Genomic DNA, 144179 nt, shown 5'->3' on the forward strand with positions numbered 1-144179 from the left:
GCCAAATTTTCTGCCAAGAAACTTGAGGGTAGAGAAGAGGTTTTTTTAATGTCATCCTTAATTCTCCTAACAAGGTGTCTCCTAAACAGAGGTTACTGGAGAAATACTGTGTCAGCTGGCCTCCTGCCTCTCCAGAGCACAAAGATACAACCACAGAGCCCATGTGTGCCAGACTTGGGGCTCATCTGTTGTCTATACTGTCTATACCTGCAGATAACAGCTCTGGTAAACTCTGGATGACTTCAGGATCCCATCACAGGTTAAACTTTAGCCAGTTAGTGAGGTGGAAAGCAGATGCACATTGCATTCAAAGGACCCTAACACCAGGTTCTGTGCACACAGTGATAAGAGGGCTTTGTAGGTGTGAAAGGCAATTTGCAGAGATGGCCTCCAGTCGAAAACAGGAGGGTTATGAGCAGGAGGAGGGAGTCAGGGTGGACAGCATATGGAAATCCCCAAGGGTGGGACCGAAGAACCTAGAGCACTCAGGAGCTTACACTAACTTGCTGTGGCCTGGGCTATAGGACTCATATTGTCTGGCTCTCAGGATCTCCATGGATAGAACTTTGATTTTATATAGTTGAATCTATCATTATTTCTTTTATTTCCTAAAGATTTGAATCAGACTCAAAAATGTCATCCCACTCTCAGGAAATCCACCCACAGTTTTGTATTAGTTCCCTCTAGTTACATTTGTTTTATTTTTACATTGAGATATCTAAAGTTAAAAGATGTGGAAGTTTGGGTGCTTTTTATTTTTTCTTTGCAAGTGCCTATCCAGGTGTCTCAACACCATGTATTAAAAATTCCACTCCTGTGAAGTACAGCTTTAATCATAGGATAAATATACTCTGCATGTGTTTATTTCTAGACTTTCTATTCTAATGTCTGTTCTTGTACTGGCATTAACTGTGTTCATCATAAAGCCTCCTTAGACATAGCTATCCATCTCCTATTTTTTTCTTCTTGTTTTTAGAGCTTTCATGGTGTTTTAGTTGTTTGGGCTGCTTTAAGAAAAATGCCATAGACTGGGTGACTTATAAACAACAGAAGTTTGTTTTTCACAGTTCTGTAGGCTGGAAAGTCTAAGGCATCAGCAGATTCTATGTCTGGTGAGAGCCCACTACCTGGTTCATAGGTGGGTGTCTTTTCTCTGTGTCCTCACAGACGGAGGGAGGGAACTCGCTGAATATCCTTTTACAAGGGCACTAATATCACTCATGAGGGTTCCACCCTTATGACCTTATCACCTCCCAAATGCCCTGCTTCTTAGTACCCTCACACTAGGGGTTAGGTTTTAACATGAATTTAGGGGTGGGACATAAACATTCAATCTATAGCACATGGCTATTGTTACCTGTCTCTAAGGACTTTAGAATAAATTTATCTAGCTCTAGTAAATAAGTGGGCTTACCTGGTGGCTCAGATGGTAAAGAATTTGCATGCAGTGTGGGAAGACCTGACTTTGATCCTTGGGTTGGGAAGATCCCTTGGAGAAGGAAATGGCTACCCACTCCAGGATTCTTGGGGCAACCTTGGTGGCTCAGATGGTAAAGAATCTGCTTGCAATACAGAAGACCTGGGTTTGATCCCTGGCTCAGGAAGATCCCTTGGAGAAGGGAATGGCAACCCACTCCAGTATTCTTGCCTGGAGAATTCCATGGACAGAGGAGCCTGGTGGGCTACAGTCTGTGGGGTCACAAAGAGTTGGACATGAACAAATGAAGGGTGCAGATGATGTACTGAAGTGAGTTAAAATTCCTGCTCTGGTACTAAATGTGGAAACTTGGCGAATTATTCCAGCTCTCTGGTCTGTTTTCCCTTTGTAAAACAAACAAATAGGAAGGTGTACTGCAGAGCACTATAAATTGTTGTGAGGACAACTGTTGCTCTTAGCCAGTGGGGGTGGGGGGGAGCGGGTGGAAAGGTAGTTGTGTGCTTGGGGATTATTTAGTCATCTCTTCCTGTCTGCAGGTTCTAACCAGTGGAGAAAAGAAATAAGCAGCCAGAAGGCAATAATTTGTTAGCTATATGGTATCAAGTATGCAGTAATCCTGAATTTCAGGGTTTCTTGGTGAAGTTGTCCTTGGGATTTCCCAGGGAAGAATACAGAAGTGGGTTGTCATTTATATATGAATGTATAATATATTCTTTTTCATATTCTTTTCCATTATGGTTTGCCATAGAATATTGAATATAGTTCCCTACACTATACAGTAGGACCTTATTATTTATACACCCTATATATCTGGTTTGCAACTGCTAATCCCAGGCTCCCAGTCCTTCCCTCCCCTACCAACCCTCCTCTTTGGCAACCTCAAATCTGTTCTCTATATTTGTGGGTCTGTTTTTATTTCATAGATGTGTTGATTTGTATGGTATTTTAGATTTCATATACAAGTGATGGCATATGGTATTTGTCTCTCTGATTTGCTTTGCTTAGTATGATAATCTCTAGTTGCATCCATGTTGCTGCAAATGACATTATTTCATTCTTTATTATGGCTGAGTAATATTCCATTATATATGTATAATGGGATTTTGCACCAACATATGTAATGGAACATGTCACACTTTCTTTATCTGTTCACCTATTGACAGACATCTAGGTGGTTTCCATGTCTTGGCTGTTGTGAATAGTGCTGCTATGAACACAGGGGTACAAGTATCTTTTTAAATTATAGTTTTGTCTGAATACATGCCCAAGAGTGGGATTACTGAATCATATGGCAACTCTATTTTGGGGAAGGTAACCATCTGAATGACCAAAAGCTTGGGTGAGGAAAGTGGAATTCTTGTGGGTTATGTGAATGTGAGTTAAGTAGGAAGTTCAGAGAATGATCCAGACAGTGGTTTTTCAAGCAAAAGAAGATGTGAAATCATAAAGCAAGCAGTGGCAGAGCTTTTCTTCCATGCTCTTAGCCCTGACTCTACCCGAGGTTGTCCTTTTCTCCCTCTGGATATACAGTATCCGTCGTGTCTCTCCATCACCATTTTCTCTCTCCTCCAATCAAAAGCCAGCTCTGGAAAACCAATGAACTCTAAGCTATCATAGTAGAAGACAGAACAGTACTTCACATTCCTCATGTTCTTCTTGCAAGTTTCCTTGACACTTCTCCCATTGAGTGGTAACATCTGTGTCCTCTCCTCTTGAGCTTGCATGGATATTTTTGGCTGCCTCAAACAATAGAGTATAGTAGAAGTGATACCATGTGAGTCCTGACATGTAGGGGGATAAAAATACCATGTAGGGGAACTTCCCTGGTGGTCCAATGGTTAAGATTCCCAGTATAAGGGATGTGGGTTCCATCCCTGGTAAGAGAACTAAACCCGGCATGCCATGAGAAATGGACAAAAAATAAGAAAAAATGAAACAAAAAGCAAAAAACCTAGATATATGTATACCATGTCCTTCTTCTTTTTTCTTTGGGGACACTCAGTCTTAGAATCCAGCTGCTATTCTATAAGAAAGCTTAAATAGGTCTGTGAAGAGAGCCCAGATGGAGAGACCCTATAGAGGTGCAGTCAACAGCTGGCTGAGGTCTCCTCCAAGAACCAGGGTTAACCACCAAATACGTGAGAGTAGAAACTTTTAGGTGATTTCAACCTCAAGCCATATCAATAACCTCAGATATGCAGATGACACCACCCTTATGGCAAAAAGTGAAGAGGAACTAAAAAGCCTCCTGATGAAAGTGAGAGAGGAGAGTGAAAAAGTTGGCTTCAAACTCAACATTCAAAAAACTAAGATCATGGCATCTGGTCCCATCACCTCAGGGGAAATAGATGGGGAGACAGTGGAAACAGTGTCAGACTTTATTTTGGGGGGCTCCAAAATCACCGCAGATGGTGATTGCAGCCATGAAATTAAAAGACGCTTACTCCTTGGAAGGAAAGTTATCACCAACCTAGAGAGCATATTAAAAAGCAGAGACATTACTTTGCCAACAAAGGTCCGCCTGGGCAAGGCTATGGTTTTTCCAGTGGTCATGTATGGATGTGAGTTGGACTATGAAGAAAGCTGAGCACCGAAAAATTGATGCTTTTGAACTGTGGTGTTGGAGAAGACTCTTGAGAGTCCCTTGGACTGCAAGGAGATCCAACCAGTCCATCCTAAAGGAGATCAGTCCTGGGTGTTCATTGGAAGGACTGATGCTGAAGCTGAAACTCCAGTACTTTGGCCACCTGATGCGAAGAGCTGACTCATTTGAAAAGACCCTGATGCTGGGAGGGATTGGAGGCAGGAGGAGAAGGGGACAACAGAGGATGAGATGGCTGGATGGCATCACCGACTCGATGGGCATGAGTTTGAATAAACTCCGGGAGTTGGTGATGGACAGGGAGGCCTGGCATGCTGCGATTCATGGGGTCACAAAGAGTCGGACACGACTGAGCGACTGAACTGAACTGAACTGAACCTCCAATTCTTGGTTACAGCCCAAGCATTGGGAAATAGAGATAAGCTTGCTCTGTGATAGCCTCTTTGAATTTCTGATTCATTTAATTTGGCTCTCTACTCCAATAATACCTCCTTGGAGAGGACTTCCCTCACTACCTTTGTTTGAAATGGTATTTTATTTTTATTATTTTCTATCCTCTTTCTTTTTCCTTCATAGCAATTATCTGATAAAAATATATATGGTTGATTTTCTATGCGTCTCATATTGGAATGTAAACTCCATAATGATAGAGACATTGGTTCTTGGAAAAGAGAGTTGGTTCTTTTTTCCATTGGTTCTTGGAAAAATCCACATATTGGATATCTGTGCAATAATTATTTGTGAAATGAATAAAATTTGACAATTATACCACCAGTTCATTCTTCCAGAATCATGTGAGACATGATATGTTAAGCTATCCCAGCACTCTTTGCACTAGAGTCTAGATTATGCTGTGGAGTAACTCACAACATAATCATGCCTTACTAAGTAAAATTTTGGCATGTTTATTCTGCCATAATAACAGTAATGTTGTTATTATTTGGGTGTGTCCAACCAGATACTAGGTGCTCCCTTGGGTCGTAGATTAATAGTTTCATACTCTTTTTGGTACATAGTAGAAATACAAAAAGTCCTTGATTTGTGATAAGCTTTAGATCAATGCTTTGGCAAGGTAGCTGTTGTTCACTCAGTCATGTCCAACTCTTTGTGATACCATGGACTGCAGCACGCCGGGTATCCCTGTCTTTCACCATCTCCTGGAGCTTGCTCAAACCCATGTCCTTTGAGTCAGTCATGCCATCCAACCATCATATGCTCTGTTATCCCCTTCTTCTCCTGTCTTCAATCTTTCCCAACATCAGGGTCTTTTCCAGTGAGTCAACTCTTCGCATCAGGTAGCCAAAGTATTGGAGATTCAGCTTCAGTATCTGTCCTTCCAATGAATATTCAGGACTGATTTCCTTTAGGATGGACTGATTTGATCTCCCTTCAGGCCCAGGGACTCTCAAGAGTCTTCTCCAGCACCACAGTTCAAAAGCATCAATTCTTCAGTGCTCAGCCTTCTTTATGGTCCAACTCTCACATCCATACACGACTGCTGGAAAAAGCATATTTTTGACTATATGGATTTTTGTTGGCAAAGTAATGCCTCTGGTTTTTAATATGCTGTCTATGTTGGTCATAGCTTTTCTTCCAAGGAGCAAGTGTCTTTTAATTTCATGGCTGTAGTCACCATCTTCAATGATTTTGGAGCCCAAGAACATAAAGTTTCTCACCCTCTCCATTGTTTCCCCATCTATTTGCCATGAAGTGATGAGACTGGATGCCATGATCTTAGTTTTCTGAACTTAGTTTTTTGAGTTTGAAGCCAACTTTTTCACTTTCGTCTTTCACTTTCATCAAGAGGCTCTTTAGTTCTTCACTTTCTGCCATAACGGTGATATCATCTGCATATCTGAGGTTATTGATATTTCTCCTGGCAATCTTAATTCCAGCTTGTGCTTCATCCAGCCCAGCATTTCTCATGATGGACCCTGGCAGGCTGCAGTCCATAGGGTTGCAAAGAGTCAGACACAACTGAGTGACTAAGCACAGCACAGCACTCTGTGTATAAGTTAAATAAGCAGGGTGACAATATACAGCTTTGAGGTACTCCTATCCCAGTTTTGACCTAGTCTGTTGTTCGATGTCCAAGTCTAACTGTTGCTTCTTGACCTGCATACAGTTTTTTCAGGAGGCAGCTAAGGTGGTCTGGTATTCCCATCTCTTTAAGAATTTTCCACAGTTTTTTGTGATCCACACTGTCAAAGGCTTTAGCATAGTCAATGAAGAAGAAGTGGATGTTTTTCTGGAATTCTCTTGCTTTTTCTATGATCCAATGATGTTGGAAATTTGATCTCTGGTTCCTCTGCATTTTCTAAATCCAGCTTGTACATATGGAAGTTCTTTGCATATGTACTGTTGAAGTTTAACTTGGAGAATTTTGAGCATGATCTTGCTAGCATGTAAAATGAGTGTAATTGTGTGGTAGTTTGAACATTCTTTGGCATCTTCCTTCTTTGGGATTGTAATGAAAACTGACCTTTTCCAGTCCTGTGGCCACTGCTGAGTTTTACAAATTTGCTGGCATATTGAATGCAGCACTTTCACAGCGTCATCTTTTAGGATTTGAAACAGCTCAGCTGGAATTCTGTCACTTCCACTAGCTTTGTTCATAGTGATGCTTCCTTAGGCCCACTTGACTTCACACTCTAGGATGTCTGTCTCTAAGTAAGTGATCACACTATCATGTTTATCTGGGTCATTGAAATCATTTTTGAATAGTTCTGCATATTCTTGTCACCTCTTCTTAATATCTTCTGCTTCTGTTAGGTCCATACCATTTCTGTCCTTTATCGTGCTCATCTTTGCATTAAATGTTCCCTTGGTATCTCTAATTTTCTTGAAGAGATCTTTAGTCTTTCCCATTCTATTGTTTCTCTCAGTTTCTTTGCATTCTTCACTTAGGAATGTTTTATTATCTCTCCTTGCTATTCTTTGGAACTCCGCATTCAGATGAGCATGTCTTTCCTTCTCTCCTTTGCCTTTGAGTTCTCTTCTTTTCTCAGCTATTTGTAAGTCCTCCTCAGACAATCATTTTGCCTTTTTGCATTTCTTTTCCTTGGGGATGGTCTTGATTACCACCTCCTGTACAATGTTACTAACCTCCATCCATAGTTCTTCAGGCACTCTCTCTATCAGATATAATCCTTTGAATCTATTTGTCACTTCTACTGTATAACCATAAGGGATTTGATTTAGGTCATAGTGGTTTTGGTCTAGTGGTTTTCCCTACTTTCTTCAATTTAAGTCTGAATTTGGCAATAAGGAGTTCATGATCTGAGCCACAGTCTGCTCCCGGTCTTGTTTTCACTGACTATAGAGCTTCTCCATCTTTGGCTGAGAAGAATATAATCAATCTCATTTAGGTATTGACAATCTGGTCATATCATGTGCAGAATCATCTCTTGTGTTGTTGGAAGAGGGTGTTTGCTATGACCAGTGTGTTCTCTTGGCAAAACACTGTTAGTCTTTGCCCTGCTTCATTTTGTACTCCAAGGCCAAACTTACCTGTTACTCCAGGGATCTCTTGACTTCCTACTTTTGCATTCCAGTTCCCTATGAGGAAAAGGACGTCTTTTGGGGGTGTTAGTTCCAGAAGTTTTTGTAGGTCTTCATAAAACTGTTCAACTTCAGCTTCTTTGGCATTAGTGGCTGGGGCATAGATTTTGATTACTGTGATATTGAATGGTTTGCCTTGGAAGCAAACTGAGATCATTCTGTTATTTTTGAGATTACACTCAAGTACTGAATTCTGTATTCCTTTGTTGTACAAAAGAGTCAACTCTTTTGTTGACTATGAGGGCTACTCCATTTCTTCTAAGGGATTCTTGCTCATAGTAGTAGGTATAATGGTCATCTGAATTAAATTGACCCATTCCCATCCATTTTAGCTCACTGATTCCTAAAATATCAGTGTTCACTTTTGCTATCTCCTGTTCAACCACTTCCAATTTACCTTTACTCATGGACCTTGCATTCCAGGTTCCTGTGTGATATTGTTCTTTACAGCATCGGTCTTTACTTTCACCACCAGACACATCCATAACTGGCTGTTGCTTCTGCTTTGGTTCTGCCATTTCATTCCATCTGGAGCTATGTCTCTGTTCTTCTCCAGTAGCATATTGGGCACCTACTCACCTAAGAGTTCATCTTTCATTGTCCTATCTTTTTGCCTTTTCATACTGTTCATGGGGTTCTCAAGGCAAGAATGCTGAAGTGCTTTGCCATTCCCATCTCCAGTGGTTCACGTTTTGTCAGAACTCTCCACCATGACCAGTCCATCTTGGGTGGCCCTACACAGCATGGCTCATAATTTCATTGAGTCAGACAAGGCTGTCAAGATGGTGGAGTAGAAGGACGTGTGCTCATTTTCTCCTGCCAGTGTCTGGGAGTCTCCGGTGGAGGTGTGTGTTGACAGTGGACTTCCGCAGGATCAGTGACACTGACTGCAACAGTCCTAGGAGGCGTGGTATGCTGGCAAGGTAGAAGGAGGACTAAATCAACATATAATCACAAGGCTTTCCAAGATATGGTGTGGATGATTGCACCATATCAGTTGAAGATATTAAGGACAGAAATGGTATGGACCTAACAGAAGCACAAGATATTAAGAAGAGGTGGCAAGAATTCACAGAACTATACAAAAAAGATCTCAGTGACCCAGATAACCACGATGGTGTGATCACTGACCTAGAGCCAGACATCCTGGAATGCAAAGTCAAGTGGGCCTTAGGAAGCATCATTACAAACAAAGCTAGTGGAGGTGATGAAACACCAGTTGAGCTATTTCAAATGCTAAAAGATGATGCTGTGAACGTGCTGCACTCAATATGCCAGCAAATTTGGAAAACTCAGTAGTGGCCACAGGACTGGAAAAGTTCAGTTTTCATTCCAATCCCAAAGAAAGGCAATGCAAGGAATGTTCAAACTACTGCACAATTGCACTCATCTCACATGCTAGTAAAGTAATGCTCAAAATTCTCCAAGCCAGGTTTCAACAGTATGTGAACCATGAACATCCAGATGTTCAAGCTGGATTTAGAAAAGGCAGAGGAACCAGAGATGAAATTGCCAACATCCACTGGATCATCGAAAAAGCACTGTTGTTCCAGAAAAACATCTACTTCTGTTTTATTGACTATGCCAAAGGCTTTGACTGTGTGGATCACAAAAAACTATGGAAAATTCTTCGGGACATGGGAATACCAGACCACCATTTCTCTAACTGCTCTTGAGAAATCTATATGCAGGTCAAGAAGCAACAGTTAGAACTGGACATGGAACAACAGACTGTTTCCAAATTGGGAAAGGAGTACGTCAAGGCTGTATATTGTCACCCTACTTATTTAACTTATATACAGAGTACATCATGTGGAATGCCAGGCTGGATGAAGTACAAGCTAAAATCAAGATTGTTGGGAGAAATATTGATAACCTCAGATATGCAGATGACGCCACCTTTATGGCAGAAAGCAAAGAAGAACTAAAGAGCTTCTTGATGAAAGTGAAAGAGGAGAGTGAAAAAGTTGGCTTAAAACTCAACATTCAGACCACCAGCCCAGGTTGGATGCATGAGACAAGTGCTCGGGCCTGGTGCACTGGGAAGACCCAGAGGGATCAGGTAGAGAGGGAGGTGGGAGGGGGGATCGGGATGGGGAATACATGTAAATCCATGGCTGATTCATGCCAGTGTATGACAAAAACCACTACAATATTGTAAAGTAATTAGCCTCCAACTAATAAAAATAGATCGGGGAAAAAAATTCAACATTCAGACTGATGGCATTCGGTCCCATCACTTCATGGCAAATAGATGGAGAAATAATGGAAACAGTGAGAGACTTTATTTTGGGGGGCTCCAAAATCACTGCAGATGGTGACTGCAGCCATGAAATTAAAAGACACTTGCTCTTGGAAGAAAAGCTATGACCATCCTAGACAGCATATTAAAAAGCAGAGACATTACTTTGCTAACAAAGGTCTGTCTAGTCAAGGCTATGGTTTTTCCAGTGGTCATGTATGGATGTGAGAGTTGAACTATAAAAAAAGCTGAGCGCCAAAGAATTGATGCTTTTGAACTGTGATGTTGGAGAAGACTGTTGAGAGTCCCTTGGACTGCAAGGAGATCCAACCAGTCCATCCTAAAGGAGATCAGTCCTGGGTGTTCATTGAAAGGACTTATGTTGAAGCTGAAACTCCAGTACTTTGGCCACCTGATGTGAAGAGCTGACTCATTTGAAAAGACCCTGATGCTGGGAAAGACTGAGGGCAGGAGGAGAAGGGGATGACAGAGGATGAGATGGTTGGATGGTATCACCGACTCAGTGCAAATGAGTTTGAGTAAACTCTGGGAGCTGGTGATGGTCAGGAAGGCCTGGCGTGCTGCAGTCCATGGGGTGCAAAGAGTCGGACATGACTGAGTGACTGAACTGAACTGAGTTGATCTGTGCAGGAATAGGAAAGCCAACTCTGAGGTGTTTTTTGTACTGTAGGGTGTACCAGGCTGAGAGTGGGATGTCTGAATCCAGGCCTCTGCTTGACATCTTAGATTCCTGCTTCCTACTCTCTCCAGTGTTGGTCTAACCTAAGGGCACTTCCTAAATAAATCACTCACCTGTAAATCTCCATCTCAGTGTCAGCCTCTGGGGAAACCATTACTTTGCCCATAAGAGAATGTTGTGAGAATTGAATGAGGCAAATGCATGTAAAACTCTTATTGTTTGGCCACAATATATACTAAAAAATGTTAAATAGTATTATTATGGTTCTCACATTAGTGTTTTGGACTCTGATAGATTGGTGCTGAGCTTAGGACTTCAATTCATTGGTCTGAGCACAGTGAGGAAACACTGGAATAAGACTGCAAGTGTATGTGAAAGTGTATCTTAGCATCCCAAGGCCTCACCACCCTTGCTGCCAGTGCAAATGTAGGCTAAATGGGAGCAAGGGTAATCAGCAGTACAGAATTGCTGAGGAGAGAGTCCACCTTATTATTATTTTGTAAAAGATTAGTAAGACTAAGAGCTGGAAATTTCAAATGCTTGACCATTTACTATGACTATCTACTTTAAAAGAATTCTTTCCAATATATAAATTGAATGACACCTTAGTAGTGGTGGTCATGAGGTCCCAGCGTCCCAATGAGGGTGAGACTGGTGGAGAAATCATAGTGGTCTGAACACTCTTCAACTTATGAATTAGGCAGTGTTGCTTAGTGCTTTACCACCCAGACTGAAAAACTAAGTTTTATATTCATGTTCATATGATTCTATAGTATTCAAGAGTCACAAAGAATCTGAAAGTCTCAGAGACTCTTTGAACAATCTGTAGAATTTGTGCTGGTAAGTTACTTTTTCTTTAGACTCCATATGTGAAATAAAATTAGACAGCAACCATCTATGCAAATCCACAAGCTCTCTAGGAATTTATTTACTTACTTACTTATTTTTTTCTTTTTGGAGCAGAGAAAAGTTTATTGCAGGGCCAAGCAAGGAGAATGGGTGGCTTGTGCTCAAAACCCCCAAACTCTCCAGACATACAGAGGTTTTGGAGGAAAGCCTTTTTTAATCCCTAGGGACATTTTTTTAAAGGCAGAAAATCAGAAATATTAGCATTCCAGGGGCTTTTGAGAAGTTATCTTGTCTTTTTGCCTTTCAAGAGGGTCAGATGATACAAAATGCCAAGGCCAGATGGGATTGACTCATTCTGACATCTGACAACTTTCACCATCAGGAAAACTTCAGGTGGCTTCTCAGTTGGTTGGGGAGGCAAGCTCAGTTTTTCTTTCAAAAGACAGCCAGTCTCTTGGCTGCAACAGAGCCTTTCAGATTCTTTATGATTCTTGAATTCTGCAGAATCATATCAACTTAGTGCTGGAGCAGGGAAGGACTTTTATCTTTGACTTCAGTGTTCCTACACATGTCCCTCACCTTAGAAGACCTTGATTCTGTATGTCTGGAGCCAAACTGGGAATCTGGTTTTGTATATTGACCTCAGGGCACATGCAAAGAAGTCCACTGTAGTGCCTGGGAATGGGGTTTGTTGTGGACCTGTTGCCAGTGGAATGGGAGAGTGAAACGTGAGGGATGCTCTAGAGCACTGAGTAGCCACGGGAAGCAGAGGGCTGATGCACACATTACAACACGTCGAGGTCTCCAAAGCAGTGTGGAGTCTGAGAAGCAGAAAGAAAGGAGTTTATTAGGTAACACCATTTGTGTAAGTCACACTCATGAAGCAGCACTCTGTACAGGGATATCTGCACTTTTAAAGACATATATCAAACATATTATGGGAGTGGATATTATGGAAGAAATGAAAGAAATTATGGAAAATAAAGGAGACTGCTGAAGATGATAATGCCAAGCACTGAAGAACACTGAGGAGTCTGGTTAAGTAGACTCCTTCTTAACCTTTCCAAGCTTCAGGAAAAGTTTAAAAAATGATTGAAGAGCAATAAATAGGAAAAAGCTTGATGTGAATCAGAGGCTCAGTCAAGTTTCACTTTAGGGTGAAAAGTGAAAGTTAGTTGCACAGTTGTGTCCAGTTCTTTTCCATCCCATGGACTGTAGCCTGCCTGGCTCCTCTGTCCGTGGAATTCTCCAGGCAAGAGTACTGGAGTGGGTTGCTATTTCCTTCTCCAGGGGATCTTCCTGACCTAGGAATTGAACCCAGGTCTCTTGTATTGCAGGCAGATTCTTTACCAACTGAGCCATGAGGGAAGCCACCTTAGGGTGGTCTAGCCTTTATTCCATGGAGAGAAGTGTAGAATGGTGGGGATAATGTCTTCTTGGAAAGAGCTATACTCTTCCCTATCCTCCCACCATCTGCTTTTTCTCTTGCCATGACTCTTAATTTTCTAATTCTTTCATCACTGTCATGCAGCACTAAGAAGCCAAGTTGGCATATGATTTAAGAGAAATGCAGGAAAAGACATCTTTGTTCCCTTTTGTAACTTGCAGAGTTGTCTTTTCTCTTGGATTTCTCACCTGGGTATTTGATGTGCTGAGTACTAAGTGATAACTACATGCCAGGCACTTTGCCAAATCATCTCATTTAATCTGCACCAAAAACTCAATGAAATCCATTTCCACTTTTTTTAGACAACTACAGCTTAGAAAGGTTGTGTGTCTCTTCACACAACAGTTGATCTTAACATTCCATAGGTATTATCCCTCCAACTGGGTCTATTATAAATCTTTGAATCAAAAGGATGTTTATTTTTATCAGATTGGGAGGGAACAAAAAAATGCCCAAATTTTGGTTGGCATCCATGCAGAGGAATATGAATCAAGTTCTTTCTCATTGATTGCCTGTAAGCAACATCTAAGCGTTCTTGTCTTTGGGTCTGAGAATGTATTCAGACTCAAAGAATTTACCTCCTCTTTCCATAGGGCCACATTTGGGAATCACCCATTTCATCTACATTCTACTGGAAATACATGTCACGAAGATGTTCTGTTCCTGAAGCAACAGGAGAGAGTTGCTGGCAAGTCACTTCTTGTCTCCTAATGTTGTTTCTAACACGTTCATGTCTGTGCATGTGCAACTTATGATTGATTTGTTTCTACCCAAGAGTTATCTGCTCCCAAAGTATTTCCATATTTTGTAGACTGTAGTCTGTAGAAGTCTAACTGATGAGGCACCTGCACATGAACCCAGTGAAAAATCTTGCATCTAAATGGCTTAAGTAAAAATATCCAACTTAAAGACACTAGCAGCACAGGGTGAGATTTACAAACAGCTGAAAGGAGAAACATGGCTTCTCCTTTGACAGGTCAGCAGGGTTGACACACCAATGCATTTCCATGGTGCATACATCATCTGCCTCCTAACTGGAAATTCAGTAGTGCAAAGTATGTATCTTAAAATAAATTAAATCATGAGATATTGAATAATTTCATAAATTAGCACTTTGGAAGAAAGAGGTACATTCAAAGCTCATAATGCTTAATTCAACTTCCATGGATCTGATCAGTTCCTTCCTCCTTCTCTCTTTATTTTTTAAAATTGTCTTTAGCCATTTTCCCCTTTATGTTGCTTCTTGATTACTTATACACAAACATACACACACAACACAGATACATTCTCCCTGGCTAACTTTTAACTGTACATCTTTTATGCAATAGTTACATTCCTCTAGAAAAGAGGAATTATTGCTACTTGCCCCCTAGCATCCAATTAAAGACATACCATATGTATTTCTCTAAGAAAAAGCCTGATAAATCAGCTTGCGGAAAAGGGTTCATTTCAGAAATACTGCACTTGTACATTTCCAAATTCAGAATTCACTTTGTTCTTTTCCCTCTGACTAGTAGAATTTATTCTGCTTAGCCAGTGTCACAGTGATGAAAAACTGAACTTTGACAACTGATATATCATACAATGGAAGCAAGTGGGAAAAAAATCTTAGGAGCATAGAATTCTTGCTTATGAATGTCTACAATGAAAATACTTGAGTTACTGCTAAACCAGTAAAATTTGTGGTTCCTAGAATGCTGATACAGGGTTGCTGAAATCCTTAATGGTTTGCCAGAAACTTAGACCAAGACTTTCTAGAGGGAAGACCTCACTGGCATGTATTAGATAAAAGGTGTCTGGTCTGGACCACCCACCTTTAAAAGGGTGTGCAAATGTATTGGAAACTGTCTTCTTCATGCAGTTATATTTTATAGTTGTTAACTCCTTTCATGGGGCATTTGCTACTCAGAAAATCCCCCTTGAGACCTCATTGGAGACCCTTCTTCCTTCTGAGATTGGGCAAATATACTACCTAGAAGTTCAGAGATTAATTTTAAATTTTTCCAAAGGCTTTCTCAGATCTGCTTCCAAAGAAGACTCTTCTCCATGAGTCCACCAATGAAAAGTTTGACTTAATTGCTGGTAGAATCGCCCCAAATCAGATTAAAACAAGTCTATTAGGGTAGAGATATTATTTTTGTTTTTTTCCAAAACTGTACCATGTCTAATGACATAACAATATTAGCCCAAATCAAAGAGCCAGACCCCTCATTTACATCATGGTATTACAATCTGCTGGCAGTACTAAAGACAAAGATGACAGTCATTCAAGTTGCTTTGCTCTTCAAGCACACATACCCCATGACCCAGCACCCTTAAAGCTTTGATAGTTCTTTTAAAAAGCAATGAAGATTATACACACAATAATGATAGTAGTCCTTAGAGAAGAAAAAAAAAAAAAAACAACTGGAGGCATTTTATAGCTAAACAATTTTATTGGCTTTTTGTGAAATAAAAAACAAAACAAAACAAACCACCATGGGTAAAGGCCATAATCAGCATCAACCAAATGAACCAGCCACTTGGTTACAGTAGCTGATAACACTAGTGGATATTATTGCTTATACCCCAGGTTCATTTACATGTCCATTACATTTTGGCAAGAATACAATCACATTGGAGCTTTGGTTGTATAAATTCAACTCTGACTATTCATTGAAAACTCGACTTCTATCATTCTATGATGGGATATATGCTGATTCTTCCTCTCATTCTGTCTCCTTTCTCCTTCCATTCATGACTTACAACCTATTGACCCAAAATTAAGGTAGATGCATTTACAATCATCCCATCCTTCCCTACTCTAATGCCCAGTCCTTTGTCATGAGAGAGTGATAACATTTCTGGGCCTCTCCCAATTTTGCTAACTGGTATGTATCCACTGCCAGCAATAAGTGCTTATCTGTAATCTGGATAGATTTTCAAATATATTTGGTTGTTAACATTGGAGTTTGGGCTCAACTGTCTCTTTTCCAACTTCTGAAAGCTAGGGAAAAAAAAAATCAACAGCTTTTAGTATCAGTAAATTGACCTCTGAGCAGAATAAGCCCAAGCCTCCACCACACAACATCCCAAAACAGGTATGGAACTGTGGCCTTAAAATGCTCTGTGTGAGCGCTGTAACATTTTAATTTACAGAGAAGCAGTGATTGATGGCCTCTCAAAAGCCCCCCTGCTCAATACTTTCTATTTTAACACTGAAAACTCAGAATGACAAAGGGTCAGAACTCACAATAGCACCATTTCCTAGACTCTTGGAGTAAAATTCCCGTCTGCGTTGGAGAATGCAGTGACCTTAGATGACCCAGCCTCCAGCTCTGTGCCTTCACAGGCCCTCCCGCTGAATTTCAGCAGGGGTGGGTGGTCTGCCTTGGTCTAGTTCTGCAGCAACGTGAATTTTCCCTGGGAAGAGTTAAAAACATGGGTCTTACAAAGTGAAGTTGGCCGCAAGTGAGGGACCTGAGGAAGCCTGTTTCTGGTGGGGAGACGGGACAAGTCTGCAGATGGGACAGAGTCCGGGGACCCTCGCCCTTGCCCACCTCGATTCAAGTCAGTAGCAAAACTGCATGCAGAAACATGGCAAGATCAAGGAACACCGAGAGACGGACATCTTCATATAGCAATCCAAACACCAGCGCTCTGTGGCATCTTTTGTATTCAGGTCCACCAGAGAGTTTGCCCTGGATAATGCTGGGATTTAATAAGCCCTTCTAATGATTATAAAGATTATCCTCTTAAATCTAGACATTTGAAACAACAGAAGATTTGATATCACTATATTTTACATGGCACATATAACCATATAATTACTAGCACTTACACAGTAAATATTGTAAATACAGATTCTTGGAGTTGACTTGGTAATTATACCGATGTTATTCGGCAGAACAAAGATGAAACACTCCCTAAATTGTACTTTGGGGAATTTCATTCCAACCCTTCACTTCATGACAAAAGGATATCCCTCTAATTAAGTAATAATGCTCGGTGGTTACGTGGGCAAAGAGAATCGCAGGGCGACTTCATGGTTAATGTGTGGCCTGTAAAATAAAGTAATACACAGTATTTTCATTTACAAGAGACCATATAAAAATATTTTCCAATTTGGAATTCGAAACATGAAAGCTGGATTTTTTTTCCTTTGTATAAAAAGAAATGAGATAACAGACTAAAGTTTATTAAGCCTTCTAACAAAAAATATACATATAAGTTTAAGGAATGCAGTGAGCGTCAACTTCCCTTTTTGTCCAGGCTCATGGATGGTGAGCTTGTGCTTTGATCCCAACAAAGATAAATGCACAAAAGTGGAGGAAGATCAGTGCCTGAAACCTGAACTACATGTTATCTCTAAAAATAAGACTAATTTTACAGTAGTGCTTTTAAGAGTGGTGTGTCAGATTTCTGATTTTTTTTCCTCTTCCGCCTCAGGCGACCGCTGGAGATGAATTCCAGAAGCACCACTTTCTTCTCGAGTGATGTTTATTTAGTGCAATGTCTTCCTTCTCTCTTTCCCTTTTCACGCGCTGGTAGTGGTCTTCTTCCTTCAGGTACCACACGGGAGGCCAGCGGTGCCTCTCAAAGTATTCCTGGTTGTCTGCGGAAGAAAAGATGCAGATGACGATACCTGCTAGGTTCTGTGCTTAGGCTTCTCTGAGACGATCATCATGTGCATCCTCTCAATTAACCAGTGGGCAGGGATGCTGAGTAGGGCCAGTGGCAGATTATGACACTAAAGTTTCATAAGAGGTGGAATCACTTGCCTAACATTACACAGCTGGACACAGAGAGCCTGAACCCAGGTCCTTTTGCCTTCCCAGACAAGGGTGAACCAACAATCTCTGCTTGCTCTGCAGCAGGGCACCCTGAACAACCCCTCTCCCACCCGTCTCCACACAAATCCCCCTAGCCATGAAGTTCTCCAGAGAGGATTTCCAACATACAGTTCCTTGGGTCATGCACGTCACATGAATCTGTGACTGCCATATGGCCACAAGGAATTCTCCATGAGCTGGGGGCTGTCCGTGTTCCTTCTCAAGGGCAGTGAAGGGAAACCCTTCAGTCACAGGTGATGAGAACTGGACAGATGGGGACCACACAGCCTTACCTGCAGATTTTGATTTGATTTCCTTGCGGAACTTCGAACACACACTGTTGTAGTTGGTGCAGATGTGGTGCAAACACCAGGCGGCCAACTGGTGGGCATTGTGAAACTGCAGGGAAGTGACCAAAAGGGAGTCAGACCTCTATTTTCTCAAGTGGGACTACAAAGAGATAAAGTCATGGTAGGGGTCAAAGAAATAAAAGGCCCAGATGACTAATTCAGAAACCTGTTGTTTTGACTAGTGTTTTGACTTTGGCCACGGTTTCCACACCAGCCACAAGTGTTTGGCATCCTCCTCTCACCTCTGGGATATGTGCACTAAAAATAATCACTGTATCAGGAGTTTAAAGTCTGCCTTGCCTCTCTCCCCCTACCCTCACACCTGCCCTCTAATGATAAGTGGTCATGGCCTCTGGAAGGCACCAGCCTGTAGCAGATAGCAGCGATGTCATCTCTGTTTAAGGAAGCCTCGGCAACAGAATCCTCCGTGTCACATGTCAGAGCTCAGCTGGCTGGGGCCAGTGATCTGAAAGAGGAGACTGTGGCATGTGTGACTGTCCTATACCTGTCCTTTTGGTTACATAAGAAGAGCAGGCGATGTGGGCAGGGAGGGAGGGAGCCAGACACTCCATGCACTCTCTCCTTTCTGAGAAGATGCACAGGACAGGACCATGGCAGCTGAGGTAGCTGTGTCTGCAAAAGACCTGATACACAAAAATCCATAGTTAACTCCCCATCTTGTCCCCAAATTTGGAAGGTCTCTCACGTCCCTCACTCTTTCTGTCTAGGCCTCTTTCGGACATCCGTTCTATTGTCTCTTACTCTTGATGCTTCTTTGAGAAGCTGAACCCCTGAAACCCACAGCATGCTTCCTCTGAGGCCCCTGTCAACGCCCTGAACAGAGGCCAAAAGAAAAGCCAACGTCCCCAGAAACTAATTCAAGAAACTCTCTGCAGATCACAAGCCCAGCAGGACAGACAATTTTAGCCAGTGCGTCCAACTTCTCTTGATAGTAGATTTCTCCCTGAAAGTCACATTAGAGCAGCGCTGTGTTGGAGTTGGCTTGTACCTGCTCAAGAGCGTCACTGGGTGCAGCTCTTTGCTACTCTGAGCTCAGTGACTTTGAGTTGTTAAAAGTTGGGCAGGTGGGGTGTTTACACCATGGAGACTGGAAAATGCAACAGATCAGGGTCTCTGCTATCCCCACGCTGATAGTTAAATACTTACCAGTGCATCCCTGGGTTAGAGTCTAACGAATGAGCTAAGATACTGGAGGCTCCATCCTAAATGCCTCCCCCAAGGCTTTTCAGAGCTTAGCAGGAATGATTCTATTTCCTTCCTGGATTATGTGTTGGTCAGGGGAGGGGACAGGGTGAGAACAGAAAGTAAAAAGATAGACACAACTGCTATATTACCTCCATCGGGCTGGCCTATATGAGATTCTGGGTCATTTGATGGTTCTCCAGGAGGAATACTTATGGAGGGGCACAAGTCTTAATTTCTCCCCTAGTCCTGTGTCAAAACACCCCCAAGTTCCAAACGTGGACAAGTCAGCGCTGGTTTCACTGCAGTTGATGTCTGCTCTGTTTTAACTTGTAACCTCTCTGAGGTTGTTTTTCACACTGGATTTTAGTCATTTGTGCTTGGGTCTGTTTCTCTCAGTGGCCTATGATGGCCCCAAGGGCAGAGAATCTACATGTCCTTTTATCTAAGGTGGTGCCTGGTAGAAGGGGAGGAAATAACAAATCCTTGTTGCATGTTGAGTCAGGAAGAGCAGGTTGCTGTGAAGTCCTGATCCACATTTTCCCCTCTTAAACATCTCTCAGGGCTACAGTCAGAGTGGCCTGAGGAACATGTGATATAGGCCTGCCTCCTTCTCTTCCTCGGTTGACAAATTCCGATTTGAAGTGCCTGATGTAAGATTTAATAAACCACTGCCCTAACCAAGACCGGGAACAAAGAAAACCAAATCCAATAGGTCACAGAAAAGTCTGAAGAATTTATTCTTAGTTCCTTCAGAGTGTAAACTCATGGCCTGTAAGTCTAGGTCAGGGATTAGATAACTCCGCCTATGTGCCTCGTATTATGAGAGGATTTCCCCTCTTTGATGCTCTGAAACATTCTCTCCTAGTTGTTTCTCAAAATAACCAGTAAGGTTGACAGAGGGTGAATTACCATCCCCATTTCCAAAAGATGAGGAAATGGAGGCAGCATTTAGCTTTGTGTCTTAAATAAATTACATAGAGATAAAGCCAAGACTGATCTCTGACCCTCTCTAGAGGGAGAGAGCAGTGTGTGTTGGGATATGGAATCACAACAGTAACAAGTGCTGATGTTAAAAAAAAAGAAAACCGGGAGAGCTGCAGTGAGATGGGAGGCAACCCTGTACTTCACGGACTTCTAGAAACTGTCTGATCTCAGCCAATGCATGTCTGAGAATTCAAGAGACAAGAGCCTTCCCCTCCCATGCCCTGAGCTGTTCTCCCACGTGTGAAGCTGCTGCCTCTGGGGGGGCGGGCTGGTGTGGGGGCAGGGCCCTTGTTGTTTTTTCAAGTGAAGCCCAGCAGGGTGAACAGTGCATGAAACTTAAAACTCTCAGATCTTTTCTGTTGCACACAGCAGGGGGCTCCTGTGACTCAGTGGTGACATCTTTATTTGTTCAGATGCAACAGTGGAATGTTTTATCAGTGTTAAATGAACTGGTTGAATACACTGAAAAGGTGAAAGGCAAATTGCTACAAACCTGGGCCAATTCCAAGTAAGAGAGAACTTCCCCATCAATGCCCACACCACTCATGGCGGCTTTGGTCAGCTCCTGAACGGCGTGCTGTTCTGGGGAGAAGAGGGAGCAGGAGATGTTAGTGCCTGGAGGCTGCCGTCTGGGGTCATCTAAGAGGGGAGGAGGTAGGGGGACACAGTTCCATGTGAACTGAATCAAGGGCCCTCTCTGATGTGTGGCCTTTCAGCATGGCGAGTCGTGGCTCAAGTCAGTGCACGGAAGACTCTGGGGACACTTGTTAGCCTTTCTGAAACAGCCCGAGTCCTGCAGACCACCTCTGTCCAGTATGTAACTACTGGCCACCAGAGACTATTTAAACTTAATTAAAGTTAAACAAAATAAAACATTCAGGTTCTCAGCCCCACAGTAGCCACATTTAAGGGCTCAGTGGTCACGGGTACTGGCCAACGGGGACACAGAAAGTCTCTATGACTGCAGAAAGTTCTGTTTGAGAGCGATGCTTTGGGCAGGCTAGGACCTGCCTAGAATCCTCTAGACTCTTGTATCTTCCTGCTTGATGGTTTCCTCACTCATATCACTCCAATTCTCAATATTCTCTGACTGTGGAGAGGTTACTAGTAATGAGTCCAGATGGGGAATTAAAACTGCTAATGCGTATGTGTGTCTCAGCAGCAGCAGACAAGGGACATATTGTTCAACCTCTTAGATTCTAAAGACCGGGGCGATCTTCAGCCACAAGTCACATAGATCTAGATGGGACCGTCGTTTCTGCTTGGAAGCCGTGTTCTAGGATTCCATGCTGAATTCAGACTCTGGTTCTGCCACTGAGCTGCCTTTTGCCTCTGCCTGCCTCTGGCCTTGACATGAGTGGGTACAGTCTTGGCCTGGCATTTCCAGCTCCTTGATGCTTTTTTTTCATCTCTAGCATCACATCTAATTTTTTAGTATATTGTCCAAACCATGCTTACTTTCTGCTCTGGTTTTATGTACTTATTTGTTAGTCTATATGTCTCTTACCTAGTCAACATGGTCTCAAGTTTGGGATGGTTTCTTTGGCACAACCTTTCTCAGCTGGATTGACAGACAAATAACTACTTGTAACTAAACCTTCCAGAGGAGTCACTGGGTTTTAAATTTTAGGTAACTCCAAAGTGTTAAATGACAGCTTGGCTCGCAGGGCATTTTCACCCAGAAACTGATTTTTTAAACACTCTGTTCCAGACATTCTATACTTACACTAAACAGCAAATACTATAGAAATGATTAAAGGAATCATCTTAGAAAGATGTATATTAAATAATCATAACCGTGAGTAAACTCTGGGAGTTGGTGATGGACAGGGAGGCCTGGCGTGCTGCGATTCATGGAGTTGCAAAGAGTCGGACACGACTGAGTGACTGAACTGAACTGAAGAAAAATAAACATACATAGAAGTCTGTAGTTAACACAAGAAGGTTTCTTTGGGTCAGTTTCTTTTCTGGAGAAATCAGTCCCATGTTTTCATCACCACCCTTAATATTTAAGCAAAAATGGCCCTCCTTCAACACTGATCACAAATCCTGCTCAACAGATTTGGCTCCAAATTACTTTTGATTATGTAAAACAGTTCGGTTTATCCTCAAAGGGCAAATACTTATAAAAACCGGGTAGTCAAATGGCTTGAGATTCTTACCTATAAAAAAAAGAATTGCCTACTGTAGCCTCCTAGAGTTAGTATTGAAAAAGGCAGCAATACTCATTTGAATCTATGACTTCAGGTTTATTGGTTAAAAAAAGTTTAAAGAATGAATAGCAGGAACTCCCCTAGCTGTTCAGTGGTTAGTACTCCGTGCTTCCAATGCAGGGGTTGCGTGTTAGATCCCTGGTCAGGGAACTAAGATCCCACTTGCTGTGCAGTGTGGGCCCCACCCCCCCCAAAAAAAGAATAGCAATACTATTTCTTGTTATCCAGCTGGTGAAGAAAGAAGGTGAGGAGAAAACTTTGATCTCCAGTTGGCTGAACATGGTAGAAACTTGCAGTGCAGAGAAATCTTTTTTTTCTAAAGATACTGTCAGGAAGTCAAGGGCAGATGTGGCTGGTTGGTTTGTTCATACCTTCATTTTCATTTAATGCTTCAACAGACTTTTACTGAGAACCTCCTTTGCTCAGGCACTTCTCTATGTACAGAGGATATGCCAGTGAACAAAACAGGCACTATCCTGCTTTCATGGTTAACAAGAGTCAACTAAATGTAGCACCCTTAGTGCTAATCAACAACTTTGGTAAATGAAACAGAAGGTTTAAATTCAAGAAAAGGGTATTTGAAAGCATATATCTTATTTAGATCTGCTTTGGCTTACCAACTGAACAAATCTAGAAATGATACATAAGGTTCTGTGAAGTTAAATCAAGTCTCCCTTTTTTCTCTTTTTCCCAAAATGATCTTGACAATGTCAGAACATTTTCTAAAATAGCTTTAAGAAAACCACTTACATAATGCTTACTAGGTGCCAGACACTGTTCTAAGGACTCTCTCTCTCTTTATATATATATAATCTCTTAACTCATTTAATCTTCATAACAACTCTGTGGTAGAATATCATTATCCTCATTTTAAAGAGAGAGAGAAAGCTGAGACACAGAGTAATTAAATCAAGTATGAAGTCATCCAGCCAGTAAATAGTGGAGCCAAGATCTGAACCCAAGTGATCTGGATCTGTAACCTATGTTCTTAACTACTGCCTTCTATATGTATCAGCAGGACCTATACAAAGTAGGTGCTTAAAAAAACAGTTGCTGAATTGAACTGGGGCTGTTTGATACATGTGATCAGTTCATATCACCCTGTACAAGACAGTCCTATGTTGAGTGATAAAAATTTAATTTTTATTCCCTGGAAGTATTATTTTTGCTTAAATGTCATTTTGAAAAATATGACAGTCAGATACCGCATGGCCCTGAATCATCAGCCTTACCTGCAAGTGCAACCAAGTGTGGCAGGCAAAATCTGTTTGCCAAGGCAATTAGTTCCAGTGGGTCCAGGTCCAAGTTAGGTGACAACTGCTTAGTGTAGAGATAATCCAGTACTGCCTGCATTGACATCTTGTTTATGTTTGGGAGATATACCTGAAATGTTATTTGAAAAGGTAAGTTCTGCTGAAGAAAGCAGTGGGCACATTTTCAGGCTATACTGCTTGTAAATATCCCCGCCGTGTGATTCATTATTGGCAAGTCTGGGACACCTGCTCTGAGGCTGTGTGGAGAAGTCACTCACTATTTACAGCTGTAAACATAACAGTTTGATTTGTGGATGACAAAAGAGTGGGGCTGCCTGACAAAGCCTGATTTGGAATTTTTAAATAGCTATTTGGGCTTATAAATCAGACAAATGGGCTGTAAATGTATGATGACATTATAGGTCCTCCTTGCCAAGTACCTTATAATACTCTATTGTGGGGAAAGAAATCTCCTAGCAACATGACAGGTGCTGGGGGGAGCTGCAGACCGCGCTGCCGCTGACACACAATAGAGCCCAGCTCTCTAAGATGTCAAAATAAGACGATGAGCAACCATCCTAGTTGCCACAGTGACTGGCTTGACTCCCAACGTTCTATCAATAAATGCTAGCATGAAATCAACTGTACATCAATAAAAAAATTTAAAAAGTACATGTTAGCATGATATATACACTTTATTTTTCCTGTGGCACAACCACACAGATTTGGAACTACTGGAAGATTATCAGGCATCAGTAGATGCAGAGAATCTAGAGAAAGCTGGACTTGGGACATCTTGGGGAATGGCTGGGTAAGAGATTGTTCCCTGGAGGATCCTGCTAGTCTTCCTCCTGAACACCTGTAGTAGGTGTGCATATTCATCCAAACTAGAGTCTGCTGAGGAGCCTGGGACTGCCTGGGAAGTCGAGTTCTGAATGGCTGGGCCTGGATCAACAAGGATATCCACGTTACAGCAGCTGTTCTTCATCTGAGGTTTCTAACTCCATGAGACGTGCCCTGGCATCATGGAGAATGGTGCCACGAGTACTTGCTATTGGAATGATGATAAGAATTAACCTAATAGAGGGCCTCCTATGCACAAGGGACTGTGCTAATAAGCTCTCCACATGCATTATATTTTGATCCTTATATCCTCCCTAGGAAGGAGAGACTACTGTTTTTGCCATTTTACAGATAAGTGAATGGAGGTTCAGGGAGGTTAAGTCTGGTGTCCAGGGTTGCAGAGCTAGGAGGCTGGGACTGATATTTGAACCCAGGAAATGAGGTTCTAAAGTCTGTGTTCAGAACTGCTGTGCAGGACTGGAAACCCTTCATGGTAAGGAAGAAAGCTACAATATGGCACTGTATTTCACTAACAGTTTTCAAGAATTAGATTTCTGAGTTCAAAAGTATAAAAAGTTATAGACTTCTTAATTCTGGTACAAAAATTACATTTATGATTACATTTATGTATGGCATGATTATATCTGTATGTTATATATGATTATATCTATATTATGTATTTTAATCTCTCTATATTTGTGTATATATATGTGTGTGTATGTATATGTCTGTGTGTGTACATAATTTGTTTATAAATTGTCTCCACAATCTTCAAGGGGCTTGTGGCCACTTCAGTCTTCTAGTGGTGTGGTTGCAATTGTTTAAGCTATAGCAACCACTTATATAATTTTCCTGCATAGCCACCAACCATCTCAGAGAGGGAATATCCTTTCGGACAGAGCTTTCCCTAGGTGTATCAAAGAGAGAGCCCAGAAAAATTCCTAGAAATATTATGAAAATTACTTTTCCTCTCTCAAACACAGTGAGAATAACTGTGATTCTATTAATAAGCTGCGTGGATTACTACCCATCAATGACTTGACAAGTGTGATAGTTTCAAATTTTTAGCATAACTTTTACAATAATAAATAAAACCTGGCAAGTAGGAACTATTTCTGATATCATTTTAAAATACAGAAGCCATTGTATTGTAATTAACTGCTATTTCAGTAAATCTAACACAGTTGTATTTGTGTGGATAAACATTTATGTACACAAGCACTTATACAGACATGAACTTTCAGCATATGGAAAACATGGCAAATTACATATGGCGAAATTTGATTTCTCTAGAATGGTGTTTGGATTAGCACAATTTTTAAATAATTGAAAATTAATTAAGTTGTGAAACTTTAAAATTGGGGCCATTGTGATAGTAAAAAATATATATTTTATGAAGTGCTAAGTGCTCTAAAGTGTTAGTAATTATAAATAAAGTCCCAGGGCTTCCTGTGAATACCTGCTCCTTCAGGGATGAGGATGTTTCTGAAAAACTAACTTGAAGGACAGGGTAAGGGGCTGGGGAAGGCCCAGAGATGTGTTGCTAAAATGCTGTGTGACCTTTAACAAATTATTCATCATCTCTGAACCTTAGTTTCCTCATCTGTGACATGGGAGAGATTTGGAATAGATGACATCTAAAGCTTTTCCTTCACTATGATTATGGACTCTGAAGATACTCAGATGACTGCAGCAATTTTTTCTGACTGTGTTCTAAGTAATGGCAAAATGAACATCCTAAATAAAAAGAAATTATTTTTGGCATCAGGAGATGATAGATTCCAGGAAGCAGCCCTGCCCCAACACTCCCAATGTCTTCAGAGCATTCTGACATTTGTAAGCATCTATGACCTACTGTTTCCTTCATGTTTAATATAACACTAACACTTTTATTTTTAAAAGCAATGGCTCTTTTTGGCAAATAATGTTAGGGATCCTCGGAAGTAACCAACAAATGAAAATAAACAACATTTTTAGAACACGCACTTTTTTTTTCCTCACTGTTGTTTTTTTTCCCTGTGATTTCAACATTACTAATAAACTGAGTAGCAACAGAGAGACCATTTTTATAGAACTTTAAAAAATAATATAAATAAAACAAATGGAATTAAAAACGTTGTGCCCTACCTGCTGAATGTAGCTTTTAAAAAAATAAGAATACAATGCTACCCTTAACAATGACCCATATTCCAGTTTAGCTGGTTTAAATATTTAATTGCAAAGATCAGCTCAGACTATTGGGCTTATAATTAGAGACGGTCTCATAGAGAACGAGAAAGTATTCTAGATCCAGAGCATTGCTTACTACAACATGGGCATGCATTTTTAATGAACCACTTGCTGAGTACCTCTGGGGAGAGAATTATGCTTACTGCTACATTAAAAGTAATGAGAAAAATAGAAGTAAAATACAGTGTCTTAAATATTAAATGACAAAAAAAAGTTAAAAGAACATCAGTGTGCATATTTTATTCCTTTCTGGATATGCATGTGAATTCTATTAATGCAAAAAAAAAAAAAAGTTGGATTTTGTGGGGGACATCAGATTTTCACAAAACAATAAAGAGTAAGAAGGTGGCCTAGAAAGCACAGGCCCATGCATATACAGGCCTAAATTAACCATAGAACATTTACTGAGACTTCACCCAAGTACTTCTTCTTACCCCCATAACCACCTCCACCACACACTGCTAGTTTAGGAAGGGACCTGGTGGCTTGTTACCCGAGGACTGTTGGGGGACAAAGACCTTGAACTCCTCATGGAAACAATTTAACAAGACTCCTCCAGGAATATAGTCATCGACATTGCTTGAGCCTTTGTACGTTTCAGGCACCAAATTTGATGCTTTACACACATAGTTTCATGTCTGACCTGCCCTTTGGAGATGGTTCTCTTGTGATCTCCATTTTAGAGATGGGGACACAGGTCTAAAGAGAGTTGGTCTCTTGCCCAAGGTCACACTGAGACTAGAGGTCATAACCGTATATAACAGAACACTTCCATGTACCCTGGAAGTCATGAGAAGGGGTAGGAAAGAGTGGACATATCTGCAGCTCACATCATTCTTTATATATTAGGTGTCTTGGTATAGACTTTTGGTAGCTTGGCTCCATGGCTTTTGTGTTTTGAGCTGGGTTGAAACTACACATCTGTATTGGGCTCAGCTGCAGTTCTAAGTGGTGAGTGATCTCGTCCTTGAGGTGGGGAGGAGGGTGGGCAGGGCGATGCTAAACAGACACCACCCCAGAGAGAGGCTGTGACGCGATCAGACCCGTGTGCATTCACATTGGTCGCCAAGTTTCTGTTTTAGTCACTCTCCTGCACATTTTAATCTGGAGACAATTACAATCCATTCTGAGAAGGGATAAAGGGGATTAGCATCAGTGAGGTCAGCTCTGACAGTGTCTCTTTGTGCCTGGGCCCTGGACCTCGATCAACTGCTCTCTGCCAGGTGATAAGCAGGTACCCTAGGGCACATGCTTCAGCAAGTTGGCAAAAGGGGGGAAGTGAGTATTGGGGCTCTCTTATCTCGAGAGATTACTGAAGTTGGTGCTGTGCCAGTTGGATGAGGTTTTATTAATTGGTGGCATCCCCCAGTTTTCTTGAAGAAGAGGGAAAGAATATCATCAATGCTGCCAGCATCCATATAAGGCTGACGTCATTTTGCATTTAGTGCTTATGAGATGATTCATGGGTACTGACTCTCACACCTCGCAGCCACATTCCGGGTTATGGTCACATTTTCCAGATAGGGACGCTGGAGCTCAGAAAGGTGATCACTGGCCCAAGGCCAAACAGCTTGTACGCAGAGGAGTTGGGGATCTGAGCCTCACAGTCCCTTCACTGGGTAGCCTCTACCAGTTGCTGTGGTCTTAGTTAATGGTGCTCCCAGACACCTTTGATGGCAGAGGAAAGACTTCATTTAGCTGCAGATGAGGACCTCCTGGTTTACAAAGGCTGGCAGACATCAGAAGAGGTCATCAGGATAATTCTAACATCTTTTCCCCCGACAGCAGACAGTCTTAGGCTGGGAGTTGGTTTAGGAGCAGCTGCAGTCTGTTCTGAAAGCAGGAGGATGGCCTACTGACAGCCAGCCAGCCATCCTGGCCTGTGATTACAGGATTCTGTTTCCCTACTTGGGGATGCAAATGCAGGTTCCTGGGTCATAAAGGGAGTGTTCAGATTTCTGGGGTGAGGGCTCCCCTTTCAAGTTAGTTACTGTTTTCTGTGTTTCTGTTAAAAGTTTGGAGAGAGGTTGAGATAAGCAAAAATAAGCCCAGTAGGGACAATAAGCTTGATGGGGTGTCCCCATATATATTTTTAAAAGATGTATAAGAAATATTTGCAAAACTCAACAAAAAATGTCTACCTCTAGACACAAGTTAGAAATGCTTGAAGGGAATTTTTCTTTCTTTTTCAACAGCTTGTGAAGAGGTGGAGATACAAGGTCTCCAAGATGCTGCTTGCTCTGCTCTAACAACATCCCCTTTTGGAGATAGGGCCGGCATTTGGCAAGTGACCCAGTGGCTTCTTCTAGATGTAACACTCTGAGAGACCCTTTGCTCCATCTCTGTTTCCCTAGAGGTGACAAACCCTAGAGTTGAGACACGTTAGGGGAGAGAACTTCAGGGACTATTAGATTAAGGGGCCCTTGAGCATGACCTAGCACATCTCTCACCTTTAGGATAAGGAGACTGAGGCACAGGAAGGTGGCTTTTTAAGATCCCTCATCTGTTATTGGCAGAGTCAAGCCCAGGTTTAAGTGACTGAAGACACTTTCCACCGTCTTCAACTTCTAGAAGACAGTGTGGTCCTCTTTGAGGGGATATTGATAGTACCTTGCCTGGTGACATTTGTTAAAAAATATAGCTGTACATGTTTTCAGGGATGAGGAGCACTGTGAGGATGAAAGGATACAGGGGGACTTAGGGGCTTACACATAGCAAATGAACAACAGGCTTCTCATAATTGCAGAATTATGGAAAGAGGGTGACCTGATACTCAAGCATTGCCTAAAAAAGTCTTCCAAGTTGGCAGTTAAAGAATCAAAGTCCTCTGGCAACACTTTCTAATATAAATACACATGCATATTCATTAAGATGCCGCTTGGGCTTTTTGGAAGGCACCTACCTCACTGTTGGCGCTTTCGACAAATGACCCCCCGAACATGGCAGCCATCCACTTGCAGCTACAGATCAGCAGCGGTTTGTGGGCACTGATGGCTCCATCGTCCAACTTAAATGTCACATCTGTCCAAGGATGGAGGAAGCACAAGCCTGTGAGCCAGCCTTGCAGGGGTTCCATCCACATCCATCCGCCTAGTCTCTCATCTCTCTTTCATACCCTTAACACTGATGTGGTGTCTACCCCCACCTTGGGCACCAATTCTCTCCCTGTCCTCCAAGGATTTAAGGAGTAAGCATTTAAAGTTATACGTAAGGTCACAACACAAATACTCTGAACCATAAAGCAACACAAAGGAGAGGAATATTCTTTCCTTATTAAGAAAAGTTTCAACATGGAGAACAGTAGAAAGAATAATAAAACAGTAACTGGTTTATCACATGCTTAATTTTGTCATGTTTGCCTTAACTATATAAAATGTGTGTAGACATTTTTAAACAGCATACTTCAAGAAAAGTTATGGCCAACCTAGACAGCATATTAAAAAGCAGAGACATTAGTTTGCCAACAAAGGTCCGTCTAGTCAAAGCTATGGTTTTTCCAGTGGTCATGCATGGACGTGAAAGTTGGACTATAAAGAAAGTTGACCACTGAAGAATTGATGCTTTTGAACTGTGCTGTTGGAGAAGACTTTTGGGAGTCCTTTGGAGAGCAAGGAGATCCAACCACTCCATCCTAAAGGAAATCAGTCCTGAATATTCATCAGAAGGACTGAGGCTGAAGCTGAAACTCCAATACGCTGGCCACCTGATGTGAAGAGCTGACTTATTGGAAAAGACCCTGATGCTGGGAAAGATTAAAGGTGGGAGGAGAAGGTGACGACAGAGGATGAGATGGTTGGATGGCATCACTGACTCAATGGACATGAGTTTGAGTAAACTCTGGGAGCTGGTGATGGACAGGGAGGCCTGGTGTGCTGCAATTCATGGGGTTGCAGAGTCAAATGCGGCTGAGTGACTGAACTGAATGCACTCCTAACTACTTTGCCCAGAATTTTCTAAAAATAAGGTTCTCCTAGATAACCATACCATTATAACTCTTAAGAAAATCAGTAATAATTCCTTAATATCATCCATTATCTAGTTCATGTCCAATTTTTTCTAATTACTCCCAACTGTTTTTTATAGGTGTTTTTTTTTTTTTTTTTTTTTAAATGAAAAGAACCCAGTTGAGGCTCCCACTCTGTGTTTGGTTACTATCCCTCTCTAGTAAGGAAAAGGAGGTTTCATCAATTTCACTTAAGGTCCATTGTTTCATTTACTGCAGGTAAATCTTTGTAACATTTCTTTTCATTAACTTTCAAGACTCTCTCTCTATCATGATTGTCAATGTTTGGAGTAAATATTACTCAAAGTTTTAAAATTAATTAACAGATTCAGCTACCAGTTATTAAATGCATATTTTGATGACAGGAATTGTGAAAGATGAAGACAAAACCAGAAATATCTATATAATAATGGAAGTCAAGAAGTCAGATTTTTACAATGAAACACACACAGCGAGGACAATTACAGAACAAAAATAGCACAAGCCTATGAGATAGGATAAGCTTGGGCCAGTCACCCATCTTAGATACAGGTTATCAGGATGCTTAAGCAATTATGTAAGGGTGCTGTGGGCAACCCTTGGCACAGTTATCAAAGACAATGAAGGGACAAAAAGCATCTAGACGAGCAGGGCACAAATGGTGAGAACCCAAAGGAGAAGGGAGAGAAACTGATGAGGCTTTCCAGAGGGGACCCTTTCCAGAGGGTCACCAAAATGGCCTCAAGGACCTCAGCGACCCTGGGACCAAAGGGTGCTGATTTTTGCCATGGGTGCATGCTAAATGGTGAGTAGAAAATATCAGGGAAGGAATCCTGAAGGGCAACCATGAGTACTGAGCTCATTGGCTCAGCCTCAGGGGTAGCCTGACCTACCTTTGAGAAGCACTATGACACCATGGGGCTTTGGGAGGCAGCTTGCATTCAAATCCTGGTTCCACCACTGACTGCTGGTATAAACCACAGGTCAGTTACCTAACCTCCCTGCCCCTCAGTTTCCCCATCTGCAAAATGGGGATCATCATATTTTACCCCGAAGTGTGATGAGAATGAAATAGGTGAATACATGTAACTTAGGTACATGGGGGAAAAGTACTTACACACCGTTATCTCCCCCTCCTCATGTCTGGCTAATGATTGATAAAACACAACCAAAGGTACTGATGGCTTTGCCATTGGACCCGCTCACCTGAGAATGTCCCCTTGCTAAGACACTCTTTTATCCGATTGGCTTTCCGGACATGAAATGCTTTCGTAATCTCTTGGTTCATGAAGGCTTCCTTGTTCATGATGTTTTCCACCATCATCCGCAAATCAAACATCTCCAGGACCTCTGCGATCTGAGCCAGGCCCACCAGATCTTTTTCCTTTTCGTCCAGTTGCCCCGTATAGAGAAACTGGAGCAGGGTCCGGAAAGGGCCTGGCTGGACGGACGCGTCCATCCTGACCACGGTCATGGGGCCCAGCCGCTTTGAGATGGGGTTGACCTGCATCTCCTTGTGCATGCCAATGAACCCTTTACTCCAGTCCGACAAGGTCTGTGTCTCTGCCACCAAGTTCTCGGCTTCCAGCCCTGGGGTCTCCTGTTGGGACAGGTTCTGGCTCGAGGGGGTCCACTGATCAGCCTGAGGCGTCCTTGGGGTGCCCTCTTCCTTTTCCTCATCTGGGTCAAGACTCTGTGCCCACCCCTGGGAATCCCTGCTTTGCTTCTCTCTCTCACAAGCTCCTTCACTCCAGTGGGGGGTTTCTTCACAGTCCATTAAAAAAAGATCATAAAACTTGGAAGAGGAGGTAGCGAGGTAAATTCGGTGTGCAAAGATCTGCTCCTGGTCCTGGAGGATGAAGAGGACGTCGGCACACAGAGGATTGTCCAGTAAACAGGCAGCTTCGTTTGTCCCTGTGGAGGGACATTCTGGAACTTTGATGACCGGTGGGGGGGCTTTTGGAGGTAGGAATGGTGCCTGAAGTAAAGGTTTCTGGACTTTCTTCAGGTGGGACTTCCAGAACTGCAAGTGCCGTCGGGAAATGAGCGCCGCTCGGATTGCATTGTCAAACACGTCTTTGATGCCAAACTGGTCAAACACGCTTGTTTCATAGTAGGGTATACCCAGCTCCTTTGCAACCTCTCGGCCTTTTTCTGGGGGCAGAATATCCCCTCTCTTTATGGGCCTGAAATAGAATATTTTTAACATCAGTCTTATTTCAGGAAAAAAATAGTAATCAGGGCCTATCTAAGCACCTAATTGAATTATACATTTAAAATCCTATTCAAACTTTTAGCTAGACTCTTGAAAAATCTCCTACCAACCTCAAATCTTTCAAATACAAAGGACTTATGACGGAAGGGGAAAAAATGCTTTCAGTAGTAACAATGATAACTCAAGCATCAGCCATTTCACTAGCTGTTTGTTCCTGGGTAAGTTACTTAATGTTTTTCTCAGTTTTCCCATCTGTAAAATGGGAAGAATAATAGGAAGTACTTGCATCTTAAAAGATGACTGAAAGATTTAAATGAGATAATTTGCCCAGCATAGTAGCTGTTCCACAGTCAGTGCTTGATCAGTGTTAGCGGATAACCATCATTATTGCCACAATCAGCATCATTTTCACCCTTTTCCCCTTATGCTTACATTTTGCTTTATAATTTAAAAAGGAACCCATGTTCATTTTCTCACTTGGGCCTCCCAGTATCCCTATGGATGCTGTTTTCGTTCTGTATCCTGAAGAAACAGGCAGAAATTTTAAAGGTCCTTTCCACTTGGGAAATGTCTTAAGGTCACATTTTAAAGTCACTGAGAGCACTTTACTAAGCAGTCAGAGTCCAGAACTCCCTAGTTCTAGGCTAAATGATCCATGTCCAACAGCTCACCTAGGTCTCCTCTATTAGTTTTGTGAACTTTCTTTCACATCTCACCCTTTCTCTTCCCCTCTTCAATCAGGCCATCATCTTTTGCCTGGATTAGTACATTAGCCTCTTAACTCATCTTTCTTCAGAATTTTCCACATTTTAACTCACAGCATTCACTGTTACACAAAAATTTCTTATGTACTACAAGCATGACTTAGCTGTAATTCTTTAAAAAAATTTCCTCTGGTTCCATAGAGCCCAGGGAATAAAGTCTATACACTTTAGACTGGCACACAAGGCCCTTTTACAGTCTAATCAACCCCCAAGAAGCCAAGTTTCTGGAATTGGTATTGGCAGAACAGTGCTGTAATTACGATATAACCGCGATCAAGACACAGATGAATTCCAGAACGCAGGCAAGATAGGATGTGTCATTACATTCTTCACAAACACAGACTTGATTCTGAGATGCACTCTTTAGAGATGATCTTCCTAAATAAAATATCTGGTGTACAGGACCAAGGGTGATGTGTGTGTGTGACAGGGACAGGTCTTAGGAGAAATAAGGTAATACTGGGTAGAATTTGGATTTGAGGATCTAGATGGAAAACAGGGAAAACTGCATGGAGTTGCAGAGGTGGAAGTGAAGTGCAGAAAAGAAGGGTTAACTTCAAGCTTTGCTCCTATGGACTTTTGTGGATTGCTAATGGATAAATCTCTTTAAGACTTAGCTCAGATACCACCTCCTTCATGAAACCTCAGCATTGTCTACGGAAAGGACTGCCCTGGAGCTCTGTAACTCTCCTTCAGGCCTCCACACCTGCAGGGTGTGAGGCCCGAGTATCCTAACCTTTGACACAGAAAGGTCTGAGGCCTGGGGCTAGTCTCTCATTTGCCAGGAGGCCTCTTTCCCTCTGCATGGCTTATAATATTCAGTTCCTAGTCCATGTATTTAAGACTAGAAGGAACATGAAATGTTTTCAGGACATTTATCCAAGATGTACCTAGAACATCAGAAATTATCTTGACAAAGTACCACTTCCTTTTGCTGTGAGAGCATAAAAACTTACATCCATATAAAATTTTATAATAAGCTTATTAAGGCAAAGTACCTACTACCTGGAAGGAAGGCAGTAATATCAACATTTTGGGAAAAGCTATGTTCACCAGCAAAAAGCAGAGTTAAGCATAAAACACATATACAATTATTTTTAGAAAGAATATTGTAGGAGTACATGTTTTAAACAAACTTTTATTCCTCCCAAGATTGGTATCCACATTTTATATAGATGGAAACAAATCCTCCTTCAAGTTGTATTTTAAATGTGTGACACTCTAAAAATAACACCACCAGAGAGCCATTTAAAAAGCAGTATTGCTATTTTTAACCATAGGTCTATATAATCTTTAAAAACTGGGCATGGCCACCTCAGGAATGAAATACTCTAAGAAGTTGGATGGAGGAAAATGAGGTTAAAAATACTTGGATATGAGTATTTGCATGAATTTGATGTTCCTGGGGCCAAGAATCATAGATGGTGGCTCTGAATTTCACTTCAGTTCAGTTCAGTTTAGTTGCTCAGTCATGTCTGATTCTTTGAAACCCCATGGACTGCAGCATGCCAGGCTTCCCTCTCTATCACCAACTCCTGGAGCTTACTCAAACTCATGTCCATTGAGTTGGTGATGCCATTCAACCATCTCATCCTCTGTTGTCCCCTTCTCCTCCCACCTTCAATCTTTCTCAGCATCAGGGTCTTTACAAATGAGTCAGCTCTTCACAACAGGTGGCCGAAGTATTGGAATTTCAGCTTCAGCATCAGTCCTTCCAGTGTATATTCAGGACTGATCTCCTTTAGGATGGACTGGTTGGATCTCCCTGCAGTCCAAGGGACTCTCAAGAGTCTTCTCCAACACCACAGCTCAAAAGCATCAATTCTTTGGTGCTCATCTTTCTATATGGTCCAACTCTCACATCCGTACATGACTATCCAGACATGAATTTCACTTACCTTTATTATAAATATTAATTTCCAAAAAGACATTATTATGAGTAACTAACATTTTGTTTAACACTTTACCAAGTTCAAAGTGCTTACTTGTTTTTTTGGCTGTACTTGGCAACATACAGGATCTTAGGTCCCCAACCAGGAATCAAACCAGCCCCTCTTGCATTGGGAGCTGACTCTTAACCACTGGACTGCCAGGGAAGGCCCCAAAGCACTTTTATAAACCATATCCTAATTAGAGAACTCACTTTAAGCTCTAGCCAACCATTTTACAAAAATGGATTCCTGACTAAGAGGTGATGGTGAAATGAACATTGGGGTACATGTGTCTTTTAGAATTGTGGTTTTCTCATGGTATATGCCCAAGCGGGATTTCTGGGTCAGATGATTTACTGCTAGTTTTTAAAGGAATCTCCATACTGTTTTCCATAATGGCTGTGTCAGTTTACTTCCTACCAACAGTGCAGGTGGGTTCCCTTTTCGTCACATCCTCTCCAGCATTTATTGTTTATAGATTTTTTTTTGATGACCATTCTGACTGGCGTGAGGTGATACCTCATTGTACTTTTGATTTGCATTTCTCTAATAATGAGCAATGTTGAGCATCTTTTCCTGTGTTTATTGGCCACTTGTATGTCTTCTTTCATCTGTATGCAGTTCAGGAAGCAACAGTTAGAACTGGACATGGAACAGCAGATTGGTTCCAAATAGGAAAAGGAGTATGTCAAGAATATTTACTGTCACCCTGCTTATTTAACTTAAATGCAGAGTACATCATGAGAAACACTGGGCTAGATGAAGCACAAGCTGGAATCAAGATTGCTGGGAGAAATATCAATAACCTCAGATATGCAGATGACACCACCCTTATGACAGAAAGTGAAGAGGAACTAAAGAGCCTCTTGATGAAAATGAAAGAGGAGAGTGAAAAAGTTGGCTTAAAGCTCAACACTCAGAAAACAAAGATCATGGCATCTGGCCTCATTACTGCATGGCAAATAGATGGGAAAACAGTGGAAACAGTGGCTGACTATTTTTTTGGGCTCCAAAATCACTGCAGATGGTGACTGCAGCCATGAAATTAAAAGACGCTTACTCCTTGGAAGAAAAGTTATGACCAACCTTGACAGCATATTAAAAAGCAGAGACATTACCAACAAAGGTCTGTTTAGCCAAAGCTATCGTTTTGCCAGTAGTCATGTATGGATGTGAGAGTTAGACCATAAAGAAACCTAAGCGCAGAAGAATTGATGCTTTTGAATTGTGGTGTTGGAGAAGACTTTTCAGAGTCCCTTGAACTGCAAGGAGATCCAACCAGTCCATCCTAAAGGAAATCAGTCCTGAATATTCATTTTAAGGACTGATGCTGAAGCTGAAACTCCAATACTTTGGTCACCTGATGTGAAGAACTGACTCATTTGAAAAGACCCTTATGCTGAGAAAGACTGAAGGCGGGAGGAGAAGGGGATGACAGAGGATGAGATGGTTGGATGGCATCACCGACTCAATGGACATGAGTCTGGGTAAGCTCCAGGAGTTGATGATGGACAGGGAAGCCTGGCATGCTGCAGTTCATGGGGTCACAAAGAGTTGGACACAACTGAGAGACTGAACTGAAGTGATGTGTTCTTTGGAGAAATGTCTGTTTATGTCTTCTGCCCATTTTTTGATTGGGTTATTTGTTTTTCTGATATTGAACTGTATGAACTGCTAATAGATTTTGGAGATTAACCCTTTGTCAGTTGCTTCATTTGCAGCCAGTACATGAAAACAACCTAGATGTCTATCTCCACATGAATGGATAAAGAAGTTGTGGTATATTTATACAATGGAATATTACTTAGCCATAAAAAGGAACATATCTGAGTCAGTTGTAGTGAGGTAGATAACCCTAGAGCCTCTTATACAGAGTGAAATAAGTCAGAGAAAAACAAGTATTGTATATTAATGCATACATATATAGTACTGATGAACCTAGCAGAGAACAGACTTTTGGACACAGTGGGAGAAGGTGAAGGCGGGATGAATTGAGAAAGTAGCATTGACACATATACACTACCATGTGTAAGACAGATAGATAATGGGAGGTTGCTAAATAACACAGGGAGCCTAGCCTGGCACTCTGTGATGACCTAGAGGGGTGGGATGTGGGAAGGGGAGGGAGGGTCAGGAGGGACTGAATACACACACACACACACTATTCATTTGCACTGTTGTATGGCAGAAATCAACACAAAACTGTAAAGCAATTTTCCAACAATTAAAAAAATAAGCAAAATTTTTTACAGAAGAGGTAATGGTGAACATGAGAGGGGTCAGGACATATCCCGTCCTCACGATTAACAAGCTAACTTAAAGCATTCAGACTGATTGATGGGATCTCAGAGCCACTGAAGAACAGAACCCAAGGCTCCAAAGATATCTGCTACCTCTAAATTTTAATTTAACTGGCACACTGAGTCCCTTGGCTTACCTTGCTAAAGGGCGTCTGGCTCTATTAACAGCTTCAAGATCAGCATAGCGGAGATCTAGCTGGCAGCCAACTAGAACAACAGGTGTGCGAGGGCAAAAGTGCTTGATTTCTTGATACCACATGGTTTTCACATGATTTAGGGAATTGGGATTAGCGATCGAAAAACAGAGGACCACAACATCCGACCTACAAGGAAATCACAAAAGAAGCTGTATTGCTTTTTCACTTTTATTTTCTCTTCTATCATTAGGGTTCCTCCCCTTCCCCATCCATCAAATGCCATATCATTTCACAATTAAAAAAAAAGACCAGATATTAAAATACATCTTGGAGTCATGCAAACAGCCCATTAAGCCCCCACATTCCAGCACCCACACAGCCCGAGTTCAAGTCCATGTTGCACTGCAGGAGGCCTAGGCATTGAAAAGTTCTGGATGAAGTTATTTCACAGGATAGATGGTTACCCAAACTGGACTCAGTCCTGGAACCACCACATGCTGAACTATTTCTGTTCATCACAAGAAATAGTTTCAAGATAAAAGAAAATGATAAAAACTACTATTTACCAGTGTAAACAGAAAGGTGATGATGACTCAGTGAGATAAAGCGAACAGTTTAAACAATACAGAAAATGTAACAGGTATTTGCTGTACAGGGTCGGCAAATACACAGAAGGATTTCTTCCCTCCTTCACCCTTAAGCACAAATGCAGACAGCACAACCACTTAATCTGTTTCTGAAAAGAAAAAGTCCTGAATTTGCAGGAATTTCCACTTTTTGCTAGGTATAAGGTAAGAAAGTAGTATTTAACAAAAAACTAGCCAGAGTTAGATGGATGGCTAATAAGATGAGAAAATGTTGGAAGCAGATTTATCAAATGTTAATATATGACACATAGCAGGTATATGGAAGGAGGAAAATTGTTTTGTAATCAGTTGTGATGTAAGAATCTTCCATGTTTTATATAATAACTTACCATTCTAGAAGCCAAAGAACTGTTTTACAAAACAGTTGTTCAATTATGATGTTTGATAGATAACTGCTAGAAGGGATCTTTAATAAGAATTATAAACCATCTTTCTAGGTTAAAATATGCAGAATGATGACATTGAAAACATGGAGGCAGGAAAATATAAAGAACAGAAAAAGTTATACCAAGGATTCAAGACTGTTTTGCAGTTATATTCAGAAATAAACTTATAACTTTATTAGATGTTAATTTATTGCCTTTATTATTTATGTAATGAGAAGAATGAAGTTGATGAATCAAAACACCTTCTTTTTAAATCATTAATGAGCTTTTCTCCCTACATATCAATGAAGACAAACAAATATATCCAGGCAACCATAAAATTTCTAAAAATAATCATTTGCAATGCAGCAAACTGCAGGGTGCTTACATTAAATGTAATTCACAAGTTGAGTCTTAAATTTATATCCAAGAAAAACTGCACCAGACCACAACCAATAGAAAAATCCTGACATTAAAATATTTACAAATTATAAAGGAGGACCTAGGACTCAAAGCAGATGAGTGTATTAATCTGCATGTTTAAAATGTCCTTGAAATAAAGAGCTTATCAAAAATTCCTGGGCACTGGAAAATATAATGTGTGTAAAAATATGCATAACTATATAAACGAAAGGGAAGCATGTCTTGTCTTTGGAATTCTGATTTAGTTAGTAGAATATTCTGTGCACAGTCTTACTTCTAATCAGCATAAATAACGGTATCCCGTAAAGTCAAGAACGCTTTGAATTTTACATTTTTTTAGGAGCAGAGTCTTCTATTATTCATAATACTATTTCTATAGGATATCTGATACAGCTCTGGTATAAGCTTCATCCCAATCATAAAATGAAGCCGTCAAGAATTCCAGCACAGTGAGAGTAATATGGCAATATCTGAGGTTCAAAATCATACAGAAAGAATTGAAGAACTACATCCAGCACGTAAATGTGGAATAGTAAATATATATATGTAATAAAATTGTGCTAATTCGTACCTTCTATTTCCATATTAAGGCACACTGCTATAAAGGAAATCATTTTCAGAGCTTAATTTATATGACAGACATGTAGCAAAATGTCAATTCTGTTACCTAATTTTATGATACAGCATGTGAGGTTTTGAAATCAGAGCTAGCTCGGTTGCCAAGGTTACCGTGCTAACACTCATGCCATTGAACATATACTAGTTGCTATCCAGATGACCTGTAAACAAGTACAGACAGGACCCTGGGGGTTGGAAAAAATGGAATCTGCCGATGATAACAGCACAATGCCATTGCACAATACAGGTCCGGAGGGCCCAATTTCTAACTATGTCACATCAATATCTCAGTGCATGAAATGCTGTTGGAAAGCTGGAAAAATAATTCAATGCTCTGTAAACATTTTGCTTCAAAAGGATGATGGTTAAAGAGAAGAGGTTGTACTGAGAGCAACACTACCTCTGAAGCAAAAATAACTTATTGAGTCAAAATTCTATTTGCATCCTTGAAATGAAGTTATCCTTTTTCTAAAAAAAAAAAATTTTAAACGAACATTTAGATGCTATGAGAATCTGTCCCCATGATTTTACATTGGAAGCAGATAAAAAATTAAATCATATTTGATCTACCAACCTGCTTAAATGTCTTTAACCCTTCTTGATTTAAATACCAATTCAAGTTAAGAAACATGACATACAGATTATACAGAATCTTTGTGTTAAGTCCTGCTGTATAAATGCAGTGTCCTAAAACTGATTTTAAGCAAAAGCCTGAGGATCAATGGATGTAGGGACAGGACTGTAGAAAGATGCTGCACTGACACATTCCTCCTCCCCTAGCATTCTTTTCTAATTCCTAAATTTCAACATATCAGTGTCCTCTATGATATAAACACCTATATAACCAAGTAACTATTTTGAGAATGCCATTTATTCCCTCTAGATTTTGAGCCATTTTCCTATCTAGTTGAAGGCACAAAACCTGCAGCTAAGAATATCTCCAGCTTTAGGCAGAATTCCAAGGAGCTACAGATAGTAAATAACTTTTAATCAAAACATTCATTCCTGGGGAGAGACTGTTCAATGTCTGACATGAGTTTGTGTTTAAAAATGCCATTCCTGTGAGAGATAAAAAGAAAAAGGCAAGCTCTAGCATTTCTGCTTCCAAGGCTTTGTTACATTTTTTTAACTTTGAAGAGTTGTGTTTAAAATAACTGAGTTGAATTTAAAAAAATAATTGGGAGGGGGAGGTGTGATGAGGACATTCGCACATATTAGGCAGCAGAGTTGGCCTAGAAATGACCTCAGGGTTCCTGTTTCAGCTGTAAAAAGAATCTGATAGGATTTAAATGGAGTCTTATAGCTATTTGGAGTAGAAAGTATAAGAATTCGAGAATGCTGAGGCCAAAAGAACATAGGAGACAAAACTCAAGCTTCAGAACTTGAATACTGAGAAGAGTAGGAAGAGATTTGGATTTTTTTTTTTTTTTTTTTGACCGCGCTAAGTGGTCTTATTCTTTTAAAGAAACTCAAGATTACACAGGATCTAAGTGTATGGTCTTGGTTGCTTGCCTATGAATGTTTATTTATTTATTTGTTTTGCGAAAACTGTGATTTATTGTTTCTAAGGGGAATACACCAGTACAAAAGTTTCACTAGGGTACTGACACATCAAATAATGCCTGTGAAACAATTCGAAGTAAATTCACCAGTATGTGTTGAAAGAATTGCAGATCTCCAGTTTAATGGAGCTGTGGGAGGTAGGGAGGAGACCAGAGAGGGACCTAGTCATCCCCCAAATGCTTGAGCTGATAAAGCTGTCAATTGTAGCAGCTCTTCTTCTATAAGAGTATGTAATAATAAACAAATAAAAAACATTATTTTTTTTTTGCTATCTTTGAAGAAGAACACTGGCCAAAGATAGCATGCAAAAGATTGGCAAAGATATTTGGATAGCATAAGGAATGTATGCAAAGTTGGGCCAATCTTTGTTGGAGGATTAAAGAAAAATAATCTGAAAAAATACAATTTACCCACATATCTTAGCCCAAGACAGACTTTTAAAAAATGCACTATATTATTATATTCTTTACTGTATATTGCTATGGGCACAGAGTGAAATTTTTTTACATGAAGTCTTTAAAAAATAGATTGCTATTAAATATAAGGTGGATTTTCCTTTTAGGGTAATACTGTATGTGAGTGTGTATATACATATTTTTTTCTCTTTCAAGCTGGACTTGAAACACCAAATGCCACCCATTCTCATGGCCAGTCTTTATCATCTAGATTCAAACATAGCAAACTTGGTGGGAAAAGATCAGGGAAGCAAACAGAAATGAAATTCATCCCTTGAAGAAGTGGTCGAAAAGGAGAGAGATAATAATATCAAATATTTTCTATTGGGAATGAATTGTCCATGTTCTCTACTATCACAAAAGTACTTTCTATCTTTTTAGTTTGTCTTCCCTTTTCTAGTTCTACCTGCTTTGCCACCACTGTCCAGCTAAAGAGCTGTGCACCTTGGGTTTTCTTATCTGCTTAAGTGAAAAAAAAAAAATTGCTAAATTATCCAGGCCGGCATGGGCAATATGAGGACAGTAGATTCCATCCAGTCCTCCAGAGAGCCGTGAGCAGGACATCCACAGGCTCCCATCCAACTGGCCTCTTCCAGTCTCTTCTCTTACTGAGACCCTTGGTGACCAAGAATAAGCTGACAATTCTGTTTACCTGGATCTTCTTGGAAGTCTATCCTTCTTAACATATAGTTTTATACTTTTTCTATGGTAGGATTCCATATCTTTATGTCACTGTTGCCTATTATTATTTCTTTTTTAAGTAGAGACTCCCATATCCTTCATTGGTAGAGATCATGATCACATTTCAATGTGTTTGTTTGTTAACATACACCAGTCTTCCTCTGGCAAAGACTCAAGTAGATGTCCCTGACCTCCTCCTCCCACCCCAATAACCAAGGTAGGCTCTTTACAGAAACATTTTAAAAACCATTAATGTCAACAATACACCTTTCATGCATGTAGTCTGACAGTGCTGTGCAAACAGACAGATCAAAACATCACAAAACAGCTGGGAGCATGGCAGAAAAAAGGAATGTGTAACACGTGGCTTTGGAAAGTTTTAGTAGGGGAGCAGCCCGGTGTGTATGAGATGTGGAGGGAGTTGTCAGTGATGGTGAACATAACCACCTGGAGATGAATGGCTGTGTAAACTCATACTCATGGAAAATGGAGAGGCCTGTAGGGGAGCGCCTGGCAGGGGTCTGGGGAGAGCAGGGCAGTAACATGCAGCGCCCTGGATGTGAGCAGAGAAATCAAGTCAATACTTTACCAATAGCAGTGAGGCTTCTTAAGTACAGATGTTATGTGGGGAAAACTGAAAACACCCTGAAATATATTCAGATTTGGGAGTGATTAGCATGCATAACTATTTCTCCCAAGCCCGTAATTGTATGTTTAGTAGGAAGCAACATTTTAAATCAGTCTTCCCCCACCCTCCAAAAATGGGACTAAAGCGATGCACACTCTTAAGTGCAGGAAAGCCATACCAACATCCCACCAATGCCACCGAATCCTAAGATAGATAATACCCAATCTTAAAAACGGTTGGTTCTGCCATCATGTTGCAAAAATTAGAGAAGCCAATGACCTGATCATATAAAAGCCTGTGTTATCATTCAATGTAACCAACTATTTTTTTAAACTTGATATTTTTCAATCTATGCCATTTTTCAATCTATGCTTCCTTTAGAGTACAAATCTTCTATGACTTATGATGGGGTTATGTCCTGATAAATCCATCATAAATTGGAAATATCATAAATCAAAAATGTATTTAATATACCTAACCTACCAAACATCATAGCTTAGTTGAGCCTACCCTAAACGTGCTCAGAACACTTACATTAGTGTACAGCTGGGCAACATCATTGAACAAAAAGGCCGAATACTGTATACTGAATACTGTGCTGAATGTGAAGAATGCTTATCTGGGTACAGAATAGTTGTAAATGTATCAATTGTTTACCCTGTTGACTGTGTGGCTGACTGGGAGCAGGGCTAGTACTTGGATATAGCCAACCTGGGGAAAAGATCAGAATTCAAAGTATGTTTTCTACTGAATGTGTTATTACTTTTGCACCATCATAAAACAGAAAAACTATAAGTTAGACCATTGTAAGTTAGAGACCGTCTGCATTCTTACACCTCACACAATGATCAGAAAAAAGTGAATGCATATGAAACAGTGTGAAGCACAAGTAAGTGATTCAAAGAAACAGTGTAAGCAAGCTCATTTACCTCCTGGTCAATGAAAGCAGGAAACACTGACACAGAAAAGACTTCCTTAACAGGAGAAGATGAAATTGTAGGAATAAATTCCCTGCCTACTTCTCCTCATTCTCATTTCTCTCTGGCTTGCTCTGAAGCTGCATGACTGAGGAGTTGCCTTCCTTCGTGAAGGTTGACGTTTTCTCCTAAGAGCAAGGCTAGCTGCACATATAACAGCGCCGACATGTCAGCCAGACTGCCAGATGGGAGGACTCTGTGATTAAACTCCTTGACTCTTCTGAAACCAAACTACGTAAACTAGTAAGATCATCCCACCACTTTTACCCAGGTCTCGCCCCAGGCCTCTGTAAAATGATAAAGGTACAGGACCTGCCAAGTCACTTGTCCAGTATTAATAAGCAATCATTCAATCATTTCTCCCAGAATATTAACTGATATCCTACTATGTGGCGGATGCTCTTCCAGACACTGGGGACACAGCAACTAGTTAAAGACACAAATCACTGTCCTCAGTATGCTTATCTGCATCACGCTTATATTCTACCAGAGAACAGAGACAACAAGCAAAAAATGTAGGTAAAATATTTAGTATGCTAGATGACAGTACTATGTAGGAAAGTGGGCAGGGTAATGGGAAGAGAAACACTGGAAAGCAGAAGCTGCTGTTGAAATGAGGTGGCTATGGAGGGCCTTCCTGAAAAGGTGATATCTCAGTAAAGACCTGAAGGAAGTGAAGGAGCTGACATGTTGATATCTTGGGGGAAGAACACTGTGGAAGAGGAAACATCTAAGGCAAAGGTCCTGAGGCAGGAGCATTCCTGTGGTGTTTCCCTGATGGTGAGGGGGAAAAACAGCAAGAGCTGAGCACAGAGGCAATGCTGTCTGAGATACAGAGGGCCTCAGGGGTGTATGGCTCTTACTCTGAGTGAACTGGTAGATGATTAGGGGTTTTTGAGCAGAATGAGAAAAAGTATGTTTTAACAGGATCACCCTACTGCTAAAATAACTCCTAAATAGTGGTGAAGGGTGGGTTGTCAGAAGGCATAAGACAGTAGGAGAGGACAGCTAAAAAAATAATCATCCAGAGAGAGCTGATGGTGACTTTGTCCTGGGAGCAGTACAGGTGGTAAGAGGTGGCTGCGTTAGTTAAATATGTGGAGGGTAGAGTCACTGGGGTCTGCTGATGGAGCAGGTAGGGGACATGAGCAAAAGGAGTTGAGAATGATGCTGGAAGTTTTTCTCTGAGCAATTCTTTCTTCCCTGTTCCTGGTACTGACATCTTTAGTTCAGCATTTTAACCCTGTATTGTAACTCTTCATGCTGCTGGCTTTCCCCACTGCTCTTAGTTTCATCTTTAGGGATTCTGTTTTGTTTCTTTCATGGTGCACAACACAGTGTTTGTAACAAAAGAGAACTTCAGTGACTGCTTATAAAGTAAAAAAGCCTTGTAGATTCTGAAGGATGTAGATGCAAGTATGTCTGCAGACTCAAAATCTAAAAGAAATTTAGGCCTAAGATAAGCCGGTTAGGGGGTATGTTTAACTTTTAATAAAAAATGATATGTGAACTATTATATTTCTTCAGACAATTATTGCTGAAAGATAACTGTATAATCTGGAGGAGGAAATCGCAACCTACTCAAGTATTCTTGCTAGGAAAATCCCATGGACAGAGGAGTCTGGTGGGCTACAGTCTGTAGGGTCGCAAAGAGTCAGACACGATTGAGCATGCATGCTCGTGTATATCATCTCTGGTCTATAGCAGAGCTTATCCACTAAATATATATTTTTAAATTATTTGAATTTATCTTAAAAATCTACTTGTCCCACCTAATTGGATACTTTCATAATGCCAGAATAAAAATGGATTAATGATCTCTTCTAGGAATTAAAATTATATCCAGAAGCAAAAAGGAAATATAAAGAAATGCACAAGTTATTTTCAGGATTAATTCTGGATTAGTTTCACAGAATTAAGGGTTAAGATAACATCCTCCATTTCACAGGCCATCTTGTTTTTTAAAAAACACACCAACTCCCCCAATCTCCAAAAGCACTGAAATAGAAAGATAACCAAGGCAATGAATTTAAAAGAGATTTTTTCTAATTTGCTTTATTTTTTGTTCAGTACTTTATCCTTCTAACTGTATTTTCTAGACTGGGGAAAGATCTGGGGAAAGATCAAAGTAGTGAAATAATTTTAGAAATCTGATAAATGGTCAATATTAAAAGTTGCTGATAATGACTGCTGTTAAGATTCACCAAGAAAAATATCTGTGAAAGTGGTTTGTAAACATAAGGTACCAATTATTGTCAGACAAATATGGTTTATAGTTTCAAAAGTCACCAAATATATATCTCGTATATTGTGGTTAATAAGAATGGCAGGACATTCTCAACAAGAGATCTTTCCCTTTGGCTTACCAGCTCATTGATATGGAATTGCTGAAAGATGGTAATAGAATTATCCTCTGAAGATACTGCAGAATTACTCAGCAGTCTCTTTCTTCTAAACACCTATTTTATATGGGAAAACTGTGCAGGCTGAAATACATTTTTTTCATCAGAAGATTCCGGTATAGAAACATCACAAACTGTTGTTTTCTCTTTGTCCATGATGAGCAGGCAACACACTTAGCTGTATTTGACCCAACATGTCAAGCTTGCAGTTATTAAGCAGTAACAGAAAAAAGGTAAAAAGAGGCAGAACACATGACGTTAATGTATTGAACAGTGCATATGTTCCTCATCTCTTTACCCATCTCAGCTGCCTCATTATTCATGTCTGTGGGATCTTTTGGGTCCACAAATGTTTTCCTGGGCTCAACCACAAAGGACCATTTTTCCCAGCCATGTGACCAGTGTTTGGGCAGCAGCCAGCATCCTTCCAGGTCCTGGAACACAAGTGACCCCAGTCATCAGTCAAGCCCCGTTCCTATCTCATCTGGCACTGCTGTTTCCCAAGGACATTTTCATGCTGGGGAGAGTACTGGGTTGGGCACAGGAATCCCAGCTCTTCTGATATTTTGTCTTCTGGTTACAATACAAGATATGTACCAGCTCAGAGCAGGAAGGACAGTGGGGGGCAGTAGGTTAGGGGTAACACAGACATATTTTCTGTGTGCCAGGTGATTTGGCATCACTGCAATCCTGTGCTTGAGCACTTCAGTACAGAATCCATAAATTTCTACTACATTAAAAATTTTTAATTACTTGTATACATTTAGTCTAATAGATTTTTCTGTTTTGGATTAGCACAAAGCAGTAGTAATCCACCTTCAATTGTTTTACTTAATGCCCTCCTCTATGGGTAAATGGATTAAAAAGATAAGTATATAATTATTTTTTAAAATAATTCTTATAAAGAGCTTGGAAATGATACCCAGAGGAGAAACAAACTATAGTTGGAAAAACATTAGTGTTAATACATGCAATTCTCTGTTTAAGAATACTCATTCAGAAAAGGCATTCCCCTCCCCCCACCCCACCCCCCAATTTACAAATTCACAGATCTGGCAAAAAGGGGGTGTTCTGAGGGTGTAGCTGACCACACCCCCTCCTTTTTCTCTTGGCCTCACACCAGTCTCTGGTTCCAGAAAGAACTGACCATGATAGATAAAACTGTTACTCTTTGATGGAGAAGTGGAAGATGTTCAGAGCACGTGATATACGGTTATTACAGGGCACCTGGACAAATGTATCTTCTCAGAAAAAAGCTACAGAACCCAAGTCAAAGATACAGGCCACTTGGTTGGATTACCATCCACACAGCTGACGGTTCCATCTCTGGGAAAAGGGGTCCAGCCTGGTTTGGGGACAACATTAGCTTTCAGGTGCCAGAACTATCCCATTTCCTATATTCAGCTATTGAGGATCTGGTCTTATATTTTACCCCGCTAAAGTTCACACAAATAATTTATATTTTCAATGAGAACTAAGTTTAAGTTCTATAAATAAGGAAAACATATATTGTCAGCCATGAAAATTTCCTCACATACCACAGACTACTTTGATTGCCCATAAAAATATTTTATCTAAAAAAAATTATTGAGCTACAATTGAAATACACTAAACTCTGGATGGGGCTTCCCAGGTGGTACTCATGGTAAATGATCCGCCTGCCAATGTGGCCAGAGATGTGAGTTTAATCCCATTTGCTGCCAGAGATGTGAGTTTGATCCCTGGGTCGGGAAGATCTCCTGCGGGAGGAAATGGCAACCAACTCCAGGATTCCTGCTTGGAGAATCCCATGGACAGAGGAACCTGGTGGGCTACAGTCCATAGGGTCAGAAACAGTCGGACACAAATGAAGTGACTTAGCACACACGAGCTTTGTATACTTAAAGTGCTCAATGTGATTAGTTTTGACATAGGTATACACTCCTGATTCTGTCATCTCAATCAAGAAAATAAACACTTCTGTCACCCTCAAAGTGTCTGTCCCTTGGTAATCCATTTTTCCCTCCACCCTCTTTCCCAGGCAACCAGTGATTGATTTTTTGTCACTATCGATTACACTCCATTTTCTAGAATTTTACAGCAATGGACTCACGCACAATGTGTGCTCTTTCCCCCCCCGGTTTCCTTCACTCAAAATCTGTCTCTCTAATCTTCATGAGATTCTTCCCATTTGGCTGAGGTAAAGAGCACTATGATATTTCTGTGGCTGTGTTTACCAAAGCGTAGCTTCTTTCTGATCTTCCAGGTACTGGCTAGAACCTGCTGGCTCTCCCCTCCTCAGACCCCTGACATCAGGTGACCAGTGGCTTCGGCACGCTCAGTGTGAGAGCCCGCTTTTCTGTGTGTGCTCGGCTGCCTGATTTTCTGCGACCCCGTGGACTGTAGCCTGCCAGGGTCCTCTGATCAGGGAATTTTCCAGGCAAGAATACTGGAGCGGGTAGTCATTTCCTAATCCAGGGGTCTTCCAAACCCCGGAACAGAACCAGCTTCACTTGCGTCTCCTGTACTGGCAGATGGATTCTTTACTACTGCGCCACCTGGAAAGCCTACAGGAACGAGCAATTTTAGTCTAAGCTCTTAGGGAATAACTATTCCTCTCCCTTGGTCTAACTAGCTGCTCTTCTAATGTCTTTCTACCATTTTCTGTAACCCAGGCAAGTCTTAGTCTAGTCCTTTATTTCACAGCAGGAGTAAATATCTTTAGGAAACAAGCTGCAGTAATTTTCCTAGATCCCTCTAGACCACACATTTAGGAGTGTGGTTTGGATGACTTTTCTATAAAGTATAGTGATAGTGAAGTCACTGAGTCATGTCCGACTCTTTGCGACCCCGTGGATTGTAGCCTACCAGGCTCCTCCGTCCATGGGATTCTCCAGGCAAGAATACTGGAGTGGGTTGCCATTTCCTTCTCCAGGGGATCTTCCCGACCCAGGGATCGAACCCTGGTCTCCCGCATCGGAGGGAGCTTCTTAACCCTCTGACCCACCAGGGAAGACAACACACTGGTAACTTTCCTCCCTTTGCTGCTTTGTTATCCATTTATAAAGTCTATCTCCAGGGCCAGGACTTGGGTAAAGAGTGAAGCACTAGCCTCAGGTGAAAAATTTGAAGAGGTGCCCCAAACCTCAGTAATCCAGATGACCCATATTTTTCCAAAAGTCAAAATTAAGGTTAAAAAAAAATCCATGATGAACAAAATACAAAAATTTTAAATAAAGTCAGGACCAGTAACATTTGCCATGCTGAGTCTGAGACAGAAAGAGAAGATCAGTTAACAGTGATCTGACCTTTATTATTATTTACATTTTACACCCAAGGTGAGTGCCTTACATGCCTCACCCTTGCCCTGGCCCTGGTCCAATTCCACTGGATATGTTTCTCTGTCCAACAGGCTGTTTGCCATACTGAAATCATCATTAGAATGTTAGTTCTGGCCCGGCAATTAGAATATGCCACGGACAATGAGAGCTACTTCAAAAATGCTTTATCGAGGCGCATGAGTTGTTTCTTACTTTTTCCCTTGTCTTTAACCACAAGTACAGACAATCCCAGAGAAAGACATAAACACTGGTCACCCACAGTCCTGAATTTTTTAAAGGGCCTCAACCAAGCATTCAAGATGGGATGCATTAATGCTGTATCTGATTACCTGCACCTTCAGTGTGAAACTAGAGCCATCTTATCTAAACAGACACACAGAAACCATCACTCTGATTGATGTTATCATTTAAAACATGTACTGTACTTCTCACTGGGCCTAAAAAACACTTGAGAAAAATCAGTGTGTAAGAATAATCTGTATAATAAATGAATTCCAAATGGACTGAAAATATGCCTGGAAACTCGTTGGAGTAAGGGCAAATACAACGCTTCTGCATGCCTGTGTTCAGCTGTGGGGAGAAAGCATGCCATACAAAGTATTCAAGGGTCCCACTCACTCTCAGAGAGTGGGCTTGGGTATCCTTCTTCCCAGAAATGAAAGGACTCCGGTTTAGCCACTCATAGGTGTAATAAAGAGAATGAAGCTACTAGCTACATACTGAAGAACTTCAGAGGCACAATAGAATACTAGTTACAGCTGGGGAGAGGTGGTGAACACCGGTCTTTCATGTCCACATAGGATAACGCAGTAATTAGACTGCACTGAGAATAAACGTAAAGTTGGCCATCAGTCTTCATCAGCAGTCACAACAGCCTGGGGGAAAGGGAGGAAACAGGCTTTGGGGCCAGACAGAAGTCCAGGGACGTTCAGCACCACTCTCTCCTAGTCGTCTGATGTTGGCCCCTTCCTGCGCATGCTAGCTCAGCCGTGAAACGAGGCCACTTTAGGGGGTCACCGCAAGAATGACAGGGCAAGACATGCAGCGCACAGACCTGGCTGGTGGGGAGCTCTGATTAAACTGTAGCTGCTGTTATCACCACCCCAGCCCCGTAAGATTTGTGTGTTTAAAGGTCATCCGACCCCAAGACAGAGCAATGGTGAAGGTTTTCAAGGAAAGAGAACAATAATATTGGTAATTACTTATGTGTGTGTGACTACAGAGGGGGCCTAGGCACCCTGCTGGAGGCAGCGCCCCCCTGCTTGTTTGCATTTCAGTGCCAGGTACCTAAATGTGAGTACTTCCTTCTTATAATATTTCTAAGGGAAAACTCTTGAGTGATATCCCTTTAAAAAAGCCTTTTTTTTTTCTTGCCAAAAAAGAGCAGCTGATTACAGTCATGGTTATGATGTACAGTTTTGTTCTTGACATTTTGAAAGATCCAGGAAAGAGCTTCCAAAGTTCATCCAAAAGTGGGTAGAAAGTAGGCAGTAGGAAGAAGAAAGGTTACTAGAGAGTTGGAGTCATTCGCTCCAGACAATGAGGGTTTGAAAGATTTCAAATATGTTAGGTAAGGGTCAGGATACTGATGCTACTCTGCTGCCTTTCATGTCCATTGAATAGAAGGACTCCTGTCACTACCTTTTTCTTGGGTGGATGATCTCCTTTCCTGGAGAAAAGGGATCGGCCAGATGACTTTTTGAGATCTCTTCTCATTCTAGCCATTGTACAAAATTTAAGAGCAAAAGAATACACAGTCCATCAGAGTGTGTGTGTGTGTGGCGGGGGTGATTTCAGTTTCATTCTATTTAACATGAGGTTAAGGTAGCTTGTCACAATGGAAAGAGTGGGAGCCAGAACTCAGGCAGAGATGAATTTGAATCTGGTTTTGAAACTCACAATTGGACAGGTTACGAGAAAAGAATTCAACTCCCTACTCAACTGTGACCTGGAGATAATCTCTGCCTCCCAGAGTTCCTGGAAGGATTAACTAAACTAGTCCTGGCAAAGCACCTAATATTTTGACTGACACTCTGTAGGGCTTTGATGGATTAGAGCTACTAATGTAATTGGCTAAAAAAATCATCTGACTAGTTACCTTTAAGTCATAACAAGAGCTGTGACATTCTGGTTGTAGTTATACCACACTAGAAAAATTGCAAATTCAAGTCAGCAGACTGACACCACCCTGGCCCACTCTGCAAACTAGAACGTGTTTAGGCCAAAGAAGGCTTGAGGTGGTACCTCATTGACCAGCCTGGTGCTAAGAAGCAGAGGAAACCAAAGGCGAGGTCTAAGGCATCTTGGTTTGAATCTGCTTTCTCTCACTGTCACCCTAAGAATCAAATGAGTTATTTTTAAAAGGTTCCAAATACATTTCCAAGTCTAAGGAATATATCACATCCAACCGACTTGTAATTCACACTAAGTATAGTAAAAACACCAGTAAAAAAAACAGGTCTGCAAACCAAATGGAATGTCAGAAACTGTAATTATGATTTTTCTCCTGCGCAAATGATAGGGAGCTAAAAATGGAAGTTACACAGAAATTAAAACAGCTCTTGCACAGCAATGAAATACAGTGGTCAGAGCCCTGTACTGAGTAAAAGAAGCTTCTACTATCAGACTTTGCCATAAGACGTAATTTTTTGGTGCTAAATCAACGTGGTATGACATATTTAGTGTTTACACAGAGATTCTGTAATCCAGGACAGAACAGCTCTGGTTTCTCTTCTTGACCAGTGCCAGGGTCTGTGGCAGGAAGCCTAGAGGCTCTGGAGAATAGGAAAAGACAGAGGAGATACAAGGGACAAACACGCACATAAAGTGACACCCATGAAGAGCTTAGCCAGAAACATGGGAGGGTTTCCTGAGTCTCTCTGTGTTGCTCAAAGAATCAGACTTGGCTTGGAAAGCACGGCCTGTTTCCAGCAAAGGGGGTAGTGGATGGGTTACAGTTGATGGAACTAAACATTACAGATAAAGGAGCCGAACAATGCACTGTGTACTGACAGAGTCACATGAGCTTATTTTTGTTGGGAGTGACCAAGTGCAGGCATGACATGTAAAGTGACCCCAGATATATCAGGAAGCTGGATGAGGCCCAGTGTAGATGCTTGTCAATATCAGATCTATGAAGGTCACTGTGCCATTAAGTCAACCATAAGCAGGAACCTCACATAGAAATGAAGTAGCCCTTACATTACCAAAAGATCAGTTTTATATGGTGGAGTGAAGTTAAAATTCATCACCTCAAATACATAAATTTCAAGTGGCAATAAGCCACTGAGCTGTCGAGACTGCCTACAGAAGCTAAACCCAGTACCTCTGTAAGTTCATTTTTATTCACCATAACTTTTTAGAAGTTGGGGTACAAACAGTCCTTTGAAATCTATGATTTATTTTTACTTTGCTTCCAGTCATCATTTAATTATGCTTCCTTAAAACCACAGGTATTACTAAATCTGACAGCATAGTACTTATAAGCAGGTTCATTGATTATTATTTTTGTGTGTGTATAATAATGAGATAACTGAAAAAACCCAAATGGCAACTAAGATAAGAATCAACCATCACATAAAGCAAAGAAAAAACAAACTAGGAAACTCAAGAAGAAATGTATTATCTATGCTGAATATTAAGTTCAAAAGTTCCTGTTCAAGGGGACATTAAAATCAAAGTTTTACTTCTATATAACTCTTTCCTCCCTTGAATAAACTGGCCTAAACTACAGATTATTTCAGTGTGTGAATGACTGAAAGGAGTATGGCAAACCCTTTTAGCAGTTTATTCAGTATTCCAGACCACTTGGGTAAGTGCCAGTATGAATTCAGAGGCTTATGAAAACTACAGGCTTGAAGAAAGAGAGGTCCTTTCAGAAATGCTTATCTCAATACCAAGGAGTCAACTGTTTGCGGGTATCTAAATAATGCAATCCTGTGATGTTTTATGTTAAAAAGAAATCTAAATTCTAAACTTAAAAAGACATGCCTTTACTTATGATTAAGGGGTAAGGAGATCTCTTCCTCATCTGGATTTTGACAGTTATAACAGATGCACTGAGAGGGACTCTAAGACAGCCGGAGTCCTGGAGATGCTGATGCAGTTACGGTGACAAGGAGAAGTTGCTAAATATTTTACGGTCCTTTGACCTTGTCCCCACTCATATTACTATCCTTCTAGATTTATCTTTCCTTTAGTGGATTTTTTCCTCTTCCTTATTTTTTTTAATGAAAAATAGACATTAATGCTTCAGTTCATTTTGTGAATGATTTCAGAGATATTTTTGTTTCTTTTTAAAAATGACCTTCAAATAAAGATAACAGACTTTTCAGACAGCAAAGCCCAAAGCAAGTTAACATCAGACTCTGTAAAGACCTTCTGAAGAGGGGTGGCCAACTGCTAAATAAACTTAAAACATTTTAAGAGTAGGCAAATAAAGTATTACTCAGGGAAATAACAATCAAAGCAGCCCAAGATTGGCACATACAACAGAATCCTCTTCCAGCAGACATTCAATTTAACTAGCACTGGTTGTTTAAAATAAAGTATTTCCTGGGAGGATCTAAGTGGCCATGAAGACTGCTTTTCTTGACATCAGGAAACAATGTCTTTTTTTTTTTTCTTTTTTAAGACACAGTGCAGAAACCAACACATTTCAAGGCCATATGATGTGGTTTTGTTGACTCATGAAGCAGAGATGGGTTTGGGAGAGGAAATTGTATTCAAGTTGAACTGAACTGCACTAGTCTTGGTTTACCTGCCATATGCAAAACGCCTGTCTTTGTGATGATCTCCGAACGTGTCCCAAAGCCTGAGAGAAACGCTCACTTCATCAACAACATCCCGGGAACGTTCCAAGACCTGCAGGAGAGAGAGGGCACCAATTCGCTCTCAATCAGAAGTTCCCCAGGGGAAGAATGCCTAGGTCATCAGCCCTTAAAGCCCCAGAGATTCACTTGCATTTAGTTTTCTCCTTCCAGCTAACAGGACTTAGCTAAGTCCGACTTCTCTTCCTGGAACCATGTGCCCTAAAAACCCTCACTCAGGATACTAGACCCATACGTCAAATCAGCTTTCTGCTTTTGTTTTCTCTTGCTGCATGAAAAAGGGGAGTTCTGTCTAGAACCTACAAGTTAAGTTCTTCCTCTGCTTTTTAAAAATCTGGGTATATTCTATAGCCTACAATAAGCCATAATGGAAAAGAATATAAAATACGTCAACATATATATATCTGAATCACTTTGCTCTATAGCAGGAAGTGACACAACACTGTAAATCAACAAGACTTCAATTCTAAAAAATCAAATAAATAAAAGAACTCCCCAAATAAGTCAAAATCAAAATCAGACTGACGACAGCAATGATGTGTCCTTAGGATTCTGAAGAAACCCTGTCTACCAATACAGTATACTAACGCATATATACGGAATTTAGAAAGATGGTAACGATAACCCTGTATACGAGACAGCAAAAGAGACACAGATGTATCGAACAGTCTTTTGGACTCTGTGGGAGAGGGCGAGGGCGGGATGACATGGGAGAATGGCACTGAAACATGTAAATTATCATATGTGAAACGAATCACCAGTCCAGGTTCGATGCATGAGACAGGATGCTCGGGGCTGGTGCACTGGGATGACCCAAAGGGATGGGATGGGGAGGGAGGTGGGAGAGGGATTCAGGATGGGGAACACATGTACACCCATGGTGGATTGAAGTCACTGTATGGCAAAACCACTACAATGTTGTAAAGTAAAATAAATAAATAATTAAAAAAAAAAAGAACCCCCGTCTGTCTCACCTCCTGGCAGACTCGGTACTGGTCAATGGCCCACACGGTGGGGACGTGGGTGGCCAGCAGCTGGTACTGCGTCAGCGTGGTGTTACACGCTCTGGCGCAGATCAAGCGCGTCTTCCCCACGGCGTTGTCTCCCACAACCACGCACTTGATGGTTTCCACGTTGGGTCTTTCGTAGTCCATGTCAGCGTCCATTTATAAAACCCTGGAAGAAGAGAGCGGATCCCACATTCGAGACATCAGGGCTCTCCAGAGCAATCAAAGACGGGAGGGGGTCAGGCAGTTTTCCCTTGGCCCAGGCGCTCCTATGGAGGTGCCCGAGCCTAAGCCAGAAGTTTGGAAGCTCCTACGAAGCCGAACTGGAACTCAACTTTTCTTTTTATATCTCACACAAGTACAAAAACACCGGCTTGTTATTTTGACCCCAAACGGTTTATCCCGGTTAACGTGTTATTTTCTCCTTGGTTCTCTCTAAACACAGTCTGACTACTGGAGCGCCACCCAGGCGAGTCAGGGCTGCTGGCACGCACTCTAAGTTCACGAGCTGCTCACGTGGACCCCTAGAGAAGTGGGCACCCGCGGGGTCAGCCTGACACACTCGGGCATAACCAGCCTTTGCAATAATGTCCCTTACAATCTTCCAAGATCTCTTTTTCACAGGAAACAGCAAAATTCTGTTAAGCAATTGTCCTTCAATAAAAAATTAAATAAATTTTAAAAAATCCTATAGGTTCTAAACTATTCTGGTGACTCAGAGGGGGATCCAAAGTACAAGCAGAAAGGACCGTCTGACTTTAAAGAAGAGTGAACTGTGTGAATTTTGATATCTTGCTGAAATTGTATTTATATTCATTCATGAATTTTTATTAATCAAATTCATTAAAAAAATCTTCTTAAGAGAAGCACTATAAAGCAGAATTTAAAAAAAAATTCTTTTTCCTGAAAAGAATCTGGAGCATATGGTAGAGAATGATTTTATTAAGATGAGGTGCTACCTTGGAGATGGCTTCCCAGGTGGTGCTAGTGGTAAAGAACCCTCTTGCCAATGCAGGAGATGCAAGAGATGCGGATCCGATTCTTGGGACAGGAGGAGGGTGTGGCAACCTGCTCCAGTACTCTTGCCTGGAGGTTCCCATGGACAGCGGAGTCTGGTGGGCTACAGTCTATACGGTCGCAAAGAGTTGGACACAAATGAAGTGACTCAGCACGCACACTATTTTGGAATATTTCTGAAACCATCAAAGAAGGTTTAAAGAGGGTTGCTGGGTGAGGGGTGAAGAGGCAGAGGGAAAGCTGCTGGCAGCCCCACTTCCCCCAAACAGGAGCTCTCCCAAACTGCAGTGTGGACTGCTTCCTTGCATCAGCTGGATGGGTGGCCAACCATGCAAGATTTTAGTGTACTCTGATTGCTCTTTTGAGTAAGTCTGTTGTTAAACTGAGAAAACTAGTTAGATGGTAATTTTTAAAAATGAGTTTATGGAAATAGAACTGCCATATGACCCAGCAATCTCACTCCTGGGCATACACACCGAGGAAACCAGATCTGAAAGAGACACATGTACCCCAATGTTCATCGCAGCACTGTTTATAATAGCTAAGACATGGAAGCAACCTAGATGCCCATCAGCAGATGAATGGATAAGGAAGCTGTGGTACACATACACCATGGAATATTACTCAGCCATTAAAAAGAATACATTGGAATCAGTTCTAATGAGATGGATGAAACTGGAGCCCACTATACAGAGTGAAGTAAGCCAGAAAGAAAAATACCAATACAGTATATTAACACATATATGTGGAATTTAAAAAGGTGGTAACGATAACCCTATATGCAGGACAGAAAAAGAGACACAGATGTATAGAACAGACATTTGGACTCTGTGGGAGAAGGCGAGGGTGGGATGATCTGAGAGAATAGCATTGAAACATGTATATTATCAAGTGTGAAACAGATCACTAGCCCAGGTTGGATGCATGAGACAAATGCTCAGGGCTGGTACACTGGGAAGACCCAGAGGGATGGGATGTGGAGGGAGGTGGGAGCGGGGATCAGGATGGGGAACACACATAAATTCATGGCTGATTCATGTCAATGTATGGCAAAAACCACTATAATATTGTAAAGTAATTAGCCTCCAATTAATAAAAATAAATGAAAAAAATGAGTTTATAATGGTCTTAACAGCCATGGTTAAAAAAATGCTCAATCAAAGCAAGATCCTTTATGACCCACCTCCCAGAGTAATGGAAATAAAAACAAAAGTAAACAAGTGGGAACTGATTAAACTTAAAAGCTTTTGCACAGCAAAGGAAACTATAAGAAAGGTGAAAGGACAACCCTCAGAATGAGAGAAAATAATAGCAAATGAAACAACTGACAAAGGATTAATTTCCAAAATACATAAGAAGCTCATACAACTCAATACCAGAAAAACAAACAACCCAATCAAAAAGTGGGGAAAGACCTAAACAGACATTTCTCCAAAGAAGACATACAAATGGCTAGCAAACACATGAAAAGATGCTCAACATCACTCATTATTAGAGAAATGCAAATCAAAACTACAATGAGATATCACCTCACACTGGTCAGAATGGCCATCATGAAAAAGTCTACAAACAATAAATGCTGGAGAGGGTGTGGAGAAAAGGGAATGCTCTTGCACTGTTGGTTGGAATATAAATTGATACAGCCACTATGGAGCTTCCTTAAGAAACTAGGAATAAAATCACCATATGACCCAGCAATTCTACTCCTAGGTAAACACCCTGAGGAAACCAAAATTGAAAAAGACACATGTATCCCATTGTTCACTGCAGCACTATTTACAATAGATAGAACATGGAAGCAACCTAGATGTCCTTCGACAGATGAATGGATAAAGAAGTTGTGGTACATATACACAATGGAATATTACTCAGCCATAAAAAGGAATGCATTCTAATCAGTTCTAATGAGGTGGATGAACCCAGAACCTATTACACAGAGTGAAGTGAGTTAGAAAGAGAAAGATATATATCGTATTCTAATGCATATATATGGAACCTGGAAAAATGGTACTGAAGAATTTATTTATGGGCAGCAATGGAGAAACAGACATAGAAAATAGAATTATGGACATGGGGAGAGGGGAGGAGAGGGTGAGATGTATGGGAAGAGTAACATGGAAACTTACATCACCATATGTAAAATAGACAGCCAACAGGAATTTACTGTGTGGCTGAGGAAACTCAAACAGGGGCTCTGTATCAACCTAGAGGGGTGGGATGGGGCGGGAGATGGGAGGGAGGTTCACAAGGGAGGGGGTATATGTACACCTATGGCTGATTCATGTTAAGGTTTGAAAGCAAACAACAAAATTCTATAAAGCAATTATCCTTCAATAAAAAATAAATTAAAAAAAATGCTCAGAGTAGGGCCTGATACATAACTGAGACTCAATACATGTTTAATGCATTTGATGTAAGAAAAATGATAAAAGGTATAGAAGGAGAGGTAGAAGGAACAATGTTAAGAAGAACTGTGCTTTTGCACAGTTAGGACCATCTGAACATGGATAACAGCATCACAAGAGGTGTTAAACTCGAGGATGGAGAACTATTTGGCAGAACAGAATGGAGTGATTCAAGGAAAAGATGTGTGGTGAGGTTAAGGTCTGAGCCTACACTGTGAAGAGGCTTAAAATAGATACCTGTCCCCCAGCTGGCAAATGCTGATTTTTGAAGGTCTTGGGTGGGAAATGAAAGTCTTTAAACATCTCCAGTTCTGATGATTATCCAGGTGTGATGACTCAAAAAATCAATCTCTTTAAAATTCAGCCTTAAAATTCTGTGGTTTTATCAGTTCTTGATTCAATAGTATAACATGGCAAAAGCATGACTTGCCAGTGATTCTTAAATACTGGCCCTAGAACATCTGGCAATGTCTGGAGGCATTTTTGGTTATCCCAGTGGGGTGGAGGGAGGTGCTACTGGCTTCAGGTAGGCAGAGTCCAGAGATGTTGCTAAACATACTACAATGCACAGGACAGCCCCTGCAACAAAGAATTATTCAGCCCCAAACACTATGTGGGGGGCTGGAAAATCCTGCTTTGGGTGCATGGGGGTTTGAGTGCTTGTCTCTTCTCTTTCTGGCCATTTTATGTGATTTTAGGCAAGTTATCTGCACCATCTGAGCCTCAGCCTCCTCATTTGTTAAGTGGGGATTACAATTCCTTGATTTCCTAATGTCATGAGCATTAGGTGAACTGAGGTTCTCAGTCACTGGTGTAATATCTGACACATTGATGCTTCCAAAATTATAATCATCATGCTGAAATGAACACTTACAGATGACAACAAAACTGAGTCAGGTGGAAGACTGCAATTAGGTGCAAAAATCATGAACTTAAAACTCATAAAGACTTATAAAAAGGATACACTTTAGTAGAGCAATTAAAGATAATTTATTGAAAACTTAAGAACCTAAATACAAAATGGAGCACAGCTGACCTGATAAAAAGAAGGCAGTAAAAGTTCTGGGTGGGGAATGGGAGAAGAGGAGGTCACAGGTAGCTAAAGAATAATTGAGTTGGAAAGCTAGGTTAAAAATCTTTTTATGCAGCATTTCTAGATTCTAGAATAAAAATGGTAGCACTTCATAACAGTCTTTGACAAGCTTCTGGTGCTATTACCATGGGATAGCCTGTGTCAGAAAAAAAACAGGTTCCATTTGGAGACTCGCAACTCTGAAGCCTAAGATCTATTATTTTGAATGTCCTAGGTGACATTCAAACTTTACTCTTTTGAGTGAATTTTGCTTTTTTAGATAGATAAAATGGGCTCAGATGGTAAAGAACCTGCCTGCAAGGCAGGAGACCAGGGTTTGATCCCTGAGTTAGGAAAATTCTCTGAAGAAGGGAATGGCAACAGTAATCTTGCCTGGAAAATTCCATGGACAAGAGGAGCCTGGTGGGCTATAGTCCATGGGGAGTCTCAAAGAGTTGGACATGACTGAGCGATCAACACTTTCACTTTCTTTAGGTAGATAAAAGTCAAATAAAGCCAATCCATTAAATTTGGATGAATGTTTGGATTTAGTAAAAATTTGGACACAACACAAAAAGTCTGAAACTGATCTTCTTGTTGGCTTGTAAACTTCCTCTGATAGCAACCCCAAAGAGGGGTCCCCCAGATAACTTGAATCATGGCAGCTCTGGTGGAATAGCTGCACAGTTTTCACAGAAGATGACTTTGAGGGGGGCAGAAGCCCTCCTAGCTTTATATTAAGGCCGTGGTTATAAAAATATCATTACTTATTTATAGACACATCTCATGCACGGTCCTAAAAAGAATTTCTGGGTCAAAGGTGATAATAACATCCATTGGTCCTCTAATCTCTAACAGTCTGCACAAAATCAAAGTGACTGCCAAAGGTGCTGAACTCTGCGCCAAGGGGACAACATGTAAGGAAAGTGAAAGGCAGGTGGAATTAAATCCTCTCAGCCCAGATCATGCACTCTACATGGGGCATTTCCAGGAAGAGTGTGCTGGATTTCCAAAAGCTGAGGTTCCAAATCTTTCCTCTTGGGTAGAAATTTATTTAGCAGCAATCTAAAAAGTACTTTAAGAGTATGAAATCACAGTCAAAGATGTAAACTCATGCTATTCTTGTAAACCAATTATTCATCTGTTACACATAAACAAATATTATAATTATAAAAATATGCAATTGTATCCTTCTTTGCTTGTTATGGACTCAAATTTATCCATATCTAGCACTCTTATGATTGAATAAGTTCTAAGGACCATCTGGATAATGACTATCTGGTTTCTGATTTTTATTTACCTGGGAAGAGAATAATAAATATGCATTTAATTTAACATTGTTAATAAATCTCACTACCATAAGTCCTGCTGGTCTCTTTTGCCTTTAAATCTATATCTGAGGAGATTAGGAAGGTATCAAAGGAAAAGAACAGCTGGGAAGAACTGAGACTGATACCATGGGAGCTCTGTAAAAAAAGTGAAAGTGAAAGTTGCTCACTAGTGTCCAATTCTTTGCGACCCCATGGACTGTAGGCAGATTCTTTACCATCTGAGCCACCAGGGGAGCTCAAGAATACTGCAGTGGGTAGCCTACCCCTTCTCCAGCGGCTCTTCCCAACCCAGGAATGAAATCAATTTCAAGTAGGTTTTGAGTGAGATTAAACCTACTTGAAACTGATTTCATACTTTCACCGACTCTCCAGGACATGAAGGCTGATAGTTAAAATGCTATCTAAAAATCTACTTATACACTTTTTTGAAGTCAAAAGTTTATTTCAAGAGGGAGGGGACATATGTATACCTATGACTGATTCATGTTTATGTTTGACAGAAAACAACAAAATTCTGTAAAGCAATTACACTTCAATTAAAAAAAAGTTTATTTTAAAACAAGTAAGTGATAAAATAAGAAATGCAAGAGGAGGAATAACATGTTAGCACAGAAATACAAAAAACTATAAGAGACTACTACAAACAATTATATGCCAACAAACTGGAGAACCTAGAAGAAATGGACAAGTTTATGGAAACATACAGTCCACCAAAACTGAATCAAGAAGATACAGAAAATCTGAACCAACCAAAAGTGAAATAGAATCTGTAATTAAAAAAAAAATTCCTTGCAAACAAAAGTCCAGGACTGGATGGCTTCACTAGGGAATTCTACCAAAATATAAATAAGAACTTACATCGAAACATCTCAAACTCTACCAAAACACTAAAGGGGAGGGAACACTCCCAAAGTCATTCTATGAAGCCACCATCACCAAAGACACTACCAAAAAGTTATAGGCCAATATCCTTGATGGATACAAATGCAAAAATCCTCAACAAAATATTAGAAAACTGAATCCAAAAACACAAAAAAGGATCCTACAACATGACCAAGTTGGATTCATCCTAGGGTCACAAGGATGGTTCAGCATATGTAAAATCAATGTGTTATACCACATCAACAATAGAAAAGACAAAAGTCAAAAGATCATCTCAATAGATGCAGAAAAAGCAACTGATAAAATTCAATATCCACTCATGATAAAACCTCTCAGAAAAGTGGGTATAGAGGGAACATATCTCAACATAATAAAAGCTATTTATGACAAACTCACAGCCAACATAATACTCAGTGGTGAAAAACTGAAAGCCTCCCCACTAAAATTTGGAACAAGAGAAGGATGCCAACTCTCACCACTTTTGTTTAACGCAGTATTGGAAGTCCTAGCCACAGTAATCAGACAACAGCAACAAAAAGAAAGAAAGAAATAAAGGAGTGTCCATATTGGAAGGAAGAGATAAAACTGTCATTATATGTAGATAACATGCTATTCTATATGAAAATCTGAAAGATTCCACACAAAAACTATTAGAACTAATAAATTCAGCAATGTAGCAGGATACAAGATTAATATACATACAACTGTTACATTTCTTTACAATAACAATGCAATAAAAGAAAGAGAAAGAAAAAAAAATCACTTTTAACATCATGTCCAAAAAAAAAAATGCCCCCCAAAACAACAAAACAAAACCTAGGAATAAACCTGACAGAGGAGGTGGAAGACTTACACTCTCAAGAACGGTAAAACACTCATAAAGGAAACTGAAGATGACTGAAAGAAATGGGAAGATATTCCATGGCCTTGGAATTGGAAGAATTAATATTGTTAAAATGACCATACCATCCAAAGCAAACTATGGATTTATTGCAATCCCTATCAAATTTTTCACATAACTACAGCAAATAATCCTAACATTTATATGGAGCCACAAAAGACCCAGAATTGCCAAAGCAATTGAGGAAAAAGAACAAAGAGGGAGGCATATCCTTCCCAGACTTTAGATAATACTACAAAGCTACAGTAATTAAAGTGGTGTGGTATTGGCACAAAAAGCTCTATTCTGTGTAGAATAGAGAGCCCAGTAATGAACCCACAAACCTGCAGTCAATCTTTGACAAAGGAGGCAAAAATATACAATGGAGAAAAGACAGTCTCTTTGGCAAGTGGTGTTGGGAAAGCTGGAAGAGCCACATGTAAGTCAGTGAAATTAGAACACTCCCTCAGACTTTCCTGGTGGTCCAGTGGTTAAGAATCCATCTACCAGTACTATTTACAATAGTTAGGACATAGAAGTAACCCAGGTGTCCATTGACAGAGGAATGGATAAAGAAATTGTTGTATGTATATACAGTGGAATATTACTCAACCATAAAAAGGAATGAATTTGATCCAGTTCTAGTGAGGTGGATGAACCTAGAGCCTGTTATACAAAGTGAAGTCAGTCAGAAAGAGAAAAACAAATGTCATATATTAACACATATGTATGAACTAGAAAAATGGTTATTGATGAACCTATTTTCAGGGCAGGAACAGAGATGCAGACATAAAGATCGGACTTGTGGACGTGGTGGGGCAAGGAGAGGGTGGGATGGATTGAGAGAACAGCAATGAACCACATACACTACCACATGTAAAGCAGATAGCCAGTGGGAAGCTGCCGTGTAACACAGGGAGCTCAGCCTGGTGTTCTGTGATGACCTAGAGGAGTGGGATCGCGTGGGGGTGGGAGAGAGGTTCAGGAGGGAAGGAACATATGTATACTTATGACTCACTTACCTTGTTGTACGGCAGAAACCAACACAATATTGTAAAGCAATTATCTTCCAGTTAAAAATAAAATAAAATTTAAAAACATAAAACATTTGCTGAAGTCCCCATTAAAAGAAGAATCCACCTGCCAATGCAGGGAACACAGGTTCAATCCCTGGTCTAGGAAGATTCCACATGCTGTCTGGCAACTAAGCCCCTGTGCCACAAGTACTGAGCCCATGCAAAGCTGGCACATCCTAGAGCCTTGATCCGCAACAAGAGAAGCTATCGCAGTGAGAAGCTCGTGCACTACAATTAAGAGGTGCCCCTGCTCGCTGCAACGAGAGAAAGCCCATGCCGCAATGAAGACCCAGGGCAGCTGAAAATAAACAAATAAACAAAAAGGAACAGTCCCTCATCCAAACACTAAGATTAGCTCAAAATGGCTTAAAGACTTAAAAAAAGACATGACACCATAAAACTTCTAGAAGAGAACATAGGCAATACATTCTCTGACATAAATCATAGCAATGTTTTCTTAGGTCAGTTTCCCAAGGCAAAAGAAATAAAAGCAAAAATAAACAAATGAGATCTAAACTAACTTACAAGCTTTTATACAGCAAAGGAAACCATAAACAAACCAAAAAGACAATCTACAGATTAAGAGAAATTATCTGAAAATGATGTGATCAATAAGGGACAAATTTCCAAAATATACAAATAGCTCGTACAGCTCAATATATGTTCAAAAAAAAATCAAAAAATGGGCAGAATATCTAAATAGAGACTTCTACAAAGAAGACATACAGGTGACCAACAGGCTTATGAAAAGATGTGCAACATCACTAATTATTAGAAAAATTCAAATCAAAACTACAATGAGGTATCAACTCACACCAGTCAGAATCAGTTCAGTTCAGTCGCTCAGTTGTGTCCAACTCTTTGCGACCCCATGAACTGCAGCACGCCAGGCCTCCCTGTCCATCACCAACTCCCGGAGTCCACCCAAACCCATGTCCATTATGTTGGTGATGCCAGTCAGAAAGGCCATCATCAAAAGTCTACATATAATAAATATTAGAGAGGATGAACTCTCCTATACTACTAGTGGGAATGTAAATTGGTGCAATCCCTATGGAAAACAGTATGGAGTTTCCTAAAAAAAACTAAAAACAGAGTTATCATATGATCCAGCAATCCCAATTCTGGGCATATATCTCAAAAAGATGAAAACTCTAATTTGCAAAGATACGTGCACCCCAAATGTTCATAGCAGCACTATTTTCAGTAGCCAAGACATGGAAGCAACCTAAGTTGTGTCTATCAGCAGATGAATGGATATAAAGAAGTGTGTGTATACGTGCACGCACACACACACACACACACTCTCTCTCTCACAATGGAATATTACTTAGCTGTCAAAAAGAGTGATATAATGCCATTTGCAGCAACATGGATGGACCTAGAGATCATCATACTAAGTGAAGTAAGTCAGACAGAAGAAGACAAGTATCATGGTATCACTTCTACCTGGAATCTAAAAAAAGTGATATAAATGAACTTCTTTACAAAACTGAAATAGACTCACAGATATACAAAACAAACTTACAGGTACCCAGAGGGAAAGGTGGGAAGAAGGGATAAGATAGGAGTTTGGGATTAACAGATACACATTACTATATACAGAATTGATAAACAACAAGGACATACTGTATAGCACAGGGAGCTATATTCAATATCTTGTAATAACTTAAAATGGAAAAGAATCTGAAACAGAATACATACACACAAACATATATATATATGTATAAGTGAATCACTTTGTTGTATAACTAAAACTAACACAGCATTGTAAATCAACTATACTTCAACATTAAAAAACCCTGGTACATGAGTAAGACATCGTGGAGGTTGGGGAGTGAAGGCTGAGCTCCTGCTCTGCATACTAGCCTCCCTCCACAAGGCTGACTTGGAACAGTGTGGTCTTGATCTTCTGCCCATCGAGTTATCCCACCTTGCTTGGTTATCTAGCCCCTGCCATTATCACTGTCATGTGCTAGACTTTGCATCACTCTTCCACATTCACCAGCAACTTGGTCTTCTTATTGTGTGCACAGGATGATGCAGCCCATACCCAGCCTCACAGCTTCTTCACCTCTTCAGTGACAGTGACATTCAGCGCACTCTACTTGAGCCATGCATAGCTTTTAGCCACGTGCCAGATACTGTCATCATCCAGAAACACTTTACCTCTGAAATCTCCAATCTCAAGATTCTGCTCTCAGAGCAAAACTCCCTATCTTTACAGCCTATGCTGTGTGAAATTTGGCCGCAGCAGCAACTCCCATGAAGAGCTAGAATCTATTTCCCTACCTCTTAACTAAGTGACTTCCTGGTCCAACTCAAAAGAATGTGATGAATGTGATACTGTGTGAGTTTTGGAATCAAGTTTTGGAATCAACAGGTCCTGCATGCTGATGGAGCAAGGTTTTGAGGCCTGCCCAGCAGAAGATAAGAATTCAGTGAGGAAGACCGAAGCAGCTTGGCTGTTGGCCATCACCAAAGGACACAAAATGTGAGGTCATCTTGGATCTTCTAGGCCAGCCAACCCTCCAGCTGAATGTCGCTTTATGAATGAACCTGGGTGAAACCAACTGATAAACCACCTGGCCAACCTACAGAATCATAACAAATAATAAACTGTTGTTTAAGCCACCAAGTTTTGGGGTGGTTTGTTACATAGCAATAGTTAACTGAATCATGCACATCATACTTTAGGAAGACCTCCAGAACCCTGACTTCTCCATTTAAAATATACCACATACATAGAGCTGTTTGTTGTTGTTTAGTCGCTAAGTTGTGTCTGACTCTATTGCAAACCTCTGGACAGTGGCCTGCGAGGCTCCTCTGTCCATGGGATTTTCCAGACAAGAATACTGGAATGGGTTGTTGCATTTCCTTCTCTAGAGGATATCCCTGACCCAGGGATCAAGTCCACATCTCCTGCATTGGCAGGTGAATTCTTTACCACTGAGCCACCAGGGAAGCCCATATATATATCCTATATATATTACATATATATATATAATTAATATATATTTAATTATAGGCACCTTTGGGATGATCTTTTCAACCTAGGGTTGATGAATCATGCCAACTCTTCTCCACACCATCACCCTCAACTTTCTGTACTACATGCATAGTAGGCAGAATAATGGTTCATCAAAGATGTCTGTGGTTGACATCTCCGGGGGCTATGAATATGTTCTGTTACATGGCATGTGGGAATCAGGGTAGCAGATGGAATTAAGGTTGCTAATCAGTTGACCTTACTATAAGGGGATTATCCTGGGCTAGCTGTGTAAAGGCCCAGTGTAATCACAAGCTTCCTTCACAGGTGAAATAAGGAAGCAAAAGCTTGGAATCAGAGAGAAATAGAAGATGATTTTGAAGAAGTCATCATGACTTTTAAGCCAAGAAATACAGGTAATCTTCAGAAGGTGAAACAGGTAAGGAAATAGCTTCTTCCCTAGAGCCTCCAGCAGGAACACCTTGACTTTACCACAGTGAGACCCATTTCACTCTTCTGACCTCTAGGACTGTAAGACAACAAATCTGTTGGTTTAAGACATTTAACTTTTGGTAATTTGTTAGAGCAGCAATAGGAAACTACCACAGCTTGCTTTAGCCACACAGAATGACTCTCAGAATTCTAAACATTGTTTGTACCTCTACTCTTCCTCATCTGCCTGGTGCATTCTATTCATTCCCCAAAATCTTACTCAGATATTGTGCTAAGTCGCTTCAGTCATGCCCAACTCTTTGCAACCCTTCTGACTGTAGCCCTCCAGGCTCCTCTGTCCATGGGATTCTTCAGGCAAGAATACTGGAGTCGGTTGCCATGCCCTCCTCCAGGGTATCTTCCCAACCCAGGGATCCAACCCACATCTCTTATGTCTCTTGCATTGGCAGGCAGGGTCTGTACCACTAGCACCACCTGGGAAGCCCAACTCAGATATTCCTCCTCTAAAAAGTTTTCCTTATTGCCCCACCTCCCCACAGACTAAATTTCTTTCCCCTCTGTATCAATAAATGACTTTAGGAGAAGCAATGGAAAACACAAATACTCTTGTTTCTCTTTCACTCATTTTTTTCTTATATTAGCAAATCACTGAATGGTGGTTTGTGACCTTTTTATCTTTTTCCTGAGGTTGTTACATCAAAGTGCCCATCTTATGCACTAAATGAATGAATCATCAGGTATTTCTGGGGGTACTATTAGGTTGGCCAAAAAGTTTATTCAAATTTTTTCCATAGTGTCTTATAGAAGAACCCAAACAAAACTTTTGGCCAACCCAATGTCATACACCAAAGTGCCTGGAATATATGAGCATACAGTGTCCCTCTTCTGCTCTCTCTGGTCCATGTTCCTCTGTCTGCTCTCTCTGGTCCATGGGTCCCCAGTATACTTGTGATTCTTCCAGGGCCAACCATGGAGAAACAGAGATGCAGCCTAACATGACCTTCGCTGCCCTAGGCTCCTCTTCCAAGTGTTTCCTCCCTGTGGTGGTTGCCCTACGCCTCACCTTGAGTCCTTGAGATGATGGTCTACACAGTGTCCTATTCTTAAGAAACAGGTTCTCAGGAAGAGTCAGGCACATTCACTTCCCCAATTACACGACAGCTAGATGACTATCAGAATCTTAGCTCCATAACTGAGTAATTTGGGGGTGCTGTGGCTCATAAAACTCAAGATAATCCTTCTTGTTCCAAATGAGTGCACATTAGTATAGGGTCACTATTTGAATTTCGGTAAGGGTGCAATTCTCTTGTGACACTAGAAATTCAGATCTTAGAGACGATGGGTAGGGAAAGGTTGACCATTTGTCTAAGATGCGTCACTAAGCATCTCCTAATTGCTCCACATTACTCCACTATTAGAATATGCTGCCTCTTACTGTCACTTTTGCCATGTCTCCTGTTATATTTGCTACTGTAATCAAGGCCAGATGAGCAGTCTGCTTAGACATTTTATCTTAGACCATAGAGGGGCCTTTGTACTTCAAGCTCCATTCAGCTATTTTTGACAGTTTGAACAGGGCAACTGCACAGCCACTAAATTTTCTTGTCCTTTAGAAAAGCATATACTCTGAACTTTAAGAAATAATTTAACTTGGTCATTAAAAATCCTAGTGGAACAAATTTGAGCGTCTTTGGAGAGTTAGCTCTGAAAGAAAGACTGAGAATTTTATATTATTGGCAGAAACAAAAGGGAAATGTTAGGCGTTGCATAATAACTATAGCCAACAGCCAAGTTTCAACTGTGCCGATTTCATTATCCTGAGCTCTTAATCACCAGTCCTAGTCAGGCAGGAGCAGCCTTATGCATTATATAAACATCTCAGCTGGAACAGAGAATAGGTCCAGACCTGGGAAAGAGACAGTCAGAGCTGGGCTGGGCTTCTTTAAATCAAAACTTCACTAAAAAATATCTCCAGGATAATATTGCCTTTCATCATTCCAATCAGCAATATTTGTTCAATTGAAAGTTTTGATCAAAACAAAAAAGAGATTAAGTAACCAAAAGAGCACTGCAGAGAAGTTCGGGAATACAAATAATACAGAGACACTTTTTAAAACATTCACTCCTTCTCAGCAGAGCCCTGTAATGACCTACACCAGATCATGCTCTCATTTTTTGAAACTCCATGTCAGTGAGGAAATGGGCCAGGATTAGAAATAAACTACTTCTTCTACTGACTGCCCTTAATAAAAACTGTCTCAATTAAAAAAAAAAGCAATGACTGAAACAGCTTAAAATATGCATACAAATTCCAGGGTAGGATTCAAAACCACCAAAAGTAAAGTGTGTGCTATGTCTGAGAGATTCCGGACTACTTTTGCCTACAAATATGCTGTGTAGCATGGCCTTTGACAATGTTGATTATGCCATTATTTCTTGTGCCCTTGATCCATCCACTGAAACATTTTGTAGGCCTTGGGCTGTCTTGGTTAAAGAAACAGAGGCTGCACTTAGTGAGCGCCAGGCCTACAGGTGCACACCAGCAGACAGGCCAGGGTGGGTGCTGACCCCACAGACCTCACGATCAGGTAGGGAGAGATCACTGAATGGGGGATACCATTGTGCATTTGATAAACTCCTTCAGGGAAAACCAAAGGTGTTAAGGGAGAAAATGATGGGTGGGAGGCCTCCAGGAGGAGGCCCCCTGCTCCTCTCTAAACAATCAGAATGGCCTGGTCATGAGATGGGAAATGGGTGGAAAAGCTTGAGTGGAGGGAACTGGGAAGAGGGAAGGCTGCTGGGCAGACAGGGCTCAGATCATTCATGGCCTTTGAGGCCACAGTCCGGAGTTTGGATTTCATTCTCAGTGCAGTGAGAAGCCACTGAAGGGTTTTCAGCAGGGGAGTAACAGGTTCTCATTTGCTTTTAAAAAAAGTACCACCAGAGACTTCTCTGGTGGTCCAGCGGCTAAGACTCCCAATGCAGGGGGCCCGAGTTTGATTCCTGGTCGGGGAATTAGATCCCACACAGGGCAACTAAGACCTGGCACAGACAGATAAATTAATATTTTAAAAGCTAAATTAAAAGTATCACTAGTATCATTGAGACTGCTGTGTGGAGAGCATGGGGTTGGATTCTGAACAGTGGCAGAGGCCCAGCTTAGAAAGCTCCTATATTGTCCAAGAGGGAAAAATAGTGGCTGTGACGAGGATGGAATCGGCAGAGATGGACCAAAGCGAAGATTCAAGTCCATTTTGGAAGCAGATGCACTTACCACATTCTCCTTTTATCCTGTTTCCTATGGTATTTATCAAATTCTCCTTTGGGACTTCCCTGGTAGCTCAGATGGTAAAGCGTCTGCCTACAATGCAGGAGACCCAGGTTCAATCCCTGGGTCAGGAATATCTCCTGGAGAAGGAAATGACATCCCACTCTAGTATTCTTGCCTGGAAAATCCCATGGACAGAGGAGCCTGTTAGGCTACAGTCCATCGGGTCACAAAGAGTCAGACACGACTGAGTGACTTCACTTCACTTCCTTTGCAATACTGACAATTAGCCTTATATGTGTCTCATTTCCATCTCATCAAGGTTATGCACCTTTGACAACAGAGACTGTTAATCACCTTTTAATCCTCAGATCTTTTCACAGTGCCTTGGCCATACATGGCCTGCCATAAATATTTGTTCAGCTATATACACAAAAACACTTACTCCAGCTTCCTTAGGAAACCTTCCACATGGGGCTGGCAGAGACCTGGCATTTGGCTGTCTCTGGTGACTGATCATTAAGCCTGTGGCCTCGAAAGCTGCAGCGTGTGGCTAAGCCTGCAGAGGAACACGCTGAGGGACGTCTGTGTGGCCCATCACGAGAGCAGTGTCTGACAGATGGCACTGCACCAGCCATGGCTACCCCAGCAGGAAGAGCATCAGTAACCATGGGAACCACCACGGACCAAGGTCCAGGCCCCTCCACCAAATAGGAAGGCAGGGGGTAGGGAGGAGCCCAGATACGGGCAAAGAGGAGTGGCTTAGGGCTGAATCTGATTTAGAAAAATAAAGGAACGTGGCCTTTCACTGTGCTCTAGTGCCCAGAGTCAATTTATGAATCTTGGTAGTATTTACATATAAGGGTCTCATAAAGTTCTCATCCGTTTTTAGACTTTGGCATCCTAATTCAAGGGAATATCAACTCTTTTTGGTGAGTTACTGCTTGGCTAGAAAAGAAGGGGAGAAGGGAGGCATATGCAGACACTACATAGGGAGAAAGATTTATAACTGATACGAAAATCAGTCTGGAAGACAGAGTTCAATCTATGTCTAAAGGAGCCATGTCACACAAGGTAACTAGCTGGACTTCAAGTGCAAGTTAGCTATGAATGATCAGATGCTTTGGATCCCCCTCTAGCCAGGTCCCACTAGAATTTACCTTATTCTGTATAGAGAGCAGACTCCAAAACAGTGCCAGAAACTAAGAATAAGGAGTAAACGTATACCAGAAACTGGAAAGATCTCTGCCCAGATTCACCTCCATGGAGCCAAATGAGAAGGTTGCTGATGACCAACAGATTGCCCATTTCTACGGCCTGGAGGGAAGCAGGAAGCTCTTTGCCACAGATGCCTGTGATCTGGAGTGATGTAAGCTGGACTCACTGGGACAGGGTGGAAAGAGGAGATAGCAGAGCTGCTAGAGTCATTGTGAAACCGGCAGGCTGCAATATCGCTGCCCCTTCCCGAGGATGGGCAGGAACACAGCACTGAGCGTGGGATAGACTGGTTTCTGATTCTTCCAGCCTGCTCAACCAGGCAGTTTCAGTTCTGACACTGCAAACGGGAGTGATTGATCTTGAGAGGTTGAAGCCAGAGGGAGTAGGGTGAGGGGGTACAACCCCTAAGGCTGCACGTCGGTGTATCTTCAGTGGTGACATTCCTCACCGAAGTCCTATCTCACCCTCCTAAGTTCTTTCAACCCAAACCAAACTGAATAGCTTTGCTTGTCCGCTAGGGGCTGGGTGGGCTCCTGGGTCTCTATAGAGTTCTGTTTTGGTCTCTGACAAATTTAAGTTCATCCAAGCATTTGGAATGTTCATATATACTTCAATCTTTGGCCAGCATAAATCCTTTCTAATATGGATGGAGTACACAGAGATCACTCAATATGTGGTCTATTAAAAGCCTGGACATAGAAAGGTGCAAGAAATTAGCTAAAGACAGAGAGAAAAGTTGTCTACTGAAGTAGATATGTTCTAAGAAGCAGAAGAAAAATTTAAAAAAATCCTATCCATATATTTGATCATGCAAAAAAAGACAATGCAGCTATACTAAAAGCAGATGAGGCTGTAAGTAGGCGATAGGACATGATAAGTAAAGGCTATGTATAAAGTAAATATAGGATTTGTTGTTTAGTCACTAAGTTGTGTCTGACTCTTGTGATTCCATGGACTGTAGCCCGCCAGGCTCCTCTGTCCATGGGATTTCCCAGGCAGGAATACTGGAGTGGGTCACCATTTCCTTCTCCAGGGGATCTTCTTGACCCAGGGATCAAATCTACATCTCTTGTATTGGCAGGAAGAGTCTTTACCACTAAGTTACCTGGGAAGCCCGAAATACAGGATAGCCACATTCAAAACCATACTGCTTCTGCTGCTGCTAAGTCGCTTCAGTCATGCCTGACTCTGTGCGACCCCACAGATGGCAGCCCACCAGACTCCTCTGTCCCTGGGATTCTTCAGGCAAGAATACTGGAGTAGGTTGCCATTTCTTTCTCCAATGCATGAAAGTGAAAAGTGAAAGTGAAGTTGCTCAGTTGTGTCTGACTCTTAGCAATCCCATGGACTGTAGCCTACCAGGCTCCTCTGTCCATGGGATTCTCCAGGCAAGAGTACTGGAGTGGGGTGCCATTTCCTTCTCCACAAACCACTGGCAATAGTCAATAGCAGCCTTGAAAAGGCAGTAAAATGAACTAGTGAGGTAGAGGGTAAACATAAGAAACTCTACATATAGATGGAAGGCCATCTGAAAATGTTGTAACAGAAGATATTAGATAAGATGTTAACTGTTGAAGAACAATCTCTTAGATAGTAGGGTTCTTGAAGAAATAGGTTGCAAAATGTGACTTAGTAGAACAAAATTTTCCTAATAGTAAAAGGAGGGTGTAGTGGGGACACAAAGGAGAAAAAGAAGACTCCAAGTGTATACATCCTTCAGCAAAAAATAACTGTATAATAATTGTCAGATTACTATACAATTATACATCAACAACCTCAGATATGTGAATAATACCACTCTGATGGTAGAAAGCGAAGAGGAACTAAACAGCTTCTTGATGAGGGCGAAGGCAGCGTGTGAAAGAGCTGGCTTAAGACTAAATATTAAAAAACTAAGATCATGGAATTCAGCTCCAGTACTGCATGGCAAATAGAAGTGGAAAAGGTGGAAGCAGTGACAGATTTCCTCTTCTTGGACTCCAAAATCACTGCAGACAGTGACTGCAGCCATGAAATCAGATCATTGCTTCTGGGCAGGAAAGCAATGAGAAACCTAGACATTGTGTTGAAAAACAGACCTTTCTCTGCTGACAAAGGTCTGTATAGTCAAGGCTATGGTCTTCCCAGTGGTCACATATGGTTATGGGAGCTGTATGATAAAGAAGGCAGAGCACCAAAGAATTGATGCCTTTGAACTGTGGTGCTGGAGAAGACTCCTGAAAATCCCTTGGAGAGCAAGGAGATCAGACCAGTCAATCTTAAGGGAGATCAACACTGAGTATTCACTGGAAAGACTGATGCTGAAGCTTCAGTATTTTGGTCAGCTGATGAAAATAGACAACTCATTGAAAAAGTCCCTGATGCTGGGAAAGACTGAGGGAAGAAGAGTGTGTCAGAGAAAGAGATGGCTGGATGGCATCATCGATGCAATGACCATGAACTTGGACAAACTCTGGGAGATAGGGACAGGGAGGCCTGGAGTGCTACCGCCCATGGGGTTGCAAACAGCCAGACACGACCGGGCGACTGAACAACAACAACAATCCTCTAAGTATCTTAGCAAAACAAGCTCTAAAACTAATGTCCAAAAACACTTCTATCAAGGTATAACAACACAGATGACCATACACTTCACCAATGTTATTTTAACACAATAGAAAAACACATGTACAGCTTTCAAAGAAAAAGGACAGACTAACACATTTCTGAATCAGGTCAAATTAATACTGATGTGAAGGTAACATAGTTATTTTTAGATAGCAAAGACTCAGGGGGCAAAAACTCAAATGCTTTAAGGAATTAAACTGCTCAAAGATACTTGCCAAAACACTCAGAGATAATTAAAAAAAATTTTTTTTAATGGGCATTTCAGTTTTAAAGAACTGTGAAAACCAAAACCAACTGGGAATATAAGACCAGTCTACACTTATTTAGATTTTGGTTTCAAATTTACATAGAAAAATTATCTGTAAAAGATAATTAAAAGGTTAAAAAGGTCAATGCATAGTAAAAGCAGAGCAGCAATAATGAACTTCATATACTAGAAGGCATGTAATAACAAGACAAGCTCTATAATAATAAGAAGAAATCAATGCAAATAACTGACACATGAGATGACAAATCAGAATCGGTAGCATATGATGAAAGCAAAAGTAAAAACAATACATGGAAGACTTGAATAGCATAAAAAGTGGGACTGAGTTAACAGACAACCCAATTTTAAAAAATCTATGAGAGAGTGCTTTCAAGTGTTCTTAGCACATTTACAAAACTTGGCTCTCTAGAGACCGATCATAAGGACAAATATTCCCCCAAACATGTTATTTCAATCAAATTCTCTAGCCACAAAAAAGTAAATATAAAAGTTAAGAGGAAAGGTTTTATGATGGCAAGACAGTAATAAAAAATAAACTTAAACTTGGAAATTAAAAAAAAAAACCCATCTGAGGAAATAGCTTTATAAATGGAAAAATGTTTTAAAAGAAAATAGATTGATCACATCTTTATTAAGAATAAGGAAATACTGGCAACCACCTAAATCTATGACAAGTCAGGGAATAATTAATTAAGGTCCTTCGTAAATGGTCTTGGGCAAATTACTTAATCTAAGTCTCTATTTCCTTATCTGTAAACTGGGGATAATTACCTCCTTCAATGAACTGTTGTAAAGATGAAATTAGACAATGCTTGTAAAATATTTTAATCACTATGCCAGCCATCAAAAGAACACTCAGTCAGTCTTATCTATTAAGACTGTCATTATTTAAAATTATGTTTACATTGAGTTTGCAATAATAGAAGTGCTAATGTTACACCACAGAGTGGAAAGTACAAGGTCATGATCTGAAATACAGTTGATGAAAACTACATAAAATAAACAAATATAAGTAACAATTAAAATTGAGGCTCATCATTGTCTTACCCTAAGTATCATCTTAGCACACGGACGCATCTAAAAGAAACAAAAATGTGACTTTCACTAAGCTGTGAAAACAATATGGGTATTTAGGAATACAGAACTGTGATCTATGTAATTTATCAGGCATCTTGAAGCAAAACTTTTAAGAAGTCTCTTTGGAATGTTTCCCTGAAGAGCTCAAATCTATCTTTTTGCCTCTCAGGACCTCAGATCTTGTCCCTTCAGATGTTGCTTCATCTCCCTCACAGGGCTGATCATTGCTCTTTGTTTCTCTCATGTGCATTCCTCTCAACCAGTGGGATGGATCTTCCTTGGGGACCCACACTTCTTTTGGATATTAGTATGTGAATACTTAAAATTTAGTAATTGTGTCCCTGTGGAAAATTCTTTTTTTGGAAAATTCTTAAAGAGATGGGAATATCAGACCACCCGACCTACCTTCTGAGAAATCTGTATGCAGGTCAAGAAGCAAGTTAGAACTGGACATGGAACAACAGACTGGTTCCAAATTGGAAAGGAGTATGTTGAGGCTGTATATTGTCACCCTGCTTATTTAACTTATATGCAGAGTACATCATAAGAAATGCCGGGCTGGATGAAGCACAATCTGGAATCAAGATTGCTGGGAGAAATATCAATAACCTTATAAATGCAGATGACACCACCCTTATGGCAGAAAGCGAAGAACTGAAGAGCCTCTTGACGAAAGTGAAAGAGGAGAGTGAAAAGGCTGGCTTAAAACTCAGCATTCAGAAAACTAAGATCATGGCATCTGGTGCCATCACTTCTTGGCAAATAAATGGAGAAACAGTGACAGACTTTATTTTGGGGGCTAGAAAATCACTGCAGATGGTGACTGCAGCCATGAAATTAAAAGATGCTTGCTCTTTGGAAGAAAAGCTATGACCAACCTAGACAGCATATTAAAAAGCAGAGACATAACTTTGCTGACAAAGGTCTGTCTAGTCAAAGTGATGGTTTTTCCAGTAGTCATATATGGATGTGAGAGTTGGACTATAAAGCTGAGTGCTAAAGAATTGATGCTTTGGAACTGTGGTGTTGGAGAAGACTCTTGAGAGTCCCTTGGACAGCAAGGAGATCCAACCAGTCCATCCTAAAGGAAATCAGTCGTGAATATTCATTGGAAGAAGTGATGCTGAAGCTCTAATACTTTGGCCACCTGATTCGAAGAACTGACTCACTGAAAAAAGACCTTGATGCTGGGAAAGACTGAAGGCAGGAGGAGAAGGGGATGACAGAGGATGAGATAGTTGGATGGCATCACCGACTTGATGGACATGAGTTTGAGCAAGCTCTGGGAGTTGGTGAAGGACAGGGAAGCCTGGCGTGCTACAGTCCATGGGGATGCAGAGTTGGACACGACTGAGTGACTGAACTGAACTGTCATCTAAAGGGAAGCAATACCAGTCTCCTCCTTCTGCAATGATACACAGAAAAAAAATTGGAAGGAAGTACACTAAACTAATAACAGTGATTGTAGCTGAATAATCGGGCTACAAATATAATAATAATTGGTGATGGGCAGGGAAGCCTGCCATGCTGCAGTCCACGGGGTTGCAAAGAGTTGGACACGACTGAGTGACTGAACTGAATCGGGCTATAACCTGTTGCTAGTTTTCTACTTTCCTAGTTTCCAAATTTTCTACAGTGCATATGTATTACCTCTTTGCAATGAACTGAAATAATATTTATGTACCATAAAATTCACCCTTTTCAAATGTGCAATTCAGAGGTTTTTATTATATTCTCAAAGTTGTACACCTTGTCCCACTGTTTAATTTTAGGACATTTTCATCACCCCCAAAAGACACCTTGTGTCAATTAGCAGACATTCTCATTCCCTCCTCTCTCCAGCTCTGGAAAACATGAATTTACTTCCCGTCACTACATATTTTCCTGCTCTGGACATTTCTTATAAATGGAACCATACAACATATGGCCTTCTGTGTCCATCGTCTTCTGTTCAGCATCATGTTTTCAAGTTCAGTCATGTGCTAGTATTTCATTCCTTTTTGTGACTGAATAATATTCTTAGCTATATTAATTCTCTAATGGAAAAAGGATTTTAGCTTTTAAAAAAGGTAACAATTACATACGTATAACCTTGGTTTCTTTTTAAAAAATTATTGGCTGCACTGGGTCTTAATTGTGGCACACAGTATCTTTGTTGCTGCATGTGCGATATTTAGTTGCGGCATACAGAATCTAGTTCCCTGACCAGGGGTTGAATCCGGGCCCCCTGCATTGGGAGTGCAGTCTTAACCACCAGACCACCAGGAAAGTCCTACCTTTGATTGTTAATTCTACTAAAAATACCCTGGTACACTCCAATCACACAAAAAAATGATTTTTGGTGATGCATAAATTGTTTTTCAAAACCATGCATTCAAAAATCACAGTGAGCCTGTTAAACCTGTTTTTTTCTGACTCAAGCTCTCAACTAAAAAGAACACAGGAGGGAATGCAAACTAGTACAGCCACTATGGAAAACAGTGTGGAGATTTCTTAAAAAACTGGAAATAGAACTGCCATATGACCCAGCAATACCACTTCTGGGCATACACACTGAGGAATCCAGATCTGAAAGAGACACGTGCACCCCAATGTTCATCGCAGCACTGTTTATAATAGCCAGGACATGGAAGCAACCTAGATGCCCATCAGCAGATGAATGGATAAGGAAGCTGTGGTACATATACACCATGGAATATTACTCAGCCGTTAAAAAGAATTCATTTGAATCAGTTCTAATGAGATGGATGAAACTGGAGCCCATTATACAGAGTGAAGTAAGTCAGAAAGATAAAGAACATTACAGTATACTAACACATATATACGGAATTTAGATAGATGGTGGCGATAACCCTATATGCAAAACAGAAAAAGAGACACAGAAATACAGAACAGACTTTTGAACTCTGGGGGAGAACGTGAGGGTGGGATGTTTTGAAAGAACAGCATGTATATTATCTATGGTGAAACGGACCACCAGCCCAGGTGGGATACATGAGTCAGGTGCTCGGGCCTGGTGCACTGGGAGGACCCTGAGGAGTCGGGTGGGGAGGGAGGTGGGAGGGGGGATCGGGATGGGGAGTACATGTAACTATATGGCTGATTCATGTCAGTGTATGACAAGACCCACTGAAATGTTGTGGAGTGATTGGCCTCCAACTAATAAAATAATATTAAAAAAAAAAAAAAATAAAAAAAAAAAAATAAAAATAAAAACAACAACAACAACAACAAAAAAAAAAAAAAAAAAAAATAAAAAGAACACAGGAATATAAATGATATCTTGCTGAACATCAGACACAGAAACTGAACCCAAAGAGACAGCTGTGGGCAACCAGGACCAATACATGCAATTCTATCTCAGATAGAAGATGAAAAATTCTTGGCTTTTAAATTCTAATGTTCAAAGGAATACTTATGGTAACTGAAATGAAGAATTTTAAGAAATTGTTTAGAAACTAAGCATGTAAACTATTCTGTGGCAATCAATTGTAGTTATTTTAATTTGTGTAGACGTAGCATAACTGAGCTTTATACTCATTAAGAAAAAGAAGTTCTATATTTGTTTGTATGCATGTTGTATATTTGTGTACCTGCAAATCACAAACACACAAACACTGACGCACATGCAGTGCATGAATTTAATGTTATAATCTCTACTTGTATAGGCAAATTCTACATATTTTCAGTCACAAGGGAAATAGCTCGAACAAAGCTGACTGCAGCTAGCTCATATTAAGCAAGGGTAATTTGTCAAACTGTACACTGTAATCTGTACACATTTCTCTATGCTTGTTATACTTCAATATACCTTTTCTAAAGTTAAAAAAAATTAAGCAACAGAAGACTCTACATACTGTTTTCACATTGGAAGGCCTGTAATCCTCATCTGGGTGAGCCTTCGCTAAGGGCTGGAGGAAGCTTTGTCAAGAATTAATAATTAAAATATTGCTCAAGTCTTTAAAGAGACATCAAATGCTCATTTGAGAAAGCTAGTATCAGTCTGCAGACTAGATGTGCTTAAAAACCCATCCTCATATAGAGAAATCTCTACAGTCCTCTGTCATAAGTTGTTCATTCAAAGTGCTCTCTAAAGATGTCACTTGGGTTAGCGTCTATACTGCCAGAGAGACCACCTGCTCCAACACCTTCAGATATGATGAAGTTAAACAACTGCATTAAATCATTTATGAGACTATGATATGTCAGTTCGATTAGCTTATGCTCTCATTCAGGCAAATGAAGAAAATAGTTTTTTTCCACCACTCCTCCCCAACCAGGATTCTTAACAAAGTTAGACCATAAAATGCAAAAATGCTGGTGGACAAAAAACTGTAAAAATATCTTATTTTTATTCAAGGTTATTGACTGTCAGCAATGTGTAGATTCTAGCTAGTACTCAGTGTTTTCAGGACATGTTCCTGTACCCTCCAACTCTTGGTGGGAAGACATCAAAGATCATATATCTATTAAAAGCAGGATAAAGCACTGTTTGTGGGAGTGGAAGATGGTATCATTATTTTGGATAGTGATAATTTTTGGATAATGACTCAGAAGACTTTAAAATATCTATAATGGTCATCCAATTATAAGACTATTCCTAGAAAAATATTCCTAGAGAAAAAAATTAGGATTACAATAAGATTCCATTAAAGGAGTGTTCATCATATTACTGTGGAAACAAAATATTGGAAACAATTTTTAGAAATCCAACCACAAGGGAGGAATTTTAAAAAATGTCCATATACTGGAGAAGTATAGAGCAGTTAAAAATGTAAAATTATGGGAGTACATTTATTGTTATAGAGGCTCATGAGTAATACCATTCCTTAAAAATTATGTACCTAAATATACAGAGAAATATTTGGGATATAGATACATTAAAATATTGATGCCAACTAGGATTAGAATTGATTTTCTTTTTTCTTATCTACACATCCCATCTTTTCAATAATAAACATGTTTGTTATTTTATAACAAAGACGTTTAACAAAAATGTGAGAGTGGGGAGGTAAGAAAATGAAGGACTACAATATTTATGTGTGTGGGAACACACTCTTGTTCCATTATGTGAAATTAGTGTCTATACTTTCTCCCCGCATGTGGTAAAAGCTGTGTGTGACATGCCTTTCATGAGGTAGGAAGCAGCCTTGCTGCTCCCAGCACCTGTCTTTCCATTCTAACAGTATCATCTTGGGGCTTCTGGTCATTCAGCGCTCTTGACTTCTGTCAAAAGAGCTAACATCTCAATAGATGCAAACACACCAATACACAGCCACTCAGCCTAGAACAAAGCAGCAGAGCTACACCGGCTGCACACCAGGTGTAGGAACAAGCCCGTGGGAAAAGCTCCTTCTCTTCTCTTTCCAGATCAAGTCGTGCGACTTTGAGAGATATCCGTTCTCATGGCAGAAAAGACTCCCTGGTCCACTTCAAATAAACCAATTTTTAAAAAATCTAGAATCTGAAATATTCCAAAGGTTTACTGTTGATTTTTGTTTGATACACACAAAGGGAAACAATTTCCCTTCCTTGAAGCCTCTTTCCAGGAGCCTTAATGATTGGCTGCCAAATTTAGCCTTGGCTCCATCTCCACCATCTCTATTATTCCTCCATGCTATTGATGTGAGGCCAAATCTCATCCCTATTTAAAGCGCCCAAGAGCAGATGTCTCGATGAAAGGGGGGTGATGGTGAACCTATATTGAAAAGAGCCAGGAAAACATGCTATAATGAATGGAAGCACAGAGTTTCATGACTTAAGGTATTAAAAGTACATTCTCAGGAAAGAACCAATAGACTTAATCATACCATACGAAAAATCAAAGGCAGAAGAGGGAATTGTAGAGAAGGCAGTCAAGAAATCAGCTGCTCATTAGAATCACTGGGGGGAATTTGTTTTGTTTCAAATACTGCTGCCTGCACAAGAATGTCCTTGGCAGTACTACTCATAATAGCCAACATCTGGAAACAGACCATTGACAGTACAATGGATACAGAAATAATAAACTAAGGTCTATTCACACAATGGAATATTATACAGTGCTAAAAATGGATGAAATACAGCTGTATACAATTATAATGAATCTTACAAACATAATATTGAAAGAGGCCAGACACAAAAGAGATTTCATTTATATAAAAGTTGACAATCAGGCAAAACTAATCCACGGCATTAGAAGTCAAGACAGTGGTTGCCTCAATTAGACAGTGACTGAATAGGGGCTTAAGATGGGATTTGGGTGCTGCTAAGGTTGTGTTTCCATATGTAGGTCCTGGTTAGGTTAGATGGGGGTGTGTGTTTAGTTTGTGATAATTCTTTAAGTTATATAGTTATGATTTGTGTATATTTGTTTAAACAAGATACAGTTCAATACAAAAGTTTAAAACTCAGATTCCTGGGCCCTAACATGAATAATATTTATTCTACTATATTTTACTATTATCTGTATTTTAAAGTTTGTTGTTGTTGTTCAGTCCTTAAGTTGTGTTGAACTCTTTGTGACCCCATGGACTGCAGCATGCCAGGCTTCCCTGTCCTGCACAATCCCCCGGAGTTTGCTCAAACTCATGTCCATTAAGTCAGTGATGTCAGCCAACCAGCTCATCCTCTGTTGCTCACTTCTCCTCTTGCCCTCAATTTCCCCCAGCATCAGGGTCTTTTCCAATGAGTCAGGTTTTTGCATCAGGTGGCCAAAGTATATTTTGAGGTTATTTATTCCAGTTTTATCTGTATAATGGAAATACTATATAACCATGTGCTACTGTGGGCTTCCCCGCTGGTTTAGTGGTAAAGAATTTGCCTGAGATGCAAGAGATGTGGGTTCAATCCCTGGATCAGAAAGATCCCCTGGAGAAGGAAATGGCAACCCACTCCAGTATTCTTGCCTGGGAAAGCCCATGGGCAGATGAGCCTGGCAGGCTATGATCCATGGAGTCACAAAAGAGTTGACACAACTTAGTAACTAAACAACAACAATGTGCTACTCTACCATCTCTTTCCAACTCCACACTCAGTCACAATGGTGGTTTCAAATTGGCCACGGTGGAAGTCTTTACACCAGTGAAACTGGTAACCACTCCACATCAGGTTTTGCTTTATTTTTCTGTCATCCTGACTTAAGAAAATGACTTTAAAATGTTAATAATGCAGATTAAACTTAAAAGGGTGTAATGTGTGTAGCTGTTATATATGAATAACCCATTTAAGGAAATATCCTTGCAGTATTTAAAAGCTATTATTTGGTTCAGCAAAGAAGTCATTCATATCTTTGATGAATGAATACAGTCTGACATATGCCTTTGTTACTTCACTTTTGTCTTATTCATTAACATAAGGAAAAATATCAGCCAACATTTATATGAGAATTGCACTCATCAACTGTACCATAGGTAGACCATGGATAAATGAGTTCTCAAAAACCAGTAAGTGTTTTGTGAGACCCAATTAGCTAAATGGAGTTTACAACAGAGTATTCTTTATTATTATTTATAAATAGTATGCTACACCCATTCTTTATGTCAGTAAAATTTATAATCAACTTATGTATGCACATAAGTGCATTCCTTTTCTCTTCCAGAGTGCAGGTTGATTTACCAGCACAAACCTTTCACGTTTAAGATTCTATGACTCTATATAATTTAAGAAAGAAGACAACAAAATAAGATGGGAGCCTCCAAGGAATGAGTTTCAGCATAAGATAATGACTATACTTTACAGAGTATAGTATATTTCCCTACTTAAAAATATGATACTCAGACCAGTAGCACTGGCATCAATGAGGTACCCCTGGGAAATGCATAATCTTAGGCCTCACTCTAGAACTGCTGAATCAGAATCTGCATTTTATCAAGATGCCCAGGTGATTATTATGCACATTAAATTTTGGGAAGCACCGCTTTAAAAATAAACTCCCTGCTATGAATGGAAACTCACATAACTGGTTTGAGACTAGTAACAATCTAGCAATTGCTGATCTCTAAGCAGCTCATATCAAATGAAGGACAGCACTGGGGAGAACACCTAATAGCTAAGCCTACACTTGAAGAGTGAAGAACAGGGAAGCCTGGCTGCTACAGTCCACGAGGTCAGAGAGTCGGACACGACTGAGTGACTCAACAACAAACCTGAAGAGGACATGCATCTTGCAACACACATTTGTCCAACACTGAAAAGGGAAACTGAGCCACTAGGAAAGTAAAGGCTATTCTAGGCCACGTGGATTATTCATTTCAAAAAAGGGGGGAAAAGTAGAAGTTGGAATAAAAATCTTATCAGGAGCTTCCTCCGAGTATGTAATAAATAAGAAATGTTGCCAAAGACTTGGATCCAAAAACCCAAAACAGGGCAGCAAGTGCCACATGATAAAGTGTGGCAGCTGGAGAGAGGAGTGTGATGAAACATTTCCCAGAGATGCAATTTAGGCCATGGTAGCTATCAAGAGCTGAGGGTGAAAGGGGGAAATTGCAGTGCTTATGTTTTTCCCATCAACATATCAGTTAGCAACCCGGGACAGAGAGAAAAGGCAGTCAATGCCCAGGAAAGATTCAATACTAGAGTTAATTGAAATGATGGGAGGAAAGTCTCACTTGTTTTGAAATTGAAAGCAAAAATGTTTTACTGGCAACACTGTTCTCCGAAAATATTTTAGTTATTTGGCTGAAAACACAGTAGCTGCTTTGAGATGCAAAGGTCTACGTGGAAAATACCTTAGATAAAAAGTGTCTGAAAGGACATGAGAGCCAGGTATCTCCCAGAGGAGCTTGCTATTACTTTGAGGCAGAAACTGAAGCAATAAAGTAATTCATGTAAACCTCAGCAACCCTAGAGTGTGAAGAAGACAAATTTAATTGTGACAAGGCTACTGGTACTCAGGGACACAGCTGGGTCCGTTTTCACCCAAGACAAAAGGTCACTATAATCATCCCTTGCAGTGTCAGAATTCAGATGACTCCAGAACATTTAGCAGCAAAATGATATGGATGCCCTAATGTGTTATAACATTTTCCATTGAGATACTTTAGCAAGGCTAAGAAGAAAACTCACCCTTGTTGAACACCTACTGTTTTTTGTGTTTTTTAATCATTTATTTGTTTGGCTGTACCAGGTCTTAGTTGTGGCATGTGGGATCTCTAGTTGCAGCCTGTGAACTCTTAGTTGCAGCATGTGAAATCTAGTTCCCTGACCAGGGATTGAACTGGTAGACCTTGCAATGGGGGAGCACAGAGTCTTAGCTACTGGACCATCAGGGAAGACCCCCTAATATCTGTTTTACATCTGTGATTTCACAGCATTCTCATAATCCTCTGATGGAGGTGATATTGTCTCCATTTTACAGATGAGCAAAATGAGCTCCAAAGAAATATGTCACCCGTGTCACATGATTAATAAAAAGCCAGAAATCCATAGACAAAATTAAAAATCTCCATAGTTGATGAAAACAGGCATCTCAACAAAAACAGCTTGAAAGGGATCAGAGTATGGGGTAGTTAAGTTTCGAATACAAGGAAGACTGGTCTGTATTGGTGTCCGTGAAGATGGGAAAGGTCTCTCCTAGGACCCACCTTATCTTTACACTGCTGGAATCCCCTTGTAAGCCATTTCTGGACGTATGTTAGGTTTCAGATATATTTCAAACTTGATAGCTGCAATTTTGGCTAAGTTGGAGGCTTTAGAAGGTGTGCCATGTTTCAGGCAGTGTTACATAAAAGAACCGAGCCCTGGACTGGGCTATGGAAACCTGGGTTCAGCCCCAGCTGTGTCACTTATGAACTAGAAGAGTGGGTGAGCTGCACTGCTTCTCTGGATGGTAGATGGTTTCTCACCTACATGAGGGAGGATTAAGGATCTTTAAGAACCTCTCTGGGTCCAGGATTCAACCCTCCATGACTCAACTGTTTACTAGTGTGACTTCCATCAAAATATATTAGAGATGCCCTGAAGAATTAACAACCTGTATAGACAACACTGCTGTGTGGTTCAAGTTACCAAATACAAAACAAGAAACATAAAATTCAAAAATAACCCTACAAGAATAATTACTTCTTTTACAGTCTGCAAGAATAATCTGGAATTGAATATTTTAAAGTGCTTCCCCTCCATTATGTACTTAAATATATATTCAAATTCTTACATCTCAGTACAAATCCAAGCTCTACTTCCAATTAGTTCTTTGACTTAATATACCTGAGTTTCCTTTTTGCTGCCATAAAATTGGAATTTATAAAGAATATTATCTGTAATGCAGTCAAGTGTCTGGCATCTAGAAGCAGCATGGTGTAAATACTGGTTATTGTTATTCCAGCAGTCACTAGGGGTCTGGACTAGGTTGGGTGACAAAGAGTTTCAAGGAAATTTCTCCACGGAGGGATGGGGCCTGAGACTGTAACCCCATTAGCACTGGGGACCTGCCATTAACCTGTGTCTATGCAATAAATAACATCAGGTGCAGAGATGAGAAATTTATCACACTTGTGGACCTGCAGGCATCCATCTGGTTTCCTCCTTTGTAAAACTTTCTAATTCATCCTTAGTTGATGAAACCTTATCGGACATGTTGATGTGCTTGATGGGACAGCTGCTGGCAGTATCTGAGGGCAGGAGTGTCCTGGGATATCAAAGAGTGGCTGTCATACTCACATTTTAGTGTCTTTATTTGCCCATTTCTCAATTTCTGTCCAATGTGTACGAGGAACAAAAGATTCTAGGAGGAGGTGACTTCACTTTGTTTATAAATTCCAGCCTCCCCCGCCCCCCCAACCAAAAAAACCCTCAACAATTTTTATCCTGACATATCAATAACCTGTCCATACACATCCCATCTGTTCGGTGACTGCCTCTAGCCTTTCCAGGCAAAGCTCTCCTTTTCTCCTCCCCTCCCCCACGAATCATACACTCCCACCCCTTCCCTTTCTATATACACCTCACTTTTTATGACTTCTCTTTCCTTCCCTCTCCAAATTTTGTTTCAGTGTCGAGAGGTTGATGGGAAGCCTGGGTAGAGAAAAGAAGATGAACACAAGAACCAGATTCAAATAATCTGTACTCTTTGAACCCTATTAGGTGAAGCCAGAGTAAGGCCTTCAAAGAATGAGACTGAACTGCCTGTTTTCTAAAAGGAAAAAGGAAGACCAATAAGAAGTCTAAAGAAAAAAAATTCCTGTTTTATACAGGTACACTTCTTGAGTGAAAAACAGCAGAATTTCATGTATTTCCAGGCGTGTTTTGAGAGAGGTCAAGCATAGTAACCAAAGCCTCCAAAGTTCAAAAAAGCAAACAAATGGTTGCTAATTAAATTACTCTTAGAGATACCATACTCATTCTAAGGCCTTTTTTTGGTGTTAACATTATATGATTCAGAGTATAATTTTACTCTTTAAGCAATTATAGGTTTATAGTTGTTATATGGATAATTTACAACATACCATTGTCACAGCTAAGCAAATATCAGTTGATAATGAGGTCTTAACCTGTAATGGTATCTTCCCAATCTAATAGAGCTAATATGATCTATTTTGTAATGATACATTATGTAACAACTTTTATAGGACAAAGCTGTTACAGGACAGCTTATAATAATCCTTTAAACACTTAAAAGTATCTTTTAACTAATTAAGCTTTTAGGGTTATTAGCTTGGGTTGGGGGTATTAGTACATTAAAAAAGAAGATACAGTAAGGTTTTCTTTGGTAATTTATTCCCATTTTACTTTTTATTATCCCTTTATATAATACTCTCTGAGAAGGATTAACAACTTACACATTATTCTACAAAAATAAGGGTGGAGGAAGAAAGAGGGGAAAAGAGAAGGTTGTCAACCCTGGCAAAAACGGAAAACGTCCTGTTTAATCTTTAAATATTGGCCATTTTCAGGACTTACATTGGTATTTATTTACTAGGTACCCAAATCTACCCATGTGGCACATTTCAGACAAACTGAGGTTGCAGGAGGAATCCAGTACTCTTAAGCACCAGGTCAAGTTGTAATGCTTTCTTAGTGATGCTGTGAAGATTCAGACAGCTTACAATTTTGTTTCAATGCTTTTCAAGCAATAACACCTCAAGTTTGAGATACTGTAATTTAGCAGTTCTAAATGAATGCATAATCTCTCCCTCTTGGTTTGAAATTCTACACTCTTTCTCTAAACTCTTACCCTTTTATTATCTATCTAGACAAAAATGTGCTTGGAAAATTTTTCCCATCCATACATGAATTGCAAAGTAGTCCCACAGGATAGAAAACAGTGAATTTGTGAATGTACCATTGACCCTCAGTTCAGGGCATGCATTATCTTGATTTATTTTCTCACTTTTCCTGCATGAATGTTTAATATCTTGTCTTTTAAAATCTATTTGTAAGATCCTTAAAACCAGAGACCCCCATAGTAAAAATCTTAAATTTTTGACAGGGCCATGCCATAAAGTACACATGAATACTTAATATTTTGCTGTTTTACTTAAAGAGAATGGAATTTATTCTTTTGTGACACCTTTGTCATTGAACGTTACTACATAAGCTGTAATTACCAAGTTATCTTAGGCAAGTCACTTAAATTTCCTTGGCCCCAGTTTCTCTATTGGACAAGATTTTTCCAACTAGAGAATTTAGGTTTTGGATTAAGACAGAACTTTAAAAAATATAATTTCTTCCATTTACTAGAAGCAGGAATTGAACCTATTACCTGACCTCTCTGAACTTTCAATTCCTCACCTTGTCCTCTGGAGACCAAAAAAAGTGTTACACCTCACAGGAATTTTTTTTTTTTTTGGCAGAATGAGAACGTAAGTGTAAGGAATGCAGCATATTACCTGAATTTTGGTTCAAGCTCAAAAATATCAGTCATTATTGTATCAATTTTCTTTCTGCCCAAGAGTGCTAAGATTCGAACAAATGTAAAATTGCAGTGATCAAGCATGCAAATCCCCTGTATCTTCAGCTATTCCTGGCACAACTTGGATCCCCAACGTGAAAGAGAAAAGTCTTATAAAGAACAAACTGATTCAAGGCCCATTTTAGTGCTATTTTTACTCACAGAGTAAATAAAATAATTTTAATAATCGTGGAAATTGTGATATTCATAACTGAGTCAATAAAAAAAAATATGACAAAGACAAATCATTCTAAGACAAATGACCAAGTAAGTTTTTCTGAAATGCATGCTCAGAATCAGACAGAATATGTCAGCAATCTACGGTCACGGGTTTGCACAAAGACACTGACCTGGCTTGCTGGAAGTGAAGAACAGAACACCCTGCTCACAGCTGGACTTACCTACACAAAAGAGAGAAGTGCCTTATAAAGTATTGCTCTGTAATGCTTGCTTGCTTGGAGCACATGGGGCGCCACTGACATTTTTAACATGCATTGTTTTCCTCTCTACCCCACCCACCAAAGAGCAGAACCTGCTTTATTTTTCCCAAGTGTCAGTGTTAAAATGGCATTTCTTGGGGCCATATACATCCTGAAATAGCTAGGTGAACTTTTTGTAGCATTTCTGAAAATATATTTCTGAGCATTTGGGAATGATACAAAAAAAAAAAAAAAAAAAGCAGCTAGCCACAAAACCATGAATAGAAACAAGGAAAAGCTTACAGGGATTTTACAATACAGAACTGAAAGAAATGGATCTACTATTCCTCCAAAATAGCATTTTTAGGCCATATTATTGTAAGTAAAAGTCCAAATGATTGTTTTTTTTTCTACTTGATTGCATTTGTATAGTTAATAAGTTATGTTGTTTTACCAACATCAAACTACCCATGTTTATGTTTCTACCTCTGACCACACACAGCCCTATGTACTTAAGTCACACTACTTTCTAAATTTGGTTGGAGAACAATGTGCAAGCTTAGAATACTATGATTTCATTGCTTCCTAATGATTTTTCAAAGTCTTCCACACTGTAGAGAACAAGTTAAATTCCTTCCCCACTAACATGTCCAAATGTGATCCAAGAATCTCAGAGAAAACTTACTTGAATAATAATTTGCTGCCTACTCCACCTGTGGAGTGGTATGCACACACTATTTATATCGAAAAGAGCTTGTGTTTCTCTTTCAGCAAACAGTGACTCTCTCGGGCGTCCACAAAGTTATCAGAAATGAAATATAACTTCAAACTTCTGAACAGTGTTTTAAAACAAACTTATCAGCGTTTAGTCAAAAAACCTAGTTGTTTGCTGAAATCAAACACAGGCTATTGGTATTTATGTCTGCTGATAGTGAGAACACAATTACAGAGATGAAAACTACTGGTAACACTTTTTGCAGTTTCGAGGGGATAGGCTGTACAGTGTAAGACGCAGCCCTGCTCCCGTGGGTGCTGGGGGAGCCCCAAACTAGTGAAGCCTCTAGCTGAGCATCTGGCTGGGGTTCAACAAAGCTTCGGGAACAGCACAGGCTGGAGAAGGGTGGGGGGAGTTCAAAGTCAAAGAGCCTCTTCTCTTCTTCCTAGGTCTGAGCGCCTTTGTGTGTATATTAATCTTCATGCATCCCCCCGCCCGCCAGCAAATGTGTACAGTCAGCTAGAAAGGCACAGCTGGTGTGCTGACGTGCAAAGCCAAGTCAAAACCCTGCGCTTGGCACTCCCTTCTAACTTTCTGGCTTGTCCAAGTCTAAATATTGACACTGCTCCTCAGTTGAGATGTTTGATACTGCTGAGGGTAGAGACGGCAGAACTAACAGCAGGATCAAATGATACATTCTTACATCGCTGAGCCTTCCTTCCACTTCTTTTTTTGTAGATTGGGCTGGATTCCCTTGTCTGCACATCTTCCTCCCACCCCACCCTTCCACCCCCACCGTTTTTCTCCCCAAACCTGAGCACGCAGAGACTAGCTAAGGTGTTTTGCAAGCCCCTCATGGCAGCTCCTACTGTTGTCACAGCAACTCACAACAGACTCCATAGACAACGGGCTGGGGGTGGGGAGCGCCAAACTGTGGGCTGACCGGTCAACTCTTGGGGGTACAAGCGCCAGAGGGGCTAGTGTCTCCCCCTGTGCAGCTCCTCTGGCTCCCCACCACCTTCCAAGGAAAAGAGCCGTGTGGTCGGCGCGGCACGGCCCCCACCCCCTCCCGGGCGCAGCCCTCCTTCTAAGGGCGCCCTGTTGTGCATTTTCTCAGCTCCAAGTTAGGGGTGCGGCTGTGCAGGCGCTCCTAGAAATGTCTTCTGCTGGCCTCTGATGGGAGGGTTCCCGGCCTCGCCAAGAAGGCGAGGGCGGCTCCCAGAGCAGCTCGGTCCCACGACTCTCGCTCGGGACGCCGCCGGCCGCGTGGCGCGGCCCGGGGCCCCCACAGGCCACCCGCCGGGGCCGGGGCGGGGCGGGGTGGGGGGGCTCCGCGGCGGCTGCTCGGAGAAGTTTCACAGCATAGCGCACTCACGACACAGAACCTACCCTGCAGCCGAGCGAGACGCGAGCTCTCTCCGCCTTCAAGGGCTGGGGGAGCTGGGGTGGGGGGTGGTCCCCGCCACTCAGCAGCAGCCACGACTGCGCGCGGTCGCGGGTGTGCCGGGCCCCTGCGCGCGGCGCGCCGCCCGCCGCCCAACTTTGCACAAAGGCAGCATGGCTCTGCCTCGCCTCTTGGGCTCGCCCCGCGCCGCGGCGGCAGCTCTTCCCGGTGCCGGGCCAGAGGGGCTCGCCCCTTTCCGTCCCCCAGCCCTCCCCCTTTCCTCCCGCCCCCGCCCGGCTCCCGGGCTGGCTGGCCGGGCGGAACGGAGAGCGCTCGGCACCCAGCTCCGCCGCGGTGGCGACCGCCGCTTGCTCTGTGACGTTAGCAGCCTTCGCGGCTATTTATATCCGCACGATTGGATTTCATTCATGAAACCCGGGCCTGTGTGTCTGGGCGCTAGGGTGCGGGTTGCAAAGGTGCCTGAGTTTTTACGCAGACCCTGGGGGGTGGGGGCGGGCTCGGAGGCTGGCTGCCGGGGGCTAACGTGCGCCGAGCCTGGGAGACCCCAGCCCTGCTCGTAGTGGCCGGGAGAGGAGGGGCAGCGCGAGCTGCAGCCTCCCCCGCCCCGCCCCCCACCACGTCCTCTGTCCCCAGCACCCCACCCATTCGCATATAACTGCTGGCCCTTTGTCCCAGGCTCTGGAAAAGTAAGTTGGGCCACTAACCGGCTGGGCAGCATGGCTCTCTTCCCCCCAGGAGCTGACCGGCCGCGGACTCCAAGGGAGGACATTGGCTTTTGTTTCAAAACGGAGCCCAGCTGCTGACTAAGAGCTGCGTTAGCCCAGCCTCCTCCTCCCCTGAGCGCTGCACGTGCTCTGGGTTACCTTCCTCTGTGACTTGGCTCGTGGGATCCCCGCAAGGGGCGTAAGGACGCACCGGCTGCCCCCGACCCGAGTAAGGAGGAGATTTACAACCTTCTACAAATGGCTGAGTGAGGAAGTGAAATTGACTTCTGACCGCTTGTGGGTTGTCAGAATTCTTGGGCTACCCTGATGAACTCCTCCTTACTGTTCCAGGCTGTGAGCTCTGAGGACGGACCAGCGGCAGTTTTCATGCATGCACATAAAAGATGTCTATTTCCTACAGAATGTCAGGTAGTCTGTGAAGCTCTAAGGAGGTGACAGTGAACACAACCAACCAGGTGCTGGCCCCCAAAGCACTTTCAGTCAGCTATTAAAATTAGTGTGTTTTAAACCATCTCATTCCCATCCTCTAAAGAAGCAATTAGGGAATAAAGGTACTGATGTGTTCAGCTAAGGTTAAAGGGTTTGTTCATTCGTGCTGTGCTGTGTTCAGTCGTATCCGACTCTTTGCTACCCCATAGACTGTAGTCAGCCAGGCTCCTCTGTCCTTGGAATTTTTCAGGCAAGAATACTGGAGTGGTTTGCCATTTCCTACTCCAGGGGAATTTCCTGATCCAGGGATTGAACCTGAATCTCTTGCGTTTCCTGTTTCCTGTGTCCCCTTTACCACTGTGTCACCTGGGAAGCCCTCATTCATTTGATCAACCTTTATTGAGGAGGCTATCTGTGTCCTAAGGGCTGGGGATACAAAGATGACAACAATGTGTCCTTAGTCCTCAAGGAGTTCTCAGGTTATGGATTTGCAGAGCTGGGAAAGAAGGACCCATATTCTGCTTGTAAAGACTGTCTCTTTGTGTTATCCCTCAAGAAACGGAACATCAAAAAATTATAAATGCAAACACACTCCTCCTACCTCAGTTTCCTCCAAGAAGCCATAGGATCCCCAGATGAGTTTTACTACACTGATGTCCCTACTCTTCCCTACTAGTTTGTATTCCCTTTGGAGACCAAGTCTCGCCTAGTGCTCTCTGAATTCCCCATAGACCCCAGAATATAGTGACATTCAATGTTTTTACAAGGAAAGGTATTAAGGGCAACCTTCTTTTTTAAGCCATCCTCACTGAACTGTCTTTGAAAATAGAATTATTAGTCTCTGATACCCAGAAGAGAGGACAATGAAAAGTCAGATATGGGGGTCTACTCTAAGAACCTCAAGACAGACACATGAGGGGGTGATCATTTACTTGGCATAAAACAGACTTTGCTTAGTCTATTTAAAAGTGATTCTATTTTGAAAGGTTTAATCAATATACCTTTTTTTTTCAGTAACATATTTCTTGGGAAAATTTAATTAACCCTCTTCACTCCTAGCAATCACTCCTCTTTAGTGCAGGCCATTTCTCATCAGACTGCAATGGGAGATGAGAAATAGTATAGAAACTCAAAAGAAATAGGAATGAACACACATATGGCCTTTACATCTGGCAGGCAATGGGCTAGGCCAGGAGATTTCACATTTTCTCAATGAAGCCTCACACCAGTTGATGAGGTAGATGCCATTATTAACATAACCATTTTAAAGATGATGAAACTGAGGCACATAGAAGTAAGTAGTTTTCTGAGATTTTGACAGTTGCATTTGCACCTCGATCAGCTTATGCTGAGGCATTATTATATCACTAACTGGGCTTTTGACATCCTGCTTTTTCTTAGTTTCTTTCATTTCCTCAGTTATGAATTATTAAAAAGTTAAACGGCATGTTTAAGCAGCAGGTCAGTCAGTCAGTTCAGTTGCTCAGTCGTGTCCAACTCTTTGCGACCCCATGCACTGCAGCATGCCAGGCTTCCCTGTCCATCACCAGCTCCCAGAATTTACTCAAACTCATGTCCATTGAGTCAGTGATGCCATCCAACCATCTCATCCTTGTCGTCCCCTTCTCCCGCCTTCAATCTTTCCCAGCACCACGGTCTTTCAAATGAGTCAGTTCTTTGTATCAGGTGGCCAAAGTATTGGGGTTTCAGTTTCAACTATGATCCACACAGTCAAAAGATTTGGCATAGTCAATAAAGCAGAAATAGGTGTTTTTCTGGAACTCTTGCTTTTTCGATAATCCAACGGATGTTGGCAATTTGATCTCTGGTTCCTCTGCCTTTTCTAAAACCAGTTTGAACATCTGGAAGTTCATGGTTCATGTATTTCTGGAGCGTGGCTTGGAGAATTTGGAGCATTACTTTACTAGCGTGTGAGATGAGTGCAATTATGTGGTAGTTTGAGCATTCTCTGGCATTGCCTTTCTTTGGGATTGGAATGAAAACACCTTTTCCAGTAAAAATTGGTACTTAAGTATAAATAAATCAACACCATGTATTTAAACATTCAGGTTTGTACCACACAAAAGTGGTATAAAAACTTTTGACTACCTTTTATGGTAATTATTTACCAAAGTCACAGGATTAAAAAATTTCTCACAGTCAAGATACAGAGATGTTTCATATTGTAGAACAGCATCATGCTAAGTCTTGGTATTTGCATCCTCCCACCAACCACTAATCTGTTCTCTGTGTCATTTTGAGGCTTGTATTAATGAGAGCATACAGTAGATAATGTTTTGAGATTGAATGAATTCTTTTTTTACTAGGCAGAATGCTCTTGAGGTTCATCTGGGGTGTTGCATATATCAGTAGTTCATTTTAATGCTGAGTAAATTTCAATTGGATAGATATACAAGAATTTGTTTATCTGTTTTCCTATTGAAGGACTTTTGGAGTAGCTTGTTTTGCCAGTAAGAATAACACTTCTATAAACATGGTATTGTAGGTATTTGGGTGAACTTAAGTTTTTATTTCTTTGGGATGAATGCTCAAGAATGCCATTGCTGGGTCATATGTTAAAAAACTGTCAAACTGTGTTCCAGAGTGCCTGTACCATTTTATGTTCCTGCTAGTAATGTATGAGAAATCTAGTTCCTCCATGTTCTCACCAGTCTTTGGTATTACTATTAAAATTTTCATTTGTTCAATAACTTTTTAGGGACAATTTATGGTGGTTTTAATCTGGATTTCCCTAATGACTAATGATACTGAAGAACTGACTCATTGAAAAAGATCCTGATGCTGGGAAAGATTGAAGGCAGGAGGAGAAAGGGAAAACAGAGGATGTGATGGCTGGATGGCATCACTGACTCGATGGATATGAGTTTGAGCAAGCTCCAGGAGTTGGTGATGGACAGGGAAGTTGGCATGCTGCAGTCCATTGGGTCGCAAAGAGTCTGTCAGGACTGAGCGACTGAACCTAGTTGAATGATACTGAATCTCCTCTCATGTGCCATTATATCTTTTTTGCAGAAATATCTGTTCATCTCTTTGGCTTACTTTATAACTGGATTTTTTAAACTACTGAGTTTTGAGAATTGTTTTTTTTTTTTTTTCCCCAAAAGTATATTCTGGGATCACAGAACTTTCAAACTGCAAAATAAATATTCCTTCAAGATAACACCATTTTTAATCCAGTCACTAGCATCCAACATTTCTACTGCCATTCGTTTTAGAGAATCTTCTCAGATATTTATATTAAGTATTCTGAAATACTTACATAGAACTCCTTTAGTGAGGGTCTTTCCCTATTATTTAATAAACCTGCTCCTCCTCTGTCGGTAACCGACCTGCAGAACCTGGCTGGCACGTGGCCACCGCCGAACTAGTCGAGGCCCCGCCTCGGTGCAGGCGCAGAGGCCACTTCCGGCGATCCGATCCAAGGATGTAGCTAAGGCTGCAACAAGCTTGAGTGAGGCTTGGTTTGTGCGGACCATCCATCTCCTCCTTGGATGCAGAATAGGGTGTTGTACTTGGCTGTTTAAAGGATGTCATCCTGGATGGCAAGTTCCAGGTGTCAGGCAGAAATTTCATGGACAAGCACTACCAGTGTTTGAAGACATGCACCTGTTTTAAGGAGTTTGGTAGAAAGATAATGAAAAACAATTGCCAGAGCGGATTCCCGGAGTTAACAGGGGAACAGCCAACAACTTTGCGGTACTTTACAGATCAGGCGGCTGGAGATGTAGTGAAGGTGGGTATGCTGGCTTTTGAAGAAATGTTTTTAGACTAGAGAACTAAGAACGGCCCGTGGGCATTGGACTTAAGCATTGGCTTAAGGACGACTTTATCCAAATTGTCTTGCACGCTGGCTTTCCAGAACGACCACGGCTATGGTTCCCACCTCCAGGCAGTGGGGTCGGTCTTGACGGAGCAGGCAGGAGGGTGTGTGCATCTCCAGCGAATGGTGGCAGAAAGGTTAAGATAGACCCTGTTCGGGGCTCTTCATTAATGGGAAAGTAAATGACCTGATCCTCCCAAGACCCTTTGTTTCTCCTGAAACTTGTATTCTGAATCTCTAGTACTTCCGCCGGAGTAGGTGCTTCTCCCAGATGTCAGACTCCTCTGGGGCCTGACGCTGTTGAGCATTCTGTATGGGGCCCTCTCCTCATTTCTGTTGTCTTTGATATCCACATGGAATAACCTTGCATCACGAACCTCTTTCCCCAGTACCACAGGCAGGCTTCGCCCCAATCACTTTCAGTTGGGCAGTGAGAAGACCCTTTAGCCTCAGGAGCCCAGCTGTATGGAGTTTTGACTAACTGGGAATTGATCTCAGGTGTGACTCATACCTGCTCTTATGGTCTTTGAAGTTCCTATTTTCTAGAGAAATCCAAGTTGGTCTTGGCTGTGGGAATCAACTACAAGAAATGTTCTTTACCTGAAAGCTACAAGTGTAAATTAACTCCCAGTCTTGAGTTTGTGGTCTGGTTATCGCTATTGACCTTGATGTGGTTTCTAGTGGATCCAGTCTTGGCATTTCCTTTGTTACCCATTTAAAGATAGAAGCCTTACATAGAGTGTGCTTTTAGTTGTCAGTTCTCTGAAGGTGGAATTTTTTTTGCATTAGAGTTCCTTTTGTGACTGGGCAACAGTGGATATAGGCCATGTGTTGGAAATAGACAAAGAGGTATTCTTTGCCTAGAGCATGTTAAATGTATTTGTGCAGGTTTGCATAAAATCCTTTCTGTGGGGATTCCTTCATTAGGTTTTCTGTTGGTGGGTCAGGTTTGTTGAAAATGTGATTTTGGGGAGCTCCACAATTGTTGCTACATTCATCTTCTTGTCACAGTCTCTCTTACCAAGATGACTGTTCACTGGTCTAGCTCAGCATCTGTGAGAAGAGGCAGCAAACAGCTTTTATGGGCCTCTGTCTGGCTTTGTTTAGTACAGAGCTGCTAATTGTGAAACATGTGTATCACACCTCTAGAAAGAAGAAAAACAGTCTAATGAACATTATTTTTGATTTAAAAAAATTGAATTCTGTATTGGGGAAAAATTTGCATGTGAAATGGACATTTGTTCAAAATAAGCTGTTCCTCATATTACAAAAAGTGTTAATATCAGGCTTCAATTTTACCTAATTACAAGTAAATGACAAGATTTATGTGTCGTGGCATTTTTAAGGCTATCTTGCCTGACCAACTGTGTCATGCCAAAAATACAAAACTGTTTCTCTTCATGACACTAGTAAAAAAAATAAAAAAGAAAAACAAAGACCTCAAACCAAAATGCATTAAGGGGAGCACAGAGCAGGGAAAGAGTAGGAAAATGGAATTGTATTTTTGCCATCCCACTAACTAGTCCTATAATTATGTGCTAGTCCCTATTGCATTTCAAATTTCCATGTGTAAAATGAGGATGAGAATAATAACTTTCTAAAGAGTTGTTGAGACTAAATGAAATAACATCTGTGGAAAATGTCTTGTAAAATGTGAAACTCTACACACTGGTAAGTGTAAAATGACTCATCCTGAAGCCATTTAAAAATCCTATGCAGCACAGGGCATCCTTGCATTTGGGAGTACAAAGATCAGTCATATAGGAACTGTATCATTCCCATAACTCAGCCCCCAAGGCTGACTGTAAGTATTATACAAAATAGCCTCCACCGAATTCTCTCCATAAGGCAGAAAGTTTTTGAGATTTGAGTTTTTTTGCTTTGCCAGTGACTTGTAATTGGTGCATTTCCTCCCCACCCCATCCTCCTATAGAAGTGTGCTAAACTACATACAGAAACTAGAAAAATAAATGGACTACACATGCACACACAAAGCCCATTTCAGAATTCTGCCTGTGTTCCTGTCACATTTTTCTCCTTACTGAGCATCTCTAATATACATGTCATTTAATCTTCATGACATCTTGAGAGTTATTATCTCAAATATGAGAGGTGGGGGAAAGTGAAAGTGAAAGTCGCTCAGTCGTGTCCGACTCTTTGTGACCCCAAGGACTATATAGTCCATGGAATTCTCCAGGCCAGAATAGTGGAGTGGGTAGCCCTTCCCTTCTCCAGGGGATCTTCCCAACCCCAGGATAGAAACCAGGTCTCCAGTATTGCAGGGGATGAGCCATAAGGGAAGCTCAAGAATACTGGAGTGGGTAGCCTATCCCTTCTCCAGTGGATCTTCCCAACCCAGGAATCAAACCAGGGTCTCCTGCATTGCAGGCAGATTCTTTACCAACTAAGCTATGAGGGAAACAAGTGAAGTTTATTAGAGGGTGACTTGCTGTCTGTTAGCGGATGAGGAACCTGAATTCTAACCCAGAATGCTAACCCTGACCTTCTGACCACGTGAAAGTAAATACTTTGAAATTTAGTGTATAAGTACACTTAAAATTATGGGTGGTGGTGGTGGTGGTTTAGTTGCCGAGTCGTGTCCAACTCTTGTGACCCCATGGGCTATAACCTGCCAGGCTCCTCTTGTCCATGGGATTCTCCAGGCAAGAATGCTGGAGTGGGTTGCTATTTCCTTCTCCGTGTAAATTATGTATTTATTCTACTTTAAAAGGAATATAGTTTTTTGTTTTAGAAACACCAATGACCTGGAAGGAGACCTACCAGTCAGTCCCCAGAAATAAAGCTGAGTTGTGAGGCTTTTTCTTCTTGTCATTACTCTACTTTCATAATGGTTCCTTATCTAAAAGCACCTTCCTCTGAAGTCAAGAACGTGTCTCCATGCACACAACTGCAGTCTCTCCTTAGCTCGGTCAATATTTATATTCATTGTAATATTTAACGGGACCTATGATTTTCTACTTGGTACACTCACCTTTATGAACAAGTAGTTAACTGCATCACATGTGAGTGATATAAGCAGTTAAAGATGTTCAGGATCAACATTGAAGGAGACCAGTCCCTTAGCTTGTAAACATGAGCTGATAACTCCTGGGGTCAGAGACAAAAATCTCACTTCCTTTCACCAGATCAACTTTACAGGAGCCTGGCGTTTTGGTGAAAGTGTCGTGTCTCTGTTCCCACAGTCCTTGAATAGCGCTGTGGGTGAGAAAGCCCATAGTAAGTGGTTATGATAAAGGTAAATGATAAAACTTTCACAAGCTTCCTTAGTTATAGTTTATTCTAGTTAGTCCTATCTACAAAGCATGTATGTGACTTAAGACTAAACCTCCGTTTTAAGGGAAAATTATCCTTTATGGCTTTATTTATTCCACAGTAACCACTGCCCACATTACATTGATCATTCACAAAAGGGCACTTTGAGACCATACAACTGTTTTGTAAAGAGTAAAGTATAATAAGTAAGGTATGACTGAAGTGATTTAGCAGCAGCAGCAGTGTGAATGAATAATAGTAATAAGTACTGTGATAACCACCTGGCTTGTTTTCTGAGACATTGATAATTCCTTAAATTTATTTTTAATGGAACATAGTTGAATTATGATGTCAGTTATTGCTGTATAGAAAAGTAAGGCAATTATACACACATGTACATTTACATTATTTTTCATACTCTTTTCCATTATGGTTTATCACACAATATTGAATATAGTTCCCTGTGCTTTCAGTAGGACCTTGTTATTCATTCTATATGTAATAGTTTACGTCTGCTAACCCCAGCCTCCTATTCCATCGCTCTCCCACCTCTCTCCCCCTTGGCAACCCTTAGTCTGTTCTGTATGTCCCTGAATCTATTTCTGTTTAATAGATAGATTCATTTGTGTCATATTTTAGATTCCACATATAAGTGATATCATATGTATTTGTCTTTTTTTTTCCTGACTTCCCTTCGTATGATAAATTCTAGTTGAACCCATGACCACATTTTTTTTCTTTTTTTTTTTTTAAACACCAAAAACATTTTGTATTGGGGCATAGCCAATTCACAATGTTGTGCCAGTTTCTGGTGAACAGCCAAGGGACTCAGCCATACATATATATGTATCCATTCTCCCCAAACTCCCTTCCCATTCAGGCTGGCACATAACATTGAGCAGAGTTCCATCTGCTATACAGTAGGTCTTTGTTTGTTAGCCATTGTAAATATAGCAGTGTGTACATGGCCTTCCCAAAGTCCCTAACTGTCCCTTCCCCCGGCAACCGTTAACTTCGTTTTCTAAGTCTGTGAGTCTCTTTCTGTTTTATAAGTTGTTTGTATCATTTCTTTTTAGATTCCACATATAAGGGATGTCATATGATAGTTCTCCTTTTCTGTCTGACTTAGCACACTCAGTATGACACTCTCTAGGGATGACCACCTGACTTTTTAATCTGTAATTATACTAGTTAATATTTAGGTAGCAACCACTATGTGTTGGGCATGGTGCATCATGTTTTAATACCTCAGTCCAAGTAATACTTCTTTTTAATAGTAAACATGATATACCATCTGTGCATGTAAATAGTTCTGCTTTCTATGGAAATGAACTCATCACAACTGTTGCTCTTATTAGCATGAGTTTTGTATTGTTTGATTATTGCTAGGTTTGATGTTTCTCCCTAGTAATACATTTTAGGTGGCAAATGGATGGGAAAAAAAGCATATATACCCTGAACAATAGTTTACAAATAGAAACACTTAGGCACCTGAAAGATGCCTGAAAATTTTATTTATATTTGGACTCTTGCATATCATACAAAAAATGGAGGGCTGAGATATTGAGAGATACTCGAGTGCCTTCTGAATGATAAAAATTTATGTTCAGTATAATTTAAGCTTTAAATGTATTTTGATGTATTCAGTTTTATTTTGGTTTTATCAGTTAAAATGGTAAACTTAGCTAACTCTGTTATTTAGAACACTTATTAACCTGTTCATAACCATTTTTGTTTTTTTTTTAATTGGTATTTTCCAGTCCTATCAACTAGAGTGTTCAACAGAGAAGACAACCTGGTTGGGAGTTCAGACCCCTGGATTGAGAGTTAGGTAATGAGGACTCAAGACTGGCTGTTAACAACTCCTTATGGGAGAATTTCCTTGGGCAAGTCAAGTCACTTCTCCCAGGGCCCAGTTTCCTTATCTCTGAATTGAAAGCCTCAGCCTGCAGTACCAAAGTTCATGGCAGTCCAGAGTGAATACACTTTGCATGTTGAAATTATTACAAAAACACCAAAGACCTAGTGACCTCAAAAAGCACTTTACACTTCTTTTACTATGAAAGATTAAAAAAAAACATATTCAACAAACATTGAATGAATTCTTTCCATTTACTTATCACTAAATTAAACTGACAGTTTCATTAGTTACTAATGGCTCTCATTTGGCTTGGGGGTCAGGGTTGCTAGATAAAATATAGGACACTCAGTTACATTCACCTGTCCCATGCAATTTAGGGCATATTTTAAAAGTATTTATTGTCTGAAATTCACATGTAACTGGGTATCCTGTATTTTCATTTGCTAAATCTGGCAATTTAGTAGATCAGAAAGGGTGAGGAGAGGGGAGCAAAATTAAATTGAGGGAAAACCGACAGAAGCATTTTTGGAATTATCCAGTTGTGAATTTACAGATAAACAGGAGGAGATAAAAATGTCAAGTAGCATTTTCCAAAGTTTATTCTGTGGGACCAACCCTGAATGAAACTCTGTTAAAAAGGCAAATAGTCCTTTCTTTATAAATGTTAAAGTAAGTTGGAGAAATACTTTATATTTTATCTTCTTCTTAAGAGAAGTTATTTTTCTTATTGCAAGACTTCCCAGGGCATTTATAGGTGAAAGTTAGTTGTGCCTTTCTCAGAGGGAAATACTCTCTGTTGAGCTGCCTGTGCTTATTTAACCAGGATCTCTTCTTTGTGGTCCTAGAATACTATCAACAGTCCACAGTGTTCTTGAACATACTTGTGAACATCAGAGTTAATAAAACCACAACAGTGTACTGCATGGGTCAGTCATTGCAAACAGCACAGAGGCTTCTTCCTGATTGGGTGGACATGTGGGTCATTGTGGTAAATTATTCAAGGAGTAACTGTCCTGGGTTACTCCAAGCCACAGATAATTGCCAACTATCATTACACAGCACAAATGCATTCATTTAAAATGCCAGTTTGGTATATACCAGCAATGCTGATTATAAAACACTGTAATTAGTTAATGTAGCTTGGTGGCAGCTGACCCAGTATTAGTAAGCATTCTCTCCATCTAAATTTGTCATCTATAACTTGTTAGTGACAGATACTCAAAAGGGTCCAGTGTTTGACTGCAAAGAAAACAGAAACCCATGTATACAGTAAGCTTGTTGGTTGTTTGCAAAGGAATGTGACTATTTTGAAAATTAATATGTACTATCATAGTTGATGAGTTAAACTGTTTTTGTTTAAACAAGTTATTAAATTCATAGCCATCTTTAGCCATTAATTTTGATCAATTAACACACTGAAATAACTATCGTGGGAGTCCACAAATTTTCAGTTGGACCTCATCTGTTAATAGGCTGATAATCCTCTTCGGAGTGACTACAACTGTTCCCAAGCAATTAGGTGCAGTGGTGTGAGCACCACTAAGCCTTAGGAGTCAACTCACATTCCCTCTTTCTCCCATTCTAAAAACTAACCTGAACTAAAGGCTAATTGATAGTGAGAATACTAAAAAGGCAGGTCCACAGAATATGTAACGTGGTGTGGGGAGGGAACCCAAGATTTTAGAATAATCACACACTTTGTAATCTATTTCTGGAAACCTAAAAGAGGATTCTTAACAACTTTTCCACTGGTAATAATAATAACAACAATTTAACAAAATAACTCCATGCCTGACACACTCTGTTCAGTGCTTTTGCAAGCTTTATCACATCATGTCATCTTCATGGCAATCCTGTGAGGTACTGTTGTCCTCTCCATCGTACAAATGGGAAAGCTGAGGGATAGAGAGTTAAGTCATTTGTGGAAGATCATATCCTTAGAAAGGGGAGTTCAAGGATTACAATTCTAAGTCTAAATTCAAATCCAAAATCATAACCACTGTATAATACTGCTGCAAAGGGGAAGGACTTCCTGTAAGCAGACATCACTTGTGAGTGTATTTTCTCTGCCAGGACAGACATAGACCCCACCACTAATCAGATTAAAAAGTCAGTAATTGGGTCCTCAGAACATGTGGTTAAAAGCACAAGAAGGCTAATGCCAAATTTAGGGAGGTGGGAAAGTCAAGCACCTCTAAATGAAGAGATCACAGGGAACTTGACTTGATACCATTTTTATAAGCATAAAATTGAAGCCACAAACATTTGAGTTTTAAGCACTGTGTATCAGAAAGAACACTGATATGACTGTAAATTTTCTGAAGATTTGTCCAGTATACAATTGTTATACTCTGATATCCTTCAGAAATCAAAGTTTCTGAGCTAGTCTATTGCAAAAGAAACCTAACATGTTTTAGCTTTAAAAGGGTTTGGGAACTTGATATTGCATAGGTCAGAGGAGCTAAATTTATTTTATTTGATGAGTAAGCATAACTGGATTAAAAGGTTGTGTAGATATAAACTTCTAAATTAAAAAAAAAAACAAAACTCAAGATCAACCGTCCACAGGGGGGGTACTCTTTTGCCCCCTTCTGATGCCTATGTCAGAAGCTTTCTCCATCTCCTTTATGCTTTAATAAAACTTTATTACACACACACACACACATACACACAAACCATCAACAGGGAAGAGTAGGAATTTATAATAAAAGTGACTTCATTTTTTAAATTAATGTGGTAACATCTTCACTGTGGTAGCATGTTAATTTGGTGGTCCCCAAAGAACCACACTTCTCTATTTCTGCCAGGGGAGGTCCCTCTTGGAAGAGGCTGGCCTTGTGACCTGTATTAGCCAATAGAATGCGGTTGAAGAGAAGCTTTACCAGTTCTAGGCCCAAGTCTTAAAAAACCTTGGCAGCTTCTGCTTGTGTACTTAGAAGGAAAGTACTTACAAAGTACGAAGTTGGACTATACTGGGACTGCCATTCTTAAAAGAAGCCTAACCTAGCCATGTGGAGAGTTCCCATGGATAAATATCTGGGCCCTAGAAGACAGCCTCAGCTAAGCTCTCAGCTGATAGCCAGCAGCATATTGCCAACCAGGTGAATGAAGCTGTCTTGGGAGTAGATTCTCCATCACCAGCTGAACAACCCCCCAGACATGCAGGGGTCTCCACAGAGCCCTGCCTAAGCTGCAGCACTAGGAGCAAATAAGTGAGATAGTTGTTTTAAGCCTCCAAGTTTTGAGTTAAATTTTATGGGGGACCATGCTGTATGGCATCTGAGATCTTAGCTTCCCAACCAGGGATCCCTGCCATGAACTGAACCCTGGGCCCCCTTCAGTGGAAGAAGGCAGTCTTATATACTATCAGGGAAATTCCATTGAATTAACTTTTAATGTAACAATAATAATAAAAAAAAAGTTGCTCAGTCGTGTCTGACTCTTTGTGACCCCATGGACTGTAGCCCACCAGGCTCCTCCGTCCATGGGATTCTCCAGGCAAGAATACTGGCGTGGGTTGCCATTTCCTTCTCCAATGTAACAATACATTGACATAATTATACCAGATCTTTTTCATTTCTCCCAAAATTGTTTTGGAGGGGATGTACATTCATTTGATTGTTGGTTTTGTAAAATGGTAACAACTTTACCATGTTATATTCTTTCCCTTCCCCCACCTTTGTATTGAAGGAAGCATTCATTCCTTCAGCTTTTGCCGAGTATTCCTGTTGACTGTTAGGCCCTAGGTACCCAAAGATGAGAAAGAGACTCAGAAAAGCACTCAGTCTAATGGAAGAGACAGACACACACACGACTGGTTTTGTGTGTTAGAACTTTGTGTGCCTAGCACAATAGCAGCACAGAGACGGGATCAACTCATCCTTCTGTGGCTGTGGAGGGGTCAGAATTTTCCAGCAAGTGTCCTACAAGGAATGGCATTTGTGTTAAGCATTGAAAGATGAAAGGAATTCTCCCGGGTAGAGAAAAAGCAGTCTGGAGGAGTCCTTCTGTGCTTAGGAAAGAATGTTAGCAAAGTTCTGACAGTGTTAAGGAATATGATAGTTTAGAGTAACTAAGCGCAGTCTTATGCGGCCGTGGTGCAAGGTGGGCTAACAAAGGTTACCTGCCTGTCCAAGCAGTCAGAAGCCTTGAAGGCAATTCTCATCAGCATGGCTTGAGGACAAGGTAAAGCCATCTCAACAATTTTTAAAAATTGTACTTAAATGAACTATAATTTGCACACAGCAAGAAGTCTTAACATCCTAAGTTCAATGAATTTTAATGTATGTAAATACCTATGTGACCACCACTTGGACCAAGGTCGGGCCAGCATAATATGACAAAATGTGACAAGGATGTCATGAGCATAAACCCGTATATCCTGAACAAAGTGTTGCAAATCCAGCAACTTAGCAAAGGATGATACATCAAGACCAAATGATCAGGAATGCAAGGTTGGTTTACTATTTAAAAACTCAATAATGCAACCTACATTAGTAGAATAGCAAACCATATCTAATAGATGCAGATAAGACAAATGATAAAGTTTAACACACTTTCGTGATCGAAATTTCATCTGAGTATTTAAAGCAAGGAAAAGACCTGGCCAGATCTGTGCTGTTCAGAGTTGAAGGCTCTCGGTGAAGCAGTCAGGGTTCCCAGTCCTGGAACAGGGCGCTATGGTCTGACATTCTCTAGGAAAAGGTTCCAGGGGTTTCCAGGAGAAAGTTTCCAGGAGAAATCAAAATCCACAGACATCCAGCTCTACCACTGGAGGAACTGTGCCAAATGCTGACTCTAAGTGAGTAATAAATTAACTCCAGACCTCTTTAACAGCTATGTAGACTAGGAAGGACTCAGACAGAGTCCATTAAAAATGTGATTGCTCTACATACACATCATAGGCAGCAGTGCTAATGGATATTGCTTACATGTCTGAACCTGGCTGCTCTGTGCTACAACAGGAATGAAACAAAATCAAAAGCTGAGTAGCTCAGGCCTGTATTGATGGCTCCTGCAATAAAGGTAACAGGTAGAAACCTGAATCCTAGCTTTATCTGCCACTATCCAGCTGTGCGCCCTTTGGAAAGACAGATTACCCCTCTGGGCTTGTGGTTTCTGCATCTGTGAAATAAGTGGATTAGACTTGACTGGTCTCAGTATGAGTCAGATCTGGATTTCAGTCCTAGCTCCATCCTTACCGTCTGTGTGACCTGTGCCTCACTTTCTCCATCTGTATAATGGACAGAAACCTCAATGTGTTTCTCTGAATATTAAATAAGATCATGTAAGTGGAACACTGAATACATTCACTGTACATATTGAACATAAAATAAAGATAGATGTTGTTAATGTTCTAAGAATTAGCTATTAGATTCTAAAATGCCGTAATGATTAACAGACTGGAAATACTAATTTTTTTCTGACATGGAGATTGGTAAATGTTGTGGAAAGCTTTGAAATTCTGCATGCCCCACCCATCATAGGTAGGGTACTGTAAAAAGCTTGGGTAATTTTAGCAGAAAGGAGAACAGAAGGGTAGATACTCTTTCATGATTTAATCTTGGTAATGTACCAGTGATTTCATTACCATGTGTAAAAAAACTATGATGACATTTCCTATACTCTGATAAGTACTAAGTGAGAAATCTAATTAAATGATGGGTCCATACAGTTTCCATAGAATGTAATTAATGAGATACCAGAACCCCCTATTGATTATGGTGCTGAATTTAATCAAATAGTATGTTTATCTAAGTAATCCAAACAGAGTCTGATGTCTACAGTCAGGCATGTGACTTTCACCGGTTGTAAATAAGCTGTTCAGAGGAACAAAGTACCCTGCTTACAGAACAGGAAATTTAATGATCTGCATTTGTAACATAACATACTGTATCAAATAAAGGACTGCTTTTTTCTGAAAGTCATATTCATAGAATCTTTCATAGAATTCATAGAATCTCTGAGTTTGAACTATTTAGTTAGACCAAATATTCAAACTGGAAATATTCATGAGAGAGCTTTATATGATGTTAGTATTTTGGACCATGTCCCCACCATCCATCAGACACTTTCTTATTTACGGGCAATCGCAGCCCAAGTCATGAAGAACTTGCAGTGGCTACAGTGGGGCTGCATGTTCTGTGGCCTCCTGGGAAGTGCTGGAAGCTTAGCTACCCCCAACTCTCCATCTCTAATACCTTTGAAATTATTATTACCGCCTTGGGAAGATGCGGTCTTCATCATGGCCACAGTGGTGAGAGTCAGATGGTAGAGTCTGTATTTTTAAATAAATTTTTATTGGAATATAGTTGCTTTATAATATTATGTTAGTTTTTTACTGTACAGCAAAGTAAATCAGCTGTATGTATACATACACCCCCTATTTTTATGGGGATTTCTTCCCATTTAGGTCACCACAGAGCATGGGTAGAGTTCCCTGAGCTATATAGGAGTTTATTAGTTATCTATTTTATATGTATCAGTGGTGTATATATGTCAAGCTCAATCTCCCAGTTCATAACCCCCAGAAGTGCTTTTAATAAAGCTATAAATTCTAAGTCAGACAGGTTATTCTATATGCTGTTACAGTGCTATTAAATGTAATGGTTGTTTATATTTTTAAAGGAGGTGGTCATTTTTTCTCTACCTGAGACCCAGTGCTAGGACTGTCCTGAGTAGAAACTTTCAAAATGAGCCACGTGGTTGAAAACATCTGCTGATGAATTGTATGCAGTTAGTGATCTCTGCAGTTCTTGTTGGAACTGATATTAAAATCACCTGTCTATCTCTGACCTTCAAAATAACCCTTCTCAACAGAAAAAGAGGCACTTTTCTATGACAGATAATGTATCAAAATATGCACAATGGTTATATTTTCCTTTTAAATATAAGAACACAGAAGTGGTAGGGGATAGAAGAATGATTAACATTTAACAGCAGCCATTGCATAATTTCATAGGCTTGTCTCAATCCACAAATGCAAAATAAAGTCAGGAGGCCAAACTGGCTTTTAAACGTACTCTTCCTACAAACATTGTTTTTTACCCTTCAGGGGAAATTTCCACATCCTCAGGAAGAAGCAGATTATATAGTATATTTTTTCCCCTCATAAAATGTCTAGTGTAAATGTCTAGGTCTTTTGCAATCCTAATTTTCTATTTTGTTCTAAGGAAGCTTTCCACTTGACAAGTACTTAGACGCTTATTTGTCCTTTGATACAGATTTAGTATTATTCTCTGTAGCCCTGGAAATAACAGTTGGCTTGGTCCATTATGGCCAAATAGAAATAATTTTAAAAACACTATGGTTTCTGGTCCATTTGTAACAATTTTGTCTCCTTCCTGGGTTGGTCCTGGCATCCTGAACATAACCTGTACACTGACAATGCTATGATTCTGTTCCTTGACCTCTGCAGGGCAGTATCACTTAAACTGCCCACCAGTTTCTGTGTATTTAAACAAATACATCATTCCTAATCTAGGATTGGACCATCATAAATGGCTAGTTAGCCCGTCAGCCATATCGTTAGGACTGGAAGTCTATTTTCTAATGTCTCAAGGTCTTTGATTGTGGTGCAGACCATGGATACAAATGTGATGGTAGAAGTCCCCCAGGAAGTATTGCAAATACATGTAGTTTCTAGCCAAAGCAGCCTGCGTAAACAAGCAACCACATAAACCACACTGTTTGGCTTGACCCAAAGTTATGGCAGGAATGTCCTCAGCCCCTCATTGGCATACAGGTAGACCGTTTTTGTTACCCACTGCTCCATACAAAAAGACCCAAATGGCTCAGCAAATATTTACTGAATTACAATTCTGGCATTGTTAATCTTTTTCTTCACACACTTGAGGTTTTGCATCTTGCTCCCAATTTTATAAAATGAAAGTGAATAAAGAGGTTTAATTAGCCAATAATCCGAATACAATTAAAAAAAAGATTTTTATCTTCCAGAAGATAAATTCACAAGCATGATAAGAGGCTTTTAGGGCAACCTTGCAAAAAGGCTCTTTTGAAAGCTGCACCCTTTGCATAAAAATGTCTATGAGCAGAATAAAATATTTAAACAAGCAGCATTAACTAAAAAAGAAAACCTCAGCATTAGAAAAACGCACACTCAGGCTCTCCTTTCCCATTTAGGTAGCTTCCTGTGGTTGGTCATCACCTTTTAAATAGAAAGTTATGGGCTCTGTTGGACCAGGCAAGGTTTTCGTACTGCATGGGCCTTCAAAAGAAATCCAGACCACGTGTCAGAGAAGCCGATTCTTATGGCACATTGCTGCTAGCTGGGGATACTCCTGGGTTGTCCTTCTCTGGATAATGTGATTGAGCATCACATTCTTAATTTATAAGCTCCCTGTAGGAGTTTCTTTGTTCCACACATTGCCAAATGTAGCACGTAATAGGTGACAGCATTCAGTAATAACTCTGGATTGTTTCAAACCAACCGAAAGAAAAAACTTTGATTTCTTTTCCTTGGCCCATTTTATTTTTCCTCCAACTGTCTCATGCCCTTCTCTACTCCAAAAATGCTTGAAAAATGCATAAAAAGGACCAACTAGGGTGTGTGTGTGTATGTGTGTGTGAACTAATACACACAAACATAAAATACAATCTTCATATAATGTACTTTCAGTCTCTGTAAAAGTATACTTCATGCAGTGTCCTTTTGTAGTATTTAATGATTTTACTAGTTAGGTACTCGGAAATAAACATGCCACTGTCAGCTTGCATACAGCAGGTAGATCAGTGAAAGATGATTAAGAGACTGGAGTAGAGGTTATCACCAGAGGGTGAGAGAGAAAATCCCTTCCTGTGTTTTGGGCCACCGCTGCCCTCTAGGGGACACATGGAAAATAAGCAAAGTCTCAAACCTGCTAGAAATTAAAGACCTTGGAAAATCATTTTGTCTGCCTAACTTTTATTAAGGAAAGCTTAATCAAAAGCTAATTAAAATTACTTCAAGGATAGCTGTATAGTCACCCCCAAATCTTTACATGACATGCTCTTCTAGGGTCACTCAATTTAGAGTCCCTCTTGGCTGATAAAAAGTTCTTTATTTTGTCTATACTGATGTTCCTGTGGAATTTTAAACCTGTTATTTCTTGTCCTGTTAAGGAACAGCTGCTTATTATGACTAATACGTTAGTCACTGTTTATACTTTTAGCTTTCGGTGCTCCAGAAACCTGCAACCCCGGCTCCTCCTGTCTTTTTTCACAAAGTCAGCGTGTATGGAGGAAAATATGCAGACATTTCCAAAGTCGCCAAATTGTTCCTTATTTCTAGACAAAAGAAGCTTCACTGATTTGAAGACCAAAAATCAACTTGTGATTTTCACATGGGAGATATAACTTAGAGTACCCCTGGGTCCTTCAACCGTCTCGATATAAAACTTGAAAAATTAGGTGCAGTATCTTTTGTAATCCTACTTGATGAGTAGAAAGTAATATACTTTCATTTCTAACTCTTAAAGGAGAATTTAAATAATGCTAAATGAGGTTTTTGGAAGTGAATATTCTTAAGAGAAAATTTCATGACTTTTGGATACTGTGGAAGAGTCACTTATAAAAACATCTATTTGTTCATCCATTTAACATTTGTTGAGTATTCTATTACTCAAAAGACACTATCTTAGGAGGTGTATAAAGAAACTTACCATTCTGTAGAAAAGAATTGTATGACAGGAACACATTTTGTCCTGTATTAGATTTAACTTTATTCAACAAATAAAAAATATCAAGATGCTTACGTTTTATGTATATTATCTACTAGATTTCAAGTATCTAGAGAAAAGGGAATTTATTTTGCTCATCTTTGTATCATCAGTATCTTGGGTGATTTAATTTCTCAAGCCTAATAGTATAGTCCTTCAAGTGTGTGTTTTTGTTCCCAGTTTCTGGGTAAATTTTTCAGCAGTTTATAAGCTAGAATGTAATTGAGATTTAACCCAAGTGTGCCTGATCACTGATATTATGATTTTTCCCTGCTTATACGCCTAGCGTAGTGACTGCACACTGTAGCTGTTCAGTAAATATTTGAATAAGAATGAGTTGATGTGCTTTTCCTAAGTAGTATATTCTCTGCTTGCATTTTGGTATCTCAGGTGCTTCAAACAGTGTTTGGTACATAATAGGTCCTCAATAATTGTTGAATGAATGAATATAGATTTATTAGGAAGTCTCTTTTCAGTATTTTTCCATTACCTTAATTCTTACAGTATATCCACAATGGTAGAATAATGTTTTAAGACTAAATGAAACAAGTGTTTTATGAAATATGTATTGATGGTGGTCTCTAACCAACTGTCCTGGAATTCATTTTCAGCTAAACTCAGGACATCAAATAGGTCATTGATGTACCTTCTTGGTAATTTCATTGTCCAAAGATTTGAGGAAATGAATGGGGGAGTTGATATTTAAAAAAAAAAAAAATCAAGTTCTAACTCATAGGAAGAGCTAGCTGGGCATGCAGAAATAATAGGAATCTTAAAGAACAATAGAAATAAGAGTTTTAAAAACTGATGGGGACAGAAATTCTGAAAAAAATCAGAGAAGTAGGGCAAATTCATGAAAACAGATTTTTAAAAGTTCAGGGAACAGATTAGAAGAACTCTATAGCATAAAAATTTCAAAGGGAAAACATCTTGAAAAGATTGAAAACCTTGCAAAAATTCTAAACAAACCCCAAAGCTCTTAATGTCAGTTTTTATGGTATTAGGATTATAAGTAATTTCTTTAAAATGTTACCTTTCCACATTTTTAACTTGTCTATGATGTGATTTTCAGGTAAACAGAGAAGTTCCGATTATATTATCTAAAAAATAAAACAAAAGTCACTTTAAAACAAGCAGTTTCTACCATATACAGTTGCACATCATTCTGATGTGGTTTTTATCTGACATTCTTTCCAGTGTCTACTTTAAATAATCCATTTATTGCTTTGTTCATTAAGCATCTGTTTACTGAGAAACTTGCATATAGCAGCAGTGTTCCAGGCCCTGGGACACAGATGTGGACAAAAGCACATCCTTGTTCTTAGAGGGCTGATATTCTAGTAGGGGAGAAAGACAGAACACAAAACATGTCTTTAATTCTAGGCTGCAGTCAGGCTTTTAAGAAAAATAAAGCATGGTAGGAGGAGAGGGAGCAATGTGGTGTCATAGCTTCAGATGTGCTGATTAAGGAAGTCAGTCCTCTGAGAAGGGAACAACTAGTGATGGGAGGCTGGAATGCTAAGAATTGGATTGGGGAAAATTCAGGTGATGAGTCCTGCAGGCAAGGGAGTAACAGATACAAAAGAAAACCCCCAAATGATCTGAGGTCAATTAAAAAAAACTCAGGATACACATGTTTTTCTTTGTCTGCTTTTTAAGTTTAAGGAACACAATGTTCCAGTAAAAGATGAGCCTGCAGTTTAGAGGGAATGGTAACGTGGATAGATAAGAAAGAGAATAGACTTGTAAGATTTCTGTTTTCTTTGTCTGTGACTTTGAAATGGAAATGATAGACTACTGTTGCTAAGAGAGAAGAAAAGATGAGAAAAGAGAATGTAAGAGAATATATTCTAGATGCCTTCAAGGTTTCTCACTGGTGGGAACTTTGTCCCACTTTTTTTTCATCCCTTAGAAATGATGGTAATCTTGGGGCAAAGAAATAGTGTTGGCATTCCTATAATGCTTTCGAATTATCTCAGCGGCCAGGGTTTTATTGAAATGTGAGATTTGGCTGTCATCATCTACTGCTTTGTCTTTAGAAGCTCTCTTGTCCTTCTGGCTTAAATTTCCCTAAAGCGGCTGATGAAGGGAGAGGTGCAGGTTAGATTATACTAGTAGAAGAGGGGCCAGGTTCTAAGAGAATTTGGCCCTAGAGGGGAAAAGGAGGGAACAGAGGGACTCCAGTTGTGGGGGCACAGAAGGGGGAGCCTCAAGGGACTGAGCTGGAGACCTCTCTCCCTTTCTCCTCCTCCAGACCCCAACTTGACCTTCCTCTCAGGAGTTTTCATGCCCTCACACTTTTGCTCTCCCTCCTTCCCACCAAACAATTCAAATTTGGCTCCATCTGAGTCCCAGCAGGAAAACTAGTGCCCCATTATGTCTCCAGATGAATTTCCAGAAATCATCTTTCTGGAAACCCAGAAAATACCATCTACAGCCACAAGAAGAAACTCAGAAGGGTGTTCAGTAGGTGTGGCATGTGGTCGGATGTAGGAGTGTTGTTTTGGTCAATTCAAGATTCTAACACAGTGTAAAATGAATTTATCTTCAGACATATACATATACATGTATAAAATTATTATTTCAGAGTTTTAAAGCATGCACATAACAATCAAAACACCAAATTTTGAGTGTTTAGATTCTTAAAAATAGGATGCCTCTGAAGTTCTAGTTACTGTAGTAGGTCCTAGGGACACTGAGTAAGCCGATATCCTTGCTGCAGATGAAATCTGCTAAACCGTTGCTGTCCGTCTTTAAGGTACTGAGGGAAGCAGGAGAGGTAGACACAGCATAAGACCAGAACATGTAGACCTGATGTTCAGAAGGGGGACGTAGGTGGTTATCAGTGAACCTAAAATCAGTTACGGGGAGGCTCCCAGCTGGGATCCAGAAGCTTCACCAAGGAACAAATCATGTAGATGTACATCCTTTCTTCCTGTGGAAGGGTGACTGGACTGACCAATTGGGGTAATTAAGCATATCTGGATTTTTGACAGGATATTTGCCAACAGATCACACAGCTTCCTTGTGGCTAAGACGAGGAGATAGGAGCTAGAAGTCAAGGATGTTGGCAACCTGTCGAATAGCCCCATGCAGAGGTTAGGAGTGAATGATCAGTGTCTGTCTGGAAGGATGGTCTAATGGCGAGGTGCCTGGTCCCAGTATGGTCAACACTTAAAAAAAGACCAGGAATTACTGCAAATTTGAGGCTTCCTTGGTGGCTGAGATGGTAAATAATTCACCTGCAGTACATGAGACCCGGGTTGGATCCCTGGGTTGGGAAGATCCCTTGGAGAAGGGAATAGCTACTCACTCCAGTTTCTTGCCTGGAGAATCCCATGGACAGAGGAGCCTGGTGGGTTACAGTGCATGGGTCACAAAGAGTCAGACACGACTGAGTGTGTGTGTGTATAGCAAATACAAACTATGCATGTCAGATTTGCCAATGACATGAGTTAAGCTTTCACTTAATAAGTAAGATGACAGAATATACTCCTCATTCCAAGTGGAAAAAAAAAGTTTCAAGTTGGTGGGATGGAACAAATTTAATGAGGTAACATTAATGGAAATAAATGTGATCTCCACTATAGGGGGCCAGAACAGAAAGCAAAAACCCAACAATGCAGATACAGGATGGGGTACCTATGGCTTGGCTTAGATATGTGAGGGCCACGTGTGTGTGTGTGACATCAGTCATGTCTGACTCTCTGTGACCCCAAGGTCACAGTCTGCCAGGCTCCTCTGTCCATGGAATTCTCCAGGCAAGACTACTGGAGTGGGTAGCCATTCCCTTCTCCAGTGGATCTTCCTGACCCAGGGATTGAACCCAGGTCTCCTGCATTCTAGGTGGATTTTTTACTGTCTGAGCCACCAGGGAAGCCCTTAGGAATTTTAAGTGTCACTTAGGAATTTCACTTAGGGATGTTAAGTGTCACTCAGATATAAGTGCCACAAAAGTAAATTCAAGCAAACAGGAAGGCAGTCCTTAGAATAAAGCTATTGTGTGTGGATGAGATTATACCCCATGTTTGTTGTTGTTGTTCAGTTTCCCAGTCATGCCCAACTCTTTGCGACCCCATGGACTGCAGCACTCCAGGCCTCTCTGTCCCTCACCATCTCCCGAAGTTTGCCCAAATTCATGTCCATTGCACCGGTCATGCCATCCAGCCATCTCATCCTCTGATGCCCTTTTATTCTGCCCTCAATCTTTCCCAGCATCAGGGATTTTTTTTTCCAGTGAGTCAGCTGTTCACATAGGATGACCAAAATACTGGAGTTTCAGCATCAGTCCTTCCAACGCATATTCAGGGTTGATTTCCCTTAAGATTGACTGGTTTGATCTCCTTGCTGTCCAAGGACTCTCAGTTTTGTTTCTCAAAATAAAACAAAACTGGAACGTGTGCAGTGACTAGGGCATTGAAGGAAGGAAACCCAAGAGAATGAGGAAGCATTAGAAAGGAGCTTGTCCGGGTATTGGAGGGGAAGTTAACATTTCATTAGTTCCAACGGTTACATCTAGGACCAGTAAGGGGAAATTTGATGAGTATCAACTAGAACTGCCTGAAGCTGGGAGGCCAAGAGATTCCTATCATCTGTGGTTTTTGAATGTCACTTGAGTCATCAGAAGAGTGTAAAATAGTCATTCATGACCTTTAAGGTCCCCCTTAGCCTTGGGAGTCTTTAGTGCTAGAGCTGTTTACTAACCATTTATTATACAATCATGTTAATGCAGCTTGTTTGGGTCACTTTTCAGCTGTATTCTTAGGGACTGTGGAAATGGAGTAATAGAGACCTTATAAGCCCTCCTGCCATCCCAAGGTGAAAGCCCTGAAGAGTAGGCTACGGGACTTTAAACATTTTTAGCCATCTCAGTTCTGATGTCAGCAAGGAGGGAATTGGCAAACTGATGCAAGTGCTTGATTGATACGTCTAAGGCCAACTAGGTAAAACCACCACCTGTGTGGTTTCCAGGTGTTATCTGGCAGAGGGATCACTCAAGGCTATGGATTGTGGTCTGTCATTTAGCAGAATGTCATTGTGATCAGTGATCCTTTGCCTCTTATAGATAATAGCAATCTATAATATAATATAGATATATAGATAATATAAATATAATAATATAATAAAAAATTCATAGGTTTTGTTGGTCCAGTCATGCTCACTGCATAGAAGATGCTTCCTAGTTTCAGGTACAGTGGGGTTTAGTTGATGTGAGTGGTAAACACAACTTGTATTTGACACAACCAAATGCTATCCTCTTTAGGTATATAAACCCATATTCCATCCACAAGATAAGAATTTATTCAACAGACAAGGAATATTAATGGTAACATATTTTTCTTTTAGTGCATTGTATTACATATATGCTAATCAATACAATTCAGACCCATATTGAATATTAATTCTATATTTCATGGATGTTGGTAATTAAGTTTAGTGCTACACATTTACCCTAGAAACTAGTAAAATTTTGATAAAAGTAATTTACTGTAAAGTTTTTAATCATTTTTGACCCTAGTATAATTCTTTTTGCACCGATAGCACACACAATAGAAAAGCTAACAAACAACGAGTTAAAAATTTTTCTAACAATACTAGGCTCAGAAAAGAGCTTACTTAGCGTTTTATTTTCTGCTTGCTTTACATTTACATTTGTGTCACAATGCAAATAGGGCTTTTACAGTTCAAGATTAATGCTGTGGTTTTCTCTGTTCATTCTGTATCATCCAAACTGCAGTTGGACCAAACAACAACAAAAAATAATCAGTCAAGTGCTGAATAACTCATTGTAAAAATATTCATGGACACACAAAGTCAATATCCAAAAAAAAAAAAAAATAATTCCCAGAATATATGAGGAACTTTTTATTTTGGTAAAACTTCAAAGAACTATTGTGATGAGTCAATGAAAATATTGTAAAGCCCAGTCAGAGATTAGCTCAGGGTAGCTAGTTTTTATAGAACAGTCTTTTTTGTCGTTTGCTCTCTCTTTTTCAATTGAAGTATAGTTAATGTACAATATTATATTAGTTTCAAGTGTACAGCATACTGATTCAGTATCTTTGCAGATTATACTCCATTACAGATTATTACAACATAATGAGTATAATTCCCCCTGTGCTGTAAATATATTCCTGTAGCTTCAGATTAATTCAGTCGCTTAGTTGTGTCCGACTCTTTGTGACCCCATGGACCACAACACACCAGGCCTACCTGTCCATCACCAACTCCTAGAGTCTATCCAAACTCATGTTCACTGAGTTGGTGATGCCATTCAACTATCTTATCCCCTGTCATCCCCTTCTCCTCCTGCCTTCGATCTTTCCCAGCATCAGGGTCTTTTCAAATGAGTCAACTGTTCGCATCAGGTGGCCAAAGTATTGGAGTTTCAGCTTCAGTATCAGTCCTTCCAATGAACACTCAGGACTGATCTCCTTTAGGATGAAGTGGTTGGATTTCCTTGCAGTCCAAGGGATTCTCAAGAGTCTTCTCCAACACCACAGTTCAAAAGCATCAGTTCTTCGGTGCTCACCTTTCTTTATAGTCCAACTCTCATATCCATACATGACCACTGGAAAAACCATAGCCTTGACTAGACTGACCTTTGTTGGCAACGTAATGTCTCTGCTTTGTAATATGCTGTCCAGGTTGGTCATAACTTTTCTCCCAAGGAGTAAACGTCTTTTAATTTCATGGCTGCGGTCATCATCTGCAGTGATTTTGGAGCCCCCCAAAATAAGGTTTGCCACTGTTTCCAGTGTTTCCCCATCTATTTACCCTGAAGTGATGGGACCGGATGCCATGATCTTAGTTTTCTGAATGTTGAGCTTTAAGCCAGCTTTTTCACTCTCCTCTTTCACTTTCATCAAGAGGCTCTTTAGTTCTTCTTCACTTTCTGCCATAAGGGTGGTGTCATCTGCATATCTGAGGTTATTGACATTTCTCCCAGCAGTTTTGATTCCAGCTTGTGCTTCTTCCAGCCCAGCGTTTCTCATGATGTACTCTGCATATAAGTTAAATAATCAGGGTGACAATATACAGCCTTTGACCTACTCCTTTCCCTATTTGGAACTAGTCTGTTGTTCCATGTCGAGTTCTAACTGTTGCTTCCTGACCTGCATACAGATTTCTCAAGAGGCAAGTCAGGTGGTCTGGTATTTCCATCTCTTTCAGAATTTTCCACAGTTTATTGTGATCCACACATTCGAAGGCTTTGGCATAGTCAATAAGGCAGAAATAGATGTTTTTCTGGAACTCTCTTGCTTTTCCAACAATCCAGTGGATGTTGGCAATTTGATCTCTGGTTCCTCTGCCTTTTCTAAAACCAGCTTGAACATCTGGAAGTTCACAGTTCACGTATTTCTGAAGCCTGACTTGGAGAATTTTGAACATTACTTTACTAGCGTGTGAGATGAGTGCAAATGTGTGGCAGTTTGAGCATTCTTTGGCATTAGCTTTCTTTGGGATTGGAATGAAAACTGACCTTTTCCAGTCCTGTGGCCACTGCTGAGTTTTCCAAATTTGCTGGCATATCAAGTGCAGCACTTTCACAGCATGATCTTTTAGGATTTGAAATAGCTCAACTGGAATTCCATCACCTCCACTAGCTTTGTTCGTAGTGATGCTTCCTAAGGCCCACTTGACTTCACATTCCTGGATGTCTGGCTCTAAGTGAGTGATCACACCATTGTGATTATCTGGGTTGTGAAGATCTTTTTTGTATAGTTCTTCTGTGTATTCTTGCCACCTCTTCTTAATATCTTCTGCTTCTGTTAGGTCCATGCTATTTCTGTTCTTTATTGAGCCCATCTTTGCTCGAAATGTTCCCTTGGTATCTCTAAGTTTCTTGAAGAGATCTCTAGTCTTTCCCATTCTATTGTTTTCCTCTATTTCTTTTCACTGATCAGTGAGGAGGGCTTTCTTATCTCTCCTTGCTATTTTTTGGAACTCTGCATTCAAATGGGTATATCTTTCCTCTTCTCTGCTTTTCACTTCTCTTCTTTTCACAGCTATTTGTAAGGCCTTCTCAGATAGCCATTTTGATTTTTTTGCACTTCTTTTTCTTGGGGATGGTCTTGATCCCTGTCTCCTGTGCAATGTCATGAACCACGAACCTCTGTCCATAGTTCATCAGGCACTCTGTCTATCAGATCTAGTCCCTTGAATCTATTTCTCACTTCTACTTAATCATAGGGGATTTGATATAGGTCATACCTGAATGGTCTAACAGTGGTTTTCCCTACTTTCTTCAATTTAAGTCTGAATTTGCCAATAAGGAGTTCATGATCTGAGCCACAGTCTGCTCCCAGTCTTATTTTTGCTGATTGTATAGAGCTTCTCCATCTTTGGCTGCAAAGAATATAATCAGTATGATTTTGGTGTTGGCCATCTGGTGATGTCCATGTGTAGAGTCTTCTCTTGTGTTGTTGGAAGAGGGTGTTTGCTATGACCAGTGCATTCTCTTGGCAAAACTCTATGAGCCTTTGCCCTGCTTCATTCTGTACTCCAAGGCCAAATTTGCCTCTTACTCCAGGTATTTCTTGACTTCCTACTTTTGCATTCCAGTCCCCTATAATGAAAAGCACATCTTTTTTGGGTGTTAGTTCTAAAAGGTCTTGTAGGTATTCATCAACCGTTCAACTTCAGCTTCTTCAGCATTACTGGTCGGGGCACAGACTTGGATTATGGTGATATTGAATGGTTTGCCTTGGAAACGAATGGAAATAAATCTGTTGTTTTTCGATTGCATCCAAGTACTGCATTTCAGACTGTTTTATTGACTATGATGGCTACTCCATTTCTTCTAAGGGATTCTTGCCCACAGTAGTAGATATAACGGTCATCTGGGTCAAATTCACCCATTCCAGTCCATTTTAGTTTGCTCTGTGGCACAATGGATAGTGCATTGGAATTCTTGCTGGGGTGTGGTTATTCAAAGGTTGTGGTTTCGAGTCCCACCAGGGTCAAATTTTGACGTCTCCTCCTTCACTTCCTGTAGCATGTTTATGCTATTTTATTATTGGGAGATTAGGATTGACATATATACATTACCATGTGTAAAATAGATAGCTAGTGGAAAACTGCTATAATGCACAGGAAGCTCAGCTCTGGTACTTAATGGAATGATCTTACCATAATCATTGTTAGTCGTAATCATGTAATAATAACAGTGGCATCTGAATCTAGAGTCAACCAGGTCATCCATCTGATATTGGAAGAGGTCTGTTTTTAACTATTCATCAGTAGGAATTATTTTCAAAGTTTTATACTGGTTCAAAAATAGCTGCTTACAAAGTAACAAGAATTAATAACCTAATTGTTGTGCTTCCAAGTAGCATCATTGGCTTAGTGCACAAAAACCACTAGTGGTGGATTAAATGGCAGGCTCAAGGACTGCTTAATCTAACTGCTGCTAATCTTCACCAAACAGCCTTGTCAGATGTAATTTGCTCTGTGGCAACGCTGCTCATGGAAGTAAAATGTCCACTGATGTTCACAAAGCTCTCTTGTTTAAACTGAAACCATTGCCGTTGTGTCAAGGATGATGTTTAGGTTTAGCCGAGTAGAGTTCATGAATCCTTTAACCATTTATAGGAATAAATGTTTCTCATGCAGAGAAACAAAGGGAAAAGTCAAGAAATAAATTGCATATCATTACATAGTATGTCTGCTAATTTTTATTTTATGACTTTCTTTGGGTTTAATGATTCAGTATGGGCTGCCTTGAATATAAATGTAAGCAATTATTAAGGAAATTACTTCCAAGGAAACAGGCAGACTCTTTCTTCCAGTAAAAGGTTATCATCTGTTAAACACTCCCATGTTTTAGGGCAGATTAGATTTTAGTGTTCAGAGAAGATGAAGTGCCGGAAGCTAAGATGATCACAAAAATCACAGGGCTGGGGGATCATCAAGAGGTCATTTAGCTCATCTTCCTGTCTCCATTCAAAATAGCATCCAGGGAAGAAAATAATTCATGCTCTATTTATTTATTGATATCTTTTGGCCACACTGCACTGCATGTGGGATCTTAGTTCACTGACCAGGGATTGAACCCGTGCCCCCTTTAGAGGAAGTCTGGAGTCTTAACCACTGGACCACCAGCAAAGTCTCTGTTTACCATTTTTTTTTTGCAGCTTAGCCCTCTTTTTGAAATAGCTCTTTTTTGTTTCTTTTTGTTTTTAATGAGTGTTTCATTTCTGAAGGAATTCTGAAAAAATTATTTGGGGGTTGAAACATAGAAACATTGGGGCTAAAATGAGGGAAGCACCCTTTGGGTCTTCTGTTCAAAGAAACAATCCTGACAACTGAAATGCTGCTGTCAGTAACACAGAGGAAACTAATTTCTTAATAGAAATACTGGCCTAGAGGAAACCTGGAGGCCTGGGAGAATGGGAAAAGAATGTTAGATTCAAAGCAAGCATTACAGGGATGAAAAATCCAGACTGAGGAAGATGATTTAGTATCACATTGCTTGTAGAGGACATTTTGGGAAAGAACTGAGTTAGATATTAGGAAGAATTTATTGGAAGTGAGGAGGTATGCTAAACACTGAAATGAATCCCTGGCTTAGTTATATAATTTCAATCTTAAGTGATGATCTTTTTTTTTTTTAAGAAAAGGTTCTAATATTTGAACTGGTTTAAGCAAAGAGTTTATTGGGAGATGGAAAGATGATCTCATTAAATCAGAATGATTTAATAAATGACATTTGATACCTATTATTTTTTAAGATGAAAAAATAATCTCCAAAATGACACTGAAATACAGCCATCCCTTGGTATGGGTAGAGGGATTGTTACCAGGACCCCACAGATACTAAAACCTGACAGTACTCAAGTCCCTTATATAAAATGGCATAGTATTCACATATATAACCTATGCACATCCTCTTGTATACTTTAAATTATCTCTGGATTACTTATAATACCTAATACAATGTAAATGCTATGTAAATAGTTGTAAATACAATGTAAATGTTATGTAAGTAGTTGCTGGCATGGCAAATTCAAGTTTTGTTTTCTGTAACTTTCTGGAATTTTTTTCCTGAATATTTTTGATCTGCAATTGGTTGAATCTGAGGATGTACAGTCTGTGGATTCAGAACCTGCAGATACAGAGGGCTGACTGGAATATACCTAATACCTAATATGCATGGTCAAAATCCAGAATATTTCATCTGTGCATCACTAAGCTTATGATTAGTTAGGAGTACTCTCACTCCTAGCAGCTCCAGTTAAATAGATTTAAGGACTTTTTCAGATTAGTTTTAGGTAAATAATATAAATGTGTGCTTGTAAACAATTAAATATGATGTGGTCAATTAACACAATGAGATCACTGGAATTGGACTCATAACTAATTCTGTAGGCAGGCCAAATAACAAGATACAAATAGACAATGAAAGACAGTTATGTAACTGCTAAAATAATTATTGTTTCTCTTTGCTTTTCCAGTTCCCTGATAAGGAATGTTCAAGAAATTCTTAAGTTCACTATGAACACATATCATTGTGTTAATAGTGTACATTTTATTTTTAATTTTTTTTCAAATTATTTCATATACTTACAGAATATGCACACGTGTGTGCACATAAAACACAGATACCTTTTTTTTTCTTTCTGCTTTGGCTTCTTGTTTTCTTTTTTCTATCCTAAGAAGACTGCTTTCTCCTCTGTATGCTCCCCTAGAATGCAAACCTTTCTCAACAAATCCTGCTCCCTAGAATTCATCACACATTGCCCTGAATTGATATTACTATTTATTGGGTTGATCATAGTGTTCATTTTAAAATCAGAATCCAAACCATTATGTATATAGCTAAACAATTAGACAAGGTTTCTCCAAACATCATAGAGGTAACAGTATCACTTCTTGGGTGAGATCTTGGGTTTAGAGTTGCTTAGAAGAAATAGCCAACAGGACCAGTGTTTATTCTCTGGCAGCCAGGGGACTTTCATTTGCTTCTTCTCTTCAGGGCCTGAGTTGCCAGTTATAGAAAGTAAGTGAAGAGGTTAGGTCAAAGTACGTCAAAGTACATCTGTCAGACCTGAGTTTTATTCTCACCTCTGTTACTGGCTGGGTGAACCTGTATAAGGAACTTCATTTCTCTGAGGACAGCGTTAGACTCACTGTCACCTCCTACAAGCATGAGTTCTTTTTCCTGTAGGGTGGGGAAGGCATTGTGAAAGTATGTATGGGAGTGGCTGTATTTTATACACAAATATATGGGATGAGAAATGACTGTCACCATCTAGCCTCATGTTCCAGAAATGGAACTTCTACCTCCGTATGTGCAACTGAGAATTATATGACTTCAAAATGTGCTCACTGACAATATTCACATGAATTTAAGAGCTGTTTACAGCAGAATGCCAACTTTACAATAAGAAATGTATCTCTCAAGCTGATATTACATTGACTGCTGTATTTTCTCCCCGTTGGCATAGATAGAGATGTTGTTGTTCAGTCGTATCCAACTTGTAGAGACCCCACGGACCGCAGCATGCCAGGCTTCCCTGTCCTTCACTATCTCTTGCCATTTGCTGAAACTCATGTCCATTGAGTTGATGAGATGTAGAGAAAAGTATATGTGAAGAAGAATTGTAACCAGTGAACTGGCTACCAAATGAATCTTGCTTCAGAACCACGAGAACAAGTTGGCAGGTGTAAATGAGTAATTCAAAGTCATGGCATCCTAATGGATTCCTCTCTCTTTAGGCATACATTTGCCACATGCTCTTGAGACCCATGCTCTTGGGCTGGGATCTTCTTACTCTGTTGGTGATGGAAAGGCACTGCCCATATTTGCGGCTTTGAATTTTCCTTTCTCCGTACCAACTTCTGATGGATAAGGAATGCTTCCTTGTAAGAATTTTTAGGTTCTTTGTAGAATAAAGCTCAAGTTTTAGCTGAAATACTGTTTATTAGTTTGCAAGGAAATGCTAGGTAATAATTGTATAAATGCTGTGCTGACTTTATCTGGAAGTGAGATTAAGTTTCAGCACCTTCTCCAAATATGGTTCTGAAATATCATGAATACTTGATAAGCTCTTTCTATGAAAAGGAACACAGTGTTTTCATTCAGCATCGTTATTATTTTTCAGCTTTTCCCTATAAGAATCCTTCCTCGAAATGTTTCTTTTTGGCAGAAGCTAACAGAATTATATAAAAAGATGACAATCAATGAAAACAGAAATGCCATAATAATGGGTCCTGGGAATTATGGGACTGAGAACCTGGGAATCAAGCCCAGTTCAACATTTACAATAAGGGGATGTGCCTTTATGTCTCATGTTCAGTGAGGGGTGGTGGAGAACGAGCAAGTGCATGGGAGTCTTATCTGGTTCTCTGGCCACTTAGTCCTTTGTTGCGGTAGAAAGTGATGTAAATTCATAGTTCTCCTGGAAGGCTGTGTAAGGACATGCAGTTCTCAGAGGAAAATGACATGTTCAATGTAGAAGCTGCATGTGGGTCAAAAAAATGTTAATGGGAAGGATAAATACTATCTAAAAAGTTTTGGACTGGGAAAAGTCCTGGATTTTTAGATATTGGAACCACTGTATATGAAAGAAGCTATAATGGCATTTCATTTGGGTATTTAATTAGTTAGAGGGATTTTTAAAAGGGTGAAATTTGTATACTCTGTATATTACACTCATATTTTGAAATATTTCCTTTAATTATATGTATAATTTTCCATTTTTAAAACAGAGTGAGATGGCTAAAATCTCCCAATTTCTTTCTATCATCATTATATGAAAATAATCCCCAGTATCCATTTAAAGGTCAAGTATATCTAAATCAGAGTAAATTCCTTTTATAACTGATCTCCAAGCAAGTAGCCTGGGGATAATATTTCAATGACATTCCTCTGTGGTAATGCTCCTGTTGTAAAGAAAAAATTCGTTTTTAAAATTTCTATGCCTTGGTTAAATAGATACTGTACAATACATCCCATAATTGAATGACACAAATGAAAAAATATTACTCCATAATACATTGTCTTATTGGTAGATCTGATGAAATGGAGTTTATGTTTCAGTAAGTACATTTTTAATATGAAAAGTTATTTTCATAAAATTCAGATTATAGCACTTCCTGAATTTTTAGGTACTCTCTTAGTTTAAAGAATACATTTTGATTTTCAAACAGACAGTTTCTGGATTCTGAAAGAGTTTAAATACCTAACACACACAATGTATTTTAAATCATCTGCCTTTGACAGCTAACATGGCAGTATCTGGGCTTCCCTGATAGCTTAGTTGGTAAAGAATCCACACCCTGGTTTGATTCCTGGATCTGGAAGATCCGCTGGAGAAGGGATAGGTTACCCATTCCATTATTCTTGTGGCTCAGCTGCTAAAGAATCTGTCTGCAATGCAGAAGACCTGGGTCTGACCCCTGGGTTGGGAAGAGCCCTGGAGAAGGGAAAGGCTACCCACCCCAGTATTCTGGCCTGGAGAATTCCGTGGACCGTATAGTCCTTGGGGTTGCAAAGAGTTGGACTCAACTGAGCGACTTTCACTTTCCTGGAAGTATTTAGACTTTGAAATTTTGCCTGTGAAATTATGGCAGTGACTTTCTGCAAGTAATTTTTTATCTTAGAATCCTTTATTGGCTGAATATAAGAGTCTTTGAGTCAATAAATGGAGGAGAATGATATACATGAAAATTATCATGAAAAGAAAGCATGTTTTTAATTGATTAAAAAATGTTGGTTTATAAAATGACTGAACCTTTTGGTCCTTTGACTAAGATGAGAGTGGTGAAATGATATTAGAGGGATCTAACTGTGTCAGTGCCTAGGATGCTTAGAAAATCTTTTTTTTACTGAGTATAATTGCTTCACAATGTCGTGTTAAGTTTCTGGTGTCCGGAGAAGTGAATCACCTCTATGCATACATACATGCTCTCCCTCTTTGAGCCCCCCTCTGCCCCCGCCACCCCATCCCTCGGGGTCATCACAGAGCACCCGACGGAGCTCCCTGCATTACACAGCAGCTACCCGCTCGCTGTCTAGTTTACACAAGGTGGTTGTGTATGTGTCAGTCCATTCTCCCGGTTCACCCCTCCCCTTCTGTTTTCTATGGCTGCGTCTCTATTCTTGCCCTGTACCATTTCTCTAGATTCTGTATATATATGTGTTAACACGTGAGGTTTTTCTCCTTCTGAGTTACTTCACTCTGTATGACAGACTCTATATCCATCCACATTTATACAAATGACCTTTCTGAGAATCTCGGGCTGCAAGTGCTGCACCCATTGAGAAAGGCAGTTTCGGGTATAGCCCAGACGTTATGGATAAATAATGCAAATGACAGTGTTGCAGAAGATGTTTCCCTTTTTATTAAACCTTAACATAAGGTTTAATTATGTTAGGTGTGATTAGATTAGCATCTTCTCCATATAGGCAGCCACAGCAACGATATCACTGATGCAAAAATTGATAAAGGAAAGGAAAGGAAGAAATGAAGGCAGAAAAATAAAGATGGCAAAAGGAAGAGAGCTGGCTAGAAACTCCACAGTCACAAGTTATGCTGTGGGCAGAAGTCACTGATCAGATTTGCCTGCTCCTCCAGACTCTCGCCAAATGTAGTTATAAGCCTTTAGGTTCTTTATTTTACAGTTAAGATTTGAAACTCTGAAAATCTCAATATAACTTTTCTGTGTCATTGGACAAGTGCCACATGGTCATTTTATAGAAGGACCGTTTCTCATCCACACGGACCAAGGCTGGGGGAAAGGAGGATGGTTGATTTAAATACCCTAACTCAGAATTTACTGTGGATTTAAAATCTCTGACTTAATGTTGCATTAACTACCGGTGGCTGCTTTACTGCCTTTAAAACATGCATACATAATTGGATACTGTAATGCTTTGCGGGTAAAATAAATACCAACTCACACTAAAATAAATACTCTGCATGATGAAGTTCATGTAGACATAAATTAATCATTTACCAGTTAACCAATATGCACAGGAAAGAAATAGATCACTTATTAAAGGTTGCCTCATCTATAAAATGGGAAAAATAAAATGCTGATATATTTTACAGTGATGCTGTGAGGGAAAATATATAAAATTATTGCTAAGCAGTTTATAAACCATAAAATGCAGTATGAACATTAAATTAATAATATTTGTACTAATTCAGATTCAACACTCTCTGTATTAAATATATCTCTTTGTCTATTGAAGCATACATATAACCAAGCTGAGGCTTTTTATTTTAATTTTTATCAGTGTCTTTGGAATTCTGCAGAGCATCACAGGAGTTACTGCTTATGTTAAAAACTCCTCAGCACCAACATTTCCAAGAAAAAATTCTTGGCTGTCCACATCCCCAACCCCACTTTTAAGGTTCTCTCCCAAACAGCCTGATGTCTTTCACGTGTATAGACATTGCAGTTATGAAGCAGATATGGGTGTGAATTTTTTGATCAGGTGGAAGTGATGAACATGCTCTGTGACTTGGTTTATCCTAAATTATGAATTGAAATCGGGAAGCGATGTGAAATTGGCGGGGAGGTGCATCACTTCTCTACAGATTGCACTGAACTGATCCGAGCTGGAAATGTTCTGTGCTGGGAGAGGAGCGCAGCCCAAACAGCAGGGTTTTGGGGATATCATGCTGCTCAAAACATTACAGGTTTAGAGATAAATCAAGCTCCTGTGTCTCAGCTCGAGTCCAGAAATGTTTTTCAAGGGCACAAGGGACAACTATGCAGCAGAAAACATATTTCCCTTACTCTTCTACCTTTTCTTGCTCTTCCTCTTTAATGGAGTCTTATTATTTAGAGGACCAACTTGTTCCAAACACTGTGATCTACTCAGCACATTTTTAACATTGTCAGGTGTCCCTTTGACTCTCAATGATAAAACACATCAGGCATTTCTCCACTCACTTCCCTTTCGTAGAGGCCGTTAATATAGAAATACCTCCTCATCTTCCATTATGAAATGACAAATGGCTGACTAGAGAAATCTGAAATATTGCCAGACCTTTCCTATGTATCATGTGTCACCAGCAATAATAAACAGTGACTAATCTTTGGTCATGAACTATATTTATGGCTTTCTTGTCATCAGGAGGTAGGTATTTTCTCAAATCAGGTTTAGGGCTCTATATTTACGTTAGGAACACGTGTGCTAGGAAAAAAATCTATCTAGGTCCAAAGGAAAGTAACCCTCCCAACTGTCTTTCATTTAACTGTTTGTAGAATGTGGCATTTCCATTGTTTCTCATTTTTGCATCAGGATTCACCCCAGGAGTGTTGTGATTAGGAATCTAATCTATCCCAGTCCATTTACCATTTTGGTGATAATGGTCTCCTTGTCTAATGGGAAAAGTAACAGGAAAAGGAATATGGCTAAAATGCATACCTCTCCCACTTGAAGTTTATCAGAGATCAAAAGGAAACACAGTGAAACTATTTCCTAAATCCTAATCTTGGTTAAGGGGAGTGACACTTTCCTAAAGGAACAGAGCACCAGAAGAAAAAAAACAGGAGAGGCAAATTAAGGCTTTGAAAGAAACAAAATAAGGTCAATAAGGCAACAATTCTACTTTAGTTCAATGTAACTAATATCAGCTGTCTGCTAGATACCAGCCCAAACCAACAAAAAACACTGCCCTCATGGAGCTTACATTCTGGTCGTGGGAGACAGACAAGAGATAAATGAGTAATAAATCAGTCAGTTCTACAGTTTATCAGGTGATGGTGGTTATCATGCTGAGAAACATATCAGGGAAGGAAATAGGGATTGTGGGAAGGGGTTACATTTTTACAAGGGTGATCAGTGAAGAGCATACTGAGGAGTCAACATTTGACCAAAGACTTGAAGGAAAGGAAAGAGCAGGTCATGTGGGTTCCCTGGGAAGAATGTCCCAGATAGGACAGCGCATGTGCAAAAGCCCTGAGGCAGGAACATGCCTCCTGTGCTGGCAGAACTGTAGGGAAGCCAGAGCAATTGTGAAACAGAGAAGGACCCTTTAGTCCTTTCCCCCAGCCCCCGTGTCCTCAGCCTGCTTCTTGTCCATGGAAAAGCTTTAGCCAAAGTGAAAAGTGAAAGTGTTAGTCACTCAGTCATGTCCAACTCTTTGCAACCCCATGGACTGTACCCTGCCAGGCTCCTCTGTCCATGGAATTCTCCAGGCAAGAATTCTGGATTGGGTAGTCATTCCCTTCTCCAAGGGATCTTCCTGACCCAGGGTTTGAACCCAGACCTCCTACATGTATTGCAGGCAGATTCTTTACCACTGAGCCACCAGGGAAACCAAAGATTAAGTTTAATCAGAGAAGTGAGAAAATGCATAAACAAAAGAAAAGCAGTCAAACAGGACAAAGCATTAATAGTAAGCAAAGTTAACTTTAGTTCCTTCTCAAGGGCTATAGATAATATTCTGAGCCCTATCCTGTGAGGTTGTGAGTTATACTAAAACCCCACCAGGTGGAAAATGACCAGACTGTAGCCAGATGTAAGCTGCCACAATTCCTAAAACTGGCCTCAAGGAAATGGAAACAAACTGACCCTGGAGCTGAATATTAATTGTACTTATAACAATCAACATGATGCTGATAACCATCAGACCACTGGTGACCATTTCAAGACGACTGTCAGAGCTGACTGCTGTTTCAGCATGAAGCCCCTCCCTCTGCCTATGAAGGCTCTTGCTCACTGGATGTAGTTGGGATAAGTGGTGAGGGAACTGGCCTTTGGACAGGAGATGCCTTCTCCTCTGGTTACTGACATCCAAAAGAAAGCAAACTTTCCTTTCCATCAACCTTGCCTCTTTGATGTCTTTTGAGCAGCCAGCAGCCAGACCCCACTTTTGGTTACGGTTAGAGTGGAGTTAATGTGGAGGTGGATGGCAGGAAGAGAGGGTGGACATGGTCGGCTGAAACATAGATGGCCTGAGGACCATTGTTAGGCTCTAGATTTTACTCTGATTGAAACAGGGAATCACTGAAGAGTTTTGAGTCAAGGAGCAGAATGACCTGACTTATACTTTATTGGTAGATTGGGAGTTTGGGATTGACATGTATATCTGCTGTGTTTAAAATAGTTAGCCAACAGGGACCTACTGTATAGCACAGGGAACACTGCTCAATATTTTGTAATAACCTAAATGGAAAGAGAATCTGAAAAAGAATAGATACATGTATATATGTAACTGATTCACTTTGTTGTATACCTGATACTAACACAACATTGTTAACTGTACTCCAATATAAAAGAAAATTAAAAAAAGAAAATAACCTCTAGGGTGCAAAGGTGGAAGCAAGGAAATAAACTAATTAAAATGAAAAATTCAACTCTACTTTCTGTGTAAATTTAATGAATATGAACCAGAAATTAAGAGACAAGAGTTCAAAATTATATGCAAAGACATTGAAGTTGTAATTACACAAAGCTAAAACTGGTTGGAAGAGATAGTTCAATAAAGCAGTCAATTCAGCACCAAATGTCAGATTTGAAAATATTTTAGAATAAGTTCATGAATAACCAGTGATTAAACAAATGTAAAGTTTGGGAACATTGAATATCTATTGCTAAGTAATAAATTAAAAAAAAAAAACTCCCTCCTTAACATGGGGTCTGGGTTATGGAAATAAACAGATGCCTATTATGATGATGGAATTGTCTCCTCAGGTACTTCTTGGTTCTGGAAGCCAAAAAAAAAAAAAAAAACCAAAAAAAGCCCACCCGAGAAACAAAAATCAAGACCTTTCATTTGGAGCTTAAGGAAAACTTGAAAAGTTAAGAAGGTAAATCAGCAAGAAAAATGAAGGGAGTCACAGTTTGGACTATTCATGTTTTCATTTTCAAATTTAAGACATGACTAATGGGAAGAAAGAAAATAGTTGAGTCTTCTTCAAGAAACAAAGAAATGGAGAAATAAAAATTCTGATAGAAGGTGAATTTAGCTTTGCAATCGTCCTTCCTGGCAGTCAGAATTATTAGGTTATGAAACAGAGCTCTCTCCATTTCTCCTGGGCAGTTTAGGTTTGGAACAAATTGGACCTGAAAAAGTGTCAAAATTCACAGTAGGAGTGCATACTCAAAGCACCAGTTCTCTCTGAAGTAGGTTACTACATTCACCTAGGGAAATTTCTATTGAATTATAATTAGGTGGCTAATTAAAAAGTGGATTACCAACTATATTAAAATATGAGAGAAAAATGTTCACATCACTCATTCTTTAATTTAGAAAATCCACTGCTTCCTTAAATTCTCACTGGAAAATTCCATATATAATATCCATGTTTTCTTTCTTCCTTTTAAATCAAATTTATTGAAGCAAGTCTAGGATTTTGTTTGTTGAGGTAATAGAACTAATTTGAGCTTCCCCTATTAATAAAAAAACGTACCTCTACATCATAGTTATCATTCTTTAGAATGAGAACTGGTGGCTATGAAAAATAGTGCAAGGTTCCTAGAAGAAATAATAATAATGAAAATAATAACTGCTACCACTTAGTCACTGCTAATATATATTGGCCACCTGATGCGAAGAGTTGACTCATTGGAAAAGACCCTGATGCTGGGAGGGATTGGGGGCAGGAGGAGAAGGGGACGACAGAGGGTGAGATGGCTAGAAGGCATCACCAACTCGATGGGCATGGGTTTGAGTAAACTCCGGGAGTTAGTGATGGACAGGGAGGCCTGGCGTGTTGCGATTCATGGGGTCGCAAAGAGTCGGACTCGACTGAGCAACTGAACTGAACATATATTAAATTCTAGATGTCTCATTTAATTCTCAGTAACTCTATGTTACTGAGAGAATTACAGTTGTCACCTAACATACCTATTACCCATGTTACAGTAATTTTATGTCTATTAAACAGATAAAGGAACTAAACTCAGACGTTAGGCAAATTATTCAAAATCACACAGCTTAATGGTGTGAAATTCAAACTGAGAACTTTTTGACCTAAGAAAGTGAAAGTGAAAGTTGCTCAGTCCTGTCTGACTGTCTGTGACCCCATGGACTATACAGTCCATGGAATTCTCCTGGTCGGAATACTGGAGTGGGTAGCCTTTCCCTTCTCCAGGGCATCTTCCCAATCCAGGGATCGAACCCAGGTCTCCTACATTGCAGGTGGATTCTTTACCAGCTGAGCCACAAGGGAAGCCCAAGAATACTGGAGTGGGTAGCCTATCCCTTCTCCAGTGGATCTGCCCGACCTAGGAATCAAACCAGGGTCTCCTGCATTGCAGGTGGATTCTTAACCAAAACAATCTTGAATTAAGCAAGAATTTTGCCTTCCTTAAAATGTTTTAACATTAAGCTAAAACTATATGGTTGCAGTCAACTGGTTTTGAAATTGATACTGTTCATGTACTATATAAGCAGTTAATCAAGATCTTTTATTAATGAGAAGACCATATTTCTTAGCCATTTGACCACACATCAATTTATTTTATGAAGTAAATGATTGTCAGGAGACTCCTCAGCTATTACTAACAGCAGAAGTTAAAAAGTAAAAATCACCTGTTACTATAGGTTATTATTTGTCTTTCCCTATTTTCATCTAATTTCTAAGAAAGTAAAAATTAAATGATAGCCCTTGAACTTTGGTACGATACAACTTATGAGCCTGCTTCCTTAGTCACATATTAAGTGGGTCAGTCTGTTTCTAAAAACACTTAAAAATTGGCCACCCCCAGTAGATGACTTAGCAGACAGGCACAACTGACTGCTGGGATGGACTTTCTGAATCGCTTACTCAGTCCCCATACCAGGCAGGTGACTTGGAGTTCTTTCTCAAATAATGACAGCCATAACAATGTAACTATGCTAAAATTTATTGGAGAGCCTGTTGTATGTCAGACACTGTGCTCACTGCATATATTACTTCACTTTGCTCTAGGATTTCTCAGTTGCAGTTCCATCTTTTGGGCTGGATGAGCTTTTCTTTGTGGGGGGTAGGGGGTGGAGGGTTGTTCTGTGCATCCTGGGAAGATTTGAAACATCCTTGGCCTCTACTCCCCAGATGTCAGCACACATACCCCCTCCAGTTGTGATAGCAGAGGCCATCTCCAGACATTGCTAAATGTCTCCTGAAGGGCAGAATCGCCCCTAGTTGCGAGAGAGCCTCTCTGTTTTACTCCCTCAACAACTTGAGGGAGATTAGTACTATTAGATTAGTAATATTACTGATGAGGAAACTGTGATGACAAGAGGTTTAAGGCTCGCAGTTAGTAAATTACAGAGTACATAGATCACCTGTCTCTTGAATGCTATTTTTCTAAGGTTGGAACTCATAAGTGAAGATCTGCCCTCTTTCCCATCCTCTTTTTTTTTTTTTTTTTTTTAATTTATTTATTTGACTGTACCCGATCTTAGTTGCAGCATGTGAGATCTAGTTCCCTGATCAGGGATTGAACCTGTGCCTCCTGCATCGGGAGTATGACATCTTAGCCACTGGGCTACCAGGGCAGTCCCTTCCCCACCCTCTTCACTCCTGTATTTCACTGTGGGGTGGAGCAGTGGGAAAGAAGGGACGGTGCATGTGCACAGAATTTCTGTTGTACAGATTAATTCCACTTTAATTGGAATTTTGAAAACTAATGAAAAAAATTACAAGTGTTACACGATCCATTCTCCAGGTTTTTGAATCTATCTGATTTAATTCTTCCCAATTAGCATGCCATTATGGAGCAGTACTATGTTCAGAATCAATATTACACTAAACACTAATATTTTATTCAGTATTAAAAATTTATACAAATGGTAATACAAGTGCTTTATTCCTACTTTCTCTAAATGAGAAAAAATGCTTCCTAAGGGCATTTCCAGCTACAAAGAAAATGTTATCTTCTGAGGAGACTATTGGTATTACATTTGACATAGATCATTTCTTACATGAATCAGTAAGATTTAATTGAATGAAATTTATTTTATTGTAAAGTGTATATATTCTTCAGGATGTCAGACTGTTTTCCTTTTTATACCTATAGTGTAATCCCATGTTAAGATGACAATAAAATGACATTGTGCAGTACTACTAAACCGGACAAAATATAACTGTCACATTATGATTGTAGGGTATCATTTTCTTCTTCTTTTTTTTCTATTACTACCCTTTTTTGAGTTAGATATAGTCATATAATGGAATTTGAATCTATATCCAGATTCTGCATCTTATATCTTCTTTGCAAAGAGGAATTAATAAGCCTAATAGATACATAGTACACTAGATAAACATCTAATAACCACCTAGAAAGAGGTCAGTTAGGTGTGGTTTAAAACAGATATTTCAAATCTGCTTTCCCAATTGGGTCCCTCTGTACATCTCCCAGCATCTGGCCTTGCCATGGTCTCTAGGTTTAGACCCTGGGTCCCCTGCATGCATCCTCTGGTTCTCCCTCGCCCCTCTCTTCATCTTGCCTGTCCATCTGTTGCTTCTCCCCCCACAACTTCAGTAGCTTCTTCAAACTTCCAAACTGGGGTAGCACCATGAGATTACCATAGCTTCGATCTCATGAAGGCATTTATGATTTTTTAAATAACTTACATACTTAAATTCCCAACTTCTCATATATTTTAAAACCATAAGGAAACTATACCTTTTAAAACATACCTAACTTTGTGAATTACTATACTTTGTTCTTCAGTATTAGAAAAGTTTTGCTCCATATTTTAGTAATCTCCCAGTTGGGTTGGCAAGATCAGTATGTTAATATGCACATACTTTGAAAAACCTAGTCTTCAGGAAAAGGATGCTTATAATTCCAAAGGCATATTAGAAGTTAAAAACTGCTGTGTAAAATCTAAGCAGGAAAAAGAAACTCTGGTTAAATAAAGCTAACTGAAAAATTAGAAATTGAGGGTATGTTCAGCATGGCAATCACAGTCACAAACAGGAAAATTTAAACTAAGAAAACATTTAATTGGTTGACTTTTCTAAAATATTGATTGGATTTCATTAATAAGCATTTTATGCATATGGCTATTCTGAAAGTTTCTTTAAAATGAAAGACTTATGCCTTAATGAGACGTATTATCACATGAACATATTTGAATCTGGCTTATGAAAAATAGGACTTTAGAATTTAAAATGTGTGCCTAAAATGCAAATATATTTAATTAACTGAAAACCCATAAGACAGGACTTCTTCAAATAAGCAATTACTTCAGGGACTAATCGTGTAAATAGGATCCTGATTCATTAGCACAAATACCCATATGAGAGAAGAATAAGCAAATTTTATTCTTTAGGTTATTTATGCACACGTGGTAATATCTCATTAATTTAAGACTTCAATAAATTTAAAATCTTTTGATAATTTGCTCATGAGCTGGGCTGATGTTTACCTTTTTTTGCAAACATTTTATTTATAGGTGGATAATATATGGTGTTTTAAACATTTATTTTCAATCTTATGTACACTTTTTAGACAGAATAAGCTATTTTCAATGAACCTCAGGCACTTTACAAGCTCCTACATACACCCAATCTATATGCTAATAACAAAATGTTCATATGATTCATCGTAAGAGGTCTCCTTACAATGGAGAAATCTCCTTAAGGATTTCTGTTTTATAATGTTTTGTTGAAGTTACTATATGTAGTTTAAAGTAATAAAAGCCACATTTGTTTAAAGTTATCTGTAATTCAGCCTTCCCGCACATTCAAATATGCCTACCTCCCTAATTCATTAGAAAAAATGAAATTTTGCAATATTCACAGCTACACATCTAGAGAGAATTTTCCTGTTAAATATGCACTAGAACATATACAGAAAAAATACAATGAACTGTGAATATAAATGATTTTGTGAGTGTGGACAGAGAGTGAAGTGTCTCAAATCAATTTAAGTCCTGTAGGCACAATACACTGGTGAAAACTCAGTAAAATAGCCCTTTCCTCAAAAGGTGATGTCACTCACTTGGGATGACTGAGTTCTAATCGCTTGCTTGCAAAGTGATAATAAGTTTTTCCAATTAGACAGTCAGTTCCTAGGCCAAAGGGGTGGATGCTCCAAACTAGGGCATCTGGGATGAACAGAAATGCCACGGCACAGATCTGGCATTTCTAAATCTTCCTTGTTTGTGGCCATGACTTTTCAGCATCCACATGTCAATTTTCTGCACAAGATGCTACTCTAAAGAATCTTAAAATTGTTTATAAAGTGAGTAGAATTCTTTTATTTTAATGACCAAAACTCATACGTAGAACAAAATGACTCAAAATTCTAAAGCAGATAATATATATTTCACATTGACATAAACCACAACTGAACAAATAAATTGAACATTCTCTTTTCTATGAAACACACTGATGGCAAATCTAGATATTAGAAGTCATGCCATCTTCACACAAGAAGTAGTTCCATTTGTTTTTAATATTGTGAGAAGATTAGAACTATCCATATTAGTAGTTACTTACCATACAAAGGGGAAAAACAAGCTCCAATTCCATTTTCATGACTTAACCAAGAATACTTGCTGAAAGAGGACTCTATCATGTGTTTCTGGATAGTCACACAACCTGGGTAGGAGATACAAGCACAGAATGTTTTGGTTCATCATCAAGGAGAAAACTTCTCAAGAAATACTAGTTTGTTATATCAGTGATTTCTCATCTGAATGAGTGCTATCCCAGCCAACTGTATGCTATTTACAAATCAATCAGGTGCGACTGGAATGACTACCACCATTAGGGAAAGAAGACCTGGGGCTGCATCCCACTGGGTATTGGTCTGCATGAAGCGAAGGTCCTTCACTTCACTCAGGCTCAGTTCCTTCATCTTCCTTGTGAGGGTACTAATGCCAGCTATTTGAGGGACTGCTCTCACAAGCAAATGAGGCAATGTATAGAAAGATATTTAGTCAGCAGTAAAACTGTTTCACTTATTTACACTCTGACTCTGTTCTAAGGATCTGAGGTGGCTTCCAAAAAGAAAAATAATGTGAATAAAATGTGAATAACGTGAATAAAAATAAGGAAACAGGGACTTCCCTGGAGGTCTGATGTTTAAGACTCAGTAGGTTCAATCCCTGGTTGGTGGCTTAAGATCCCATATGCCTTGAAGTATGGCCAAGAAAAGAAAAAGTGTTCAGAGTAAAAAAGGAAGAAGTATATATGCTACCTACATTGGTTAGCACTTGATTAAAGGTATAGTTTAGATTTAAGTTTCTTGGTAAATTAGGGAAAAGGAAGACACAGTTTCGTCTTAATCTTCTATTAGAGAGGAAAAGATATGTTACTTCCCCTAAAGAAGACAAGTTTTTTATCCTCTTGATATGAAATTCATCAAAAATTTAAAGCATGTAAAACATGATTCAGGGGCCTTGAGATAAAATGGATTATTCTATTTGACAGGAATAGGGCTGACGATGATGAAAACTGATGGGCAAAGGAGAACTTCTTTTTCTTGTTTGTGCTGGGTCTCTGTTACAGCGTGTAGGCTTCTCTAGTTGTGGCACACGAGTTTAGTTGCCCTGAAGCTTGTGGGATCTTAGTTCCTTGACTGGGGATCAAACCTGATCCCCTGTGTTGGAAGGTGTATTTTTAAAAATGGACCACCAGAAAGCTCTGAAACAGCATACTTTTGCTTGGACGTTGGTGCCTGCCAAGTTGCTTCAGTCGTGTCCCACTCTTTGTGACCCCGTGGACCCCAGTCCATGTGACCCCAGTCCATGGGGTCACAGCCCACCAGGCTCCTCTGTCCATGGGAATCTCCAGGCAAGCGTACTGGAGTGAGTTGCCATTTCCTCCTCCAGGGGATCTTCCCGACCCAGGGATTGAACCCACATCTCTTAATGTCTCCTGCAGTGGCAAGCGGGTTCTTTACCACTAGTGCCATCTATTACCGCTATGAAAATTGTCTTACTCCTAGAGACACACCGGAAGCTTGATTTAGGGCAATCCTAACTACAAGCACAATTCGCTCCCAACTCACAAGTTTCATCCAAGTCTCTTCCCTTGCCGTGCCTTCCTAACAAATACACAGGAGCTCCTGAGCTGAAGTCACATTCTCAGCAGTGAAGAGAAATTTCTGAAGGAAGTCACTGATGGCTTGTGACCCTAGGCCAGTCAGTGTTCATTAATGTAAGTAGGGGGTAGAGCTGCAAAGATCTTGAGCCCAAATATGATACAGTACTGACAGCCGCACAGCCCATTTTCTGGGGCCATTTCAAAAGGGAAAGGATGAGAAAGGGAACGGTATATGATCATATGATCATACTGTAAGTGAAACACATCCCAGCACGAGGCTCTTCCTTGAAATCCACATGTTTTCCTGACTTCCTTGAAATCTCACTTAAATTTTTTTTTTTTCCTTTGAGTCTCTGAGCAAGTAATAGCTGGTCTTTCTGCTGTACCACTTGGAACATACTACATAAGAGTTCATATGCACTGAAATGTTTGTAGATTTTCCACCTTCTCTGCTGTCTGGAAGCCCAACTCCAATTAAAACATAGGTACTATTAAAAATATATATATTTTTTTGGCCCCAGTGCATGGCATGTGGGATCTTAGTTCCCTGAGCTGGGATTGAACCCGTGCCCCCTGCATTGGAAGCATGGAGCCTTAAACACTGAACCACCAGAGAAGGCCCAGTCTTGCAGGAAACTCCTCTCAATTTTCTTCTTCTGGCTCCTCTGCTTCCTCCCCTTAAGCATGGGCCTTCTTTCCGGTTCTCCACTTGGCAGCAATTTCATTCACACCCACAGCTTAAACTGTCTTTTTCTGATGCTTCTCCAGGCTGGATCCTCCTCCCCCATCCTCTCCTGAACTTGCTTTTCCTTTCCTGCCTGCCTAACATCAATGGTATTGTCACCCTCCATGGCTTGAACACTTGGGGTCATCTTCGGTCTCCTCCTCCATCACCGCACCTCTGTACAGAACACACCTGATTATGGCCACTTGGCACACAAACATCATTTCCCTTTTACATGTCAAAGTCCACTGTGATCAATAGTACATCCAGCCTCCATCATCTCCCTTCCAGGCAGTGGCCTCTTTTCTCATGTACCCCTACTTCCAGTCACCATCATTTCCCAGGCTTCAGGGTGGATCCCAGTTTTCTCTCTAAACCCTCGTGCTTCCCCATTTGCTTGAAAGCGTCCAATATTTCTCTAGTCCCTAGCAGATCAACTCTAAAACTTCTCAGCAAAGAAGTTTCCAATAGCTGAGATCAGTACATTGACCACATTTCACATAACCTTTCTAGTCCTACTAAACCATTTCCCCTCTCGGTAGCCCTCTCCCCAAAAGCTATTTCCCGCCTCCATGACTTTGTTACTAGCTTTCTGCTTCCGAAACGTTCATCTCTTAACAGCCAGTTCAGACACTACCTCTTTCAGGCATCGTCTTGAATTCTTGAGTAGAACCCACTGTACCCTCCTCTACAAACCCAAAGATCCTTAAATGTACTCTCACTATAAGATTCATAATTCATATTTCTAATACTCTGGCTTTATTTTCAATAGCTATAAATACAGCAGTGCAAAGAGCTCTCAGAAAGTTTATAATCTAGCTAGGGAAACCCTGCTTTATTCACATTTCTAACTTCTATGGTGTAGTATTTCATGCTTGAATATTGTGAATGCTCTATAAATAACAGGTGATTAGATGATTTTTAAACGTCAGATAGCACCATGGAATGCTCTGAACACAGGGGTAAGACACCATTTTAGAAACTCTTTTCTGGCAAGACTGTCCAAATTTGGAAGACAAAGGTAATGAATGAGGACCAAGAAAAAGCCCCAATATAGGTAGAACTGTTACTTTTCTCTCTCCATTATTTTTAACAAATTTGTTTGATCAGTTTATAAAAATCAAGTAAGTGTTTATACCTGAGGAAAAATGTTGCATTAAAAAAAAATCAGATTACAGAATAGTCCTTAGGCGTTTGAGATTATTACACAGAAGATATCTATGGCAAATTGCCCATTAGGGATCGGAAATGTCTTTCCAGTTGGTGCCTGTCCCCCTGCCTCATACGCATAAGAGAGTTTACTATTTGTTGAATGCATGAGTGCTTCTCTCTTGGCAGCTGCCCTCCAATAGCTCTATTCCCCTTTACAGCCAAACCATTGTAAATAATTGCCACGCTCTTCTTCCTTTCCTTACTTCCTGTCTGGTCTGCAGTTCACACGACCTGGGTCTCACCTCTGCCTCATCTCAGTGCTCACTGTTCTGGGACCCTCCCTGGACTCCGCTCCCTCAGGGTGGGCTCACTCTTTGGTGCTGTCGAGGGACAGGGAGGGAAGTTGAGGCTGCCACACATGGCACAGAAGCTGCTGAGAACATTCTCTGCAGTGTCCCTGCCCATGGCCTCTCCTTTCCGCCAGCAATGCCTGCAATGGGTGAGGCCAGGCAACACTGCTTCATGAATGTTTGGTTTATTTACGCCACTCACAAGAGCACCATCAGGTAGGTGAACAGGCAGCTCATAAAGTCCTCCAGCCGCAGGTTTGCATTTTCTCTCCACATCAGACCCCGGAACCTTGGACTGTTTTGTGTACAAGTTCCACCGAGCTACGCTTTATCTCTAGTGGTCACCAATATGTCAAAATGACTTTCCTGTCTACCACGCCCGCTCCCTGAGCGTCTTCTTAAGATAGATGTAAACTATGAACATGTGAAACAGTCTCTGACATGCTTGACTGCGGTCAGAACTGATTACAGCTCTGTTACCCAGACATATCATTTAGTAATGTGTGTATATGCTCACTCAGTCGTGTCCAACTCTTTGTGACCCCATGGACTGTAGCCTGCCAGGTTTCTCTGCCCATGGAATTTCCCAGGCAGGAATACTGGAGTGGGTTGCCATTCCCTTCTCTAGGGGATCTTCCCGACCCAAGGATCGAACCCACGTCTTGGGTGTCTCCTGCATTGGCAGGTGGATTCTTTACCACTGAGTCATTTCTCTTTAATTCAAAACAAATGTCTCCTTTTTCAGTCTTCCACAGTCAAGGCAACTGACTCCCCCCACCTTCTCAAAATGGAATCCTTGCTCCCTTGCCTCCATGACCCAGCAGTCTCCTGGGTTTCCTTCTCTTTCTTCTTCTGCTCCCCCTTTCAGCCTTAATGCTCGTCCTAAGTGAAGGACCATGAATGCCATGGTGGCCATGATGGATTTGAATTCCTCAAGGCTTTGGTCCTAGCATGCTCTGCCATTGCTGACTTTATAGCCTCTCTCTGCACATCATCTCCATCTGTGGATCCTATTGGTCATATCCAGACCTGTGAATGTGAAGATGCGTCACAAGTTTCTATCTCCGGTTGGGACTCCAGAGCTCTCTGACAAGCTTCACACCCATAACCAAATGTCTGCTTGCTCTACCCTGTGTCAACTCCAAGCTGTCTCAAACTCAGCATGCCCAGCACTGACTTTAGCATCAGTCCTCACAGGCTTGTTCCTCTGCCAGTGTTCCTCGGCACTTTCCTGTGGGCTCCACATAAATACCGCAGAAGACAAACTGTCAGTTTCACCTTCTGTATACCCTTAGAATCCACTGACAGCTTAGAGTTCATCCTTCCTCCCCTAGGCCAAGTTGCCAGTACCTCTCTGTTCAAAAAGTTCAGCTGATCTGCGTAACTCAGGCCCCTTGCCAACCAGTACTCTTCACTGTAGCCAGAAAGACTTTCTTGAAACATAGAATTGATGATGTGACTATAATCCTCTCCCTCAAAAAGCCCCCCAAACCCACCTTCTTATCGGTTTTAGGATAAAGGAATACGCCCCGCTATGGCTAAAAAGCCTTTCACGGTGATAACCTTTGAGTGCATCTGCAGACTCCAGTTGTTCACCCTACTCTGTCCTCTGGCCACTCGCCTTTCCTTATCTCTCGTGCTGTCCCTGCTCTCTTCTGCTTTCTGTAAGTTATGACTTTCCCATACGTCATGCTTTCCTCCAATACTCTTTGCCTAGTTGACTCTTGTACATCATGTAGCTCTCGTTTTTAGAATCGTGTGTCTCTCTTTGGTATCATTTAGAATGGTTGCATTTTCATAACTATTGTGTCATTCTCTTTTTTGAAATTATATTTTTATTTATTTGGCTGCAACAGGTCTTAGTTGCTGCGTGCAAGATCTTTTAGTGGTAGCGTGTGATCTCTGAGTTGCGGCATGTGAATCCAGTTCCCTGATCAGGGATTGAACCAGGCCCCCTGCATTGGGAGCACAGAGGCTTAGCCCTTGGACCACCAGGAAAGTCCCGTATTTGTGTCATTCTCTTACCCTCTGTCTTCCCCACCAGCTTGAAGGCCAAATGAGGGCAGAGAATACCTGATGTGATTCCCTGCATCCTAATGGTGTCTGGCACATAAAATGTGCTCACTAAAGACAACTTTATTGAAAGCATGAGTGTATGAAATGAGTGTGAAAATAGACCTAGATTAAAGTCAGCAAGTAAAATGTACTCATATTCCAGTGTTGAAAAATTCTAAAATAAGCTCAGTATTGAGACGAGTAGCAAGAACACTGAAAGCTTTAGATGGATTTAAGAAATTAAAGTAGGAGGACTTCCTTTCTCACCCAGATTCAGTAGTGGGTAGATAGGAATGGTAGAGAATTTTTAATGAAAAATTTCACCTGGATTGAAAAGCAACTGATTTTAGTACATAAAAAATATGCTAAGGTATGAAGGTAGTAAGTACTTTCTAATCCAATTCCTGCTGTTTTTGCCACTGCATATATTGAACCAGAGCCATCACAAGGGCAGGGATAGAGGATCAGGACCAGAGACAAGCTGGGGAGGCAAAGGAGAGATGAGATTTCAAAAAACGTTTATGTTTCTGGATTGTGGCTACTGGGCTGGATATGCCTTTTTATATCTTTGCTTCTAAAATTCATGTCATTACATGTACTATAATTGTCTCTGCTTCCATATGGTGACAGAATTCTATCCACTGTATCAAGATCTCAATACACTGGCAAAGCGAAAATGTTGCATCAGTTGTTTTCCCTCAGTTACATTACAAGTACAGGACACCCCCCTCTCCCCAATAATGAAACACAAATTTCGTCAATTAGAATAGTATCAGTATTGTGAATGTACTTTTGCAATTACGAGAGTAAAAACATTCCACATTGAAATAAGAAATGCCATCTGATTTCAATTTAACACAAAGGGGGAGAAACACATTCCATTTAAGAATGACAAATAAAGCTGTCAGTGTGATCCATTTATAGCCCCTCAGAGAATGCCACAAATCCACATAATCTTCTGAGGAGCTAGTTATTGTATTTGCTCTGTCGAAGAGAAGGCCTGGAAGTCTCTGATGGTCTGCTAGCCAAGGAAACTAAGGTTAGCTGGAAGAATGTGCAAATTTAGTCAGCATCCTCGGTGTACACCCCTTAAAGGGGAGCATGAAAGTGCTGGCTGTTGTCTGTAAATAGTGTGCCTCAGCAGGAGGGGTGGAATGCGCCAGATACACCCTTGTCTTC

The 144179-nt window shown here is 40.3% G+C and overlaps 1 protein-coding gene and 1 non-coding gene across 4 annotated transcripts; one reads left to right on the plus strand and one right to left on the minus strand.

The window, feature by feature from the left end:
* Nucleotides 1–15260: 15260 nt before the first annotated feature.
* On the minus strand, nt 15261–92644 carry RHOBTB1 (Rho related BTB domain containing 1). Of its 3 annotated transcripts, none has more exons than XM_065922394.1 (11): nt 92627–92644; nt 89734–89784; nt 55940–56141; nt 54896–54999; nt 38058–38243; nt 31917–32896; nt 29631–29749; nt 23636–23786; nt 20684–20772; nt 17944–18049; nt 15261–17433 (listed from the first exon to the last, which is right to left on the minus strand). In XM_065922394.1, exons 3-11 carry the CDS (start codon nt 56129–56131, stop codon nt 17264–17266), a joined length of 2097 nt encoding a protein of 698 aa, XP_065778466.1. In that variant the 5' UTR covers nt 56132–56141; nt 89734–89784; nt 92627–92644; the 3' UTR covers nt 15261–17263. The 3 variants fall into 3 exon arrangements, with proteins under 3 accessions (XP_065778466.1, XP_065778465.1, XP_065778467.1); XM_065922393.1 differs by lacking the exon at nt 92627–92644 and adding an exon at nt 91907–92156; XM_065922395.1 differs by lacking the exons at nt 89734–89784; nt 92627–92644 and adding an exon at nt 91907–92156.
* On the plus strand, nt 71408–71480 carry TRNAC-ACA (transfer RNA cysteine (anticodon ACA)). Its single transcript has one exon. It is a non-coding gene; the product is annotated as a tRNA-Cys (tRNA).
* Nucleotides 92645–144179: the final 51535 nt, after the last annotated feature.

The sequence above is a fragment of the Muntiacus reevesi genome, chromosome 2 (assembly GCF_963930625.1).
Source record: "Muntiacus reevesi chromosome 2, mMunRee1.1, whole genome shotgun sequence".
Lineage (NCBI taxonomy): Eukaryota > Metazoa > Chordata > Mammalia > Artiodactyla > Cervidae > Muntiacus > Muntiacus reevesi.

What these genes read in the sequence shown, in the direction of transcription:
- RHOBTB1 (XM_065922394.1), bottom strand. Translation starts at nt 56,131, where the DNA reads ATGGACGCTGACATGGACTACGAAAGACCCAACGTGGAAACCATCAAG. An exon ending in AGGCGTTTTGCATATGGCAG is followed by an intron (nt 38,244 to 54,895) that starts GTAAACCAAGAC and finishes ATTTCCTTGTAG; the next exon opens with GTCGGATGTTGTGGTCCTCT. An exon ending in TCGAAAGCGCCAACAGTGAG is followed by an intron (nt 23,787 to 29,630) that starts GTAGGTGCCTTC and finishes ATAACATTTCAG; the next exon opens with GTATATCTCCCAAACATAAA.